Source organism: Zosterops lateralis (assembly GCF_965231275.1).
Source record: "Zosterops lateralis genome assembly, chromosome: 10".
NCBI classification, from domain to species: domain Eukaryota; kingdom Metazoa; phylum Chordata; class Aves; order Passeriformes; family Zosteropidae; genus Zosterops; species Zosterops lateralis.
Window position 1 is genome coordinate 8,113,805 of NC_139770.1, and position 144,179 is coordinate 8,257,983.

General features: G+C 39.8%; 4 protein-coding genes across 5 annotated transcripts in view; 1 reads left to right on the top strand and 3 right to left on the bottom strand.

The window, feature by feature from the left end:
* The first annotated feature begins 22,346 nt into the window (after positions 1-22,346).
* ATP11B (ATPase phospholipid transporting 11B (putative)) lies at positions 22,347-84,290 on the top strand. Of its 2 annotated transcripts, XM_083868371.1 has the most exons (30): positions 22,349-22,416; positions 37,348-37,464; positions 38,278-38,367; positions 41,355-41,435; positions 45,646-45,753; positions 45,898-46,026; positions 46,151-46,254; positions 47,474-47,521; positions 50,265-50,329; positions 50,885-50,966; positions 51,862-52,012; positions 53,993-54,190; positions 54,461-54,619; positions 54,919-55,091; positions 55,466-55,534; positions 56,476-56,549; positions 56,635-56,738; positions 56,896-57,077; positions 57,800-58,003; positions 58,276-58,429; positions 61,124-61,226; positions 61,472-61,617; positions 62,442-62,501; positions 62,781-62,908; positions 63,778-63,916; positions 67,170-67,235; positions 67,518-67,621; positions 68,240-68,405; positions 79,510-79,643; positions 83,215-84,290. In XM_083868371.1, exons 1-30 carry the CDS (start codon positions 22,390-22,392, stop codon positions 83,294-83,296), a joined length of 3,447 nt encoding a protein of 1,148 aa, XP_083724497.1. In that variant the 5' UTR covers positions 22,349-22,389; the 3' UTR covers positions 83,297-84,290. The 2 variants fall into 2 exon arrangements, with proteins under 2 accessions (XP_083724498.1, XP_083724497.1); XM_083868372.1 differs by lacking the exons at positions 79,510-79,643; positions 83,215-84,290 and adding an exon at positions 72,121-72,225 and having other exon boundaries at positions 22,347-22,416.
* Positions 84,291-89,281: 4,991 nt separating this feature from the next.
* On the bottom strand, positions 89,282-107,669 carry DCUN1D1 (defective in cullin neddylation 1 domain containing 1). The gene is made up of 7 exons (XM_083868669.1): positions 107,553-107,669; positions 99,424-99,640; positions 97,999-98,167; positions 97,395-97,525; positions 93,334-93,416; positions 93,031-93,127; positions 89,282-92,037 (listed from the first exon to the last, which is right to left on the bottom strand). Exons 1-7 carry the CDS (start codon positions 107,553-107,555, stop codon positions 91,958-91,960), a joined length of 780 nt encoding a protein of 259 aa, XP_083724795.1. The 5' UTR covers positions 107,556-107,669; the 3' UTR covers positions 89,282-91,957.
* An 8,079-nt stretch (positions 107,670-115,748) lies between these two features.
* Positions 115,749-134,714, bottom strand: MCCC1 (methylcrotonyl-CoA carboxylase subunit 1). The gene is made up of 19 exons (XM_083868818.1): positions 134,655-134,714; positions 133,580-133,626; positions 132,448-132,587; positions 131,969-132,064; positions 131,695-131,816; positions 130,597-130,744; positions 129,686-129,807; positions 128,490-128,601; positions 128,075-128,156; positions 127,170-127,297; positions 126,065-126,248; positions 125,430-125,539; positions 124,138-124,354; positions 123,365-123,451; positions 122,788-122,837; positions 120,506-120,643; positions 119,829-119,936; positions 118,789-118,860; positions 115,749-117,321 (listed from the first exon to the last, which is right to left on the bottom strand). Exons 1-19 carry the CDS (start codon positions 134,708-134,710, stop codon positions 117,202-117,204), a joined length of 2,139 nt encoding a protein of 712 aa, XP_083724944.1. The 5' UTR covers positions 134,711-134,714; the 3' UTR covers positions 115,749-117,201.
* Positions 134,715-138,346: 3,632 nt separating this feature from the next.
* Positions 138,347-144,179, bottom strand: part of LAMP3 (lysosomal associated membrane protein 3) — a 17,339-nt gene continuing 11,506 nt past the window's right edge. Inside the window, exon 6 of the mRNA XM_083868373.1 lies at positions 138,347-142,576. Coding sequence (XP_083724499.1) covers positions 142,437-142,576 — 140 coding nt within the window. The 3' untranslated portion in view covers positions 138,347-142,436. The remainder of the gene's footprint in view (positions 142,577-144,179) is intronic.

Consider the following 144,179-nt stretch of genomic DNA (forward strand, 5'->3'; position numbering starts at 1 on the left):
AAAATACTGATTACAGGGATAAACATTGTATGCTGGGAACTACCCAAAGTGATGGGTGAGCTTTTTGGAGCCTGCCTCTGTTGCACAATTCAGTAACAAAAGGCATTGCCTTTTTTCTCCTCTTGTTCTCTGGCTATTTTGAAAGTGTGTTTGGTTTCCAGAGTTAATGGTGACATTGTTTGCTTGCCAGTCAGCTGATTGGCCATTGTACTTTTAAATCAGAGGGATTTAAACTAATGGTCTCTAACTGTTCTGGAAAAAATGTAACTTTACAACTGGACTCAGTGACAGAGAGCAATGCCACTCACTATTGCAGGAGGGCTGCTTGCAAAATGGTCCATGGCTGCAGTGGGGGAAAAATGTTGACTGGCAGCTGGTAATGTAATGATCCAGCTGATGTTTGGATGATGCTTTTATAGCTGGTTTGTCAAGGGCACCTGAAGACTCAGCTATTGCACTGGAAAAGCAGTGGAAAAATTATCCTGTAAATTATCCTGTGAGCACTCAGAAAAGAATATATCACCATCTCAGGGTCATCCCTGCAGTGTTACTTTGCATTTACAAGACTCATTTCTGGAGGGAAAAGCACTTGGATGATATTGCTTGACTTTGGAGCTCCCAAAGGCATTCTTAGTGGGTTGGGTGCCAGGTCAAGACTGAGGCTGGCTGTAAGAGTTAAGCCTCTGTAAGTGCTGTCTGAAAGTTGGGGAGACAAGCACATTTAGGCCTGAAAACAGAAATAGTCCAAGATGTGTTCAAAGGGAGGTAAGAAGTCTGTCACATACCCAGAACACATCCTCCCCATGGAGCGAAGGAGCTGTCAGACATATATCTCCAATCTGACTATTTACAGCATTCTCACACTCCAGGCTGTTTTATTTGTATTCACAGAGAGGGGCAGAGAAGGGTGCTTCTGCTTTCAAATGAGGCTAGAGCAGAGGAGTAGGAGAGTGTGCCTAGGGCTCCTTTTTATCTGCCATCTTTCCACCTGCCTGCCTGCAGTAATGATAATGCCCACTGGGATTTGCACCTCTCAGCTGGAGCAGGAGAAGTTCTCCGAGCCCAGGGAGAAGGGGGAGGCTCTGTTTCAGAAAACACCAGAAATAAACCTGCCAGGCTCAGGGGGGAGCCAGATCAGAGACACGGATTTGAAGAGTTAGAAGGGGGGGAGCAATTTACCTGTGGGGATTTAGGATCCAGCTACAGGGCAACGACAGTGCTAAGGATGAATGTGGAAGTCAGAGAGAGTAACCAAAGCCACAGAGCAGGTTCTTGGGCGCCAGGCTGTGTTTCTTCAAAGGCTGCCATCTCCTCCGGAGGGGAGCACTTCATCTCGCGGTCGCTGCGTTCGTTTGTCAGCTGCCTTCACACCCAGCCCTCCCATGCTCTGCGGTGACTTTCTGAACCCTCTGATGCTCCTGTGCTCAAATGTATTTCCTTATTCTTTTCCCCTGAGATGAATCTCTCTTGTCACTGCACTTCAGGCTATGCTCTAAGTTGTTTTTTTGTTCTGTTACTCTCTGTAAGTGCTGGTGTATAACTGAGCTGTCACAAGAACAAATCAGCAAAATAATTGTCTCTGACGGGGTGTTCACATCATGTAACTGCCAGTGTCTGGCACAGATATTCAAAGTAGCCAGAGAACCTTCTCTGAATCACAGAAAGGCTTTGATTTTTGAATGCGTTGTAGGTCTGAGTGTTAACTGCCCATCTTGTCTCACCCCCAAGGTCCCACTCTTATCCCACCCCAGCCCCCAGTTGGGAGACAGCTTTTGCATTGCCATCATGTCCAACCTGGAATATGAATTGAATCTGTGAAAGATTGAGAAAAAACCACAACTGCCTCCAAACAAGCCTCCCCATAGTTACTATTCACAGTCACACTTAGTGGCTCCAATTCACACTCAGGGATGGAGTTAAGGATCTGATCTGGGGGTGCAGCTGGTCGAGCCCAGAACAGCTGCTGGGGTTGCTGCTGGTGCCTGTCCATCCACTCATGCTCTCTGGAAGCTGGGATGGTTGTGGCTGAGCTCCAGCCCACCTCCAGCCTCCAGCTCAGCACTGCAAAGCCAGGCAGAACTGATAATACCAGGGAAGAGATGAGAAACTGCACTTCTCACATGGGCATCTTATTTAGCTGCATAAAAATAGGCTGTTTACACGCTGGATTGTCATTTATCCTGTTCTCCCTTCATTTTGATCTTAGTAGGAACAAAGGCTGAATTTTATGAAGTGTGTTCAAGTATTTAACAATGCAATTAGGAAATGCAATTTGAAAGTCACACTAATTGCCTGTCTACACCATTAGCCATATAAATAGTTTGAAAAAATCTATCCCCTTAGTACTTGACCCTGTTTCATAGAGCAACTTCCTTCTATTTGGGCACCCAGCCAGTACCCAGGTTGCAAAGGCATGTGAGTGACATAGTGCAGGAGAACTTGCCTTTAAGAAAAGGAGTCTCTCCTGCAGCCTTGGGGCTTCTTTCTCCTCCCATTCCATCTGATTCTCACTCTTCCCGTTGCAGGCAGATTGTCACTAGCCATGAGCAAGGGAAATACGTGGCAGTAAAATAGAGAGGCTGCACTGGAAGTGGTGGTGGAGAAATTGAGGAAATTGAAAGCCCTGAGGTTGCTCTGACTCCCACGTAGCCAAGATCATTTTCAAAATCATTGACCCGCAGAATACTGACAACTATGATGTACAAATATACTGCCTGAAACCAACACCAGATTACAAGGAAGGCTCCCTGAATGTGTCCCTCGTTCTTAGTCTCTTTCCCTAATCTGCTGCTGACTATTTTGGAAAACTGATTCAGGCCAGCTGTTCATGTGAATGTATTTATACACAGAAATATTTTCATCTGTGATTGCTTTATGGGTATGCCTGTTAGATTCAAGAAAGCTATCAACTCCAGAAAATATTTATTAAAGGTTTTTAATTAGCAATTTGGTTTAGATTACATAAACATCATAAATGATGAGGAGAGAACTGCACCCAAGAGTCATGTATGAAGACATATAACTTCAGAGTAGCTCAAAATTTGTTCTTAATGCCATATATAGAGATAACTGAAGATTTTTTATGTTCTTAGGTAGACTTTAGTACTAGAAAACTGCAAGCTACTAGCTAATTATCACTGTTATTAAATGTCTGTCTTAGTGCAGAATACAGCTTATGAGCTTTAAAGCTTACACTAATCAAGAAGCATGATCAACTAGTGATGTAGGTCACTTACAGCTCAGCTGATAGGTAGCTGCTCCTCATTGATGTTACTGCTTAAACATTTATATTGATGAACTAAAAAGTTACAGTTCCATGATGTAAAGTAAGGGAATAATTACAGTTTGATTATTAGCAAGTCAGTCACCAGTCCCATTTGCATAAACACTCAAGCTAATAGAAGGACAGAAAACTAAATGGATTCAGTAATACAACATCTGAATTGTATCAGTTGTAAAAGCATTGGATCCATGTAGGTCTTCATTGCTGTAATATTGTTATTTTAGCTACAATTACTGTTTAACATTGCAGAGGTACTTAAAAGTATTTGGTTATTGGGCTGTGGGGTATTGAGAGGGAATCTGTCTGAATCTCTCCTTTGTTTATGTAATACAGAGATGGTCCAACACGTTTTTTGAAAAAGGACCTGAATACACATCTCAAGTGCATCCTGACTATAATGTGACATAAAATAGCAATTACATTCTTCATTCCCTGCAAAACTGTTTCAGTTGGCAGGCTGCATCCCACAGGAAACTGTTGATAGTCAGAGCTTTCTCCTAGAAGAGAAGTGATGCAGATCTGGGTCTGCATTTCACTCCTGGCTCAGGTTGCTCTCTTCACTTGGTTCCTAAGGATATCTCCTGTGAAGTATCCTAACATGCTTAGAAGAAAGATCTTGTATTAATGCTTGGAAATGACTAAGAAAGAAATCAGAGTATGTCAGCAACTCTAGAATAACTCTGCATCTTGTCAACTACTGAGCTACTAATTCCTACTTACATTGATTTCCAGGGAACACAACTTCAGTATTTCTACATATTCATCATATTATAAGAACTTTTGCCTTCGAAGTTTAGAAACTTTTGTGCATGTTAAGCTGTCATGCTGGTACTTATGGCTTGGTTCTCCTTTCATTCACACTGGTGTAACTGAGGAGTGGTTTGGTGAGAGGGGGTGGAGATCAGCATTGGTTCATAGTTCATAGTAACTGCAGCTCTTGCCCAGTAGAGTTAAACCAAGGTAAGGCACTACAACTCAGCCCTTGAATTCAGTGCCATAACTGACATCTAAATGGTTAAAACTGGAGGCAAGTATTCCATGGCTGTGAGGTCTAGAGCTGCTTAGCACAAGTATAGAAGAAGAATATTTAGGAAGAATTTAAAAGATTGGGAGTTTATTAAAGCTTAGGAAGTCATTCACACTCTTTTCTTGGATTACTTGGATATCTATTTTAATACTGTCTCCTTTCTAGTTTAAGTAACATTGAGGTCAAAAACCAAAGTAGCAAAACCAAGACTGTTTGCAGTTTATGGTGACATTGTCCTTAACTCAACCAGAACAGGAAAGGAGCCTTCATGATACAGCAGGGGACTCTAAGGACACAGCAGCAAACTGAGCTCATGTTTCGCCTCTGGCAGTGTACAGTACAAGTGTAAAGTAACTTAAATAACTTGGTTTCAGTTGACAAACAGTATGGGTGAACAAATGCCTGAAATGGGCTGCTAGGGATACAGCCACTTTTTATCCTCAGTTCTTCACTTAATGATGCTATTCTGGACTTGCATTTATGAAATAATTTGCCCAGGGATAAAGAATCTTGTGAAGGCTTGGTTTGCCATTCCTTGTGTTTACCAGTGGATGGTTTTCCATGGAGTGAAGTGAATACTGGGTTAGACCCAAACCTAATTAATTTTCCAATAGCTTGTTCTAGAAGTTATTTTTAGTTTATCCTGACCTAGCTGCCTTGTCATTTTGTTAAGAACACATTGGTAACATAATTCAATCGGATGTACTACTACACACAAGAATCCATAAAGCAACATCCTGTGTAACAAGAGAGATGTAACAGGAGTTATCAGGTAGGAGTTAACATTTCCATCAGCTCACGGTATGAGATTCTGTGCAACATTAAACAATCATGGTTTACGAGTTGAAACAATCCATCAATGTGAAACTAAACACTCACCAAGGATGGTAAACCTTAATTCTTGCTTTTAGCTGTCTCTGGTGTAAGAGTACATCTCTGTCTAGGTGAACCCTGTTCCATTTTCCAAGCCTCTGCATCAGGAGTTTTGCAAAGCAGTGGCTGCCTGGACTTCTTACCATGAGGCAAACAGCCTTCTCTTTTTCCCAGCTCCATTCTGGTAACTGGCTGCAGTTTTTTAGAGATAGCTCTTTTTTTTTTTTTTCTCCACAGAAAATGGCCTGTTGATTATGCAAGTACAAAAGGCACAGCAAAAATTTCAGAGTGGAAAATTTGGCCTCACTTCTTCAAACAATCTGTTAAGCCACAATTTTCAAATCCAGCTGCCTAGACACAGCTCTCTAACACTTGTCCTTTGAAGCCACCTGCAAGGATTCAAGAAGCAATTGCCTATGTGTTGATGTGGCCTTTCTGACAGCATTCACCGCATGTCAATGAGGGCATGAGCCCCTAATTCAGAAGCTCCAGTTCCTGCTGTCATACCAACACAGGTTATCTAAATTGATGATTTGTTCCCAGCAGTGGGAACGACAGAGCTTGAAGTTAAGCATCTACTTGGAGTTGTGCACAATGCCAAACTGGCACCTTAAATCTGCACTCAGGCCTCTTAACATAAAGCTGAGTGTCTTGGCAAGCTTATGTCCACATTAATAATAAATCCTGGTGACACAACCCCTTTAAGAAGAACAGTAAGAGCTGAAGCCTCCTTAAGTGGAAGCAATCTGCTTTGCTGTTTCAGTGTAGCCAGAATACTTCTATTTCTTTCTGTGCTTTCTGTCATTATCAGAGTTTCCAAAAGCAGTATGGTTCAGTCAATACTGTTTTAACTAGCTTGTTCCTTTATCTGGTTAGTCATTTTAAGAGCTATCTACTTGCTTAGGGAAGTCTGTATGTTTTGATTTTATTTTTATTCTGAATGACTGCTGTCATCTGGCTGTTTATGTGAATGATTAAAGTCCTTAAAAGCTCTGATGGATTTTTTTACTCTCTTGCTCCTGTTACATTCCAGATTTCTGCAAGTGCAGAAATATGTATGCCACTCTGTAAAAGCAAAGGCGATTAACAAACAGTAAATAAACTAAAGTGGACTTCTATTATAATGGCAGACTAATGAGCCAAGTAATCTGAGTGGTATAAATAAGGAATGGCAGAAGTGAGGGAGGCTGTAAGAGAGTCCATTGTAAGAGGAGACTGGGTTTACTAAAGCCTTTCAGCAGAGTGATTATTTAATAAAGAGCCTTATAAGCAAAGGTCCCAGGCTGGAGGCTGCTGGTAGCTCTGTATTGCTGATAACAGGGTAACAGTGTTCTGGTTCTCTTGGGTTCCAGTAGAACTGGAGAGGAATCTGGTCTCATTGATGATCCAATAAAAAGCATTGGATATGTGTACATACAACAGACTTTGGAGCATCACAGTATAGGAAATATGTAGGCATAGGCCCTGGAAATGACACTAAGGTGCAGTAACAGATGAGCAGGACACTTTAGGGATTATCATCACTTATTTGAAGAAAATGAGTGCATCACATTCCACAGTGCCAAATACTTTACAGACATATTGCTGGACAGAGAAGTGTTTCTATTACCTCAGCTTTCAGAACTGGCTTATGGATATTTTAAGAGAGCTTCTTCCTTGCACAAATCCTGCCAAGGCATGGATATATCCAGAACTTCTATTTGTATAGGGTGAGCTGAAGATATGTCGATAAAGAGAAATCCCTGCTATCCCCATGTGAGCTCTTCCTTAGCCAATATTAAACACTTTCCCAGTACATTGGCTGCCAACAAGTGGCACAGGATACTATAACTTTTCATTCCTGTCTCAGTTTCCTATAATTTTTGACTGTACTTACTTATGGCTGTGTTGAAAGAAGATGGTGTAAATCAGAGAGTTTTAGCTGTTCTGTCCTTCTGTTCTGTATTCATGTTCTAAATGATTATAAGCTCATGCCTATAAAAATGTCCTTGTTTCCATCACCTGTATTTAGCTTCCAGGCTACATACTGAAATTTATAGATATTGTGCAGCTTACAGACACTCTATGGAGATTTTTGAGGAACTGTGCTCTCCTTAGGCTTTGAAACAGATCATATTTGAGTGGAAATGGTGCTCAGGGAACAGAAAAAAAACAACAGGCTGAGCAAGCACAGTTTCTTATGAGCATAATGGGTGGAAGTTTAAAGCCGTTCAAAGATGGCTGGGAGAGACTCCTGAGCTATTTCAGTCATGGCAGAGTAAATATTCAGCTCCATTTGTACAATCTATGATGATAAAGACAGAGATTCAACACCTCAGTTCCAAGGTATTGGTTGATGCCAGTAGGATTCAATTAGCTTTTTGGGCTGCCAGTGCCAGTGAGAATGGTCCTCAGAGAAGGAGCACTGAATGGCAAACTTACAGCCAGTGTCTCTTTGGGTTTTGAACTCCCCCAAACCTGAATGTTGTGTCATCCTCTTCTATTTAGATGCTGAATGGCACTAAGCAATGGTCTCTGCAGCACACAGGGAGTGGTTTGTCCTTCTGAGTTCTCAGAAATTCTCAGCGAGTTCTTGGGACTTTGTTGGGCCAAGCAGACAGACATCAGCGCTTTTACAAAAATACATATGTCTGACAGTGTGCTTTAAACTGAAAAAAAGGTCTTCTAATATCCTTCAGATATTTGTAGCAAGGATCTAAAAGTGTAGCTTGAGAAATGCTGATAAAGCTGATCAGTCCAGTTTATAATACAGAAATATTTGTGCTTTACAAATACTGACCACTCTTCTCTGGACTGGTTCAGCTTGCTTTTGATTATATTTTGAATTTGTGTCATGTTGAGTTTTTCCCTGTAGCAGGTGCAGATGAGCATGAAAACTGAAGCAGAGAGCAGCAGTGTGCTGCTTGGGGAAATGGCAAGTGACTCTATAATTTACTCAGTGGTGTGTTTCTCCTTATAATTATTGCTAATTCAAAAAAAATCACTGTGAATTGCATGACAGTATTGTCTAAGATGAGTGTAGAGATAAAACACGAATACAACTCCTGCCTTGTAGGCTGACAAATGAAGTGTAAGGTGCAATTGTTTGTTTACTGACTGCCTAAGCATGAGATGAACGATTATCTCTGCCTCAAGAGGTAGCCCAAGGTTTCCAGTGGGATCAATCTTGCTGTTTGTGATTCATTTGTGCAAACAGTAGAAAGATGAGCATGTAAGGCGATTACCCAATTACTTCTCTGCCTCTTAAAAATTATTATACTTCTCCATTCCCTTTTGAAACTCAGGATTGCACTGGAGCAAGACCAGGATGGTGAGTCCCACTCCTGGACATGACAAGGCAGGTCCAGACAACCTCCCCACCAGGAATTGCTGCCGCCCAGCACCGAGATGTTTCTAATGAGCTCACAGGGAGTGAGAGGAGGATCTGGATTCACCGAGGTGCATCCAGGGCTGCTGAAATGTGGGAGTGACCTATCGCCCCTCCCTGGCGAAGGCTGCACTTCTGTCAGTGTCAGGAGGCTGTGGGCCAGGGCTGGTTTCAGGGTGTGACATCCTTTTTGTGGTTCCTGCGCAGAGGCGTGGGGAAACTGCAGCGGGAGGGGAGGGTTCCCCAGCTCACTGACAGCAGGATGTGAAATAGGAATAGGTGGAGTCCTGGGCCTGCTCTGTGCTGTCCATGGCCCAGCTAACAGCAAACTCAATGGCGAGGCTGGCCTGGGCAGTAAAAACCAGATTAATTAGTTAGATATGAGCCTGATGGGTGAGTCCTATTCCAATCCTAGTTTTGCCAGAACAGGTAACACTGTTTTCCCACACCAAGCATTTAAGTGGTTTGGCCTTCACAGGTGCTTCTTTCTTTCTGGTTTTGATCTGCAATACTTCATTCATTCCACTTTTGGCCATGTGATTCCCCACAAAGCACTTCTTGTCTGCAAACCAGCTGGAGGAGCATACTGGAAATGAACAACTCCCAGTGAAAACTGTAGAAAGCTTAATCCATTTAGTGGATTAACACAAAAGTGACTAGACAGTGGTTTGTAAATATTTACATAGCTAAGATATCTGATAGTATTGGACTGAAATCCAGTGGATACCTTAAATTAGATTAAAGATAAAGTCTTGCCTCCATTTGGGACTGAACACTGCAACAGCTTCATAAGGGAGGGCTAGGCTGCTTCTCATTTGAAGTCATTACGTAAATAATTGTTTGTTTGGGTTTTTTTAAATTAAGGACTAAAAATATGTGGTTTCACTAAAAAGTAAAGTCTGCATATGAAACATACCGAGTGAAACTCCCTGGCCTGTAGGAGGAGAAAGTTTAGACTAATAGCCTGTGAAACTACACTATCATTAACCATTAGAATAAATGTTTTTAAATTAATTTAGCTGCTCACCAGCAGCTCTTGAAGAGAGCACTCTCTTCAAGAGAGTGAATTGAGGAAATGTAATGAAAGCAACACCATGACAAGACTCAGAGTCTTAATCTCCCGACTCACCAGGCCATTGAGGACCCTGAAGAGAAACCAGTATCACTTCCTGGTGAGTGAGAAATATCTCCTCTGTCATACCTTGCTCTGTGAAGAGCACCTCTGTGTAGCAGATCTGCTCACTGGGGCAAATAGTGACAAACAGTGACTTAAAAATGCATTCTGTATTGTCTGTGTCAAGTATTGTTAACATTTTTCAGAACTCCCTTTCCCGTAAGGCAGCCTTGGAAGGATGGGGATTAATTGTCCCTCAGGAAATGCACCGTTGGCACAGCCAGCTCACAGCCCTATGGACTAATTAGGAACAGAAACTGCAAACAAACACAAATCATTATTTGACCATACTGGCTTTCTTCTGGAACTCACTTTGGTTGCTAAAATAACGTGTACCCCATTAACTTCAGTCCTGAATGTTCCTGATTTGCCCAGTCCTTGTTTGTGAAGTTGAGTGCCTGCAGGAGCATCACTGGAACCTGAAGATGATGAAAGAGGTTCATTCCCATGGATCTGTTGGAACTGATCTCTCAGATGATTGACTCTCCCTATCCACACATCGTTTCCTTTCTTTCTTTGCTCCAATTCATCGTTGTTCGGTTCTTGTCAAAACTGAAAAAAAAAAAAAAAAGAAAAAAAAAGAAAAAAAAAGAAAAAAAAGAAAAAAAAATTATGCAGGAAATAGGGATCTCCTGAGGGAGTTTCTTTTTCATATTTCTCTTAACCTAGCAGCATCACTGCATTGCTATCAGAGTGGAAATATATACAGCACAGGCTGCAGCCTCAGCTATCTGATCTTATATAGCACAGTCTACCCATGTACCAATTTGTAACACGTCCAAAACCTTGTGAAAGCATCCCCATGTGTAGAATTACACGTGTCATATTTATTTAATGATAGATTTGCTAATAGAGCACCTGCTCAACAGAATTGCAGACTACATTGAAATCAATCACCATATGCAAACTCCTTCTAGCAAATGGGGTAGGATATCTGCCCAGCTTAACTGTTCAGACCTCTGTGTGTTTGGTCATCTTTTTTAACACAGCCATTAATCTGCACTGTCAGACTTTTCAGACACATATTAGATGGTTTTTTTGTTTCTACTGTGTTTAACTAAATGAAAACTGGTGTCCTCTCTAGACTTGGAACCAAATTGCTGAAAGTCAGTGGGTGTCAGGAGTCAGAGCTTACACATAATAAGAGAAAATTCAGTTTCCAGCCTAGAGCTCTCTCTAAAGCTTCAGTTTCTCCTTTGTGTGCATGTCCTAGGAGATGCATTTAGGGATGTTTGAGCCTGAAAAGGCCGTATTTGGGTTACCACTTTCTGGAGATGCTTTTCTGGGATGCTTATGGCTTGTGAAGTTCTCTTGGGCTCTGACCTGCTGTCACACTGGGTCGTGTTCTGCTCACCCTCCCCATCAGATATGCCTGAGAGAGGGAAAACCCCTTTCCACTGTGTATGCTGACCTAAAACAGCCCCTGGGGAGGGAAGCATGTATGGGAGCCCAAGGGTCTCATTCCCATCCCATTTACATGTCCATTGTAAAACTCCACTGGCTTACCTAGACTTCTTCCTGGAGGACTATCACTCCTAAGTGCCCCCAAAATACAAAAATAAACATTTCTCTCTATACATTTCAACAGAATTTCCTTGCTTTGGGAAACTGTTTCATTTAATTTGTGTTTTTAATACTCCCTTGGAAGCTGGAAGTACTTGAGTTATAAAAGGAATTTTGTGCACTGGATGCAGCAGACTTGATTTCTATCATGAAAAATACATGAATCATCAGCTGCAGGGGTATGTCTTGAATGTTTCTGAAAGTGTCTCTCAGAAAGGTGGTCTAAAAGTTGAGGTCAACAAAAGAAATCTAGTTAGTTTGTGTGTGATTTTTAAAGGCACTGGTATCAATTGTAATGTAAATAATGTGATATTAAATATTACATTAATGATAATGTTTAATCATTGGTTCAGTAAATAAGTTAATGAATTCATATTCTCTCAAAGGCTGCTGTGGGGTTATTCTGTTTATCACTGGAGGGGAGAGCCATATCCTTCCATGATTAATATTAATGACTTTTATTCATGGTTCTGGATAAAAAATGAAGTGGGTATAAAAACTGGCAGTGTTTCTTTAGCTTCAGAAGCAACTTTCACATTGGTGTTATAGGCCCTCACTGTCATAAATCAAACAAGATGGTTCATCAGCTCCTTTCCATATACACTTCTTACTTTTTGCTTAAAAGACTATTTTTCAGACCTGCCACAACAGCACCTCTAGCCACTCAAGTATTGGAGAGCTTTTCTATAGCAGGAGATACCAACAGTAAAATTGTTGCTCAGCTGTAAGTGTGCCATCATTGTCACTCTAAAAGGACACTGGCAAATAAAAAATATCTGACAAATTGACAACTTGACAGTGACCCAAGATGGTGAATTAATCCACCTTGGCAGAAGGCTGTTGATGAATATTTAAATAGGTTAATAGTTAACATCAGAACCCTGAAACCAAATACAGGCTGGCAGCTGTAGGGAACAGGTAAATCTGATATCTAAATTATACTGTTAGTAGTGTGCTTCAATCTCAGAATGGAAATCAGATCTTTAAATCTGAAATAAAAAAGTTAATAATCTTCCCTAACAGATAGTTCTTTGAGCAACAGCCTTTTCTAACAAAAGAAAGTGCTTGTTTCTTTAATTTATGTGTGCCCTTACACAGGAAAATCCCCAGTTCCTTATTCAGCTCAAAGATACACACATTCAAATAAGAAGATGGATAAGTTCACAAAAGAGAAATATATTAAAAAATAAGTGAATCCCATCTGAATTGGCATTGATAAATTTTTAATATATCCATGAGTCTCTCAATTTCTGTGTTCTTTCTCCCAAAACACAATGAGAAATACTCCCTGCTCTGACCATGTATGACAGATAGACAGGAACACATCTCTTTGGGGCGGCTTTCAGGGTATTCTTACAGCCAAGATCTGCACTTCTGAGGGTGCCATCAGCCCAGCACCAGAGCTGGAGTTGCAAGAAAATGAGAAGTGAGAAAGGAACATAAGGATGTGTAGCAGTGGTGTAGATGATCCAACCTCAGCTCTTCACTGCGGTACTTTCTGGGTCACCTGCAGTATCTTTTTGGCAAAATGCAGAAGGGCAAACTCAGCTGGCACCACACACATTTACCTTGCAGAATATCATTAAAAATGTACAAGTTGGACAATGCACTTTGTCCGTATCACTTTCAGGTACTTTGGGTGGCATTCCTCCAAAGGGCTGATGCAGTTCAATAACAGCTTTAGCCATCTGTGGGCTCTGTAATGAATTCCTTGACTAACCCAGAATCCTGTTTGGCTCAAGAAAGGCTCCACAGCAGCCAGGGAAGTCGGGAGCACTGGAATCTATCTGCTGTCTAAGGATAACTCAATTCCATGTTAATAATAAGAGCTAGTGCTGGTCAAATCCATTTTCATTGTGTAAATCGAAGAGTGGTTCTTATGAGAGTCTGTTCTTGGTCCAATACTAATCAGTATTTTCATTAAGCACTGAGATTAGGGAATACTTTGTTATTGTATTTGTAGACGATAACAAGATGAGAGGCACTTTGCAGGAGAAAATGTAAATTTAAAAAAATCTTAGTAAAGTAGATAAATAGTCTGGGGTGGTGCTAAAATAAAAATGGTCATTTTAGAAAAATAGGAATTATTTAAGAACAATGAATTGCATGAACATTAGATATAAAGTGACTGATTTGGCCTGCCAGAAAAAAAGTTTAAAATGTTACAGAGCATACATTTGCCAGTAGTCAAAAGCATAATAGCTATAGGGGAAAAAAGCAACCATATCTTGTTATGAGTTATACAAATACAAGTGAGATAAGTGAAATTATTTTTCCATTGCGTGCAGCACAGATAAGCCCTCAGTTAAAGTACTAGCTCTGTTTGGTACTTGTAAATTTGGAAAAGAAGTGGCCAGGATAATGTCCAGATGAGAGTAACAAAAAGAACAACAGACTTTATCAGAAAAGTTAAGGAAACTGAATGATGTTCAGGTTAAAGAAGTAGGATTATTTTCATATAATACATAGGTTTTTCTGAGTATTACACTTCATATATGGGCCAGGATAAGAAGCAAAAAAATTACCCATTGGTGAAGAAGATCTAGATTAGACTTTCAGAAAAACTTAATGCTTTGGGGGATATTGAGATTTTATGATTGATTTTTAGGAGCAGCTGAATGACCAGGATTGTCTGGTGCAGCAAGCCTTGGGCAGGACTGTGGGACTGGAAAACTGCTGCCCATTTTATTTTCTAGTAAACAATTGCTGAAGTCCCAGCTGATGCCAGTGGTACTGAAATATCTGAATATATTTTTGTGGAACAAGCAAAACTGAGGATAAGCAGAAGAGAAGGAAATACAGTTTTGGGTCTCATTCACCAATTTATAAATGTGAATTTTCTCTGCTTAAGAATATTTTTTGTTTTAGGAAGCAAGAAGTAGAAGGAATAGTATGTCAGATATGTGCTTCCAAAGAAGAACTTCAGTCAGGTCTACAGAGTAGGGATAAACCTCCTGTGGCCCAGCATTGTTCCCATTCAAGTCAATGAAAAGCTATTTTTTTCAGTTGGACGATCTCAGAGTTATTTTAGCAATTAGGTTCACATAATGAATTAATTACATAAAATTATAAGCAATTTGTAGACAAATACAAAGAAATGAAATTAATTGGATAAATTATATGCTGTGAACCACTCATCTATAATACTTATCTTTTGCTATTGTGTGCCCTTAAGAATATAATAAGAATATAATAAGAAGAAATACAGTTTAGTAAAAGTCATTTAAAAATATAATTGTTACAATATTGTTTAATTGATATGTGGATTATTTTATAAATTTTTGGTGAAATTATTAAATTCTAAAATACCTTGTGGAAATATATCACAGAACACAATCACTAGCACAGTCTCTCTTGTTTTTCTGAGTCCAGCATTTAAATCTCCACTGGATGCTGTCCCTCCTGGCTGTTTTTCATTGAGTCAGTGAAGTAATTTCAGATTATAGCAGTGGTACAAATCCTAGGGTAAAATCAGAAATAGGGTCAGGTTGCTCACAGGGAATTCAGTGTTCCAATGCTAGAACTGATTTATTACCAACTAGTTTGTTTATAGCTATCGTTGATATCTTCTGGCTACTTTGAATTATGCATTGTTGACATACCCTCAGCCAACCTCCACTGGTATTAATAAAACATTGAAAACAACAGATATTCCACTAAGGACAGAGTAAAAAATGTTTGAAGACCTCTTGATTTGTTTCAAGAGGGTGAGGCTTAACATCTTATAGCAATAGCATCAGTACTGTACATTTGCTGTGATCAAACATACAGTACTGTAAGAAAACTGGTAGAAGGCTAAAAACCAAACTTTTCATTCCATCAGAACCAGTAGCAACTAAAAATGTCTCCTTTCAGAAAGGCAGGAGATTGGGAAACAAAAATAAAAATATGTGAGGAAATTACAAAATATGGGAGATTTATAGATTTACAGCTGCAGCAGGCCTAGATGGAGTAAGTGAGACAGCAGAAAAGGGATTAGGATTAGGATTACTTATGCACTTATATAACATTTGTTCTAAATTTGATTACAGTACTCAGTAAAATGAGAACTCACTATTCATCATGCAGAGCAAAAAACTTCATGTCAGCATCTTCATTTACATTTGCAAAAAATAATTAGGAATCATTTGTAAAATGCTTTAATTATGTTAATCAGCCAATGTTTTGATACACTTTGAAGACATAAAAGATTGTAGGAACTTCAGACAGAGCAACCATATGTTTGTTTGCCTCATATGGCTGTAGGAACATCATCTGTCATGTTCACAGCTTTTTTTTTTTTTTTGTCTGCAGTCCCCAGTTATCCCTGCATGGTAGATTATTGCACCCTACTTCTAGAATATTAGGCCATGAGGGGATTTTTAAAAAATAATAAATAGATACACACACTCTCTCAAATTTTGAGTATCCAGCTTCAGATTTATAAAGCTTAAGTGCTAAAAACTTCCTGTGGGTTTATTTATTCTGCAGCTACTTCAGAAACTTGACTGAAGTGGTAGACAGGTTTTTGAAACTGAGCCTATGTGACTTTTCTTAAAGCTTAGCTGGAAATGTGAAGGTGTTGTGGAATGAGTGCTACCATGACCTGTCATTTTATTTAGATTTTACATATACTTTTCCTATATGATACATAACTTATCTTGAAAGTAATCTCCAACCTAAAGGCCAGGAAAGTCTCATTCCCCAAGAGCAGCATAAATCAACCCATTTTACTATATTTATGCCAAAATAAAAAGGGGAGGAAAAAAACCCAACCAAAAGCCTTTTTTTGTGATTACTACTCAAAGTCATCAGTGTGAACCCAAAAACAATGTGCTGTGTGAGGGAAGCCTGATGTGCACAGCCCAGCCAGGGACAGGACTCTAGTGAGAGGGAGCTCAGCTACAGCTGGGAGCCAGCCTGGCATTCCTGGGGGAACACCTGTGTGAGAGATCTGCCCAGAGGCGTGCACAGTGGTATTAGCACACATGTGAACTTGGTTTGGGTGGGAAGGATGGTGGTGAAAGGAAAGCTAGTGGGAAGACAGGTCCCATCATAAATACCAGCTGGAGATGTGATTCATTTACAATTTCTGAAGAGCCAAAAACCTTATTGTAAACACTGTGTTGGAAGGAAGAAGTGTTTTTGCCAGCTTATTCTGTTTGGTAGATGCTTTTGTAAAATTCTTTTGCTGTACAAAATGCATCTCTGTTAGCAAAAATTGCTTTTACAGCTGCACTAATGAACAGCCTCTTCAATGCTGAGCAAGTACAAGTGATTTTGTCTTCATCTGTGAGACCCTCTCCTACCCACTGATATATCTGAAACCTGTGTTCATGGCCAACCTTGGCAGAGCTCTTTTATTTTGTCCTTTGTCACCCAAGGTGGCTGTATCAGTTTTAGATGAGGCATTGAATTTTTCTTCACCTCCCCAAGGTGTCTGTCTTGCCTCTCCAAGCCTCTCTGCCTTGTTTCCTCAGGCATTTGTGTAACCCAGACAGGCTGGAGCCTTGGGCTTTGTCATGGACACACCTGTGCAAGGCAGTAACCACTGCTCTTTAAGACACCTGTACAAAGCAGGTACAGGGGTAAAGTCAATGGACACGAATTTAATCTCTCACCCTTGAGAAAAGGAGGAACTCACCAATACTAGCTAATATCCTGCCACTTACCATTGAGGCTTAAATAATTGGGAATTGATGGAAAGCACTGAATTATAAGGCTCTGTTAAATTGTTTTCCCTTTTCCCTTAGATGAGTTGAGAGAAAGGAAGACCCTTGAAAAGGAACCTGTATAATGACAGCTTGTTGCTGCTGGGACAGGTAAGATCTACAGACATCTACAGACAAGTTGGGTTTTAGGCATTTGAGGTGACTACAATCCAGCCAACAGCACAGCAAGGAACACCTTCAAAATATCTACTTCATCATTTGAGTGCAGTATAGGAACACGTTAGCTGGCATTATATGAGCTAACTCAAATACTAAAAAACTGAATCCTGAACACAAAAATGTGTTATGTTAGTTATGACAAGCTTACTTTGTATTTAAATCCCAAGGAGATTTATGTGACTTGTAAAGTCTGCACCAGAAGGTGCTCTCAGAAAACCTGTATCCAGTTCATCAGTTTGCCCTTTCAAGACACGGGAAACTGAAGTACGAGGGTGCTTGAAATCCTACTTCCCAGTACCTGGAGAACATTCCATACAGTAGATGTTACACTATTTTGAAGCAAGCTATTAAACCAAGAGAGAGTGTAAAACCATGAACAGAATCCCCATGTTCCTTCCCCACAAAGATCTCAAACTCCTTTCCAAGGTAACATCCCTGGGTGTGTAACTGTTTGTATTACAGTTGTCAAGGTAATGTCCCAGGTGACTGGTGTCAAGAGACCTGGATACCAAGTCCTGTGTTTATTCTCCAGAATTCAATCTTTTTTTATCCACTCAGTGGTCTTAACTGAGGTGCTACAAAGCAGGAGAAAAAAATCCCCATAGAATATTATGAGCTTTTTACTGAGATGTATTTTTTTCTGCCTGGCAGTTTTTTACAAAGGTTAGCCATGAGGTGATATATGAATGCCAATAATCACTAGGGCTTATAAATTTGAAAATGAAATTGTTATAAAAAGATGAGGATAAGAATGAATTAGTTGGAAAAGTGTATTTCTATAAATCATTAAATAAAGAGTCTGGAGAAAAATTCACATTTTATAAGGTTATTTTTGTTTATAATGCAGAATTGCACAATTATGTCACTATCAAGGATATACTAGAAGTTAACTGACTTATCTAAACATATTTTCTAATAAAACTGTTGTTTTGCAAGATTATGAGTCCTCCACTTTCCATCAAGACAAGGCCACTGGAAATTTTCAAACTTTATGATCCATGGGTTAAAAAAATTTATCTCTTCCCTAAAAAAAAAAAAAAAAAAAAAAAAAAAAAAAAAAAAAAAAAAAAGAGCATGAACAATTAGCATTTTATACTTCATGAAGATAAGGGATGGCTTTTCAGGATTTCCTATTTCTTCTAATCTTGGACTGCTTCCCTGGGGAAAAAGAAAACAAAACAGCTTTAGAAAAAGCCACAAGCTGAACATTACGGCCCACAGGCAACACATAATTAAAAAGTTAACAGTGAGGCTGAAAGGGAAGATGAATTTTAATGCATTCCACAGCTTCCTGTTATCCCGGGGCCTTGCAAACTGAGTAGCACTGATTGTAAACTCTCTTGACTTGCATTTAGCAGGCCAGGCCAGTCCACACAGCCAGGAATGAGGTAAGTGCAGAGCATCTTTTGGTGAAGCATTGGTGCAGTGCAAAGTTCTCTGTGCCTGCAGGGGACGGACAGGTTTGTCACACAGAGCCCCTCACCTGGCACTTGGGATCCAGCTCTCTTGAGCTTAATGTGTTGAGTAAAAGTTGAAGTTCTACACTCTCAACAAAGTTCTCAAGTGAAAAGAAAAAAAAAAAAAAAATGGAAAGGTGAGGCTTTACATCAAGATCCAGGTTTTAACAACTGACAAAAAGTGTAAGAAGAAATTTTAAAATGCTACATTATTGTGGAGATTCATTAAGTGTCTTGGAAATGTCACCTTGTGCATCCTGTCATTTAATCTGATCTTATTTCTTTCAGGGCACGAAAAAGGAGTGGCAAACTGCACGCAAGGTTTCCCTTTAAAAAGTTCAGTTTGTTTTCTAAGTCTTTGACATTTTTCCCGAAGACTGGTTGCTCTAGGTAAAAATACACGTCTTTAGATGAAAAGCCTTGTGACTGAAAATCAGATTATCTCTATATAATTGATGCTTTAGCCACTAAGTGAATGCTTGAGGAATAAAGATGTCTTGAAGAAACCCTGTGTCTCTCAGGCAGCCCCTTCTCTCTATGGATTAGAAACAAAACAGGCATCTTTATAGTGTACATTTTTAATTAGCACTGTAATTAGCAAGTAAATAACGCATAGATTAAAATACTCATTTAGAGAAATTAAAAAATATTTAATTAAAACCAAAGTAATGACTGAGAGGAACTTTCCACCAGGAAAATGATCCTGTAAGGAGTATTACTGTTTTTTGCTGCACAAACCAACATCTGAACCTACATCCCTACTCTGCACCTCTTTGGCTTTGCTGTTTTTCTGTCCCAAAGGACAGAGATGTTTTCTAGACACAATGCAAGAGCTGAGCTGCCCCAAAGTCAGTGCACCAGATGAGACCACCCCCTTTACTACCATGTGCCTTGTCTGCATTGCAGCAGCACCCTGGGAGCCTGGGATGGGGCTGGTGCATCTGGGGATGGGGCAGGTGAAAGGGCTCAGCTGCCAAGAACTCCAGGGATTTCCAAGGCAGGAATGCTGCAAGCAGCTCTGGCATCAGTGCCACACTTCCATCTCCTCTCATCATGCACTGGATGCGGCCATACAGCCTGACAGCATCTCACCAGCTCCTGCTGGAAAAAGGCCCCAAAACACCATTCAAAACTAATGGAAATGCCTTGAGTGTCTCTCACAGGAACAAGCTCAGGGAGCAGCATCAGCAGCCCCAGCAACAAACTGATGGTTGCATGTTCAGGCAATGATTCTGTGGTTACCAATGTTTAATTTTATAAACCTAAAAGTAGCACCATTGATTATATAAGAATTACTCATGCACACATAAATAAAAGCTTGCTGGACCTCACATTTCAGTATGTGTTTTTATGTTTGTGTAAATATTTCTTTATCAGATAGCATTTGTATCCTGATCTTGCTACACAAACATCTGAAATCATTACTCTCATAGAAACTTAAATGGAAAGCTTGGAGTCTAATCAAGAGAGCTTGGGCAATGGGTTAAACCTAATCTTTGGAAGGTGACTTTTTTTCTTCAGCAGTTGCATTTTTTTCTGTATAAGCCTGCTGTGTGAATTAAGGTGAAGCTCCAGGGCACTATTTTAAAGTGGGGTCTCTGAAGTGGGAATCCTAATTCTTAATACAGCTGACCTCTGATTTGAGAAGTGCTGGAGTGTTACTGGCTAATCAATATCTGGCATGGCTGCACTGCTTCAATTTTCTCTTCTGGAAACAATTTATCTCTCAAGGGTGAGATGAAACTTCATAAGTGTCTGGTGTGGGCTTTTGAGCAATTTAAAAGGTGCAAAGTTTTACTAGGTAGGATGCTAGGAATGGATGTTTTTCTAGTGAAATTTTTCTGTATATTTGAAAAGATGCAGTCAGAGCCTTTGCTGCACAGAGCAAAATAATTTCATCCTATCAATACACTTTTATCCACTAAAATACAAACATCTTAGAGTGAAAAATACAAACTGCAGGGTTCAAATCACTTGCAAATTGCTTCCAAGTTTTGTCTGGTGAAACAGTATCATTACAGCAAATGTGGAACAGGCAGCGCCAAGCAGCTTTATATAACACAACTGCAAGCCATGGAAACAGAGGCTTGCAGAAAGTGCAACTCGTACTGGAATTTGGCAGGGACAGAGTGACAAATATTCTTGCACTTCAGAGTAATGGCATATGAATTTTAGTGTGTAGTGCTCAGGACCATGTTCCACATCTGATGATAAAAGAAGCAAGAATATTGAGTGTATCAGTTCAGCCTCTGGCTTAAGGCCACTCTCCAGGCAACGTGCCATAGCTATGAAATCACTCTGTTATTTTCGACTTCACATTAGATGAATAGGGTAGTGCAAGCTGTTTGAAACTCAGCTTTGATGTATTTAAATGTTTTGAAATAATGCCTAGCATTTAATACCGAGTTTTGCTAACATTAGCTTTCCTAAATGCCTGATAAAAATAGTTTTATTCCCCGCTGTTTAAACGTTATTTTTCTAATTAAATGCAGATGCTTAAACCATCAGCATTCACCACAAGATTCCATTGCTCAGACATTAGATCATGCATCTTAAATCTTGAATTACGTTCTAAATTTCTATATGAACATTAAAAACTATAGCAGATACGATTCTGATTCGGTGCTAAAAATCCTAATTCCCTGGGAACAAATGGGAGCGGCAGGAACAGCGCTCTTCACTCTCAGAAACACTTCTCTTTAATTCAGTGTCGAAATTGTCACTGACTTCAGTGACAACTGTATTTAGCCAGAAATGCTCAGGTTAAAATAATCTCCTTTAGTTCTTAGTCACACAGGCACAGAAACTGCAGACTTGTATAGGTGTGTCCGATGTTTGGCGAGGGACACTGTTTTGTTTCCGTGAGCAGTAGCTGTTTTCAGAGCAAAATCACCGATCTGTCAGGGCTGGGAGGGCCCTCTGGAGATGGGCCAGGCGGGGTCACCCCGAGCAGGCGACACAGGAACGCGTCCAGTGGGGCGACTTCCTCCAGAGGAAGATTTCAGAGAGATCACTGCCTGACATCAGGAGGTTTTACACCCGATTTTAACAAACAGCGGTTCATGGCAATCCTGCCAGCAGCGAGGCGCCAGATCCCCCGGCACCCCTTCCCTGCTTTGGGAGACCCGCACGCCGTGCACTGCGGCTTTAACTTTAGATCAGTGATTATTATCCGCTCTCTTTTCAAAGTCTTTATTCCAACACGTGCACGCTTCGCAGTTTTTGCAAAGAAAAGAAAGATAAAAGAATCAAGTTGCCAAGTCGCTCCCCTTGGGCAGAACAGGGCGCCCTCACAGGCTGCAGCCCGGGCTGAGGGCGCTGAGCCCTGGCGGGGCTGAGGCCGGACCCGTGTGGGGAGCTGGAATCTTTCCCGAGGGTCACTCGGGCCGGGCACGGCTCTTGTGACCGAGAAGCCGCGGCTGAGGGCGGCGGAACGGCCGGAGCACGGCAGCGGGGCCAGAGGCCGGTCACGGCGGCTCCCCCTCACACCGGCTCCCCCCTCACACCGGCCCCTCTCCTCTCCCCGCCCCGCCACGTCACTTCCCGGGGCGGCCGCAGCCGCCGGGTGTCAGCGGCCGCGCTGTGATGGCGGCGGCGGCGGCCGCGGTTCGGGGCGCCGGCGGGGCTGTGCCGCTCCTGACTCGGCGTGGGCCCCGCGCCATGGGGAGCAGCCGCGGCGGGCCGAGGCTCGCCTGAGGCGGCGGCGACAGCGGAGGGAGGGCGCGGCACTGCCCAGGGAGCCCCGCCGCGGGGGCCGCGACCCGCGCCGCCGGGGATGCTGCGCTGGGTCCGGCAGCAGCTGGTAGGTGCCGCCCTGCACCCCCGGGCCCGGCGGGCTCTCGGCTCGGGCCCGTCCCGGCAGCGCTGCCCGGGCCGCGGGGCCGTGGGGGAGGCGGGGGAGCAGGGCCGGGGTGCGGGAGAGAGGAGAGTCCTTCCTCCCGCAGGGCTGGGGAGACCCGCAGGCTGCGCTTGGGTGGTTATTGACGGGTTTTTTAATTTTATTTTTGACCCTTATCCGACGGTTTGGGGTGTTTCGGTGGTTTGGCTTTTGGTCGGGTTTTTTGTGGGTTTTTTGGGTTTTTTTCCTCTAAACCCCCTTGGCAGAGAGGACAGCGAATTCCCTTACGTGTGGCCCCCGTTGGGAAGGAAGGGCTCCCCAAACTTCCCGGAGAAATGACGGTGCCTTTTTCCCTGGACCGACACTCCAGAGATTCGCAGCTTCTTCCTCCTTCCCGTTGCGAAATGTTTTAAGGCTTTTTCACCCGACGAGCGTCTGTCTCCAATATTTCCCCGTACCCGAGCGCTTTGCAGCGTGCTGAGGATTTGAAAGTGGAAGAAAAGGAAGGAAAACATCCGCGAAATGCTTTTGGCGGGGGAAACCACTTGGAAAAGGCGGCAGAGAGAGCTGCCTGTCCCCCCACACAGGCGCTGCTTGCTGTGCTGGGTTAGAGCAGCAGGGAAATCAGGCGGCTGTGGCTGTCACGTCTGTGCTGCTGTAGCAGGGAACTACATCGAGTTTCACTGTTTTGATTTGAAATATTGGTCGGCTTCCTGCCTCGGCCAGCTTTATCCTACTTGGATTTTCTCTAAGGGAGAAACTATTTCTAAATTATGTGTTTGTAAAATAACTTGTTCCATTCATTGGAGTTACTTTGCATCACGGATGTTGTCCAGGTTAGTTGCAAGAGCTTACATTAGTTAGGTTTTTAGATTTTGATTGTTAAAGCTTTTGTCTCACTAATGATTTAATTTGTTCCATTGCTTTAAAAAAAAAAAAAAAAAAAAAAGGTAAAAAGATTGTTTTCTTTTTTCCTCATTTTCTTCCCTGACCTCATTTCCCATGGCCCATAGATTTTCCCAGTTGTGTGTCTGAGGCAGAGAGCTTGTAGTGATGGTCTCAGTGCCAGCTTGACAGTGCTCGGTAGTTTGGTCTGACACCAAGAGTTACTGACCTGGAAATTAATTGCTCTGTTTGAGCTCTGACTACACTCTTCTGTTCTGTTACAGTCCTACACACGTTTTTTAGAAAAAAAAAAATCTGTTTGCTGTAACAGAGCTGTCATTTTTTCCACTTGAAGGTGGCTTGAGGTTAGTGTGTGTGGTTTTTAAGGCAGCATTTTGCTGTCTCCTGTACAGTTTAGATTAGGACTGTATCAGTGCTAGCAACTCATGTATCAAACCTGCTTACCTTTTCCACTGCCAGTAGTACACTGACCAGCTTTCCAGAAATCTGTTTGCCCTTGTTGGAAAGTAAAAGATTAGAGTAACAGGATGAGCAATAAACTTGGCACTTGGAGGTTTTAGTGCTTCTTAAAGGAAACTGGTGAAAAATGACAGTTTAAACTTGCACTAGTTTTGACAGGGAAGAATTAGTGTAGTAGAAAAGCAGGACAATAAGAAGTCAGGACTCTTGGCAGACAGCTAAATATGGTACTGATGAGAAAAAATTATTGCAGTGATACGTGTTTTGTGGGGTTTTTTCCTACAGACGTCACAGATGTTAACGGCTTGGTTGCTTCACAGCTCATAAAGATGAAAAATGGCCTAAGATAGGTATCACACTGCATGTTTCTTCCTCAAGACACTCAGACAACTCATCCCTGTGTGTAATTGCTGGTTCAACGTAGATCCCACCATATGTTTGCTTCTTCCCATGGCTGTGATGTTTGGGTTCTGAAAGAATGTCAGAGGGCTAAAAACACAGGGAAGGGTGCTGACAAAATAACCAGAATGAGTGGGAAGAGTGGGGTGACAGAAATATTTAAATCAAAAGGTGCCACAATCTGTGTCTGAGAGGAGAAGAGAGGAGTGTGTGGGTTTGGATGCCTTTGGAGAGTGCATTTGTACCTGTGCTTTGTGATGTGGCAGCGGGTTTTAAAAAAGGGTCCTCATCCGTACAGGAGGGTTGGAATCAGGCAAATGTGTGGGAGTGATGCAAGTGGGATGCTGTAGTAATACAAAAGAAAAACGTTGGTGTGCAGAAATGCTGGAAAAAGTAGTAAGGGATTGGGGAAAGGGGGAGGGACAGGTACTTTGCTGAAGGTGCTTTTAGGTAGTTATTAAGCACTCTCTGTATGAAACCAATGAATTATTTTGCAACTTCTTGTTTGCTTAAGAGAACAGTGTTTCATATACCGAGTGCTCATGAGTGTATGTGGTTTTCAGAACTTGCATTGTTAAGAAGGGGGGAGAATGAAGCAAGTGAACTTAAAGTAATGAGAGAACCTGATATGGAATTGAGATTATTTTAGCTAAGTTTTGAAAGTGGTGACTTTGCTGTACTTTCTCTGTGAAGATCAGTGCATGCCTGTAGAGCTGCAGAAAGGGATAGAAAGGCATGAACAGTCCTCTGAGGAGACGTGCTGAGAATGTAAGACTTCCTTCATCCTTATTATCATCTTACCAATCTATAACAGTTTTTTAACTGAGGTGGTAGATGTTTTTTAGTGATTTGTTGCATCTAAGAAATCAGTCACAGTAACCTTCAGTGCCTATGTGGCACAAATCATCAGGTTGTTTGGTGTCTCGGCCTTCAGTCTGGTTTTCTTGCTCCTAAACAATTCACACCACCCTGCAGAGACAGTTTATCAGTTTTTTTCCATCTAATGCTGCCTCACGTTAAATAAGCTGCATAGTAAGTCATTAACTTTCTAGTTAATGTGATGTTGTAGTATGTAGTTAATAATTTGGAGCACTTAGGTTTTACTAATGAAAAAATATAGAGCCAAATGGAGTTACAATTCGTGGCTTTGAGTAAATGCCGTGACAAAGACAAGCTTTGGGTGGGAGGGATGTTTGGGTTCCAGCTCTGTTACCTTGAGGTCTCAGAGAGCAGTAAGCATGTGGATTTGGAGGGTTGCATAACGCCACAGGCACAGCCAACTCTGCTTGAAAAAAGCAGCCGGATAAACAACAGTTGATAGGAAGCGTCGTTAATATTCAGGAATAGCAGAGTCTGTTTTATTTGCATTTCCAGAGATGATGGGTTAGACCTCATGGCAAATCTGTGTACCGAGCGCTATTGTGGCTCCCATGGTTGGGTTTGTGCAGGACCAACACAAAACGAGAGTACAGTGACATTTGTAACAACCAGAGGCTTTCTGTTCCACTTCTCCCATGGTGGGTTTATGGCAGTGCTGGGGCTGTGCTGCTCTCTGATGGTGCAGTGCTATTAACAGAACGTACTGACACCTTCACCTGTCTGGCAAAGAGGTCTCTGAAAATTGTGGTAGAATACCCTTGTATGTATGATTTTTAGCTGCATAATTTTAAATTATTAGTCCTGTCAATGGGAGAAGGGTCTCAAGATTTCTCTTCTGTTGCTGTTATGAGGAGTTTGAGCCTTTTGACCTGTTGCCTAACAGCTCAGTGAATTACAAAGGATACTGCATGGAGAAAACCTAAGAGCTGCCTGCCTGGCCCCTCTTTTATAAATGACAATTCAAGACAAGTGTTGTGCTGGATTTGGCAGAGTATCTTTGCAGTTTAAGGATCTGAATGCTGTAGTGCACAACAGCTTTAAGGCTGTGGAGAGCTGGGTATTTGGGCAAATGCAGCTTTCTTATTTGACTGTAAATCAAAGATAAAATCTATAGATTAACTGGAAAACCTAGTTACCAGACTATTTTATTTATTTCATGGTTATAAGAAGGTTCAGACTGGGAGGGATGTCAGGAGTTTTTCCAGTCCAGAAGTTCTCCATAGGCTGCATTGAAGGGTGATCACAGGGAATGTTTTTGACTGTTCTGTGTAGGTAGTGCCTGTCACACCTCACACCCTCCACAGCCAGCACAGTATCTGTAGGAGTGTTCTTCTTCACCTTCTAGATGTGTTCTAATGAAAATTTTCTACTAATAAGGGAATGTCCTCAAATAGATTGGCACTAGAGGGTTGTATGTCTGCGGTGGGTTTTTTGTTTTTTTTTCCTTTCAGATGCTGGTTACTGTTAAGATGTTCTGAGAGGACAGATGGTATTTTGTAATACCTTGCAGTTACTGGCGTTCTGAACAAGGTGGACAGCATTTATCTCATTGTTTGCACTGACAAGTGTGTATTATTTTCATTTAATCATTTTACTGAATGCAGTTACTTCCCTCCCCCCCCCATCTCAAATTCCCTCTATTTTATGAATGCCAAAAGTACTTTAAACTAATCCAGTGACTGAGAATCTGGCTTCTGAAATCACCTTGCTATTCTGGAGTACAATCTCTCCCCTCTTATTTGTCAAGCCTCTTCCCCTTTCTGGCTAAAACTAACTAACTGCTTGTTATTTTATGCTAGAAAAATAAATGCATGCATATTTGCCCAGAAGAGTTCCTGTGGTTCAGACTTTCCTGTTGTTACCTTCTGAATTCTCACTGAGGGATCAACGAGGCACATGTTGGAACAACCCAAAGGTTGCATAGCTTTGTTAGGGTAGTTTGAGAGCTGGAGGTCAAGGACTCCCCTCCTGTAACTTAGCACAGGAGAAAATGTGGCCTTCTTTTTTTGCTAGAGATAGTCTTTGATCTGCTGGACTAGTGCTCCCATGTGTTTGGATCTTTTAACCTTATTTTCTCTTTGTATTCTGTGGCTGCTGGGGGCTGATACATTTGCAGCACAGTGTGTTCCAAAGCGTGCAGAACCTGGCCCTGTCTTCAGCCAGCTGTCTGCTCCAAATGGAGACATCCGTTGTGTCCTGTGTGAGATTCCTAAGCCTTACCTCATGAAAATTAAACTCTAAATCTAAGAATTGTATACCAAAACAATCAAAGCAGTCCTGACACTGATTCTTTCAAGCACTGTTTTAAAAGTGGGAAGATTGGTGTTGTCTGATGTGCTGCCTTGCTGTGAGACTTGGATATTTGACCTGTACCTTGTTCCATCCTCTTCTTTTTTTTCCTATCCATCAGCTTTTTAAGCAGTAAATTTTGTTGTGCCAAATTTCCACTTATCACTCAATAATAGGACTATTTAATTGACTGTAAGATATTCCTGCACTTGCAGGATCCTGCTCCCTTAATAATTTCTGTCTGTTTATGGGTTTTATGTGACTAAGGGAGAAGAGGTAGAAAAATAGATTTTTTTTTTTTTGATGGGGAGCAAAAACTATTTGTGTTCTGGTCAATAGGGAGTATCTGGTGGAATGGATGAAAGCCTCTGTTTGCTGCTAAAAGATTGTTTCTGTACTCTCAGGGAAGGTAAAATTTGTAATCTAAGGCAAGTAAATATGTACTGGATTTAGTAACATTCAACATGTGTTTTGAATATCATTGGTATTTGTTTTTCTAGTTTTAAATGGGTTCATTAAAACTGACATTTGCTTTCCTTTGGGACGGAGAGACAGAAGTTATAAAAGAAAAATATAACAATGTGTTTAAATTTCATTAAAAGCATCATGACTTGTGACTTTCACTGACTATCTGCTCTTGCTTTTTCTTGACTGTATTGTGGAGTGCTCAGTAGTTGTGACTGTTTTTGTAATTATGTCACCAGGAAAAAGTTTACCTCTCAAAAAAATCGTTCAATTTCTAGCACAAAATCTGTTTGTTAAGCAAGCAGATCAGAACTGCAGCAAAACAGATGTGACAAAGTGTCTCTGTAAATGCAAGGTCATATCTTCTAGCAAAACACAGGTGACATTTGCAGCTAGAGGGTTTTTTTTTAATACAAATCTCTTTTCACCTGCTGTTGAGAAAACCACTTAGCATTAGTGCAGACCATGGTAGAAAAGATAGAAAGTAGGACTGAGAACTACACTGTGATTTAAAAAACAAACCCCTGCAATTCTTTGGCCTCCCACATGCAGTGACTTAAGAGGATTTTTTCCCTTGTTTACTTGGAGTAAAAATAAGTCTGGGAAAGGAAAACTTTCCTGTAAATGGGAAGGAGAGATAATGATGTAGACAAAAGGCAAACTGTTTGTTTTTATCCTGAAATGTTTTACTAGAGGAAGAGGTTTTAAATGGTTTATCCCCCAAAATACACATTGTCATCTGTTGTTGCTTTTTGTTACTCCTTTGCACATTTTTGTACTACTTTGTGTGGCTGTGCACATTTTTGTAGATATTTACATTTCTGTTTGAAAAGAGAATCGCAACAAAATGGAAAGGAAGCTGAAGATTTAGCAAGCTTTAAGGATAGACTAGTCTGTACACATGTCTGAAAGCAGGGCATTAAACTGACACTTAAATCATAAATCATGTTTGAAATGGAATTAGAACTAAAAATGGATGCAGTAGACTCAAAACTGTGGTGTTTTACAGGGCAGGCTTTCTCAAAGCATGTTAAAAGGACAAGCTAGACAGTTCCAGCTATGAATTAAATTCTCTTCCTGTAAAATTTGTTGAGCAGCCACTGTCAGCAATTGTCAGTATAATTTTGGCACACCTTTTGAAAAAGCCTTAAGATTTATTATTTAATGGTGATTTTTGGGGGAAGATTCTTTCTGAAAGGGTTTCTTGGTTTTTTTCCATGCTGAAAGAAAATACAGAGTGCAGGAGCTGATTGGCATAAATAACTATTGCCTACTAGAGCAAATCCAAATATTGAAAGCAGGGGTTTTCAATAATGGCTGTATGAGTAGTCCAGAACAGGAGCCCTTCGTACTTCTATGAAATACTTTTATAAATGATTCTTCCAAGCAGAGGGTAAACAGCATTTCATTTTAAGATAATAGCGTATATAGTATGCCAGTACATGAAGGAATGTATGATTGCTCTGTATTTTTCCTGTCATGGACTTGACAAGCGTCATTTTTTTATGGTGAAATTGCTATCTACAAAATTTGTGCTGCTTTCTAGACTTAAGGGAAAGTTTGTAGCTGTCACAGATTTGAATGTTTTATTTAATATTGAAAATCCGCTATAAGCCAACTTAACAAATGCAGGGAATGTATGGAAGGAATGCATATGGGGGTTCTTTTTGTGAGATCCTATGGTCATTCAAGGTATGTGAAGAGTTTATGTGTTAAATGTTTCATTTCTTGCACTAGTTCTGTATTTCTTAGTGTGACCTGTTTAGTAGCTGCTATTTCTCTGACTGATCATTGCAGAATTGTAGAACTTTCCATGTTCAGGGTAGTTTATATGGTTTGAGAAGTCTTCTGAAAACCTGGTTTGTGATTTTTGAGCTCTCAATTCTTACTTTATAAAATGTGGTGCCGTGTAGTTGTCTCCTGATGAGTGTCTGAAGTCACCCTTCAGCTTTAAAAAACTTTGCCTACTCTCCTTTTGTGCATGCCTGACAGGAAGATGATATTGCAGATAAAGAAAACTAATTGCTGGAGCCCACAGAGGAAAACTTTTAGTTCTGAAATTAGAACTGCGTAGTTGGAAGTTCGAAGGCATCTTCATTTCCATGTTAGAGCAATGAGCTGCTTTGGGAGCATGTGGCAAAAGTCCACTCAGTTTGGACTGCAGACGCTGTCAAGCCTCAATGTCTCTTCAACTTCTTGGACTTTACATAAAGCTTTTTTTTTTTTTTTTTTTTTTTTTTTTTTTTTTTTTTTTTTTTCAAAATAAAAAGAATTTGAGTGCACTGACTGGCCTTGAAATATATCTTGAGAGCCACTACCCTGCCTTTGGGATTGAGGCTTGCTTCTTAGACCCTGAATGTTAACTAAGTTCCTTCCTTATTTGGAGCTGAAGACACATTTATGGTAGAGTCTCTTTTCTTCCAAAAAGCATCTGAGCAAAAGTTATTGATGATCTGTGTGTCTGACAGGGAGCATCCTAAAATAAAGCAATGGACAAGGAAGCTATTACAGGCATTTGGTTGGTTAAGCACATTGAGGCAAGAGGAGGAGCCTCATCCAGCCTGGCCTTGAACACTCCCAGCAATGGAGCAGCCACAGCTTCTCTGGGCAGCCTGTGCCAGGGCCTCTGCACCCTCACTGGGAAGAATTTCTGCCTTGTACCTAGTCCAAATCTGCCCTCTCTCAGTTTAAAGCCATTCCCCTTTGTCATATCGCTGCATGAATTTGTAAACAGTCCCTCCTTGGCTTTCTGCTAGGCCCTCTTTGGGTGCTGGAGTAATAATCCTGTAGGGAAAAAGTGAATCTTGGCATTCTATTGAAGACACTCATGAAAGAGCAGCTGTTACAAGGTCTTAGGTTTGTATTATCATATGAAGTCCAAAATGGATTATGCTTTATAAATACTGTGATTTAGATTGTAGGGGAGGATAAGAAAGCCATTTCCTTCACTGATGCAAGTTCGACTATTTTTGAATGAAACAATTTACCTGAATCTCCCTTCAAATCCATTGCTGCTAACAGGAGCTGAACATGCCGTAGCAGCCTTTGAGGGTGCTGTGTTAGAAAGCTTAACTTACCTGTTCAGCTCATTTTTCCTTTCTGATTTTATTGATGTTACAAGACCAGTATGTTTGGTATTGGTGACCTGAGCAGAGAAACTGGTGTGGGGCACTGTGTTGGCAGTGAATGAGGCCAGTTTACCTTGCTTGTTGTGTTTGCAGATAAATAAAGGGAAGATAGGTGATTTTTTTTTAATTTAAAATAGGAATTTTTCCAGGTTATTTTTGGTGGGCATCTTGACAAAACAGTGTGTAAAGAACAGCTTGAACTCTGTGTGAGCAGGACTTTGTGGTGAGCACCAGTAAAACTTTTCTTAATGCAATACTAGGCATATTTTAACTTTGTGAAAGGTTATTGCCTCATGATTTTGCAGGCCTTGTTGCCTAGAGGGTGTGCTTTCATAAAATAATGTAATCTGGTTATAGGTCTTTTAGGGGGTTACAACATGATTTATTATCAGATATTATGAACAGCTGTAGGTACAGTAAGATGGAAGTTGCACGAATAGTGCACGACTTTAAGTAGTTTTATTTCTTTACTGCAGTGATATTTAAAAGGGAAGGTACAAATTGCATGGCACTGTGTACACATCAGGGTGCTTCAGCTGATTCATTATTTTAGTTGTTAGAGCAGTGTTTAAAATTGCTGTGAGAGGCTGTTTCTTCCTTCATGGTAACCTTTGATAAGGCAAATTCAGTTTGACTACTGCCCAGTTACATGACTGAAAGAATTATTGGCTGACTGTATGGGGTACAAATTTACACAGACTTCTGAAAATGGGCACAGAGTGTGAATAGATCATCTTATCTGACAGAGGGAAAAGTATTCTATGTATATTCAGAAGAAAATCCAAAGCAAGAAAATCCATTTCCTCAAAACACCTTTAATCAAAATATATCTTGACAGCAGTGTAATAGCAGACTTTTGGGCTGTCTGCCAGGAAATGTGGTGTTCTGCTTCTGCAGCCACGATCAGTCAAGTCACTTCCCTAGAAGAAAGGGTTTCTGAGATCAAGTTTTCTTCTGTTTATTAGCTTTATTAAGTAGTATGTGATATTCAGATAGGTTTTTTGGGGAACTGCTGCTTTTGTCTGTCACGTTCAGTGTGGGTTTTGAAAAGAGGAAGAGGTTCTGAATGAGGCTTCCTTCTTTCAAACTCCTTTCACTTTCAGTGGTCACATAGCAAAAGTTCTTTAGGCAAATGTCAGTTTGAGTTTTCTTCCCCCTCTGTAAAAGCTGTGACTAATGAATAAGAAACCCGGGAGATGATATTAAAGTATACTAAGCTTATGCAAGTCGTAAGCAAAAACCACCTGCCAGGTGATGTGTGATTATCAATGCACATATTACAAAACTTTATAATGAAATTGATGTGTTGTTTGCAGGTCTCCTGTCAGTAATCCTTGCTGAGAGATCTCTGCTGTCTCACATTGTGGTGCTGTGCAATGTGTGGGGAGGGCGTTGGTGCAACTGCCATACGTTAATAGTGGTATTGAGGTGTTAAAAGTCTTGCAGTACATGTGTATGTTACAGCAACAAGTGGAGTACAAAAGTTTTTTTTTTTTCTTTTCTTCCTTTGCACTTGCAGGTGTTGGGAGGATCTTTTTTCTAGTGCTGATCTGCATTTGCTTCCTGTGTGGTTGACTAGTTTGTTACATGTGTTATTAAGGCTTCCTCAGCAGCAGCATAAAACTCTTCTTTCATGAGGAAGCTTTTTATTATATGACCTGACAACTGGCATGACATATTAAAAAAACTGGAAGAAAACTCCCAAGACAATAGCAAAAAAACACAAGCTAAAGTGGGAAAATGGATGGATGCGTTTTCATTATCTGATGGTCAGTGGGCAGTTCTCCAAGTACAGTGGTTGAGATGCAGACAAAATGTAGGAAAGAGTTTTTTGGGGCTGGCTGTTGAATCCCATGGCTTTCATGAAATAAATTGCATAAAATTGCAGTCAAATATTTCTCCTCAGTTCCCCAGGATATGTTTTCTGTGCTGTTTTAAAGGGGCCTAATTTACTGCACACAGAGTATCTTTGTCTAACTTTTAGAACAGTAATGAAATCACTGCTGAAGAAGTTCAGTACAAATTACTTAGACTTACTTAGAGTCATTCAAATTTATAAGAAATGAAAGCTATGAGTCACTTCTTTCTTTTTCTTGTTTTAAAGATTATTTTCATTTGTGCTTTATAAATCAGCTTGAGTAGAGTATCTGTGTACTGTGTATAAGTGGCATGCTTTTAGGCTGGTTTCAAAACCAAAGTGTTAAGTTCATCTGGCTGCAGAACCTCTGCTGAGGAAGTGTGTATCAAAGATTAAATGAGAGCTGTATTCCAAGGCTAGATAATGCTTGGTTTGTGTTGATAAATCATCTGAAGGACTGAACTGTAGCCAATAAATCTAGATTTAATTTGCAACATGAAGGGAAGAAAATTAGGGCACTTCATCTTATGGTCAAATTTTATTTAAAGGTGATTTGTGTAATATATATGCCTGTAATATACCTGGCCAAGAAGCCTGAAATACCAGGTCTTGGAATATATTCAGCATTATTTGCTATGAAGTCAGTGATCTGTGCACTTGGGTAGAAATCACTTCACTAGATAACTGCAGGAAAACTAACTTTTTTTTTGAAAGGGATTGGTGACAACTTAATCATTTTGCAAGACTCTAATTTAGGGTTTCTCTGCTCATCCTGTTTGGCTGCAGAAATCCTCTGACAAGGGCATGTTACCCTACTTTTGCAGCTGAGTTGGAGAGTGACGTTAGAAAGAGAGAGAACTGTCTATTAAGTGAAATTAGGAAACAGTGTGCTCTCTGCACTGCCTTGCTGCCTGCACAGAGCTACTGTGGAAAATCCCTTGCTGGGCAGAAATTTGGACTACGAATCAGTTTAGTGTCAGGAGCAGTGTCTGTGACCAGCCCCATAATTAGAGAAGAGTTAAAGACATTTCAGCTCCTGAACAATGAAGTTCAATGCCTGTGCACAATTTTCCTTGGAGAGATGTGTAATTAAAATTTCGCTGGATGATCTGCTTAGTTGTGGTCTCATCAGTTAATTATGAGACAGCAGAGTTGTTGGCTAATTTCAAGTGATTTTAGTAGTTAAAATCGTCAAACTTAGGAAATCTGGGTTTTGTTCCCAGCTCTGACACTCACTTCCTGCTGTGACTAGAGTCAAGTCACTGAGGTTGTCAGGGATGTGTCCTTTTCCAACCACAGCTCTGACAACTGAGGGTTTTTGTCCCCAGCCTGCCCTGTGTGTGCATTGTGATCTGCTGACTGCACAGCTTCTGTGCCTTCTCTGTGCCAAATGTCAACAGAACAGAGTTAAATCTCTATAGACTGCAAGTTTAAGCTGTTTTAGCTCCACAATTGCACCTGTAAACTTGTATGGCCTGAGATTCTGATTTATTTGGAAAATAAGTTCTTGCTTTTAATCATCTGAGCCTGCTTCAGCAGAGGTATTCATTTTGAAAGAACTTCTTGTGCAGTGAGACTGGAGTTGTAGAGAGGTCTTTACTCTTCATCATAAATGTCATCAAACTCATCAGCCTTCAGGTGCTCAGATAGTGGCCTAAAAAGGGCATATAAAAAATTCAGTGATATCCTAGTCACTCAGTAATCTTTGATTTATCTTTTAATAGCATTCAGCAAGTGGCATGCAGGTTAGCATTTATCACTGTCAGAAAGAAGACTGCAACTTGTTTTCTTTGCTCTTTGTGCTTTTTTCCTTGCTTTACATCTGTTTGATTTAGAGTGGAATTTTTTCAGGGCTGTAGAGTTTGACTTTCCAAAGTGAGGATGTCTGGCTGGCATTTTGTGAGTGCCAGACGTTTTCTGAGATGTAGAAGGGAGCTGTGTACGAAGTCTCACTAATTAGGTGCCTTTTTTCTTGCTTGCAAAACACTTTCATTTGTGGCATCTTCTGGATTGATTTAGAAACACTGTGTCACTAATGTCAGATATCCAAAATGCTTCTGCTGCAAATACTCTTCTCTTTAAATTTTGTGTCAGCAGTTAACAGGTACATTTTTTTTCATCTTCATTTCATGCTTGTATTTCTTTTCTTAAAGCTGTGAACAGTTCCTTGCATTTTGCTTTTGGTATCCTGTGTATTTTTTTCCATCCTTTCCCCTATCTACTTTTTGTCTCCCTGCTCCACTCTTATCTTTAAACAAGTTTTCACCCTGGAGCATGTGACTAGACCAGCCTTCCACTGCTTGTCATCTAAAGTTTATTCTCTTACAAATCTCTTTTGAAAAATCCCCCTTCCTTTCTTTAGACTCCCTTCATTATTCTGGACCTTTTTCTTTCTAAAGGAGAATGTTTCTGTAGTAATGATGCCAAAATGCAAACATTTGTATGTTTGAGAGGATTTTTTAATTATTCCTTTACTTTAAAATGACGCCATCCTGAATGTGTCATGGTTAATGACCTGCATTAGAGATATTAATGGATTAAAAAAATTAATGTTTGATTATAGCAACCATTTTTTATGTCAGTCATGGTGCTCACTGTTCATCTCCTGTAGTTAACTGGTACAGAGATACCTTCTGGAGTTCTGTGAAATGTCATTTTTTATTTGATGTGGATAAAGCTCTGAGCCTCATTCAAGTGGAGCAACACAACTGCAAATGCAGTTTCCTCACCTGCAGTAGTGGAATTGATAACACCCTTTCTAGCAAAGGACACCACCAGTTGTCCTTGCACTTGGCATCGGAGAACAAGGGGATTGTGTAAACTCTGCAAGTTGGTTCTAAGATTAGGAATGTGTGTGATGCTGATTCTGAAATTCACCACTTTGCAGGCAGCCACTGATTCCCAATCAAACAACAGTTCCACATTTAATTTCACTAGTTTATTTCACATCTAAAAGCTTTTTGCCTTTTTCTTTAGTAGTTTTCTTGGCCTATTATCTGAATTATTACTGTTTTGTTGTCTTCTGCCATCACCTGCTTCTCCGGGTCAGAATATTATTGCTAGGAAGGGTTCTGGTGAGTCATGTAGCCCCAGGAAAGGCTCAATTAAACATAGACTTGAATGACCCAGATATAAGCCCTTGTGTTATAGACATTACAACCTTTCCTCATGACTTATTTTGGTGTTTAATTATTCCTTTCCACAACAAAGGAATCTGTTTGCTTTCCAATACCCAGACATAAACTTTCTTACCTCTAACTTAAGCCTGCTTACTGCTGTTCTTTGTCCTTCAAAGCACTCATTTTCTCAATGGAACAGTCTTCTGTGTATCAGGAGATTTACTAGGATATCCCAAGTTTCCTCTCCTCCAGGCTAAATGACTCTAATTTGTTTGCTCTTTGCTTTTTAGATTGTTCAGCCTTGCGTTATATGTCATGTTTTCAGGATCTCTTGGGGCTCATGTTGCACTCCTCTGGGTGCTGTCCAGTTGGTTCACAGTGCTTCAGCTGTGGCTCCCACTCCTCCCCCAGCCTCCTCTGCACTGAAGGCCTTTTTCTCAGTGGGATGACGTGGATGACTCATGTCTAGCCTGTGATCTGTCACAGCCTTTGACATTTTTCTTCAAAATTCCTTTATAGGCTTTTATTCTCTTTTTCTAGATGCAGTTTCTTTGTGCTGGATCTTTGTGTTCTGTGCATCTGGTTGGTCAAGAATTTTCCCTTACTTGGTGTTCTTTCAGTCCCAGGGTGGTGTCATCTGCAGGTTTAACACTTGTGTTCCACTTCTTCTTGAAGAAGCAGATGATGAAAACACTGACCATTAGACCTGAAACAGGGCTTTGATTCCCAGGGACCTCAATGAGATCATCTCTTTTGGCAGGAAATTATTGATAAGTATTTCTTAGTATGCTTTTTTTTTTTCCCATGAGTTTGCTTTCACTGTTGCATCATTCATATGTGAATTGGTGGTAATGGCAGGAAATCAGATTTGAAATGAGACAAAATGTTAGTTCTTGGAGCTAGAACTTGTTTGGACAAATACTACTATCTGGTCAGACGCACATGCTTTTGGCTTTTCTCTGGTGGGAATCTTTTCAAAATCCAGTTACCACAGCATGCTAGTATAGCGAGGTGTTGATATTTTATTTTTCTCTATAATCTGTTTTATTAGGGTTATCGCAAGCTGTGAGGTTTTACAAATTATTTATGCTTTCGTCTCCATTTCTGTTTCTTCCTTTTTAAGTTTTGCAGGGCTTCAAGTTTGCATGGTAGCAATTATTCTCTATCCTTGAGACAGGTTTTTTTTCTTTAATTTTTTCAGAGTTTGGGGTTTTTTTCTCACACTTTTTGAAAATTTTCTGGACACAGCAGACTTCAGTTTTATATAGTAATTTTCTTTACTCTTTGAAAGCTGCTGCTTGATATCTGAATGTCCCTTTGCACAGAATTTTACAAACCAGCATTTAATAAAATGGACTTTCTTGATTACCTGGTTTTTTCCTTTCTGTTCTAGGGTTTTGACCCACCGCATCAAAGCGACACAAGAACTATTTATATAGCAAATCGTTTTCCCCAGCATGGCCATTATGTTCCTCAGAAGTTTGCGGACAACAGAATCATATCATCCAAGGTAAGGAATCAATCTGTCATGGCAAAACCACTTGGTGTGTTCCTTAAGAAGTTGTGTGGCACATCTGCACATGTGTATTGTGTCTGGTGGTGCATATACAATATTCAAAATGAAACAAATTGTGAACTGTTTTGAGGGAAAAGCTGGGTTGCTTCATATGTAGTTTGTCTCATTCTCTCACCCTTCTTTCCTCAAAACTCAAGTACTGAGCAATTAAGCAAGTTGGTCAGGCTTTCTGAAGGAAAGTAGTTTTTCAACCAGTGTTGCCCAAACTACTGAAAAGGCAGGATGAAGCTGTTTATGAGGATTTTTAAAATAGCCAAATTGAAAGGCAGTACTCTGCATAAAATAAATCAGCAGTGGACTGCAGTTGCAGATTCCCTCCCGGTGGGTCCTTGGATTGAAATCAATAGAGCTGATGGTGGGGATGTGCCTCATTGCTGTAGTGTTGGAGGGAATGTTACAGCTGCAGGAATTAATTTCTTTCCTCCTACCCAGGACACAAGCAGCCAAATGACTCCAGCTGCCCCTGTCCCAGTTGGAGGAAAACATTTTAAACTTGGCCTGTAGAGGAAATGCAGTTGCTACCCCTGCTTCCCTGCTAGCTGTACTTAAAACAGAAGGAATAAAAAAATGGACAGAAAATGGATACAGCAGTTCTGTGTGGGAGAAGAGCAAGGTCTGGGGGAGGGGGCCTGGGGAATGAGAAGATTTAGGTTACCAAAGTTCAATGGGAGCCAAACTGAATTTCACTGAAAAATAGTGCATTGAGTTGTAATTATTCGTCTCTCTCTTCTTTTTTTTCCCCTTCAGTATACAGTGTGGAATTTTGTTCCAAAAAACTTATTTGAGCAGTTCAGAAGAGTAGCCAACTTTTATTTTCTCATTATATTTTTGGTTCAGGTAAGTTGAATAACACTCAGGAAATTGCAATTTTTGTTGTAAATTCTGCCACTGATTTTTGTTCTGTGAATTTATTAGCTTCTGTACTTATATATTCTGTCTATAAAAAGAGCACATTTCCAGTTTCTCTTGGAAAAGAACATAACTTTAAAAATAAGTATGTCCAAACTTAATATTACCCTTAAGTTTTACCCGTACCCTTCATGAGTGCCAATGAATTTAAGTGTATGGCTTCAAAGTCCATTGCACAGTCAGCACAGGGATTCAATTGTCTGCCTCAAATACAACTTCAAATTTCTTAAGAGAGTAATGAAATTCCAGACATGTTTCTTGTTTTCGTGGGTGTTGGTGGTGTTTGAATATGTGTATATTTTCACTGTAGATGGTTGTAAATCAACAGACTGTTGTGATGTAATTCTAAGATCCTCAAATTCAATTTATTCAGATAAAATGAACACACAGATGTTACAGTTAAAATCAATAGTTTGCCAGTTTTGAAGACCTCATTTAGTGCTGTTATTGTTACAGCTTATGTCAGAAATATTGCTGTCGCTTTTGTAGCAGACAGTATTTCTTTTAATTAAGAACATCCACAAGTAGATTAGGACAGTCTGTACATTTTCTATGATCTTTGTCTCTCAGCTCTGTAATGTACCTGAATTCTGTGGAGCTACTGCAGGCTTAATAGGTGAAGGATAAGTGGAAGAAGGGTTCAGAGGAGAGAGAATAACTTTGGAAAGACTAATATCTGAGACAGAGACAAGATTGTGGGGTACACAAACTTTTCTTTCATTATAAAATAGAATTATTAGAACATGTACAGCCCTCCACAGTGATTAACCAACACTTAGAGTGTGCATCTGAAAAAGATGGCACCTCATTTCACAAAGAACAGGAATAATGGAGAGTTCATAAAACTTGTCTGTGGTTGTGTAAGGTGTCAGTATCAGGGCCAGGTCTGCAGCTTTTAATCCATTGCCTCCTGTGTCCCTTGATCTTGTTCTTCCACATTTAGAAAGAAGGACAGTTCCAGGCCAAAAATTCCTGTGCTGGACTAAAGTCATACAGTTCTAACTTAGGCTAACAAAATGTGTTGTCCATCACATCTTCCTAGTTAAGAATATTGACTGTGCTATTCCTGTTGTAATGTTTCATGCTGTTTAACATATTGTAGCATGAGGAAGATGGGAACATGCTGAAGGTGGAGCATAAATTTTATTAAAGTAATCACAGACAGCTGTGGCTTTTATTTCTTTGTAATGCAGATTTCTCTCTTCAGTTCAATGTTGTGTCTCAGTTCTTTCAAACTCTTGGTTTTCAGTAGTATCTAAATGTGTTTTCAGTAGTATCTACAACAAATAAGAATCTAAGGGCAGAAATTCTGTTCTGAGTGTAATCCTTTTCTCTCAGTTTGTGTCAAGTGGATGCCCTCATGTGTATGGGAAATGTCTTCTTGTCTGTGTGTCTGGGTTCTTGGAAACAGAACAGCAGAAAAGTTGAAGTAATTTTTGTTCATTTGTTAGAATGGAATTATGGTTTTATTCAAATCCCTTTTGGAAGTTCAGTGATATCTATTATTTTTTCTTCTTATGAGGCAAAGCTGCCTTTTAAATCTGACCGCCATGGTACCTTCCCTGTCCTATGAATCTCGTGTGGCCAAGATGCAGAGTCTGTCATTTCCACCTTTTCCACTGGGGATGGCAGAGCTGGGGCAGGGTCTCATTGTGTGATTTCAACTTGCAGCACAGTCCAGTCCACGTTGTTCACCACACATGTGCATGCCCAAAACAAAACAAAGTGACAGACTGCATTTTGGTGACACGAAGTGTGCCATGGGTGTGTGTCCAGCTGTGTGGCAGGGAAAGGACCATGGTGTCCTGGTGAAACATGACAGTTCCACCAGCACAAAACCTGCTTCATTTTCATACATGAGCCTCTCTTGGGAAGGAATGAGAGAGTATAGATGGCAGAAATGCCATGATTAACCCTATCCAGCCGAAAATCAGATGCTTTTGGTAGGGTTTTTCTTGGTCAGAATTCTGCCAAGCTGAAATTGTAGTGCTATAGTTAAAGAACAGCAATAGGCAGGCTAGGTCTCATTTTTGTTGTGTTCTATAAATTGTCTGTTTCAGTGAAAAAAAAACAAAACTTCATGTGTGCATTGTAAAGTGGCATGATCTGTTTTCTCTGTGAGGTTCTTCCCCCATAATAGAGTAAACTTCATGTATGACTTTTTTTTTTCCTTCTCTAATGATTCCCAAAGCAATGCCATAAGTCTCAGGTAAAGTGGATCGAATCAGTGTCTGTGGTTTTGAGTAGTTCTTGTGTATATTTCCTTTACAGCACTTGACCATGTTGGTTTTTTCCTGCAGCAGAGGAGAACCACTAACATCCCCCCACATACAGAACCTTAGTGTGTACACTGCACTTTTGGCATGCCAGCAGTAATAACACAAATTGTAAAAACTGCATGTTAACTTGGGGCAACCACAATGATGCAGTCTAAAAAAAATGTTCTCTAATATCTAAGCCATTGGGAATGACTGTTCTTAACTTTATTTTCACTTCTGAAGTTTATGATGTTGTACTCTACATTACTGGTAAGCAGCAGATCATATAGAGTGTTGAAACAGCTTAATGAAATGTAGATTTCCTTCCTTTGTAATATGCTTTTGAATTCATTTTTGTAGGATGAAGTTATACCTTCCTTTTAGTAAGGAATTTAAAATTGTCACATGTTTTACAAATGTTACTAAGCCTTTACTATGCCCTGAAAAATTTCTTTGCATCATTATTGACATATTATTTAGTTGTCAGAAACTGAGTTTTGCTTGAGAAATTTTACAGGAAATGCAGTAAAAATAGTCACAGGTTATAATAAAGAGTTTGGAAAATAGTTGTCATTTTGCTTCATTTGTTGGATTTTTTTGAAAGTACAATTGTAAAAATAAAATTTGGACTGATTTTCATATTTTCTTTTCTTTTAGCTCATGATAGATACCCCTACCAGTCCTATTACCAGTGGATTGCCATTATTCTTTGTCATAACTGTGACAGCCATAAAACAGGTAAAGGGGAAAAATCATGCAGAATGAAGTCTTGTTGAAGGAAAGTTACTTAACAGAGTCTGACTAGGCTAGTGCTTAGATACTAAAAATACATAAAATGGTATAATTTTTAGAAACTATTTTGGATTTAATGTTTCTAGTTAGATGCTTGAGCTTCAGCATTTGGTTGGTTGTCAAGCACTCAGTGACTCACTGCAGTTCCCTAAAATGGACAGTGGATGACTGTCAGGCAGCATTTTTGTCTAAACATTACATGTCACTTGTTATCAGACCTTTTTCTGAAAGCTCCTCACTTATTCCTTTGGCACACCTCATTGCCTGTTAGAACCAGTCCTCCCACATCACACCCTGGGAAAGGAGCTTGAGCAGATGAAGCAGTGGTGCAGGATGTGTTTGTCAGTAGTTAAAAGGCAAATTTTGCCCCAAGGGGTGTGTTTTATGTTGTAAAATGTATATTAACTGTGATCCCGTACCAGGTAAAAGCTCTGGTTTAGAAAGCTCCTGGTCTTCTTTGGCTGCATAAAACTTTTTGGAGTGTTTCATAGTGCTTGATATAAGAAAAATAATCTGAATTTAATATAAATCTTCTTCAAGCACCATATTACATCCTACTGAGACCTAGAGCCTCTGGAATCAGAATGTAAAAAGAAAAGAAAAAGGAAGGGAAAAAAGTCTTCTGTTTTCTTTATGTCCTTAAAGGAAGAGGAGAAAGAAGCAAGCTCATAAATAAAGAAGTGATGTGGATAAAAATTATAATCTCTTCTGCAGGGAGGTAATTTTCAGGAACTATCCTCTTCAAGGAGTTTGACAGTGCTGTTGGGAATAGATGCAGCCTCGCAACTGAAAAATAAGCAGGAGACTGTTTCAGAGCTGTAACTGGAATTTCAATTTGCCTTCTGTGCCAGAAAGACCCAAAGCCACCCAGAAATAGGGCAAAAGTAAAAATAGTTCTAGCTTTCAAACAGATAGAAAGGTGTTTGGGACAGATATTTGGACTAATATTTCATCTTTTTGCTGTGCAATTTGTGTATTTAGAATGCCCTAATCCTATTCAATTGCAGTTATTACCATCACCCCCCCAAAAACTCACATGTTCAAAAGCTATAATCATAAGTAGGCAATGGATAAGAAAACTGTGTGAATTTAACGAGGTTATGAAACAGAGTTATAAATATTAGATCACTTTTTCCAGAAAGTTGGACTTGTGTAAGCCCAAAATAGTCCAAAATAATCTTAACACCACCTTGCTTCCAGATGTCCAATCTTATATTGGGAAATTTAACTCTCTTATCATCAATTTCAAAGAACTGAGATTTTGTCATTCCTTCTGGAAGCTTCGAATTGTTCATGACTTGCCAGGCATCAAGAGATTTTCTGGCTGTCTCAATATCTCTGCAAGGACTACTGGAACCACCTAAACCAATCTAATGAGCTCTCGTGTTTCTCCTACCTGCTGCAGAGGAGGCAAGCAATATTCACAGGCTGTTAGCTTGAAGGGACAATGCATAGTGCTATTTTCAACAGACTGCCCTCAGGGGAGAAGGATAAATCTGTGGGAGTACAGAGGGAAAAAGTATTGCCTCAAAATCAGTTGCCATTTTCTCTAAACCAGAAGTGTAATAGGAAGCTGATTTTAAGGAAAGAACCCCCTTTTGAAAGCTGTAGGCCACTGGTTCTATACAAAGTTACTTCTGGATAAATGTTAAGCTGTAATTTGGTATGCTCTCAAAAGATGAAGGGGAAAAATAGAAGCATTAATCATATGAAGGTTTGAGAAGCTTAGCAGTGGATGGAAAAAGTCCCCTGCCTTCCAGAAGACCAGTGAATGTAGTACCTCGTGCAAACCTCAGAACTCAGCCTTGTTTTAATCTCAGCCAAGGAGACAGAACTTTTTTTACTTGGAAGTGTAATTTGCACCTAGGTCAGAAGAAGGACATACAAGACTGCAAAGTGATGCAGCTCATGCTGTGTCATTTTGTCCGTCTTGTTAGCCAGAGCACTTTCCTCCTTTTGCCTCTGAAGTTCTGGATGCTGTCCTCCAAGGAGTTCAAAATTAGCAGATAAATAAAAACAAAACAAAAAGTTTTAAAATCCAAACCAAAATACAACAAAATAAAGGTATTTCCCAAGGAACTTTAGGGAACAGTGCATTTTAATAAGTTCATAGGTATTTAGCTGATGGAACAGAGATGTTTACTCAACTGCCAGGTAAATTATAAACAACTACTTTCCAGGTTTTGGTTAACTCTAGACCTAAAATGAGAAAGAAAAACCTGCTAGTGTGAAATGCAAATCTTTTCTCGGTTACATTGATGCAGTTATTTAAGCAAGACTTAAGAATATAATTTAATTGAGAGATTTTAATCTTTAGTTTCTTTTCTTGCAAGTAGGCAACATTCCCTGTATTCCTATTGCATCTTTGTTTTTCACTGTACTTTTCCAATGTTTTCAAGTGAGGATAAGGACCTTTCAGAAATGCCGCAGTAGGTAAATTCGGGGGGAATTTGAACTGACCACATTAAGTTGGCTCGTAAGAATTCCCTGGTGTGAGGTGTCACCCTTGTGTTGGAGGTGTCAGATGGAGAAAGCGCTGCAATCTGTACTTTCCAAAGAAGGTAAATTTCAGTTCTTTGCCAAATGCCCACATTGCTCAGCTGTTCAGGTTTGTGAGACAAATGCCCCAAGGTTACTGGATGTTAGTTAAATCCTTGTTTTCTTCTGTCAGTCACCTTTAACAAGGAGCTGTAGGTACTGACTCTTGCTTTTTCATACTGCTTTGGAAGGATTCTTAAAAGAGTCGTACTTAGGGACTTTAGGATTCTGATGTTCCAGTATCTTTCTGTATGGCTGCTATTGCTGCACATTTCTCACTTATTGATTTTGAAGCATTTGGCATATAAAGCTCTTTTCCCCATTCCCCTTCTCTTTCATCTTTCTTTTCAAACACAGGTAGTGCAGTTGTGCTGTCCTTCTTCTTTTGTGCTGGTAACAGTGGAGATTTGTAAAGGTAGAACTACAAAACTACTTTTAACATGCAAAATCCATCAAATAACTTTTCCTACAAATTCCTGGCGACCACAGAACTCTCTAAACTGCATCTGCATTAGTACTTCCTGTAGTATGACGTTCATATAATATTTGTAGGATGAGTTGGTGTGTATGCCTGCTGTTTCACATGGCTACCTTCTTTTGTCTGCAGACTTCCAAGAAAACATTTTTAACTCTTTCACAGTTCTTATACCTACAGAAAAGCATTTCAGGAAGTCTCTGTTGTTGCAGATTAGTTGTAGGAGTCTTGACAGGTTGTAAGAGACAGTTGAACTTCCTGCATGATTGATCCATTTCCTGTCCTTGCTAGTGGGGCTTTCCAAACAGTACCTAGACTTGGGGATCAGAGATTATTATTATGCTATTATTATCATTCTTAGGCTCTTAAGATCTAATGCTATTAGATTAAACAAGCAGTGGAGTCATACTTTAGGAAAATAGGAGGGTAATAGTATACTTGGATTCACAATCTTGGGTGTTTGCACTTGTGTGTGCATGGAATGGATAAAGAGTGCCTAAACGAGTGTAAAGTATTAGGTAAAGGAAGGCTGCTTAGTTTATCAATTAAAAGCTCAGTTGCTGCAGACTGTTCCATTAGGGCTCAAAAAACTCGAAAATCTTCTCAGTCATCTTCTGTTGGTGGACAGAGCTGATGTGTCAACAGCATGTCACACAGAATTAAATCTTGAGATTTTGTGCATGGGCTGTGGCAGTAACTATAAGAAATGCTATATGGTATTACTTGAGAAAGTAATTTCAATCTGTTACTTCATCTAAAAAAAAAAAAGGAACCCACAAAGGAGCCTGAGGACTGACTGTTCCCAGTTTTGTGGTGTATTAATCAATATAGATCAAATATTTATTGAGTGCTTGGTCACCTCATCTGCAGAAAATGTCACTGCCTGTTTGTTTTAAGAGAACATGGGACTGTTAAGTTTCTTCACCACTTCAGCTATTTTATTTGCCTTTACATGTTTGTGTAAAGTGACAAAATTAAGAGGTTCACAGGTTCTTGAGTAACAGCTGGAGCAGAAACTCAAGAGAAGTTAGTAACTGTATTCACACAATCCGGGAAGTAGTTTGAACACATTTGCTTAGTAGATTAAATCTAGTCTGTTTCTTAGTTTTCTTGCCTAAGTAGATTTTTATGTGTTTTCCACAGGGCTATGAGGACTGGCTACGGCATAAAGCAGACAATGAAGTCAACGGTGCTCCAGTTTATGTTGTTCGAAGTGGTGGCCTTGTGAAAACGAGATCTAAAAACATTCGGGTAAAGGACAAATTACAAATTGTGTTTCTATCACACAGCTAAAACCCTTGTTTTATTGCAAATCATTCTAGTTGGTGGCAATGCTGAAATGAATTCTGCTCTTTAAACCTCTTGTATCTTTCTGATCTATGTTCACTTCATTAGGTGGGGGACATTGTCAGAGTAGCCAAAGATGAGACTTTCCCTGTTGATCTGGTGCTCCTGTCATCTGACCGAGTGGACGGTTCATGCCACGTTACCACTGCAAGTTTGGATGGAGAGACCAATCTCAAGGTCTGGGTTACTTCTGTGAAGTAGAGTGTAGTTAATTTATGGTGCCACTTTTTGTTCAGCTTGTTGAAATACCTGCCCTGCTGCCTGGTAGTCCTGTAGTAACCCAGTGGACCCTGTTTTGCAGACACACGTTGCAGTCCCAGAAACAGCAGTGCTGCAGTCTGTTGCCAACCTGGACAAACTGGTAGCTGTTATAGAATGTCAGCAGCCAGAAGCAGATCTATACAGGTATCACTTTATTAGTAAATATTTTGAAATTAAATCAAAATGAGGTGTTTAATACTCAGAATGTTACAGGTTTGATAAGATTAAAATAGCTTCAGACATCTGCTTGAATTTTAGGTTTTAATAATCAGCTTGTGTTTATACATATGTACTTACTGAAAGTTGCAAGTGACAAGTTAAATCTGAGTACTTGAGTAGTAAACCAAACATTATAATAATTTATCTTTTTTATTTTAATTACGTATGTTTCAGTTCTAATCAGTAAACTTGTTTCTAGATTTTGAAGACTTAAATGGCCTACAGTCTGATCAGACTAAAGAAAGTTCTATAAGGTTCTGCCAGGAGATTTCAATATTATGTAGCATATGTTGCAGTGGGATTGACTCAAGTCTAGTTCTGAGGATATGTGTTGATCATACTTACTTTGCTTATGCTCCAGAGGAGGTTTGAACTCCCTTCTTCAGCAGCAAAACCTTAGATTGAAAACAGGGATATCTGATTGTGCTTTAACATCAGCAGGCAAGGTTGTAGACTCTGTAAAGCAGCATATGGGTAGTAAAAGTTATGCTCTCATCCAAATTTCTTCTGAATTGTATAATGTAAAATGGTAGCTTTCAAGTGGTAGTTTTTAAAATTCCAGCATATTATCGCAGCTGTTCTGAAGTAAGCTTGGAGATCTTTGAGAAATACAAAGTTTTTTGAAACTAAGATACTCAGTTTGAACAGATGTTCAAATATTTGATATTTAGCAAATAAAAGTACAATCACTATGGAAGATTTTGTCCCTTTTTGTGGCTGGAGTCATGCTAAATATGTGCATGTCAGATTTTTAAAAGAGTAGTAGATTGGCTTTATTAAATGAAAAGTTACTATTTCTGGTGGATAATGTGCAAACTTACATTTGTTGAGGAATTATTTCTTACTGAATCATCAAGAAGTCACAATCTGTTTTAAATGAGTAGAAATATAATCTTTTGTGGTAATTAATCAGAGTTAATAAGCTTTCTGAAATGCCTATTACTTTGAGGGATAAATGTTTCTGTTGCTAAATGTCTCTTTTAAAATTATTGCCAGTTTTGCCATATTGGTTTAGTTTGATTGTTAATAAAAGTTGATTTATTTTTTACTTGTGAACCATTAATGACTTTTTTAAATATAGAGAAGGTTTTTACATTTTTGAGTCTTTATGTAGATACTTCTAAGACATGTCCATCTTTCACAGATTTGTTGGAAGAATAACTGTAAGTCAACAAGCTGAAGAAATAGTACGGTGAGTAAAATTGTGTAAGATGATTATTTAGAACACATGAAGGGGTTAAAATCTTGACCATCACAAGAATTACTGTTGAATATATGAAAAGGGGAGGTATTTTTACTTAAAATATCAACTGCAGCTGTATATCTCAGATGGAGATGAGAAAAAATGAGTGAAAGAAGTTCATTACAGGCCAGTTTTACAGATCTAATGCAAGAGTTCTGGAAAGCTTGGCTGTTACTAAGTGGGTAATTTTTTGGCATGGTAATTAGCTGCTAACTTTGTTGTTATTTGTTAATTAAAGCATTTATTGATCTGAAACAATTTCCACTGACGTATTATCTATGCTACAATAGATCCTCTGTCATCAGAGGCACTGAGAAGAAGTTTTTGCAGTTGAAATCCCTACAAATTCCTGGTTTAACAAAGCCTCTGCTACAAATCTGTAAATTTTTGTATCTATTTCAAACTATAGCTGGACTGTGCAGATAAGTGCTTACATCTGTCACAGGCAACACAACTGTGTGCACATAATCATGTGCTCACCATCTTTCCTTGTGCAGTCACAACAAATAACAAACACATGTGCAAATATAAAAATAAAGATGTGAAGCCATTTACAGACTTGCATCTCGACATCCTGGAAAGATTTCTAATTGCTGTGGGCTGTCCCAGCTACCAGTGAGGCATCCAAACAGCTGCTCATTCAATTCCCCTGACCACAGCAGGATAGGAGAGAATATGGGAAGGACAGGAGTGAGCAGGATCATGGTGTGAAATAAAGAAATCATTCACAGATATTGCCAAATTTTCAGAAATATTTAGCATTCAAGTTTAGTTATTTTATCTTGAGAGTTGCTTGTTGTCCAGTTTTCAAAAAAACTTTGTCATCTCTTCTGAAAGATGAGTAGAAAAGATGAAGTGTTTTGTGTAAATTTGTCACAGTAACATGTAAATCTGTTCTGGTTCTTTCACTCCTCTAATGTCCAAAATGTTATTTTTTACACTTTTTTTTTTGGTGAAATTTCTACTTGAATATTAAAATTGTACTGTTTTCCATGTAATATCTGCCTGAGGTACTGAATGTCTCTCAGTCTGAGGCTGGCAAACATCTGTCAGCTTGGGATAGGAGTGACATAGAGTTCAGAGTGAATTGAGGATTGTCAGTGGTTTTGCAAGAAATAGAGAAGTGTGGCAGCCAGGTTACTTGGCCCCAAGTTCCGTGGCTTGGACACCCTCACCAAAAAGCCCCACCCATGGCACCCCCAAAAACGCACTCAGCTGTTTACTAAGGTCACTTTTGCCACTTCAATGAGAGCTTTTCAGAATTCTTTACTGCCAGTTTGACAGGTGCAGCCTTGGGATAATCTATCAAAATAATTCAGTTGACAACGTAAAACTGGGCTGGTTTTAAGGGAGGTGAAAAAAATAATTGCAAGTTCTGACTACTAGTGGAGCTGTATCTTCTGCCTAAGATAAACTTGTCTGATCTGTGTTGCACTGATTCAGGTTTGATATTTTGGGTTTGTCAGGCTGGTTTTACAGAATTGAATCCAGAAATATAAATTGTGCTTCTTATATGAACATTTTAAATGCTCAAGCATTTGGTCACTTATAGTTCAAATTTTCAGTTAAAGTCTGAGTCTAGCCTAAAATATTAACATATGTGTGTTTAATTTAAAGAATCTATCATAATCTGTGTATAATTGGTACACATAGTATTTGTGATGGTAGCTGTTATATTTGCAGTAACATTTAAGTTAAATTTTTGACTGTGGCAGGGGGTTTGTGGGTTTGGCTTTGGTTTTTTTGAGTGACATCACATTATACTTTCAAAGGGACTTCAAGTTTAAGAGCTTTATTTATATAATAGTGATCCTGACCTCCACGTGGCCACAGCTAAAGGAAAAGTAGGGTAAACCCAAGGGCTTGCATGTCAAAGCACTTAGCATCTGAACTTTTAATTCTTTTGTTTCTACTCAATATGTCAATCTGGCCACTGCAGTTGTTAAATTTCTGTTCTCATTTGAAATAGTGGGAGAAATACCTTTTTTTAAATTTCCAACCAACCCTGCTGGCAGTTTCTAAAGATGATACAGCTGCTGCGGTAGAACATATGGTTCTAACCTCATATTAACCTTGTTTCTAGACCCTTATTTTCACAGCACTGCTTGCAGTGAACGTAGCCAAAAAATTGAATGTGTTATTGTATTGTGATAGATGTGAGGAAAAAACATCTATTTTACCTCCTGAAATTTTATTTCCTGTGTTAGGAAACAAAATTGGCATTGCTGTTGGTGGTGTCCATCTAATTGTTTGGTTTTTTGCTATGAATACTTTTGAATTTTCTAGATAAATTTGGTCTGACAGAGGGGTAGAGGATTGGTAAATCAGCCAAACCTAAACCAGCACTTTGGGTGCACTGTGAGCTCGACTGGTTTCTTGCCTGCTTCCTTCCCAAATACCTTGTGATCTCTCTGAACCAGCCATGTGGATTATTTAGCTCAGTCAGTAGTTATGGGATATGGAGCAGTGGTGGGGGAGTATGGCAGTGACCAAAGGAGACATGAAAGGAAACAAGGAGCTCTGTGGAGATGTGTGGGAGGTGTGGTGAAAGGGGTGAAATCACTGATTGAATTGCTGCTTTGGGAATTTATAGGGGATGTAGGACAGCTTTGCATAGGAAACTGAATTTCAGTATTTCTCCAGAATACAGAACAGCTGATGTTTACATGCTGATATGTCTATTTCTTTTTAGACCTCTTGGGCCTGAAAGTCTCTTACTTCGTGGAGCAAGATTAAAAAACACTAAAGAAATATTTGGTTTGTAGACATCTAAATATTTAAAGAGTATTCTCTTCTTAAAGCATGTTGATGAACTGTGTTTTAATTCCACTTGCACTGAGGAAAGTGTAAGAATCTTGCTGACTGTTACCTGAGGGGATATGATTGTAGATGAAAGTAATGATATTATGCTGAAGAACCTCTAAGGATATAAAGTTCCAGCTCTGTTCTGTGAAAATATTTGAAGTGGTTTGATAAAGGAATAACTTAACTTCAATGGATAAATGACTGTTCTTACTGTTACCTATTGTTCAAGGCTTTCTCCTGAGATTTACCATGCTGATTTCCATAAAATACATATTGAAGAGCAGTACAGTCATAATAATGAACAGTGTTAAAGTAGGTGTTAAAATTACTTCAGTAGTACTCTTCTACTATAGAAGAGTCTTGCAAATAGTACAAAATACTGTCTTGTAGTAAACACTGAAGTAGTACCACCTTTTTGCTTTTATCCTATATCTCTCAAAATGAAAGATTCTGCAAATTGTATTTATGCAGAAAATGAAGTCTGACTCTTCCCTCCTTCCTTCCCAGGTGTTGCTGTGTATACAGGTATGGAGACAAAGATGGCATTAAATTACAAGAGTAAATCTCAGAAACGGTCAGCAGTAGAAAAGTATGTTTATTTTCTAATACCTCTCTTATTTGTAGAGCTTTAACTTAGTTTTTCCTGTGTAACCATAAAACCCTGGTGGTCTAATCATTGAGTTATAGGTAAAGGGAAGAGAGTGTTAATTGCTTTGCCTTCAGTAAGAAGCTATAAAGATAAAATCCATTTCTTGATATATGATCCTTTAGTAGTGTACAAAGTGAATGTAACCAAGCTTGCTCCTGGTTGCAGGATAGGTGTTACTATGATTGATATTTATATTGGTTCTCATGATTTATTTCAAAAGGAAAAGGAGTTCTTATATGTTACTAAATATCCACTTACTAAAAATCTGAGAGAGCCCCCTGGCATTCTTGTGTGACTATATAGCTACATGCAAACAACTGTACATAACACAAGAGAAGTTCAGTCATCAAAGCAAGGACAGGAAGGATGGTCTGGCTGATTACCGAACAAGAAGCAGGTGTGACTGTCCTGCTTAGCCTGCCCTGGGTTAAATGCTCAGCTGCACGTGGCAGTGCTCTTCTAACTGAGGAAAAGGTGCAGCCGTGGGTTTCTGCTGTGTTTGTTTGTACTGCCTGCGCAGCCTTGTGAGCTCCTTGGGGAAAAAGAATCGGTGTAGGACTGCAGGTGTGACACAAGTCAGCTGTTGGGGTGTTCCTGCACCTTAATCTAGTCTTCATATTGCTGTATAGAGAGGTTATCTTAGTCAGATGGAAAACTTCTTTCCCATTCTGTTGGCCTGCTTGTCACATAGAAACTTTATATCTGTATCAAGCACAGGATACACTTTTTAAAAAAAGTCCAAGTTTTTGATCAGTTCTTGTAACCACACTGTGACAACAAATGAAGTAAAATAAACTGAAGCTTCTTGCTTTTATTTTTTTTTGCCTCTTTATAGGTCCATGAATTCCTTTTTGATTATTTATCTAATAATCCTCCTCTTTGAAGCCATTCTGAGCACTATTTTAAAGTATGCATGGCAAGCTGAAGAGAAATGGGATGAGCCTTGGTATAATGAAAAAACAGAGCATGAAAGAAACAGCAGTAAGGTAATGTTGTTCTGCCCAGTCACATATCTGAGGAGCACTCAACCAATATACACTCAATGTCATGTATATTATGTCTCTATTCTATGTGTAACCACCACATTATCCACTTGCAAGTCTCTGTGCTGTTGTCTCAGTGATTTTTGAGTTAGTCTCATGTAGCCTCACCTTTGTATATTTCCACCTCTGTTACTGGTTGGACTTTTTTCTTACTTTATCAAAAGACCAGACTTTTAAAAAACTTTTGAGAAGGCTTTGTTAGGACATACTTCTGATGGTCTATGTTCTAATTATTGTTCTTTAGGATGTCTTTTGTCATTCCATAAAGGAAAAGAGGAGAAGGATGGCTGTTCTTGTGTGTGTTCTATTGCACTGATTTCACTGTTCAGGAATTTTGTATGCTCTGTGATGTTGAGATGGTTTGGGCAATTTCATAAGTCTGTAATTTTGCTCAAGCTCCTGCTTGCCTTTTCAGTTCTCTTTAGAGATTGAAGGGATACTTTAAACTTTCCCTGAAATCTGTGGTTCTGTAAAGTATCTCTTTTTTCAATTAGTCTGTATTTTTCTGTGTTCTCTTTAATTTTTGATTTCTGTATGAATCTGCCTTTGTCCAAAGTAGTTCAGGAGCTTAATTTGAAATAATTGCTATACAAGTTAGTCTAGCCTGTGGAGCCTTTCAGTTCTGAATAGAGCAGGAATAAGGATTTCCTCAGTCTTGCCGTTCTTTTGCCATCAGTAAGGTAGAGAGCCATGTGTGGTTCTGCAGTGTCATTCTCCTTCTGTCATGTCTTTGTTTTTCTGTCTCCCATGTTGACTTCCACAATCTGCTTTGCATTTCTCAGAATGCTGCCATCCTTACTCGGAGTGCTTTCCCTGTCCATCTCCTCCTGTGTGTGCAGATTGTTATTTCATTCCCACTGCTTGAAGAAACTCTTCTCTTAGATGAATTACTGCTCTCACTTTCTATATCTTTTCTGGTTTAGTTTGGAAGATCTCTTCAGGCACAGAACTTGCTGAGTTTTTGTCAGCTACTTTAATTATTTATTAAATACTTAAAGCAATGCTTCCTAAAGAGGAGGAACAGACATTATTTAGCTTTGCAAATTGTTGACTACTTTTATGCTTCCTTTATTTGAAATGTTCTCCTGGACCAATATCTGATGGAGTTAAAAGAGGGGTCCTGGTTTTTGTCATCTCTAATCTCCCTTGCTCAATATTCAACTATTGATAAGAGTCTTTCCAAAGTACAATTTAGATACTGAGTTTGTTGTGCAGATGAAAAAGAGACCATAGTGTTGCATTTCAGGGTTTGTTAAAATTATCATGCCTAGTAAAAAGAAGTTCCTCTCCTGTCACATAGGTGTTTGCCTCAAATGTGTGTGTGGAACACAGTGATTTCTTCAAGAGGCATAAAAGAAATCCATGTGGTCCCTTCTTTTTGTGTAGTCTGGATCACTCAAATCACTGGGGAATGCCAGCAGACAGGAACCCTCTTTGACACTTTGCTGTCCTGAAACAACAGAGTGCTTGCAGATTCCTCTGACAGCATGCAAAATCCCTTGTTTGCCTTCACGATTTAGGGTTCCTTAGAAAAGCTTACACGAATGATGCTGCTTGAAGGAATGGGGAACACATTTGTTTTCTCAGACCAAACTCTTTCTGAGTTGGAAAACAGAATCACCATGACAGTTAATATTAATTGGCAGATGCAGTAGGGAGACAAAAATTAATGGACTTGTGAATTGAATCCTCCAGGCACAGCTTAAGGCAGACTTTTTGCATCAGAGCGAAGGCGTGTTACTGGGGCAACCTGCAAATGCCGCGTTGTCACTGGAGTGTTGTCTCTCTCGTGTGTACGTGGGACTTGGGCTTCTCTGGCTCTCCTAGTTTGTCATTCTTCATGCATATTGAAGCCTCATTAAGTCACCATATTTCACCTGATCACTGTGGTAATCTTCGCATTTTCTTTTTTTTCTTTTGTAGATCCTGAGATTTATTTCAGATTTTCTTGCTTTTCTGGTACTTTACAATTTTATCATACCTATTTCACTCTATGTGACTGTTGAGATGCAGAAATTTCTTGGATCTTTTTTTATTGGCTGGGATCTTGACCTCTATCATGAAGAAACAAACCAGAGAGCGCAAGTAAACACTTCAGACCTCAATGAGGAATTGGGACAGGTAAAAAATATGTTGTCTGTTGAGGTTTTTAAACCTATTTGCTACTTAGTTTTTAATACTAAAATTTGTTACTGCAGGCTTTTTATTATTTGTGATATGATTTCTGATTAATTTTAAAATAAGGTGTGAAGGTGCAATGGCAGAAGTTAAATTATTTTTATGATTAAAAAAATGTGTGAATAGAAAGTGTGAGTGGAGATTATTGTATCTTTTTTCTTCTAACAAGTACATGCAATTCCAAGTTTGTTTTTTTGTTTTGTTTTACAAAAGGTAGAGTATGTGTTTACAGACAAAACTGGTACTTTAACTGAAAATGAGATGCAGTTTCGGGAGTGCTCCATTAATGGCATAAAGTACCAAGAGGTCAATGGTAAACTAACTCCAGAGGGATTTTCTGAAGATTCTCCAGATGGAAATAGGCATGGTTTGGTAAGGCTCTTTGGTTTTCCCACCATTAGTCATCCTAGATGGAAAGTGTTTTATTTCAGAGAAATATTCTCATATCATTAGCATAAAAAAAGTACAACCCAAACATAAATCAGAATTTCTGAATAGTTTGAAGCTTTCAAGTGTCAGTGAACAAATAATATTTATTAAACACGTCGAGATGTGATTATTTAACGGGAAATGCTTGGCAGATTTGTAAGTAAAAACACTTTTTTTCTTAAGTGTGTTCAAGACCAGGTTGATATGTAAATGTTACAAATCAAGTTTTTTCTTTCTTCTAGGTGAAAGAGGAAGAGCTGTTCTTGAAGGCAGTTTGTCTGTGTCACACAGTGCAGATCAATGCAGATCAGACAGATGGTGCTGACGGTCCCTGGCACGCCAATGGAATAACATCCCCGCTGGAATATTACGCCTCTTCCCCAGATGAGAAGGCTTTGGTGGAAGCTGCGAGCCGGTGAGCAGCACTGCCAGGGCTGTCAGACACAGGAACTGCCTGCAAGGGCAACCTCAGAAAGGGCTCAGGACACTGCTGAAGCCCAGGGCCTGGCACTGTCACCTTACTGGGAAAACATTCAAATGTAAAATACACAACCCCACGGGTGTATGATAAAGTGGTTTTAAAATATTTGTGAAAATACTTGAGAAATTACAGTGGTCAGAGTATGATGTGAATAAAATACTGGAGAAATGGACATTCTTAATGTTCCCTAGAAGCAAAGTACAGTAATGGGATATAAGAGTCTCTTCTTCCCTGCCATCTTCCCCTCCCTTAATTAATAGGCATTAGGTCTAAAGTGATAATTAAACCTATATTTTCTTTACTTTTAGGGTTGGAGTAGTATTTACTGGAATTAGTGGAGACAGTATGGAAGTAAAAAGTCTTGGAAAACCAGAGAGGTATTTGGTTTTTTTTCTTTGATTATTTTGAAGGACAGAACAGTAATGAAAATTAATGTAATGTTTTCCTCTTAATCCTCTCTGTTCATAAGCAAACCTTGCCTTTCCACAGCGTGCTCTGTTTAATGCTTTTCCCTTGATGTCTTCAAGACAGCTTGCATCTTATTCCTTACCAATTGTAGCTGAGATGCAAGAATTTTGTGTGAGTTACTCTGTGTAGGTGTGTGTTGTAACAGTTTGTATCTTTGCCCATTCCTCAAAGGTTGAGAGTGTAGCGGAGTTGGAAAACTGAATTGCTTATTCAAGTCTTGTTTCAGCTCTAGAAATTCCCAGAGTCATTCTCATCTGTATATAATTTAATTAGATATTTGAAACTTCCCCAAAATGAGTACAAATTATTAATAACTGTATATCTGCAGTATGCCATAACTCCTTTTACTCATTTGATCTGTGTCAGCTAGTTGGCAGTACTTAGAAAATTAATTTTAGACATTTAAATTCAAAGCTAGTGGTAACATAACAAAAACTAATCCACTTCTATGGACGCACACACTTTTTTGACAGTCTAGAGTTTTTACAAATTTGTCAGAAACAAAACGTTGTTTTCAAAGTTATACTCCAAGTAATGACAGAAGGATGAAGAAATAGATAGGAGCTGCTTGTAATCACCAAATGTCAAGTTAGTGTTCAGAAAGCTATTCCTGTTGGTAGAAGAACCGTTTATTCTTACAGAATGGAATTAAGCATACAGAAACTGATAAAAAGCAATGAACAGTGATTGTTGTTCAGTGGTGGTAGCATTGCTTTTGGAGTTTCTGTACAAAAATGACACTTTGAGGAAAGGTCTGTGGTGTAAGAGTCTATTTAAAAGTAATTGTCTCTGGAAATTTATTTCTAAAAGTATTTTTTTCCTGTTCCCCCTTTTAAAACACAAAATGCAGGTATAAATTGCTTCATGTTTTGGAGTTTGATCCAAATCGCAGACGAATGAGTGTAATTGTGGAGAGTCCCTCAGGTAGGTGATCAGAAATTGCACAAGCAGCACTTGGGAACTTCTTAAATGGCATTATTTTTAATTTCAGTTCTATCTGACTTTGTAGGGGAGAAGCTTTTATTCACAAAGGGAGCAGAATCTTCCATTCTTCCTCGTAGTAAGAGTGGAGAAATAGATAAAACAAGGATACATGTGGATGAATTTGCTTTGGTAAGTGTATATGCTTGCCCAGCTCCCAGCCTCAGCTGAGCAGAAGAAAATTTGTGCAGTATAAATTGTGACTTGAAGTGAAACAATTGCTGCTGCCACCTTCTTGTTAGATCAAGAATCTTGTCTACTCTGAATGTAATTTTTTATTTTCTTGCAGAAAGGCCTAAGAACTTTGTGTGTGGCCTACAGAAGATTCACGCCCGAGGAGTACCAAGAAATTGGCAAACGCCTTCATGAGGCCAGGACTGCCTTACAGCAGCGGGAAGAGAGATTGGCAGATGTGTTCAACTTCATAGAAAGGGATCTGGAATTACTTGGGGCTACAGGAGTAGAAGACAAGTATGCCATGGACTTACTGCTATCTGTGCTCAAACCCAGCGAGTTTAGGATTTATACTTGAAATAGGAAGTGTGAAAAGTTCTCCCACTGTGATCAAAAGTCCTGTGCTATTCTTGTTTTGTATATTTACCTTTGGATTGAGGCACATTCAAAACAAAACTTGTACCAACTGATTCAGTCGTAGTAACGGTGATGTACAGTGTGTTTAATCAGGAGACATTTCATGTGAAATTTTCATGTAAATATTTAAAGCAAATATTTAGTGTAACAGCAAATTCCTTGGGAAAGCTTGGGACACACAGTCCCTTTGCAAAGCATTCTGCTTCTGCTTGTGCTCTGTGGGATGTGTTGTACACTGAAGTGAGCATGTGGGGCATGAGAAGCTTTTCATGCACCTCAATAGCCAGGAATTATTGTGGACTATTTTAAAGCTTCTCAAATGCAGTGCTGGTGCCTAGTTTAAATCAAGATATGCTTATTACAAATTTTTGATCCTTTAGCAGGATTGAAGTTTAATTTTTATTTTATCAATGCCTTTGTTTCATTGCTGGAAACAGAATATCATCTGCCAGACTATGATTCTCTGAAAATACATGTAAGGTTGGAAAGGCAGACTTAACTCACCATGACAGTGGGGTTACAGTGGTAACATGGAGTTACACTATGAACTCTTTTGTTTGTAAAGTGTTCAGTTGGTTATTTAAGATTTTTCTTGTTTCTAGACTGCAGGAGAAAGTCCAAGAAACCATAGAAGCCCTCAGGCTGGCTGGTATCAAAGTGTGGGTGCTCACTGGAGACAAGCACGAAACAGCTGTTAGTGTCAGTTTATCCTGTGGACACTTTCACAGAACCATGAACATCCTTGAGCTTGTGCAGCACAAGTCAGACAGTACCTGTGCAGAACAGCTGAGGCAGCTAGCCAAGAGGTAAAATACCTGAGGTGTCACTATCTCAGTGATGATCTTAGCTTGGATTCCTTTCATTTTTAAATTTTATGGCAGTCTCTTTGATGTATGTGCCAAACAAAGGAGTTGTCTTTTAAAAAAATTATTTACTAATATCATAACAGGCTGGAAGAAGTAGCCTGTCTGACAGATTAACTCCTTTGCTCATGGTCTGGCCAACAACATAGGTCATAGCAAAATTGGAATTTTACCGTTAACAGTGGTACAAAATCAACATTTTTGTCCCCAAATAGAATAAAGGAAGACCATGTTATCCAGCATGGACTAGTTGTGGATGGGACCAGCCTCTCTCTTGCACTCAGGGAACATGAAAAACTGTTCATGGAAGTTTGCAAAAACTGTTCTGCAGTGTTGTGCTGTCGCATGGCACCCCTTCAGAAAGCAAAGGTAAGTGGGAATATAGTCAGGATTGCCTTTGAAGTACTTTTATCATGCTTTGAGGAGGCAAGGATTTCTGAAACTGCTTTGTTTGTTTGTCTGGCCCTTTTTGTGACCTCTGTTACATTCAGATTTAGAGTAGTTTGCTCAGAAGTTTCTACATGTGTGTTTGAAAATTTGCAAGTGGATGGAGAAGTCAAAACTCTGCCACCAAGCTCATCTTTATTCTGCCTCTTGAGTGTTCAGTAAGGCAGCAGCTCTCCCAATCTCCTGCATGCTGCTCCATCACTTCTCCAAACCAAAAAAACTAAACTGAAAATTCATGAACCTGTAAGGAGAAACTGTGCTTCTTTTAAAATACCCAAATTTGAGAAAGAAGTAGAAGGGAAGGGAAGCCAAGGCGTAGTCTCCGGGAAAGGTTTGCCTTTATACTCTCTTCTAATATCATTTTTCCTTCACATCTACTGAGTTTTTTTTCAAATACATGTTGGATAAGATTCAAATTCAGATTTATTTTTTTTAAAACTCCAGAAAGTTAAGGACTATCATATTCTTTCCTTTTGAAATTTTCTCTTCATGAAAAGACATCTTTCTGCCTTAAAGCACAACAACTAGGAAAACCTTCTGTGAGGTATTAGATGTTCAGGAGGCAGGCTGTGTTACTGTAACAGGAGTGACCTATTTGGAGTTTAGAGGTCACTCTTTCTGCCAGAAGTCTCATGCAGTCTTAAGAATCACTTCAGTATAGAACTGTTCACCTGGTATAGTAACAGTTTCAGTAAAATGTTGAAAGGAAGTTGTAGCTACACTGAATAAACCAATCTGTTGGATATGTCCACTCTGTACATTCTTTTAGCTGAAATTTTGCCGTTGTCTCTCTTTAAAGTGCAGTTATTTGTCAGTGTTGTGTCCTTGTTCATATTTTGTCATTTAACTTGATTTATAATGTTTTGTACTGCTTTCCTTAATTCCTCTCCAGCAGCAGATACTCCTTAATTCCTCTCCTCACCAGCAGATAATGGAGATTATTTCCTGTCTTGAGTAATGAAATACAGTAAAATGTAGTTTTGATTGCAGTGAAATTTTAGTTTCAAACATTGAAGTATATAAATCACCAAGACAAATGCCATACAATATGAAGGATAGGGAAGGAAGTGCAGGGCAGTTTAGTCTAGTCTTGCACATTATTTTTTGCGGTAAGCAACCTTTTTGTGAGGTTTATTCCAAGATTAGGCTGGATCTCAGCTTAATATTTCCTGCATCTTAAATTATAATGCATGTTAATGTATGGTGAGCAGTCTCACTACTAATTTTGGTATGTTTCATGACTCAAAACCTTTTTTAAACATCATCATGTCAGTCATTTGGAGCTGCTGCTGATTGCTGCTGCTAAAATTTGCCAGAGGATTTGTCTTGACCTTTTCACATAGATGTTTGTCTGTCCAAATTACCCAGGCCTTGGGCATCTCAAGAGGACTGATCTGGGTGATGTCCTGCAGCCTTGTTACCTCTCTAGGGCTGTTTCCTAGGATCTAATGCCAAATGTACTTGAAATAATTACCCCTTAGGAATGGGGAACCTTTAAACTTGAATATTAATACCTGCAATTAGGGAATGTTTTCCCACAATCAGGTGGATTTCTCTGAGCTGTGGACTGTGTTTAATCACTGTTGCATTCCTCGTGTGAAGTGAATTCCCATTCCTGTGAATCAATGTCCTGACACTGCTGGCTGCAACTCAATTACTCCAATACAGTTTTTTGTGTCTGCTTAACCTCATGCAGTTGCTCTGTTCATATTTCCACTTTGGGGTTTCTGGAACATGAGGGGGAAAATGTTTTTTCATACATATTTATTTTCTTGGTTTTGGAAAACCTCTTGAGATCTGCCTTCCATACCTTTACCTGCAGCCCATTTACAACTGAATTAGTGAAGTTTCTACTTTAACCTGGAGCTCTGTGGGAGGTTAATGAATCCCTAATTCTCCTTAACCAAAATCCTCATCTAACTAACTCCTCTGTATTTAGAGTATTATTGACTTAAATTGAAGATCTGATATCACTGCTCCTCTTTTGAGTATTTTAGGATCTTGCATGTCAACAATTTTTTCCCCTCATTCTGTCATATCTTCTTCTCTTCTTTTGTCAGTTGAGAATACCCCTTGGTGATAATGAAATTGCTTTAGAAAGAAGCTATTTTCCTTAATAACAGCATATTGATCTTCTAGCTAATGCATTTGCTTTTTCAATTTTTTCTTTCACTTGGATTAGTTCAATTAATTATAAATATGAAGAATCTGGATTATTAAAGGGCATTTAATCTGTATTACTCCGTAAATAAATTTTCAGTTCCAAGTTTTACTTGACTTTGTTTTGTATGATAAAGCACCAAAGTAAGAGCTGTAAAAGAAGATTGAAATAAGAACAGGAAAATAGGCTCAAGGCAGATATAATATTTAAGTCAGGCTTGTGCCCCAAAACAGGCAGGTTTTCTAAAAAGGAATTAATGTATGCATGTGATATGCCAGAGCTGGTTTTTTACCCAAACATGCATGTTCATGAAACATATCAATTACATCAACAGATAGGCAGCTAACTGGGATATAGTACTTGGAAATTCCTAATAATTCCTAATGCTTGGGAATTGGTGACATGGTTTGTAGGTAGACTGTCTGATCTGAAAGTGTTTCATTTTGTTTTTCCAGGTGGTTCGACTGTTAAAAACCTCTCCAGAGAAGCCCATAACGTTGGCGATCGGAGATGGTGCTAATGATGTGAGCATGATCCAGGAGGCACATGTTGGCATAGGTAACTTCCTTCTGCCTCCAGCAATTGGGGCTTCTTTATTTGAATCAGCATCAACTGAGCAGCTTTCTGTAGTTGTAAGTGTGAGGAATTATATCTTCCTTTGCAACAGAAAGCTGCTGAAGTCCTTACAGTGTTGAAGTGCAGGAAAACAGAACTGTAGCTTCAGATGTACAGTGTAGGGTTTTTTAAACATCAGTTTTCATTATACTTAACCTGTTTTGTGTTTTGTTTCCCAAACCTTATAGGAATCATGGGCAAGGAAGGAAGGCAAGCTGTAAGAAACAGTGACTATGCAATAGCACGGTTTAAATTCCTCTCCAAGTTGCTTTTTGTTCATGGGCACTTTTACTATATTAGAATAGCAACCCTTGTACAGTACTTTTTTTATAAGGTGAGTTCTTTTCCCAGCAAGAAATTTATTGCAGATATGAGATTTTTTGTTGGTATCAGGTTAAATATCTTTGTTTAAACATGCTTTCTGGGCTTTTTTATTTTGTATTTTACAACCAAATGCAGTAGTTTAACTGTGAAATTGGTCAGTCTTTCCACCTAGAAGTAGACTTTAAATACCACAGTGATTTTGTCTAGGCTGAGAGGCTGATGTGTTTATTTTCTCAAGGCAGGGTTGTTGGTTGGTTGGGTTGCTTTTGTTTTTTGGGTTTTTTTCCCTGTTCATCAGTTTTCATAACAAGTCAAAATTCACTATATATATTGAATTTTATCTGGGATTTCAGCTTTGGCTCTGAGTCCCTTTTGGAGTTGTTTTCTTTCATTTAAGGACAATAGCATGGTGTTATATTTTGGTTTCTGCTTTGTTTGCTTCCATGCAACAAACTCACATGGGCGGGGCACAGCTTTCTTGAGTGAAATGTGGAATCTATTCTGCAAAGAAATTCTTAAAAAGAAACTGAAGGGGAACACGAATGGGTTTCTTCTACTTAAATACTACATAGACTCCTGTAGTGAGATGTGCTTATCAAGCATATGGAGTTAAGTTCATACTTTTCAGGTTCCTTGGGCAAAGGAACCCAAAGGACAAACAAACAAAATATCCTCTCAAGCAAAGCATTTTGCTTTACTTAGCCAAGTAAAATGCTGAAATGCTTTGTGCTCTCTCTGTGTATTTTTACCAGCTCGTAAGAGTTAGCAATTTCTTTTAGGACTGTGAGGCATGTTCTAAGGATTAATTATCTCCTTCACTTCTCTTTATTTCAGAATGTGTGCTTTATTACACCACAATTTTTATATCAGTTCTTCTGTTTGTTTTCACAACAAGTAAGTATTGCATGCCTGACATCTTGTCTGTGAAACATTTGGGGTCCAGAATTAAGAAAATAGGAAAGAGTGACACAAGGAGTGGTGGTGATGTTACACTTAGCAAATACCCAGCTTCATTTTCTGTATTTGATAGCTGATGTTATTAAATTGTTATGGAAGTGCAGCTGTTTTCCTAACTAGTAAATTCATGTAACTCATCAATCATTGCTGCTATAAGTGTGCTAATAAGTCTTCATGAATTCCAAGGCATAAAATGCTTTTTGCTCTCCTTTGCAGACGCTGTATGACAGTGTATACCTGACTTTGTACAATATTTGTTTCACTTCCCTGCCTGTCCTCATCTACAGTCTTTTTGAGCAGCATGTGCACCCGCATGTATTGCAGAGTAAACCTGTGCTCTACAGGTATGTATGTCTTGCATCACTTCCCACAGGGGCACGTCTGGTACAGCAGCAGAGGCATCTGCACAGCTCTGAACTTGCTGTTAGGCATTTGTACTTCTTACAATAATTATCTGTAATTTAGGCATTTTTAGTAACTGTCTTGATGAGGAAGAATTGAAGCTACATATTTCTCATCCTAAAAGTTAATTAAAAGGAGTATTTTAAGAGAAGTGTCTTTTTATGTCAATCATTTTACAAGTGAAAAGCATTCAGCACTTGGTCAGCTTACATGATTGGCAGCCTTCTCCTGCATTACATGTAGGAGGTGAAAATCAGTCAGACAGGGGAATGAAAAACTAGGACACCATGGTTAGGGGAATGACCACAAAAAAAGAAAAAAAACCTTTAGTAAGAGGAGGAGTGATTTCCTGTAGAATTAGATGTCCTCCCAGTGGTAGTATGTTGCACTGCATACTGCTTTTTGGAGAAAAAGTAGGATTTTTTGTAAAAAAGACCTGTCTTCTGTCAGATGTTTCTCTTTTTGTAAAGGTCTTTAAAGCAGAGCAAGGGGTAAGTATTAGGAGATCTGGCTTTTTCTTCCTCTTGCAGTTCCACCTCCAGGGACAAAAATTCTAGTTTGTGCTATTCTGAATTTGACCCATTAGAGACCCTGGCCATTGGTGATGGCTCCTTAAAGCAGAGCCAAATCATGAGAGCTCAGAGTTCATTTTTTACCCATGATTTATGTATTTTTTTCATATGTCAACATTTGTTAGATGTGTCTCAGTGCAGCTGAAAGTTACATTTATTCAAAGCAGTAGCAGTCATGCAGTTTAGATAGCTGATGGTTATGGTCAATATAAAATCCAAAATCTGTTTTATTTCTGCAGAGACATCAGTAAAAATGCCCATCTGGGGTTTAAACCATTTCTTTACTGGACCATCTTGGGCTTCTTTCATGCATTTGTTTTCTTTTATGGCTCGTATCTTCTAATGGGAGAAGACACCTCTCTGCTGGGAAATGGCCAGGTACAATATCCTAAGTGTTATTCTCCCACTGTATTTTTGGCAATATTTCTTAATGCTTTCTTGAAAAATCCTGCTGTTTCTGAAAAATATTGTTTTTATGAACTACAATTGTTAAAGATTTTTGTCAGTATTTGTGTATGCTCTCCAGAGAAATATTTCTTAGCATGGAAGTTATAAGGTGTTGTCAGAAAGGATATGTCCCTGAAGAACATATCTTTCAAGAGAAAAGATGTATCATGGTTGTCTTAAACTTTGTTGTATTTTGTAAATTGTTTTTGTCAAAATCCTATTTCATAATGTCAGCAAACAAGAAATTATAATCATTCATTCTAAACTCATTTTTAATTGCAATGTCAAGCAATGGCTTCTCTTCAGTAACTGCTATAAAGTTAGGCTGAAAGTTGACAGAAAGCTTAAAGCTTCTTCTGAAAATGTTATTTTAATTACTCTGATTTTTTTTAAAATGTAGTGGTGCAAGCTGCTTTTAAACTATGCTTTTTATTCAATAAGTGTTTTCAAGGGCAAAACTTAATGAAATCATCATAACACTAATTTGACACCTTCTATTTTAAAGATATTGAAGTTCACAGCAAGAATCATTTTCAAAAAACTAAAGCTTGAGTGAAACCATTACAAGTCTGTTTCCTTATTTCCCCAGGTTCTGAGTTAGTTAACTCAATTTAGAACAATTAGATACTGATTTTTCCCTCATTAAACATGGGTAGTAATGGAAAAATACATTTGCTTCTCATTATGCCATTCTTAATACTGGCATGAAGAACTTGCCAGTTCTCATAGTGCTTGGCAGAGTTGCAAGTTATGGCACAAGGGACAAAAGCAGCATCCTGCTGAATTCCCAGCGTCACCTGGTGCCAGGGAGTGGGCGTGAGCTCAGGAGGTTTAGTCAGAGGTGCAGTGATGCACAGACAGTGAACAGAATGGTCCTGAGGGGCTGCAGGCACTGCTAGGGGATGGCAGCATCCCTGCAGAGGGAGGAGCAGTGAAGGGAGAGGTGTTTGATCATCAGATGTTTGATAAGAATGTTAAAATAGTTGTGCCTTGGACTAAAATGTCTCTTTCCAGCTGAGACATGAGTGTGTCCTCTCTTGTCATTTGTTACAAGCTGTGGGATTTGTGAGCTGGTAAAAGGTCCTTCAGGACTCTTGTAATGAGGTAATTTTAGACTATGAATCAGTGTGTGTGGTGCATCCCTCTTCAGCTGTCAAAGCACCTCATTTCAAAACTGCTTAGTAAATGTCCGCGGGGCAGGAAGAGACTCCTTCCATTGTATTCGGTAACAACTGTTTGGGTTTGGGGAATTGGCAGCTGCCCTTTAGCTTCTTATGTGATATGACTTCAAATAAATTCTTTCTTTTCTGGGTTTTAGTTACTCTGCCTCTCTGTGTTTGCTAAAAGATGATGGTTAGAACTGGTAGAACTGTGTTGCAGGGAAATACCTGCATTGCATAGTTGCAAATTTAACGTGTGCCTGGAAAAGCCAAAATTAAGGGCAAGAGGATTTTGTGCACTGCTGAAGTGTTTTTCTAAAGTTCTCAAGAAGTGATCAGCTGTCCAGATCTGTGGTACAGGGTAGTGTTAGTGCAAGGCCTTATGTTTCCATTCCAAGTTCTCGGTTCAGAGCACAGCAGAATAGAAGAGATTGTAAATAGTTTATTAATGCTGGTGCTTTGTTGGGCTTACCTCAACACATTGTGCAACTACTTGATCTTTTAGTTCTTTTTTCTCCCCCCTTTTTCATGCTGTGCATGCCGTCAGATATTGAAACCTAACAGGCAAATGGTAAGAGTTTAGAAGAGGAGGAGATACAAAATATTGTATCTGTTACTTCATAGGATTAAAGGATGCAGCATCCATAGTGTAAATGTGTTCAAAAATAAAATGGTGGCAAGAACCTGTTTGTGTTTTGCATTCTAACTCTGTGACCATTGAGAGCAGTGTTAGCAAAGACACTTTCTTTCACAGGTCACTCAGGAGAAGAAGTTTAATTTTACTTTTAAGATGAATAGTGCAGCAGTTAACAACAAGCACGTTACTTGTTAACCATGACTGTTGGTAGGACAGGTAAATCCAAGGCTTCAAGAAGGCATATTATCACAAAGATCTTTAAAATTATCAGTAAATCCAGACTCATGGCTGCCTCAGTTTTGTACCTTGTGTATAGATGAGAGAAGCAGTTGTGAGATCTGTCCTCAGGCTGTTGGGATGTTTCTGTCAGAGCTCTGCAACAAGAACTACAACTGTGTGAATCCCAGTTCCGTGCCCCTGTGCTGTCCTGACACATCAGCTCTAGGATGACCCTGGTTGTCTGTCTGCATGTGGTACCTTCCTCCTTGCTTGCTTAGTCTGCTACCAGTCAACACAGAGTTGAGGATTTGGTCATTGTTCAGTTTGCCAGTGGCAAAAGCAGCTGCAAAACAGCAACATCTTCCCTGTGATCCCCCGGCCAATTCCAGGCTGGACCTGGTGTAGAATGGCAGCCCTGAGTAGCATGTGTGTAGATAGATACAACCTCAGCATCCCTGCTTGGTTGTCAGAGCTGAGATTTTATTGTTGTAGACCTTGTTCAGAGTTTTGATAATTTAATTTATGTGCACAAGAGAATACCAAAGTGACAGATTTCAGTGTTTCAGAATTAGAGCTTAATTCTGTGTTTATTAGCCTTGAAACAAAGTGTCTTTTTCTTAGAATTTTCTTTATAAAATACTATGGCACCATTATTTTTGAATTGTAGTATTGTGCTTGGGGTTAAAAGTGAACCTTCATTTGATGCTGCATGTTTAAAATTATCTGGAAGTGTTTAAACTCAAAAGTGTTTTGCTCCTAAAGTGAATACCTTCCACCCAAAATTTCCTTTCTGTTGGACTTATAATTAATTGATCAAATTGGTGTCTTCATTTTCCTATCATTTCATATTACTGTTTTGGGCTTTTTTTTTTTTTTTTTTTTTTTTTTTTTTTTTTTTTTTTTTTTCATATTTCATGTAGCCTTTGCGGTGATTTGTTTTGAACCAAGGAGAAAGATGACTTGTGGGTTGTTAATTTTGCTCTTATCATAACCTGCATTTTTTTCTAGTAGTTTGTTGTATCCTCCTTGCTTTTTTCATGATGATTACTTGTCACAAGCTTATGTCTTATTTCTTTAGTATAGCTGACTTGAGAAGAATTTAACTTCCTGTGAATACTCTTAACTGATGTTTTTTTCTTCCATGATTTTTACCTTGCCATTTTCTTAGATGTTTGGGAACTGGACATTTGGTACTTTGGTCTTCACCGTTATGGTTATAACTGTTACGATGAAGGTAAGATATCACACTGACTGCTCCCTGAGTTTGGATGTTTGGGAAATAAGTAATAAAGCAGTAATTTAAAATTGATTCTAAAGTTACTGGTTCTTGAGGGTTCTAGATAAGTGACTTTTATGTTTAGTTTCAACAGTGGTTGAATTTTTTCTTTAGGTTTTCTGTGTTACAACAATATTTAGTGTTTGGGCTGGAAGTTAATAAATGTGTTCTGATTGATATTTATCATTTTCTGTGAACTGGGTGGAAAACAGAAGCTCACTGAAGTTATCTCTGTTTTAGATGGCACTAGAAACTCACTTCTGGACATGGATAAACCATTTTGTTACTTGGGGATCCATTGTATTTTATTTCATATTCTCCTTGTTTTATGGGGGAATTATCTGGTAAGTGATTTTTTCCCCCCCTTTTATCACATATAATATTGATGAAGCTAAAAACCCACTGAAATATTATGCTCTACCATCTTACTCTGAATTTTGTAACAGGTTTGTGAAAAAAAAAAGTTTTAAATCTAGACTGGCCACTTGCTTTTGGTGATTCTTGGAAAAAATTAAGAAGTGCTGCGGTGCAGTCCTGTGCTCAAGAACACACAGTACCTGTCACTGACAGCCTGTAACTATAAAGGTATTTTTAAGAAGTAAATAGGTTCCCAAAGGTCCTATGTAATAGGTAAATAATTGCAACAGAAATAAAGATGCTGGGGTTTGAATCAGTAAAGTGAAGTAGTTTTGCTTGTTTGGAGTCTGCAGAGATAGGGTGGTGATTGATTCTCTGCAACACAATTTAAAACTAAATCAGAACTTTTTCCTCCAAAGTTTAGTACCCTCTTTCCCTGAGCTCATTTGCAGGTCAGGTCCAACAGGTTGCTGGACTTCACAGGGACGTGGTGCAATTGTGTAAATGCTTGATGTAAAATAAGATACACTTGAGACAGCCTGTGCTGTACTTTGGTTTCTAGAAGTTGTTTTTTTTAATAATTGCCACTTCTTTTAACTTTTCAGGCCATTTTTACATACCCAGGACATGTACTTTGTATTTGTTCAACTGTTGTCAAGTGGTTCTGCTTGGTTTGCCATAATCCTCATAGTAGTTGCTTGTTTGTTTATTGATGTTGTGAAGAAAGTGCTGTACAGACATCTGCAACCAACAAGTACTGAAAAAGCTCAGGTAATGTTATGCTTTTGTATCCAACTTGACTAATAGTTACCCTCTTACATTGCTGTCATGTTTAATGCAGAGAAGTGTTCTCATTTTGAAATACTTTATTAATTTAAAATTATGCAAGTGAGGACACCATTTTACAAGGCAGTAATGTTTATGTTTAATAATTGGTAAAAAGAATAGAGTTATTTATGTAGGGGTCTTTTGCATCTCAGCTTGCAGCTGTATGAAAGGATCATACTGTGCATTTTTATACTGCTTTATAGATGATAACTTACTTGTCTAGGTATTAGAAGCTACTGCTCTAATTGGCACTGAATAATTCTTAAAATGTGATGGAAACAATTTTAAAAATTACCTTAGTAAAACTTGTTTTAATTAGTATTTCTTAAATCTCAATCATTTCATATGCTATGCATTTGATTGTTGATTCTGTAATTAAAGCTAATTTCCCATGTGGCAGCTTCACAGATTCACAGACAAGGTCTAAAGTTATGCTGTGGTAATGGAATCTCTCTTCTGCCTGACACAGGTTACAAAAAAATCCTTTAAACCATTCTGGTGAGATTAGATTGTCTTTAAAGTAAATATCTCATCTCTGAATGTTTTCTTCTTTTTAGTGACAATTACGGAGAAGTCATCCTGACCTATTTTTCTAGTAGTGACTGTCTCTCTGGTTTCAGTTTTCAACATTTTATCTTTTTATACTTCTTCTGCTAAACTGAGAAGATTTCTATTACAGTTTTTGTTTTATTCACAGTTAGCTTTGTGATCAAGTTAATTTTAGCATTGGTAGGTAGATTAGGCTTGAATCTTCAGTCAAAAAGGTTGTTTTAGAATCTTCTCATCATTCTTGTGTTTCTTCTGTAAGTTTCACTCTTCTTCAACCTCATCTTGAATTTTGGATTTCACCAATGGGCACAGTATTCCAGCACAGCAGACATCAGTGCCAAGTATGGAAATAATGAGTCCCCAGCTACAATCAGATTACAGAACGACATACATCAATAAACTGTTGTCTTCTGCGTCTTCTGCACATCTGCAGGTGGTGATATTGATTTCTTTCAGGTCATTGATGAGAGGTCAATTAGCATAGGGCCAGCTAATGAAGAACCCAGCTGACAGAGAGATCCCATGCACAGTTACGGTCTGAAACCTCTTAGCAGCTTTCTGTCCACCTGTGTGCCAGATCGATTTTGTGGTGTCCTAGTTGCTTAATGCAGGTGGCACTGAGCTCTGTGCCATGCAGAACTCCTGACTGCACTGCATCAGTGCTGATATCTTTAGCATCTAACCTTGTAATTACCTTTGATGTAAGTGCACATTGATTTACTTAAATTATATTACCCTTCTAATTTGTGTGTTAAAAAAAAATCCATGTGAGACGTTCTCTTAATTTGCCTAGGATCAACATCATGCTGACAAGCCTACTGCTAGCCAAAATATCCCCCTAGTCCCTTTCCAAAAACTGGAATATTGGCTGCTTTTTCCTGTCTTGGAATTTAGTAGCTAAAAGCCAAGATAAATAACCTCTGGTTTTGATAAGACTGTTCAGATGGACCTGCTAAGACTCTGGATTGCACATTACTGCACTTCTTGGATTAGAGTGTCTGTAGGTGATGATACTTATCCGTCTTTTTTCCTCCCTTCAAAAACTAGTGGCAATATTTATCAAACACTCTCCTTCCTTCCTTTCTGTACATCACTTGTTGCTGCCTGGCACAGTATTTGTGTGGTTCTTGAGGTTTTTCATGTTCTTGAAGTGCTTGAATTAAAACCACATGGATTTTCCTGGCTTTCTCCATATATTTCCTGCTGCATTCTCTTGCTTTAGGAGTTTCTTTCTAAAGAATTTTTGGGTTCAGTTTAATGCCATTACAGCTGTGCAGTCAAGGACACAGTAGGACTTTTTATTTTTAAGAAGGAATCTTGATTAATATCTAGCACTTTTCCTGTGGCTGTAGATTGATTCCTAGCCATGGGGATTTTTCTTTGTGCATCTTTATTAGTTATCTTTTTTCTTTTTCCCTATTTACTTTCTACTTTCTTAATTCCTGATGCTGCAAAGTCAAGGTATATGAAATAGAATTTTACCAGAAATTCTTCAGCAGCCATCCAGTGGTTTCTCTTTGTGTGTCTGATAGTGAAATTATAGCTACAAATATATTTGCAAAAAGATGGCACCTCTTTGTTTGTTTCTTGAGGTTTAATCTGTTGAGATTTTCCTACTCCTGCTTTAATGGGACAATCAGCTCCACTGGATTTCATTCACTGTTCTTGCAGTGGATATAACTGACGAGAAGCAGATGATCAGCTTAGCACATTTGTTGTCAAGAAGTGACCGAATGCTTCTTTTATGATCATATCTCATAATTTGTGTTTAAAATTCCTAGTAAATATTTTTCTTTCCATTTCCAAGCAGAGGAAGAGGCTCACTTTCAGATAGAAAGGGTTTGGAGAATATGTTGGTCCTAAATGCTAAGGATGATGACTTATGCTAATGAATTCTGTGGAAGTCATCGAAGGAGTAAATACAGAACCTTGTATATTGTCCTTTTAAATTATTTTTCATCGTGTAGGTGAACCCTCTGTAGAACTTAACATTTTTAGCTATTAATTTTTAATTGTACAACTACATTAGTATATTTTCATACTGGGGGAAAGAAAAGGCTTGGTTTATAGTTACTGTGTTTTTACCATGGCAAGATAAATTGTTACATGATCTAGTTCCTTGGTTTTAAATTGCAACTATTTAGATTATTTGTTTCTATCTGCCATCATTTAAATCCTAAACTAATCCCAGGAGCAGTGAGCAAAACACACATTTCTCAGCTGATAATTCTTGCCCCTATTGTTTTAATTTTTCAGAATTTTTTTGTGTGTGACTTACCTGACTTAGTGCTCTGAATTTGCTGTATCTATAGGAATGTGCCTTACCTTAATTTTATATCTTTTTGTTAGTATAAGGTGATAGCATCAAGTGTGAGTTTGCCTTTGATCTGTTAGATGTTGCATGTAGCTAAGTTATTCGTAAGAGAGCAGAGAAATTTAACTCATATGAGAGAGAAATTTGATAGGCTTTTAAATATAAATATTGCTCTGTCACAGCAACTTAAATCTCAGTCATTCATTTTGGGAAACTAAAAATTAAAAATTTGACAGGCGAGCATGAGCTTGGTTAACTTCATGTTCCTTAATGCACTTAAGATGAATGTGTGTTACTGTATTTTATTGTAGTTTTGCTGTGTTTCGAGGGGTTTTTGGTGGCCTAAAGAAAAGCCATCTTATGTTTCACTGAGGTCAGTTGCCCTGAAGTACCTTGTGGGCGATTTCTCAATATAGGTTTGTTACAGAATCATACAGGAGGAGTTGGACTGTAAGGTAAATGTGAATCAAAATACAAATCTTTGGGTAAAGATAAATCACAGCATTATTGAAGGGAGAAAGCAATACAGAGTAAAGGTGGCTGGTAAAGCACAGATGTAAAAGTGTGTAGGCCTTTTCTCTCAATTTGAAAGCAAAGGTACTTTAAGAATGGTCCTGCCAAACAGTGACTGGCTGTGATGGTCCCAGGAGCTGTCTTGAAGGTACCAGGCTTGTGTTCTGTATATGATGTGTATTCCACTTAAATAACAATGTGTTGTCCTGTGTCTTTCTCTTAGAAAATTACTACTGCTACTTACTGACATGTATGTTCCATCCCTTCTCTGTCCAATTGTAGATGTACTCCAACAGAGTTGCTTTAAGTGACGAGTTCATCGCACTGCAGCCATTGTCCAGGGCAAGGAATCAGCTGAGCAAAATTAGGTAGAGTAGGAGGGACAGTTCCTCATCAACTCTTATGCATGCTCAAAGTGAACTAACCAGTGCTGAGAGAGATGGGAAGAGGCATGAATATATATTAGTGGGGTTGAGAGGGCAATACCTGTAGTGCAGAAATATTCAGTTTGGTGATTTCTAAGCTTTGCTCTGTGTTTCTGAGCCAAATGCTTCTCCTAAGTAGCATGTGTTGGACGTGCTTTTTTTTTTTTTTTGAAAAAACATTCCTAGCATGATGCTCAACTTCCAGAATAAAGATCAGCTGTTCTTGCATCCATTTTTAAATAATCGTAGTTTCTAGCATGGTTATAAGGCTTTTAGTTTCTTAATGATGAAAGTTAAGTGCATTTTGCATGCTGGATAATTTCAGCTTTATAAGGCTGTGACAGGAAGATCCATGTACTTCAGACAGCAATTTCTTGCAAGTTATTTGCCCGTTTTAATTTGCCTTCAATTGTGTCAAAAGAGCAGAAAATGTTTGAAGCTTGGGCACGTCCATACCCTTGTGCAGCTGAGGCTTTTTGTGTCTGTTTTGTGCAGCTATAAAGTGAGTGTTGTTTGTTTTCAATGTGTATAGATACATATTCCTAAAGGCATTTGGCTACAAAGTCCCAGAAAATTATTCAAAACAAGATCAAAGCATACATGTGTCTGTTTAGGTAAAACATGATTCTGCAACTCTTCAAATGCACTGAGTTCAGCACATGAAATGCTGTCAAATGCTGATTCTCTTTTGTAAGATTTAAGCATTCAAATGCATCAGCAATGTCTCTATATGTTCAATTCCACTAATATCTACTTCTAAATCCTACAGCAAGAATTAATGCAAAGATCTGATTCTTTTTAAATATTTTTCAAGGTGACTTTGTTGTTAAAAATGTGCAAATAGGTGCCTGGGAGAACCAACTAACCTACATTTTAGGGACTTAATTGCCATTTGTTTAACCAAGAAAGTTTTGTATTTCCTCTGAGAGTGCACTACAACTTTACAAGGCAAAACTTGAAATGGTCATTATGTTGTGGTGTTAGTGACCCCAGTGTGAAACACAACACCTTGGATTTCCAAACACCCAGGGGGATAGTGGTGGACTGCTTTTATTTTGTTTTGTTTTGAATTCAGCACTTGATAGCTTTAAAACAAGCAAATTACAGTATAGCTTTTGAAAGCTGCTAAACTTAGCAACATATTGGGGAGGTTCCTCTGCAAAAGCCTTTACAAGTTAGCTTTTCAAATTCTTAGTTTATCAAGTATCTTGGTTTATCAAGTTACCTTTTAAGAACTTTGGACAAGTGTGTATAAGTCTGTTTTCTCAGTGAACATTAAAATGCTAAAACCAGGAGAATCCTTGCTAATGTGAGGCAATTTTCTTCATATTAAACTTAGGGAAGAATTAAAAAAAAAGGGAAATTTGTTTTGTCCATGAGTAACAAATGATTATACAAATCTAATTCTCTTGTAATTAATTTTTGCACTCGAGTATCTGATAGTACCTGAAGTACAAGCACTGGCTGCTTTCTAATACGCAGTTGAGCTTGTAAAGTGCAACAAGCAGCAAACAAGGATTCAGGTTTCTCTAGTTCTTTATTCTATCTTTGTTCAAAGTTCAGAAGTTATCCTGTGGATCCTTGCCTAAAACAGTGAAAAGGAAAATCAATCGATAGACAGAAACTACTCACTTCACTGTTCTAAATAAAATCCAACGTGGAGTGAAGAGCATGAGTCAGTTTCTGTGGTTTTCCCAAAGCAGTAGAGCAAAGAAGGTAAGGACAGCTGTAGGAGCATGAAACAAAACAGCTGCCTGGTGAATATGTAGCTGTAAAGCAGCTAATCTGTCACACCTCATTTGTACATGCCCACCCAGGGAATGCATCCTTTGTGACTGCAGAATGCATGGAGGTTGATGAACAGACTTTGGCAGGTTTTTGTTGTTTGTAAATATGTATTAAAAGTCTCAAAAGGAGCATCACTCCAGGTTAAACTGAGTTATGCCTTGTTCTGCCAAAATGCTTACTCTTCTCTTGAGATCAAAAGAAGACTTCTTTTAGAAATGCAAATTAAAAGAGCAGTATGATGTTACAATAATTTTTTATTTCTGTAGGCTTCACAGTGTGCAAAAAATGTTCAAATTTATATTGAGTACATTGGTGATGTACAGTTAAGATCTTTGAGGGTGATCTTTTAAGTGTCCAGGTGATCTCTGTAAGTCAGAATTGCAGTCTTGTGTGTGCCTGTTAAAAGTCTTGCCTGTCAACTTTACTGTCCCTTTTGGAACATGGGATGAAGAGGAGATGCAGCAGCACAGGCAGGTGCAGGTGTTGTGCTTAGCTAGAGTCTGGCTGAGCACTGCTTTCCCCCACAGCTCCTCTCCTGTTCTTGGAATGTGTGAAATATATATCTTAGGGTACTAACTAGGTCCCACTGTATCTCATTCCATGTTTTTGTCTGTGAAGAAAGTGTTCTGTGTGCATGTATGTCTACATGTCCTGTACTTTGTAAGAACTGTCAGAAATCTTAAGCCACATTCGAGAAGTGCTGCTTGGACAGATGTTTTAATTTTGCTTACTGATGGGATTAACTGTGTTTACAGAGTTTCTACCTTTGGACAGTGTGTTATGAACTGCACCCAGAACAGGGGAAATGTAAGGCACCAGCAAGGGTTTTATTTACAGAGAAGGCTGTCAGTGCACAGTGTTATGTCCAGGGCTCTGGAGCATTTACCCTGTCACAGCCAAACTCTGTTCTTTCCCCATCTCCAGCCTCATGAGTCTGTTGTTGCCTGGTTTTCACTTTTTTTCAGTCCAGATCTGCTCTTAAGCTGTCCCCAGAACTCCAGGTGCCAGGCCCTGGCTTTGTGGCCTTCATTCCTTGTCTGTATTTTTAACTGTAGCTCCTGTTCCATAATTTCCCCCCTCCAGCTTTCAGGTCTGACCCAGCCCAGCTGTGTTGAGTCAAGAGCAGAGAGGTCTCTGTTCCTTTTACAGCCTGTGTTTTCTGTAAGGTGTGTGCAATTTCTGAGAAAACTATCCCAAGTGGAAGCATGAATTCCCACTGTTGAGATGTGCTAGAACACCAGTGTGCCTCACTTTGATCAAGGGTAATCTCTTCCTTTACAGACCTGTTGATTGTGTTAGCATGGCTTGGTGTTGATCTGTTGGCTAATCCACAGAATCTGTCACAGGAAGATGAGGAAATGAGGGAAGAATGCACCATTTTGGATTAGACTTCAGTCACAAAAGTGCACATGCTACTTACCTGAAGAAACTTTTGTCTAATGACTTAGAAATAATGAAATAATCTGGCACTTGTAGGTTCATTTGATACAAAGAATAGAAAGAGAAGTGATGAAAACATTGTGGCAGTGAAGTTGTTAGATGTCAACATTACTATATATTTTCTTTAAAAATTTTAAATCTAATTGTTTGGGATTTTGGTATACAGTATATTAAGGGTTAGGGATAGTGAAATTTACAGTAGGGAGCAAGTTTTAACTTAATTGTGGAATAGTAATAACCATCTCGTCTCAATTTTCTAAAACATCCATGTGGCACCAGAATGTTGGCATCTGGGACCGGGCTCAGGAAAATACCCTGCAGTGCTCTTAACCTGGTGTACAGGATTAAACACATTCCATGTTCCTCAAAGTCCCCACTTTTCAGTGTGGTTAAATCTTGGGTTGAAATGTCTGTTTTGTGGTATATGGAATAACCTGCAATAAGGCAAACAAACTGAAATGGTCTTTTCTGTTAGAAGGGAGAAAGCAAATAAAACTCCAAAACCTAAGAATTTCAGATAGGTTCCAAATTTGTTTGGTTTTGTTGTTGTAGTCTGTAGAGCTCAAAAAGGCCAAACACTTTTAACACTTGGGTGCTGAGAAACTGCATTTGATCCACCAAAAATAAAAATTGCCTCTTGACCTTGTAAATATGCCTTGTTCTCTCAAGACCAGACCTGTGAAAGTTCTTGTAACGATGGTAACTGTTTTAAAGCAATGCAAGCATGGTGCTTTATAAGATCTGTTGCTTTTCTGTCCTTCCAGATGGAAGAAGATAAGGGTTCAGTCAGCTCAGCAGGTGACTTTGCTGAAAGCAGGCACAGAGGGGAGGACAATAGGCAGCTGCTAGACCCATCTTGCCTGCCCGACAGTTCTTACCTCCACTAGGTAGTACTCCCACTGTACCCTAATGTGTGTGTATTTATTGTCATATATCATACAGAGACATTGAGCCAGCTCCAAAATATCTACAAGAAAAATTGCATCATAGAATGTTGGTTTGATTTTTTTTTTCTTTATCAAGCTGAATCATTCTTTAATTCTGTACCTCAGTTGCTTTTTGATTTATTACATCCAATGGGCCATTCTCATATGAAGTATTCTGTTTCTTGAGATTCCAAATCTTACCTTATGAACATAATTTATTTGCCACCCAAATAATATCCAGCATTTCTCTATACTCATTACTTTTTTTAAACCATTGTCTCTCCTGCCTTGTGTTCCTTGAGGGTTTGGTTCAGGTCTCCAGGAAACGTTATGCCTTCCTGCCTTGCCATGCCAGATTTTACTTTGGTATAAAACTATGACCATAATTGTCCTCCAGAGAGATAGTGAGAAAAGGGACTCTCTAGCATATCTATCTTATTTTCAGGCAGTAGATGTAAATACAAGAATTCATGTTCACCAGGCAATGATAAACAATATATTTACATATAAAATTTAATTGGGTTTTTTGTCCTTAATGTTCTTACAGTATTTCTTTACACTTAACTCTGAATGTGACAGAACAGAATTGTTGTTTCCAGGCTTATGTAAGGTCTCATTCGCCATTTTTTTAAAAAAGTGATATTAACTTTTCCATAAGTTGTGGTTCAAGCATGATCCTAGCTTTTTGTATCTAACTTGTGAAGAATAAAGGAGATTCTCCAGAAAAAGAGACATTAGACCTCCAAAATCCAGAGTTGCGGGTTTGCTCCTTGGAAGCTCATTTGGGTTACTCTTGGTTCCTCTTTCTGACAGTCTTTGGAGAGTATCCAGGACTGGTGGCTCTCAGGGTAACAGATTCTAAGGAAAAAAAAAAAAAAAATGCTCTGTTCATCTGATCCAGCATACAGCCACTGTAATGTGACTTTCTGCAGTAACTTTAAAGGTCTGCTTGGGGATAATGGATGAACTAAATACTTGTTTGAAATCCTTGGGTGTAGGAATGTTCCAGTTTGGTATTGCTGTGACAACAGCTGTGAAGGTCACTCCATCTGCAGCAGGGGGTTGGCCTGCTGACCTCCAAATGGGAATTCCTTCTGCTCTGTATCATCTCTTGTGTCACAACTCTGGGAGCACAATCTGAGGTGGCTCTGAAGGTCATATTTTCTGGTACTGCAGTGCTGCAAAGTGTGCAGTTCCTGATTCTGGTATCTTCTGTGGCACTGCAGTTGAGACTAGTCGTTGTGGTTGTCACATGAGGGAGTTCAGCGACTCAGGCTCTGTTGAAGTGTGTTTTGTTTTGTTTGTCTTTTAACCAGAACCCCTTTCAGACCTGTCACTTGTAAATCTTCTGCTCCTGCCTCTCAGGTACAGAAGTTCATTGTCACAGTAAATGTTCCTTTTGTGTCCCAAAGACCCCCCCCCAGATGAGTGTGTGAGTTAAAACATGTTCTGCCTGTACTCAGCCACGGCCTCTGAGGTGCAGCATCCACAAGGTCAGGGGGCTCAGTCTGTAGAGAATCCTGTACATTCCAACAGCTGCTGAGTGGCAGTTCTGTGAACATCACAATGAGTGGTGTGATGGGAAGGTCTGAAGGGGCTGTGGGGAATGTGGCACAGGGTGAGGAAGGGGCAGGCACAGGAAAAGGTGCATGGAAACAAACACCAGTTCTGTGTGTGTTCCTCTTGTCCTACCAGTTGAGATTTTTCTCTTGTATTTCCAAAAGCTTCTTGTTTCTGTTAGCTGCCTCTTCTTTGTTGTGTAGGCTGCTGTTCTGTTGTGAAGCTGTAAATGTGTCCAGCTGCCTGTTTGGGGGAATTGGGAAAGAGAGTATGTCCACTCATAGTAAACCATTCCCTAGGGAGCTCTTGAGATTCCTTGCTTTCCTTGCAGTGTTTGGCAACTGTAGGTGGTGTGGAAGAAATTGGGGCTTAAAAACAGAATCTTCAGACAACAGTGACCTTTGGTGTCACAGTGAAAAGTTGTGGGGAAGTCTTAAGTGAGTTGTGTCTTGTCATGGACTAAGATGCCTCCTCCCTGAATTCTTCTTTCACTGGTAATTCTTCTTTCACTGAGGAGAGGGTAACGGATGCCTAAGTTCAGCCTCTGTGTTCAGTATTTGTTTGACAGGATGTTCTCATGGACAGTTTAAAATTGAATTAAAAAGCATCCCCACAATTCACACTTCTATTTCTCTTCGGAATGGTTACTGAAGTCAGTTTAGGATATTCTCTCTGCAGAAGTAGATTGCAGGTATGCTGCAGTTGGTGCAGCAGTGCTGTAGAGGAGCACACTGGTAGGTGGCACTTACACCCATACATTTGTTACTGCTTTCTTTTCATTTTGTTTCTTTTATTACTTTTTTTTTCCTCACCTACAAAACATGAGCTGTTGAAAGAGTTTATTATGCTGATGTTGAATTATTCTTCATGCTGCCATGAACATGACTAAACCTTTCTGACATGAGCCTTGTTTGCTTTTGGATAAACCATGTTCACACAATCAGGAATGTGCTTTTGTTCTGTACCTAGCCAAGGGTATCTATGGTAGTGATATAATGTCAATTATTCTAGGAAGTTGCATTGTGCACTTGAGGAAGAATTACTTGGGATTGGGTTGCTGTGTTGTATTCTGCAGCCTGAAGCTTTGTCTTGATAAATTTCCCTTAAAACAGGGCTGAGCTGGTATAAATTGTTGTAGAGCTGCAGAGGTGAATCAAGGCATCCCAGCTGGAAGTGCATGTGCTCTGCTGTGGGGTTTGTTGGAGGGGATTCCTGACCAGTTCATTCCCAGTGTTAGGTAGATGCTGTGTCAGGCCATTTCCATGTGCTCAACAAGGCTGCACTCAAACCTTGGGAAGAACAAACTTTAGTGTATATAGACCTTAGGAAAGGGTAATACTGTTATCGTAGTTCTCCTATAAAATTGAAAAATATTCAACACTCTAGCTTTAAGAAAACCTGCTTTTCCTAAGTGTTTTTTGGTAACACCTTCATTGCTAGAATTTGCGAGTACTGATTTTTCTTTTTTCTTTTTTTCTTTTTTCTTTTTTTTTTTTTTTTCTTTTTTCTTTTTTTTTTTTTTTTCTCTTCAGCTTACTGAGGCAGGTTCAGGTATCAACTGCTTGGACTCCATGTGCTGCTTCTCAGATGGGGAAACAGCATGCACATCTGTTAGAAGAATGCTGGAACGACTAATGGGAAGGTGTAGCCCAACCCGGGTGAACAGGTGTGGCACTTCTCTCAATAGCCTTTGCTGCAGACGATTCTCCTATAAACTGGAACCCGATGAGCCTGCAGCAATAGATGTCTAGAAACCAGCTGCAGGTTTTGCTTTTCTAAGTAGAAAATGCAACCCTTTATTGTACTTTTTTCATCCTAAAAGATTAGCTGGTTTCTTTTTGAGTGGCTTCTTTTGGGATGGGCAGGGGAAAAACGGTTTTGGAAAGTTTTCTGTTACAGTGTTTAGTTTGGCTTTACAAGCTCTTGTGTTGTATCTATCGTAATTTCTCTTGATTTGTACATTCTTCTCTTTAGAAAATCAAGCCTTGCTGCTGTTTTTGTTCTCCTTTTTATGATTACTTTTTTTGCCTTCATGAATCAGGAGTTGTTTGTAAAGTCGAAAGACTTTTCCCTTTGGTTCTTGATGTACAACCTCCAAATATTTACCTTGGAGCTTGCATTACTCCTGAAGGTATACAAAAGGCTCACATTCCCCCCCTTAAATCTAACTTCATTGTTAGGAGGAGAGCCTTTAAATCTTTCAGCCATTGATTGATATGAAGATGAAATATTTTTGTAGTATAACTTTTATAATCTATTTCTAAAATGAGTGATTGACAGAACAGAGTCTTCAGGTTCTAAGAATTTTCAATGTTTTTTGGGTTCCAGAAGGTATATTGTCAAAATCATGTGTGCCATTCCAAAGTATGTGCTAAATAAATCTTTCCTTCACAAACCACATGTGAAACAAACGTCAGTGCCGTAAAAGCACGTTGAGTAATTGAATAATTGTCTGAGCAGCAACACTGCTCTTGCAGTCAGCCCAACTGGGAGAGGAGCTCTCACTGAATCCTCTCATGTGCCATCTCCCATTTCCAAACACAGAGGGATAGCAAACAAATATGGAAATATTTGGGGGTAGAAATAAAAATAGTCTTTTGTACATCGTAATCTCTGTCCCTGAATGATATCATGGTCCTTCATTGGTCAAAAGGCAAACCTGAAAACACTGAACTTTGCACATTTTCAAGGAAACTCATTTTGTATTTGAAGAACTTTGTCTCTTTCAGTTAAAGGTTGTGATATCATTCATTGAGTATCAAATCTCGTGTGGGTAATTTTCCCTGACAGCTTTGTCAGCTCTGATTCTGCCTTTAGGTATTGCCTGGTCTGTAGCTCATCTCTGTTGGAACTCTTGTGTTGAACACGGTGTCTGTGCTTTCAGTCAGTCTCTCTCTTCTGGCTTGCTTATGAAATTTACTCAATGTTTCTACAAATCTAGGGTATGAGTATGCAAGAATTTTCATTCCATATGAAAAATGAACTGTTACAATTAAGTAAATTTTTAATTCAAACTTGCTGTGTAGAAAGCGGGCATGATGTGTAAAATAAACAGTTTAATAGAATTTTTAATCTACAAGGTGAGCATTTAATTGGTCTAAAAATCAATATTTTGGTAGCAGTTGCTCTAACTTTTCTGGGGTTTTTCTTTTTCACTTCTCTGTAAAACTGTGCTTTCCAAATGAGGAATTTCTCATGCTACTTCTTTTCACTTATAGTTATCTAATTAGGGCAGATTGTTAGTTAACAATTGCCTTAGTAACCTGTAGTCTTATAAGGTAGGTATTCTGTGTTTTGTTTTCTGCAATGGATTTGCAGTTTTACAATTTTCTCTTTGTTCCACTCAAATTTTCTTTCCTTAAGAACTTAAAAATACTGAAGCTAACTCATATTTGACAGAATATTAAACACCTTTTTCAAGACTGCTTTTTCTCAGGTTTCTTTTCTGCTTACCTCATGTAGTTCCATCTAGCCAAATAATTTTAGAGTTCTTAGAACACAGACATTAGGATTAAGTTCAATGAATATGCAAAACTATCTTGGTGCTACACTAAGGGCTGTGGGTTTTGCTTCTGCCTCTGGTTGAAATTGCTCTGAACAATCTTCTAGTTTCACTTAAATTTATGTACAGTACAAATAGAAAAGAGATTTTTTTTTAAGTCAGTCATATTTATTTTCTCCAATGATTTTGGCTCCTTCCACTCAGTATTGACACTTAAAATCTGGTCTAAAAGTCAAGGGACCATTTTTTCCCTTATACTTTTTTGCCAATATGAGAGAGTCTTTATTCATTTTTTAAATTACTAATTGTTTAAATCACATGAAGCAGTTACAAGTTGTGAAATGCTGAAGGTACAATCAAGAAAACTGTTGGGTGATTTTAAAATTGTTTAGGCTTTGTTCATAAGCTTGAGCTGCTTTGTTTTTTATTTGAATCTCCAGAAGATTGTACAGTCCAACAAAATGGTCTTTTGAGTACTTGTACGCTGTAAAACAGCTAAGTATTCAACCAGGAGGTAGCTGCAAACTGTTTTTGTTGATTGAAGTGATGCTGACGAATATGTTGTTTGTGCAAGTGCTATAGAATGAAGAGCACTATTTTAAATAATGTTGCTGTTGCCAGCTTGTGTTGTATTCTCTGCTCCTGATATTCTGTCAAATATGATATCCTGTCAAATATGATAACATGAAATCAAATATTGTATCAAATTTTGATAAAAACTTTGATGAATCAAACTCTTACAAATGCTTGGAGTAGTGGGCCACAGGAATATAGTCTCTTGTGCTTAATTTACTGCTTGTAAAATGTATTTGAGAAGTATTTTCTATAGCTTCATTCACCAGTTAGAATATAAAATGTGTGGTGTGGTATGTTAAAATGCATTTTTGTCTGTCTGTTCCATTAAATTGTCTGTCAATTTGTCAGTCACTAAAATATTAAGAATGCTGGATCACATACATTACTTGTACAGTAGAAATCATTACTGAATTGTTGAGTCTGTCATTAGTGGTTCTTGTGTCAAGGCACTGCATGGAACAGTTCTAAAGAAACAGCAGATTTCTGACAGAGCCTAAGTTGGAGGATAAGCTCGTTGTGTTTTGATTTCCTGCCTTCCAAACTCCTTCAGCTTTTCCCATAGAGTCGTATAATGCTGTCCGGCCAAGAACAGTATTCCTTCCCAGGCTGGAATTTGTCGTCAAGTGAAGGACATTGGGAGACCCCTCTGAGTCAGCAGCTGTGGCCTCTAGAGTGGTTCCCTCATGTTTTGAAGTGTAACAGAAGGGATGAAACAAGTCCCTGGCTGGAGATAAGTTTTGCCTCCCCCAAGTTTTCCTGCTGGGACACAGCTGTGCAGGTTTCCAGGCTTGGCTGTGTCCTCCACAGGACTCTGCTGGAACGGCCTCGTGGTGCCTCTGTACATAGGCAGCACTCACAGCCTCCCCAGCCACAGCACTAAAACTTCAGCTGCAAAATAGGCATAAAAACCTCTGCTTAATTCATAGGGATGGAAATAGCTGGAGCTGTGTGCTAATTACACAGCAGGCATGAATTGGCCTCTGTTTCCAAAGATCTGAATGAACTGCAGGTACCTACACGAAATTAGCAAATTAGTCCTTTAAAGAGGTAATTTGCCTGCTCTTGTAACACTTTTACCTTTTGCTCTCATAGACTTTCTCCTCACCTCTTAGAGTACAAGTTCCCAGTCAGCCAAACTTTTCTTTTATTGTTACTTTAGATCATGGAGTTCATCGGATCCCTTCTATGCCAACGACAGGAGCATCTTGACTCTCTCCACAATGGACTCAACCACTTGCTGACAGGGACATTTTTGAATGCCTTGTGGAAGCCCTGTGGTGCTCACACACCTGTAGCAGGTGCTGAGGGGAGCTCAGTGTGCGGCGCTGCCCCAGGAAAGCCCCGAGGACTCCTCAGTCCAGGCAGGGCTTGTCTGGCCTGGCACAATCTGCACAGCAGTCACTTCCAGGATTTTTTAAATTATATCTACAAATTGCTAAATAACTCGGGGTTTTTTTAAGGAATGCTTTTACCTCTGACCATTTGATCCTTTTTGTTGCTGTATGAGCAGATTGGAATCCTACATTTAATACTTGAGAAGTCCCTGTAGGGCAATGACAGAAATCTTTCTCCTCCCAAATTTTGAGTGATCCAATTTGAATCAATTTGAATCTCCACAATGAAACATCTAAAAGTTGTGTTTTTCATGATGACCCTTCCCTTTAAACACACATTCATTTTGAGCTGTCTTGGAGATGCTGACTTAGCAGTTTGCAAATCAATTTTGTTACTTCTGTGGACAGTTACTGTATTCTATAAGCAATCAGTTTAGTAATTTTTGAGAGTTAAATGCAATTCAAATATTTATGCTGGTGTATGAATGGCAATATATTAGCCATTGCTTTGAAAAACACTCAACTGTGACAAATCAGTAATTTGGAATAATAAGGGATATAACAGTTCATTGTTGTCCTAAAGTACAATTCAGAAACCAGTCATCTTTTAACATGTCCTGTGTCTTTTGTTAACAGTTCTGGATCCCAACATGGAAAAATTTGTTAAGAATTGATGGATTGAGCAGAAGTCTCACTAGCATAAATTTTTTGAATTAATTAATCCTTTTAAAGTTGGGGAATTTTTGCATGTTTTTGTTCTTTTTCATGTATTTATATTAGGTCATGTTGTACTTTGAAGATATAATTAATGCTTAATTATCTTTGTCTATCGGAAGGATCCGAGACCTCGATGGCAATGTTTTGATACCTGAGTATGCCAATAAAAACAAATTGCACAGTTGGAGCTCCGGGTGGTGCATCCTGCAGCTGCCTCCCTGTCCCAGCACAGACGTGTCTGGGGGCTGGGGAGCAGCACCATTTCACTGTTCCCTCAGCCAGGGTGGCTGAACCCACTGCTTGTCCTGGAGTGTGGGAGATGGAGGTGCTGCAGCGGTGCCTTAGAGCAGTGCTGTTCATAGCTGGGGACTGGGAAAAGTGCTGCTGCTCTGGGACACCCCTTTTGTCACCTCTGACAGTGACATCCCACCAAAAACTGCAATACTCATCCTGTCGGACAGTTAGAAGTGTAAAGATCCATCTTGAAATTAACTCTGGGTAAAACCTGTAAATCTGTGCTGCTGCAAACCTGGCTGACTGTAACTGGGCTGCTGCCAGGGGAGTGTAACCCTCTTGACATCTCAAATTCTCCCAAGTTCAATGAGCAAAGAACATGTCCCACTTTCCTGGGATCAGATCCTTCAGATGTTCCTTACCTATAAGCAGCTCTGCTGTTCCTTTTCCTACCAGTGGCTTTAACTGGGATTATTTCAGCTCTCCTCTTGGAGCTTTGTTAGTGCCTGGCAGCTGCACTCAGACCTGAATGCTGCAGATACTGTGGAGTTTTCAAGATCTCAGTGCTCAAGGCAACATCTGTGTAGGAAAGAAGTCATTGCAACTCTGTTTGACTTGAACCTGCAGCACACAAGGGATTTTTCCCACTGTTTTACTTGAAGATCAGTTCAGGAATGAAGAAGCTTCTAAAATAAATTATGAGACAAGAAGAAGAAACAAAATGTTTAATTCAGCATTCATAGCACATTTCTGTATCATGTCTTCAGATGCCTGAGTGCAGCAAAGCTTGAGGTTGAAAAAGTCAGTGTGCTCTAGATTCCCCCAGCAAGTGCCCAGGGGATGAAGAAACACTAAAATTGAGCCTTGTCTTCTCATGCAGCAGGTATGAACTTGTGACTAATCCCACTGCATAGGGCTTGAAACCTGGATCCAGCTGGAGAGGCAATAACCTGATTGTCATCCATCCAGATCCCTCCATAGTAGCAAAACACACTTTTAACTCCTATAAATTCCTTTATGTTTCATATCTATATTAAACCTGGGTTTAAAATAGTAATTTTCTTCCTAGTAGTTTCTCCTTCTAGGAGTCTTCACGCTGCCATGGATACCTAGGAAATCCAGAATTATTTTACTACTCTAATCAGATATCTGCTGTTTAGCTGTATTTTACACCTCAGCCACAGTGTTTCACTTGTCAGCAGTGCTTGTTTCTGTGTCAGGCACAGCCTTGTCCTGTCAGTGTGTGTGTGACTGTGTGCCCTCATCCATCCGTGTGGTTTGTGTGTCCTGCCCTGACACCCAGACGGGCTCATTGTGTGAGGGGGAGCAGAGGCTTGGCCAGAAAACCCCACTCCAAGCATTTCCACTGGCCCAGCTCTGTAGGTGATGTATTTTGGCTTTTACCACACCAGTGTGTTTGAGTAGATTTGCACAAAAGCAGCACAGTCGTGTATTTGAAGAATAATTTGCGCTCATTATGTGTTTCTTTAAAACCTTCCATCTCCTCTCCTCCCTTTCCCCTTGCTTCCCCTTTTCCCAGTGTTTGTAAGGTTACCGAAGAAACTTGCATTTAAACAATTCAGGAAGGACTTAAGAACCCATCCCTCGGCCAAGGTATATTTTTCTATTTGCAGTACGTCTAAGTCAGTAATGTCTCATTGAGTAAGAGCATAGATGTGGTTTGCTTAAGGGCAGGTTTTTTGCTGTGACAAATACTTTGTGTGGAAGTCACTGGGGTTTTGTGTTGATGTCACAAGTGTTTTAAAAATGCTCCCATTCAAGGAAGAAAGACTTTGTGTATTTCTTTGATAGATCAAGTGTAGGAGCCAGTTCACTGTGCCCTGGGCACGGTGCAGTCCTTCATGAGGGAAACTGAAAAATCCAGTTAATTCAGTGTAATGCTGGCATTCACCTCCCAGTGTGATGGTGAACGTCTAGGGGAGGTTTTGCTATGGGGAGGAGATGTTCTATTACTACCTTTTAGCCTTGAAACCCATAAAAGCCTGTAGTAGCTGTTTGTAGTTCAAAGCAAGAGTGGTGTACACTCACTTTACTATGCAGTGCCCCTGAGGAAGCAGCTTCTCCACAGCCACTCCCAAATGGGATCATGTTCTCTGCAGGTCAGTTCTGCCTCTGGGAAAAACAGGGTTTGGTTTTGTTACTTAGGAAGACAATTTTAGTTGCCAAATTCATGCTTTTCAGAGAATGCAGTGGAAAAAAAACTGAGATGTTCTGAATTGCTTCAAAAATTAAAATGAAAATACTCTGCTTAAAAATACTCTGTATTTTTTAAGATTACAGCAGGGAAGGGGGAACAGAAGCTTCAAAGGAAAGAAGGCCGAAAACTTTGGTTTTTCATTTTCAGAATGATTTGAGAGAAGCTTATGCAACTTAGAATGCATATTGCGCACCTATAATTTCTTACTGAAAATATTTGGTAATACTTTCAAATGTGTTTTTTATGACAGTATAACTCCTGTATTGGAATAAAATACCATTTTCTAGTGCTAGAAGTCCCAAATCTGCAGCCTAAATTATTTTTCATAGTTCTATCTGCTACTGCTGTACTTTCTAAATATTTGTGATTTTGGTGAAATTCAGTTTTCCAAAGTGCTCAAGCAAAATGTGCTTTTGAACCACTTATTTCGAGGTTCTCTTTTTTTTGTGTGTAGAATCCCCAATAACTCAGTGTTGTCACTGCCCTCAGCACTGCTGTTTTACACAGATTATTACACAGATGTCACTGCTTAAAGGAGCCAATCCTGGAGCTGGGCAAACCTTCCACCAGGGACTCATTTCAGCCTTTATCCTGTTCCTAAATTATTTCCCAGCCAGACTCTCCTTTGCACCTCTGGGCTGGGATTTTTTTCTGCAGATGTTTTTACTGTTGGCTGTTTGGCACGTTCCTTGCTTGTGTTGTTTGGTCTCTGCTCTGGGAATGTCTGTGTTTGCAGCAGGAGCGGGGCCGGGGTGCTGGGGATGCTCGTGGCTCTGTCCCCTCTTGTCGCGCATTTGCAGCCGGGTTTGCCAGATGTGCCAGGCTTCTGCTCTCTGTGGATTTCTCTCTCCCTTCAGCTCAGTGCTGCTCCAAAGGCCTCAGGACTCGCTCAGAGCCGTGTGTGCTGCCCTGGTGCTCCTCAGGGGACGTTGTTGTCACCGCGGAGGGGTGAAGAGCTCTGCGGGACCCGCTGCTCTGGGAGGCGCAGAGGAGGCTCGGCTGGAAGAGACCCCGACGGGCACCTCCGTGGCCTGGGGGTTTGTTCATCTCTCCTCAGCAGCTTTCAACGGAATTACTTCAAACAGCAGCAGGTTCTCACCCTTTTTACATTTTGACAACAGGATAAAAGATGATCTGTGGAGCACGCGGTTAAAAATGAGGCGCACCTTGCTGCAGGAGCATCTTATTTGTATCTCAAAGAATATATTTTTACAGTTCCTAGTTGCAGTTCCCGTGACAGATTTCAGGTTTTATGCATACAAAAATAAGAAATCATCATCTAGACTCCTGTTTTTTCACTGAAGTGGGATTGAGCTTGCTTCTTTGAAGGAAAAAAAACTGGAATGGTCTCATCTCTGCAAGAAGTACCTTTTAAAAGATGTTGATTCTTAATTTTAGGCAGATTAGGGGCGCTGCCCACTGGAAATGAGCAATAATACAAAGAATTTTGGACCTTTGACACTGTGGCTGCCTCATGTTATTTTTGCTCCTCTGACAGCGAGGCCGTGTGCTTGCTCCTTGTACAGCTTGGTCAGTAGTTGTTTTGAAAATGGTTTATGAAAATTATATTTATTAAATAAAACTTTCACTTCTAGCTGAGTCATTGTTTTAATTACGTAAGTGGTAGAGGAAGAGAGCACCCTGGCCCAGGGACAGTCAGGAGCAGGGCTGGAGGGAAGTCACCAGCAAGAAAAAGAAAACAAACCTGGGCCTCTCCCCACACAATTTTTACAGCCCCCTCATCTCTCACCCTCACATTTGATTTATTCCTGACTCCTGCCAGTTGTCCTTTGAACACTGAAAAAGGCTTGAAATGTTATATTCCAAAAACACAGAACTGACTTTAGAAAAGAAACAGTTGCAGTTTCATGCAAAACATTCAAATTGCATTTAGGCAGCTTTTGCTGACTGAGAATTTCCAGAGGCTGGGTGTTGAGTTTTCTACCAGTTTACAAGGTCAGACTTGGGCCTGAGGTAGAGGTGCCTATTTAGAAACAAAACTCTTGGTGTTAATTTCTGCAGATACTTGTATAGGTTGGTACTAAACCAGCTCCATATTTACAAAGCTAAAGCCTATTTCTGATAGATGAAATTATAATTACATCAAGTATTTAATGGTGTGGTCAACTGCTAGAGAGCTTAGTGGCCTGAAGGGCAGCACTGGGTTTTGTTTAAAAGCCAACCCAGTCAATTTACCATCCTCAAATAAAATCTACAGAGACTTCTGGCAATGTTACTTAAATAAAAGTGTGAATAACAAAAGTTTATTAAATGTATTCTTTAAAAAATTATATCTTTCTTAAATAAGGATGTCTCAGTATGGATTTCATATGGACAACATTGTAAAACATTGTTTTGAGGCAAGTCATAAGTTACTTATTAACAGGTTGATCAATAAAAAGTGGCTTTACTGCTGTACTCGAGGCACATCTGAACCACTGCAGTGTGTGTGGTGTCTTCCTTCAGTGCTGGGGCAGGGCCAAGGGCTGGGACAATCAGCTCCAGGTGGGACTTGGAAACTTTGGGAACAAGCAACAGGCACAGTGGAGGAGCAGTTTTCAGATTTTCCCACCCTCCCAAAAGAAAGACTTGCCCTGAACTGTATTTTATGCAGAACACAAGTATTCCATGCTTTCCCCCACCCCCTACTCCCTAAAAGCACATTCCAGAAACAAGTTTTACAAATAATACACTGAAACAATGCAGTACAAACCTCAGTCATGGCAATTTCACTGGAGCTTTATTGCCTCTGTTGGTAATGAGAGGGATTGTAAGAAGTTACATTTTGAACTTACAGAGATATGTAAATGATGGGATTTTACTAAATATAATCTCAAGATTAAGTGTTTTATATCAGGGCACTTCTAATTTTGTACATATTTTAATGTATAAAAACAGTTTACAAACTTGATGTTTGCCTTCATTTTTTTTTTCCCTTGACATTTGGCAAAATTAAATCGATCCATTTGCGGGGAAATCATCAAATTGGAGACATAAGCACTTACGAATTAAAGCAATCCAAGTAAGCAACTGGCTGCATTCTTAAAAAAACAAACAAACAAACAAAAAACCCCACACATATATGAAGGAAAAAAACCACATGGCCACATCTGAGCACGTTTCAGTACAAAATATTCCCTGTAACCAGGCATTTTGTCCTTAGAACAACACCCTGTTAAATCAATGTTTCAACTTCAGTCATTTTGAAAAACTTTTAAGATGCCATGATAGCACAAATAACCCTTTTCTGCAACATAATTAGTCAAAGTTTTTATGTATTTCTTTATAATTACACAGTAATTATAAGCATGTAGTACCAAACTGATGACAACACTATTTTGTTGGAAAGATCTTGCATTCAAAAGGAAGAGTCTCTAAAACACCACGGCATTTTGCCACTGCCCAATCCCAGACTTTTTTGAGGGACAAGTCTGCATTGGGATGAAAAGCAAGTCAGTTCTCCTCTCCAAACACAGCATACTTGAACTAATCAATCTGAAACAGTACCAAAACCCTCAAGACAGAAAACAGCACGCAGAGATAACCTTGTCGAGCTTTTTTTTTTTTTTCTCCACCCCACCCACCCCCATAATTTCAAGTCCCCATTTTTATTTACACAAAACTGAGAAAGGAAATACTGAAAGCAGCAAAACACACAGTTTTTGGCATAGCCAATTCCAGTAGCTGGAGAAAGTCTGCAATGTTTTTGAGGAACTGTATTTTTGGAATAAATGCACAACTGGATTTGCCAAAAGGGCACTGCTGTAAGGGGAGCCAGCCTTAAGGTCAACTGTATAGAGTACAAATAAAAATTTTAGTAGTTTAATAATCAATTTTTCCCTAAAATACTTTTAGCATCTGCATAAAATCGTGCTGCAGCCTAGTGCAAGTACCAATGACTCATCTCAAAAATAATTCTGGCCTTATCAGGGCATTATTTAGAGTGTGGACTTAAATCCCCTCTTCTCACTTTTAAGTATGGTCTGTCTCCTCTCCTGGAGCTCGTTCTTTCCAGCTTGTTTTCCAGAGCAGGATTTATCAAATCCCTTCACAAGTAACTCAATGAGAAGTAAAAGACCATAAAAGCAGCTAAAGAGCTCTTGTATTAATAAAGAACTGCATCTGATAAAACCTGCTTTGATCCAAATGAAGCCATTTAGTCAAATGCAGCAAGACAGAAGTAGTGATGATCCACAAAATAATTTAAACAACCAAAGCCAGTGTAGTAGTTTGTATCTGATCTGCGCTTGTTTGGGAAAGCTTTACTCTTAATTTCTGTATTTGGCAACCACAGTGATATGTCAATTTAAGGAAAACTCAGCAAAATAATTTTAAAAAGGGTGTCATCCATAATGGCAGTACCTCTATGTTATGAAGATTTAACTTACCAGGATAATGGTTTCAAAACCCAGATTCACATCAACCTCACCAGCTTCTTGTACAACAGGGCCATTTGCTTTGTCACACCTCAGCCATAAAAGTCACATATCTTAATTTAAAATACTGTATTGTGTAGCAAACAGTTAAGACACAAATTCAGTATATTCAAGTGTTTGATTTCCACAGAAATGAAAAACCTTTCTTTGACAGACAGATAAGCATTTCAAAACTGCAATGAAATCTGATTTCTCAGAGTAACCTCGAGCAGGCTGGGCTCTGTGAGGACACAGCTCAGCCCCCTGTGGGCTCTGCCCTCGCCCACGGGGTGGAAGTGCTCGAGTTGTGTCGTCCCCCAGCTGTCCCCAGAGCAGCTGAGCCACCAGCAAACCTCAGCCAGGCACCAGAGACCCCCATCGACAGCCCTGGGGCTCCTGGGTCGTTCCTGTCACTGCTGTGACCAGGGACTCCAACGCAGACGACACCTGCACCTTTCCAGAAAAGAAAAAACTCGGACCCAGCACACTTAAATATATCACTCTTGCAGGAAGTGCTATCGGTACAGTCTTTGCAACTAGCCCCAAGTGTGTATTTAAGGATTCTTTTAAAAATTGTTTTGATGTTGATCTGTATAATTCAGATGCCATACAACAGTTGTCTGATGATGACCAGCGTTGTGCTTTATGTGAAATCAGAAACCTCAAAATAATTATAAAGCTTCTAGGACTTATGGGAGATGAAAACTAGGGTGATCCACCAACAAAAAATAAATCCATGATGAAATCCACAGTGTTGGAATTTTAACGGGCAAGAGTGGTCCAGACTAGAAGAAAAGCCCAAACCACCAGTAGAAGAATGAAATATGATATGGTCCAAGATGTATCCTTAAAGGTTTGTCTCAACCCTCAGCCATATTGTGAGGATTGATCTTCAGTTCAGTCCAGCCAGCAGAAATTGACTGTGCAATTTTCCATTTCAGGTATTTGTACAGACTATGTACACTCTAGAAGGGTCCTTTAATGCTACACTGTTGTACTTTTTGTCCCAGCAATTTGAGGGCGTGCAAATTCCACAAAGTCATCAATAAGAACTGGCCATGCCCCTGAAAGAGGAAAACACCAGAATGTAAGAACTTGGTTCAACAAGGCATTCTTTCACAAACATCATATCCAGACAAGCTATCTGCTTTCTAGTATTAAACTAGGCAGAGTTTGAAGCAAAAAAATGTTATTTTATTTTCCTGCTTGAAATTTAAGAGCCGATTAAAGCTTTCTGCTTCCTTTAAAGCCAGTTAATACGCATCACTTTCAAGGGTCATCTTCCAGAGAAAACCAAGAAACTGACCAAAATCCTAACTCAAAACTGACAAGGGACTGAGGACAGTCCATAATTACTAAACAAAGCTGGAGAAGTCTGCTGCCCTCTGCTCCAGAGGTATCACAAGTTTAGTCTCCCCCCTCACTGAACTGATGTGCTGCCAAGGGCTGAGGGTAATCAGCTGTTCTTGGCTGCACAGGGACTGAAGAGGAAAGATCGATACAAAAGTTTACAAGGAACACATTTGGTAGGAAGTGAGTTCTGTTCAGCAGCCCCTGTGTGCTGCCAGCTTCACTTTTATGTCAAAACATGTCCAAGCCTCACATAAACTGAAGTAACCAGACTTAAAAACATTCTCAGCTACAAAATGCAATAACCAGAGGACCCTACACGGAGCTGCACAAACCAGGGATCAGTTACTTGGATGGAGATGCCAAGAACTGCACCAACAGAGGATCTGTGGGTTTTAAATGGACATATAGCAGGGTTTGTCTCAGTAAGAAAGAATCTGAGGTTGTCTCAGTAAGAAAGAATTTGTGTCTGAGCTTAGACAGAACAAAAAAAGAAAATGGATTCCATGAAAGCTTCAGCATTTCTTTTTTAAAACATCAGTAACAGAGATGATTACAACATGCAATAAAGCATCTCTAACTGGACTTCAGATCACCAGTAATACTCTAATGGAGCTGGTTTTGAGATTGTGCCAAAGCAGAATCACAGTAATAAATGTAATATAAAACAGAGTTAGAAGTTAATGAGAGAAAATGGCAACGTTTACCTTCCTCATCATAGTTAGACATATCATCTGCTATCATTGTACTAAAGTCTAGAAGAAGGTTCCAGGTATCCTTAGGAATTGATCTTTTATGATGTTCCTGTTTGGAGAGGTGGAAAATTTGTATTTTAAAAAAAAATAAATCAGACACATCCATATCCCCAAAACATATTTCTCTTGTACACACTATGAATATTTGGGATTTAGGTCAAGAGAGTCTATTTCATCTACTCAATAACTTAAACATGTTTATCTTCCAAGTTCTGAAAATACTGCAGTCCAGATTATGTAAAGGTTTAAACTTACCAACAAAAATTTGTTCCACAAGTCTAGAAATTTAAATCTTCCATTAAGTACTAAATTCCAGTAGGCAATGGCCATTTCTAAATCTGTAATATTAAAATATATTACTTTTAGAGATATACATATCAAATATATAATCTCCACAAGTACCTAACACCAGGATGAACCATGTATCCATAAAAGTGAAAAGATTAAACTAATGCAAATATACTTATGGATCCTTTACAAAAAGGCAACCATAAACAGTCTTACACATATATTTTACAGAACTAAAAATTGCCCATATTAATATCTAACACATCCAAAACCCCCCAGAACACTTCATATCCCTTTTGCTATCTAACAATACTTAACTTAAAAGTCAGCAAAACATTTTCAGTTAAAGATGCTATTGGATTGAAAAGAAAATTTGTAGTATTTTGTACTGAGACTTTCTTTTTTTTAATATATAAAATACAACTTAGATAAAACCAACTTTTAACTATTTCATTTTAAGGGCAACCTTATTACAGCTGCTGCCTTTGTAACGAGGCTTTTGTCAAGTGCTCATTTCTGCAGTCAAGATTTGCTTTTGAAAAAGAATCTTCAGGTGGTGTCCTTAAGCAGACAGGAGATGGTTTATTTGTTGGTGGTGTTATTTTGTTTGGGTTGAGTTTTTGCTTTTGTTTGGGGGCTTTTGTTGGTGGTTTGGGGTAGTTTTTTGGCCCTTTTGGTTTGGGATTCTTTTCCTTTTGTTTGTTGGGTGGTTTTTGTGGTGGGTTGGCTTTGGGGGTTTTTTTTGTTGTTTTCTTTGAAAGCCTCCTGTTAAATTCCTGCTTGTTTGGAATGAGTGAAGCCTGACCTGGCACATTTGAGAGCAGCTCCCAAAAAAGCCCAGCTGGTGTGGATGGAGGGGAAGGACAGAGCCAGCTGCCCCCTCCCTAGGGAGTACCAAAGGCTGAACTGCCAGGAGGGGCACACAAAAGACATTTGGAACCCACAACCCTGCCCAGGGTCACCTGCACTGCCAGGAACCACCAGGGAATTGCTCAGTGCTGCAGCACCAAACACTCACTGGGAATTGCCAAATTCAGTATCCTCAGTGACCCCAAAAGGCTGCCTAGGGAAGTGGCCTCTTTTCAACAAAAGCTCTCATATATTTGGCAGTCCAGCAAATTTCTTCTAAAAACAATCCCCTTGTGGAAGCTGGGGGAGAAGGCACAGGATCAACTGCACACCTCAGGAAAAAAAGAGAAGAACTCACACCAATAACCCAAGAACTCCCCTCCCTTCCTTCCTCCAGGATGCCCAAATATTTAAAGGAACCCAGGGAGGTAGATCTTGGAGGCAAAACAACCAGCAAACAAAACAAAGTATGAAATCTGCATTGCTGGAGGGTAAATAGAAGCTGATGGGGAGTTTGTGAATTGTTTAGCATCTGATTTTAAAAGTTCTCAAACAGCAGAGTCACATTATAATATCTCCTGACTAAAGTACAGAATAAAATTTGTGAAGGATTTTCCAGCAGCTGTAAAGAGTTTTGTTTCAGACAAAAGTGTAAGTTTGAATCTCAAGAAGCAGAGACAAATTAGACAGAAGTTGCTGCTCCTCACTAAATAAAGCTGTATCTGAAAATGGCAACTCATTCAATACTGTGGAGGCTCAAAATCTCTCATTAACAGGAGACTCAGGTACAAAAACAAGCATTTTAGCTCTCAACTAAAACCACTGCCTTTCTAAAAATTAATAGATACAAACTTCAGAGGAAGCTGATCAGTTCCTCAAGGAAACAGATTAAAAACTAAGTTTTATTGACTTGTGCTGCATTAATGGTGTGCACATAAAAAGACAAGGTCATCAAATCACTGCATTTTACTGTGGTTTGTAAAAAACCACTATAAACAAACTCTGCATTCTGACATTTTTATACAATTTTGAGATCATTCTTGTGGGTAAGCAAAGGCTGTTAAAAGCTAATCTCAGGATGCTGCAACCTCAAACTCGCTGTATGAGTCCAAACATGTAAAGTATGATGACATAATGCCTTGGGACAAACTGCATTTTTAAAAAGAAATTATATGAAACAACAAAACTGGAAGGGAAAGATACAATTTTAGGTTTCTGTAAGTGTGAGAAATGCTCAGGGAAATCCTCCTGGATCAAATATGAGTTTCAAAATACCTCCTCCATTTTGAATTTTATCCAGAGAGATGCAAGAGAAGCAAACAGTGTTTGAGATGAACACCAGCTACAGGGTATTCTCCAATGAGATGCAAATATCACAAGAACTTTTCAGACACCCACAGCACTTACACAGTAGTAAGGAATTATGCAGAAGAAATGCATTTCCAGAACTGTGCCTGAACTACTGCACAATGTTTGCAAGATTAGAGGCCAATATACATTAAAATCAATTTGCAAGTTCCTACAAGCAGTTATTTAGACACACCAAAATTAATTGCCTAACTGGCAGCACTTACTTTGCAGCTCTGTACTTCTTCCAGTATTCTTTTGCTCCAGGGTTTCCAGAATTATTGTGCCTGTTCTAAATTCATGCCTAGAACTGTGTATTTATGAGCACCAAAAGGGCTGGTAAGCATCCAGACTTTAAGCTCAGTTCTACATCACTTCCAGTCCCAGACTTAAAAACAAAAACAATTTAAAAACCTATCTTACACTATATATATGCCATATGGATCTCAGAAAACTATACTTGTCTGCCATGCTAGAGCTTAACCTGCATGAAGAAGCTTTATGATGAATGAGAAATAAAACAAGTGAATCAGTTTTCCTGGGAAATTTATCCCACAGTTCAGTTGCTGTCCACATTTTCCTTGTTGTAACAGCCTAAAAAAAATTATTATTACTTCCTACAAGAAATACAAATCAGCCTATTCATTTCTTTGCATGATTCAGAAATTACTACAAGCATGCACAAGTATTTTCAGATGGTTTAGCAGCACTTTTAGCTCCTTTGGATACAATGAAATTCACAATCCGCTGAAAACAACAAACAAGATACAGCAAAATGTCAAAGGAGGACATAGAGCTTTTGCTTATTTACTTATTTTTCAACACTTGTTTTAAGCCAAAACTTGGTCTGTACATAAAAGCCAATAAAACTAAAGCAGAAAGCTCATCTTTACATAGCCTGGGAATGCAAAGTTGTCCGTGGCAGCCAGTTTGGGGCATTTTCGTTACAGAAAAAAAACAAATGCACAAGCTGCCAAGGAAGAACCTACCAGCCTGTGTTTTATTATTTCTCAAGACCAGAACAATTAACTTAAGAAGTTCCAGGACCGTGAAATGCTAGTTATGTCTAATAGCCAAATCAAACTGTAGAGAAATTCATGTATATTCTGGCTGTTTAACATCACTGCTCAAAAAAAAAATTTATTCCCTCGTTTCTGTTGTTTTGAATAGCCAGAGCTACAGTTTGTTCCTTTAATTCCATCCAAACTGTGTTGTTCTGAAATTATTTTTAATTAAGTTATTCTTCCACTCCACCTGTTACACCAACCAAAGCCACACTCAGCAAGTGAACTCTGAAATAATGACAAAAAAGCCTCCAGTGAGGTAAGGGAGGAAAATCTCTGTAGGAAGGCACCAGCAGGCACCAGGCCCAGAACACAGAAATCCATTTGTACCATTCCAATTCTATCCTGCTACGACATGTGCAAGCATTTTTGGTGTTACAAGGGACTGTACAAATATGCTTACACAGAAAATGGTTTTACAGTTTCAATTTATCCTAAAAGTAAAAATTCAATTAATCTGTTCAGTGCTGCAAATTTTAAGTGGTGTAATTATGTCTTTAATGTAAGACCATAATCCACTGTACTTACTGAGAACTGCACTCACTCTGAGTGAAAGAATAAACCCTCTCTCATAAGAGTCTGTAGCCTTTATTAATAATCAATTTGAATACCTTAAATTGACATTTATCTTTCAAAACACAGAGATGTATTTTATCCCAAGGGTGATTATCTTTCAGATTCACTGGATCACAGTCATACATTCATCTATTGCTTTAATTAGTCACTTCCAATATTTATGAACAAATGCTTATGAATTAGATTACATACCTAAACCTTTCTGTCCCGGGTTCTTTGCAAAGTTGAAAGTAAATTGATAAAAATCCTTAAATCTTCCTGGCTCTTTTAATTCTTGTTCCATTTTAGGAATCTGGGCCTTCAGTTTTTCTATGCTGTCACATCTGCGTTTTAAAAAGCATGTTTGTTTATTTATTATTCATTTTGCCATAAAAACATGAATTAAACAAAAATCTATAACCTGTTTGTAAAATACAAAACGATTGCCAAAACAGAATTCAGGAAGCCTTTAATGAGTCTGCACCTCTACAAGAATTTAATTTGTTATTTTTTCACATTGCATTTGCACATATACCTGATACATCAGGTTCTACAATCTGTAAAATTTTAAGGAAAATGTGATAAAGACTCCTGTACTCTCACAAGGCAGAGAAAGCCCAGGTGTGCCCACCATCCCTGCAGCTCTGTGCCAACCACCACACAAGGCTCACACAACCAAGGCAGGAATGCGTTTTTCCAGAGGCAGACAAGCAATGCTGAGCTCTGAAACATCTCAGAAAGGACACCAAGCCTGAGAACTCCCCCAAGCAGGACACTGGATCACAGTGTCACCATCTAACAGCCAGTGAGCACTTACCCCAGCTCAGTCATTCCATCCATGAACTCCAGCTTTGAGAACTCACACTGTGTTGCAGCCCGGAATTTCCACGCGATGATGAGCACAGTGATGCTGGCTGGGTCAAGAGCTAAGTCATCACAGAACTGCTGGATTCCATCTATACCAATCTTATTTTCATCTTGAGGATCTTTGGGACATACAAGTAAGGATCAAGAAAAACAGATATTTGAAAAAGCTGGTTTGTTCAACAAGTATATTTAAGACAAGGAAACATTTTCAAGGAGCCATTTTTGGGATCGGCCCTTACAAGAGAGTATTTTAAAAACAAAATTAAATTAGTGTTCCCAATGGTTAGGCTTTAACAATTGAGGCAGTTACTACAATAAAGCCTCCCATACAATGAAGCTCATGTTATTTTCATTGAGAGACAAAAGCACCACAAACATTTGTTTTCTGCCTAATAATATGCAGGATCTTCTGACTCATCCCCTACAGAGCACAGTGGTTCTCTCCCCCCAGCACACTCCATTACTGTCTCTTTGGTCAGACTGATGAGCTGTGTTCCATTGGAAGCCATTCTGCAGGGTTCATTTCCACGCTGTACCAACACTCAAACCTCCCCACCCACAGCCACCCCAAGAGCAGGTTTGGGCATTTCCTGGCACACATGAGGTTTCCAGCATGCAGGAGGTTGGACACAGAAACCTCCAGGGGGAAGTTACACTGCCCCCTTAGTCAGCCAGGCCCACTCCTCTTCCCACAAAGGAATCAACATCTGGTCTGGAAGTGAGATGCTCACATTTCAACTGTGCTAACAAAGATCTACTAATGCAAGCCAACACAGACTTCACAAAAACGGTATTTGGATTATGCACATAAAACACAGGAAAACTGACAGAAAACAGAGCAGTCATTTTTAGATTAAGTGCTAAAACACAGGATTAGTTCTGCTCTATTGAGTCCACTTCAAGTGGCAGGTTATCAGTTGAACATTGGCTATATAGCAGATACAGAGACTTCATTTTTACACTTGTTTGTAACTACCTGATAGCAAGAACAAGCTGAATAAAAACTAAGGTAGAACCCATCCCTAGTATGGAGCCTTTTCCTTGTCAGGATCAAGTCCTGTGTGATATGCCTTCCCCAGGAGACTTACCTAAAATCCTCATTAACCATTACAATTACTCACTGTACACATAATTCCAGCTCAGACCCTAATGTCCTATAAATGTAGATACATTCAGAGCACATACAGTAGGTGCATGTAATCCTTGTGAAGCAGAAACCTACCTATATTTCCCTTCTGATTCACATTATAAGTGTAGAAAAACAAAACTGAAAGAGTCAGTTAAGATTTCCCAGCACAAGAGCACAACATCACCAATACACTGTAAATAAGAATTATACAAGTATTAAATAAGCATTAAAATTCAGGGTACTCACCTTTGTATCTGTTATATAGCTGTTCTAACTTCTTTCTGTCCAGTGATCCTTTAACACTCTCTCGTATATAAAGTTCAGGATTTTGGAAAAAGTTGTCTGTTGCAACATCTAACTTCCAGTCATTTTGAGACAGACAACTCACTGCTGTCTTTTCACTAGATTGTGTGAAGACCATAAACTGACGCACTTTATCCTTCTGTGATGATTTCAACTTGTTCTAATGAAAACAGACAATACTGTAACTAGAAATGTCTACCGGACAAAAAAAACACAAGTAAATAAAAATCAGTCTCTTACTGGTTTTTAAATCAGTATCTTTATCATTTTCCCAAGCAGTGGGGATAGCAAAATATCTGATCGAGTTCCTGCAGAGGTGGGGCAGAGCAGGGCACTGAGCAGTTCAGCACCACTGAGCAGCACGATGGTGTCCTTTGGTCCCTGCAGGACCAGGGCCACACCTGGAACGGGATTTCCTCAGGAGCCTCCTGATGGCACCAAGGGACTAGGCTGGGTCATCCACTGCAGGGACCTACACACTGAAATACCTTAAAGATTTCTTTTCCTTTAAAGAGATTTTTCACTTTGAAGGTTCTCAGCTCCACCTACATAATTTGCAAAACATTCCTGCGAGGAGGCATTGTCTCCATTTCACAGGTGCAGCAACCGAAGCTGAGGAAAAAAAAAAAAGGTGATTGTGCCTGAGGCAGGCGGGGGAGTGAGTGAGTAGCCAAGGTGAGAGCTCTGGAATTCCAGGCCTCCTGCCCAGACCCAGCCATCCCGCCCTGGTCTGGCCCAGCGCTGAACACAAACTCGCTGCTTATCAGCGGACAGGGATTCCCAAGGATATTCACTCGGGATTTCAAGGGTATGAGTTACACAAAACTAACTGCTCATCAGGAGAAAGCAATCACAGCTCCTGCACTGCACCCAAATTCACTTCTACAGTTCACTCAATAGAGTCAAAGTAAAGATTCCCAGTGTTACAACTTGGTAAATTCAAGTTCTGACAAAAGTTTAAGTCGGGATTTCTTACATTACACAAATTTCTTACATGGCACAAATATTTCATTTTTTAGTTAACTTTGGATTCTAACCAAAACTTGTATATTCTGTTCATTATTGTAACAGTAATTTCAACAGCTCCTTCTCAGGGAATGTGGAGAAAAGACCAAAAAAAATCCCAAGACGTAATAAAATTCAGCCAAAGAATGAGTGATTTAGGAGCAGTATGTGCTCAAACTCTTAATTCCAAAGTATAATTAGTGTTCAATCACATTATCACTAGAAAAAAGAACTAATGCTTCAGAACACAAATTCATCTGTCCTAAAAGTCAGGATCAGTTTTCTGTGGCTTGATGAGAATGAGTGTAAACACTTTTATTTGTAAGAATAGTTATCAGCTTCACACTTACACCATTAGAAAAAAATACAGGAGCATCACATTTGGTTTAAACTGATACTCACAAAATATACTAAATAGAACAATACCCTTAGCTTAAGTGTCCTTTAATAAAAATAATCCTCCCAAACCAAAACCACCCCCTATCTACAACACTCAACTGAAGCCAAACTTTTAGCTCAGACTGTAGACTTCAAACAGAGTGATATTAGTTAGGCTACACCATTTTTAAAGCTGCTTTATTTCAGTCTCTTGACCAAGTGTGTCACACTGGACCTCTGGCTACAAAGACATTTCTGAAACTGAGATTTTTCAGACGTGGTTCCAGGAAAAGGCCAAGGCAGCAGAGCAGCTCCTGTGGACCCCACCTGTCCATTTTTGGCTCCACTGCAGAGATTCTGCACCCTGCACTCCTGAGCTCACATTTCCACAAAAATCACTTACACTGACAACGCCATGTGGAACCACTGCCAGAAATGACTAATGGATTTTTAGTTGCAGCTTGTTAAAATGTATTGTAAACTCAGGTATATGAAAACAAACCACTGAATGAAATCCCAAATGAAGATGAAACAATCCCAAATTTAATTTTCTCTATCAATTACAAGCTTCCTCTAATCAGTTCCACACAGCCAGACTGCTGCATCACCACAGACTCAGCTTCACTATAGGGCAACCATACTTAATTACATTAGCTTTTCTTTTCTTTTTCTTTTCTTCTTTTTCTTTCCTTACAAAGACGGTGCCTTTAATCTTCAGTATTTTGATATTTTTCTTTTTTTACATGTACACATAAGTACGCATAGCCCATTTAATAGTGAGTACTCTGTAAAACCTGAGGAGACTTTGTTCTGCCCTGCTCCTGTGAGGGTGAACTCCAAAAGCAGTGACATCCCACAAAAAGTCATGGAACAGGTTTAAATAGGCTTTACCACGGCTGCCCAGGACCACAAAAGGTCCTGTGTTCTGCATCTTGTCACATAAAAGAAGAGTGCAATCTGTTAGATCAAAACCTTGCAGCTTAAATGGCTTTTATGATTAGATTTAAATTCTACATATGTACATGAGATTTTCCCATGCTTGGGGCTCCCTAAGTGATAATAACAACATAAAACCTTTTTAAAAGCAAATCGAAATTGCAAAGAATCAAGCAGCTAATTATACTACGCAGTACAACGTTCAGTAAGGTACAAGATGCAATAAATCACACTGTTCAGCCATAATCTTTTCCTTGAATAATCACATTTTTCCTGGTCAAACATGAGTTTATTTTTAGTGAAGAAGTGCCAAAGCCCTCTCTTTATATTGGATGAATGCTTTTGCAGAGCCTTGCCAATGTGGACAAGACACTCCACATCCTGAATGACTGGACACCCTTTGCAGGCCCACCACAGGACAGCAAGAGATGGAATTACTGCTGAGTTTTTACTATCCTATTATAGCTCTTCTTCCAGCACTTTAAAAACCCACACTTCAAGCAGGAACAGGTTCCAAACCTTCTGCACTTTTAAGGGCTATTTCTAGGCACTGAGCACTAATACTCTATTATTGTTTTAAGTGCAATACTGAGCAGCACATAACCTTTAATCCTACAGACATCAGGCAACAAATACCTGACACTGAAATTGTGCTCACTGTAATGCAACACAATCCACTTAAAACACCTCAACTTTAAGACAGGCTGGAAAGGAAGATAGAATTTTACTTAATAGAGATATGTCTTGCCTATATATACAAATGAAAACCAATGGAAAGCAAATGAAACAAATTTGTACCTTTATTTCTTGGGTTAAGAGGAAAAGGAAAAATTCAGCTCTGCAAGCCTTTGTGTGGTATCCAAGCTACCTTTCATAATAAGAATTTCATAATAACAAGACAGATAACCTTACTTTTAAAACACAGAACAACTTCTCCAAATGAAAAGCTACATTGTGTAGATTCATAAAACTACACTCATTCTAATTAACATCTGATTCTATAACTTTGATTTTAAAATGAAGATTTGCCTCTTACCATGAAGCACCAAATTTGAATATTATAATTCAATATCCTTTCCTTGATCAGATACCTCAGTGAAAAACTACAAGTAAAAAATAAAATACTTGGACTTGGTACTCCTGGTTTTGGGAACAAAAAAATGTTAGAACTTCTCTACCAACCCTGACTACAGTATTGTTTTTCCTCATTTTCTGCACTGTTTTTAGTCACCTCAGATTCAAAGATAAGTTCTGCACGCTGGTCATCAACATTTTATGGACAGCTCAGAGCCGACTGAGGGCTCCACTCTCCTGGCCAATGTTCATGGGAAGCAGCACCAACCTTTGTCCCACAGTGCCTGGACTGCAGAGCTGGGGATCGCTGTTCTGGACTTGGCTCAAAGGTCCCGTGCAGCCACCAGCCAGACAAGCAGGGCACGATGAGTTTTGCTGCCCAAACTTCCCTGTGGCCCCCAAGGAAGGTTCACCCAGTCTCTCCTCAGTGAGCAACTGCTTTGTACCTTTCCCTTCCCAGCCACTCACACAGATGATCCGATTCCTGCTAGTTTCATTGCTAAGTAAAGGAATTTGAACGATGTGACATCTGTGCTTTTGTTTCAGGCAGGACTCAAAGAAAAGCCTGTTAAGTTCTCATGCATGTGACAGGTAAAAGCCTTTTCTAAAATAGTATCAACCTCCACAAAGTCTAGGCCTTTACACTGACTGCACTCAGACTCCAGCAGGAGCTGTGGCTGTGGGAAGCATCCCTGCTCTTCCCAAGGACCCCAGGGATGGCAGCTCAATCCCAGAGCCTCGGGCATGCAGCCCCCTCACCCACTGCCACTTCTGTCCCTGGGTGGGGCACGAATGGCCAGGGGAGTTCTGCTCCTCAACCATCCCACCACATCCATGAAAGGAACCACGAGACACCTAAAAATGTCTGCTTTACTAAAGCTTGTATTCAACAAACACATGGCTAAAGCTTAAAAGGCAAATCATGAGTATTTTTCTTTGTTTGGTAAGAAAAATGTTAATGACAACAAAAATCTACAAATACACAGAACTGCACCTTAATGCACAAACAGTGACGGCACACAGGTATACTACCAAAAAAATCTAAGGTAAAGACAAAAACAATGAAAGTAAACAGCCACAGTTTCTGCATAATGTAAACAAACATGTCCTTCAACTACATTTTATTTGTAGCTTCCCTAAGAGAGGGCACATAAAGTAAACTCAGGACATTTGTAAACTTCTGTGTCAAACTGATGTGAAATCCACTTGGCTGCAGTGGAAAAGAACAAAAACACTTACAAAGTTCTGTTGAGATATAAAATCCAAGGGAAAAATCACAACATAAAATTAAAGTTGTTTTCCACCCTCTATAATGTTCTTTTAGTGGATAAAATAATTTCAGTATTTGCATGCAGGCAGAAGGTCAACACACAGCTACCCAGACTGCTGTAGATATAATGGTAACTCATGCTAATCTGAGAGGTGAAGGAAACACAACAAAACAGGGCTTTTCCAAATAAAAAAGGACAACATAAAGCAGCCAGTTGTTTAGAATTCTTAACTCTGGTCTGGGGCAGAAGCTCTATTCATAATGTGTATTTGCATTGGCACCATAAAACATGAGTAAAATATCAAGAGCTATATAATAAATTTCACACCTTGTTCTCAGAGTAGTTCATATTCTTGAATACTTTTTTTGTGGCTCTAGTTAAAAGTGATTTAAAGCATTAGTTCAAAGAGATCTCTGGTAAGCTGGGAGAGGAAACAAAATCATGCACCATCTTGTCTAGCACTCTGACTATTCAGTCTGAAGCGTAATGCCAAGAATCTACAGTTTTACTACGGGACAACCAAACCTCAAATATTTAATATCAACAAACTGCTACAGACATGCATATGGCACCACAGATTACACGTGTAAACAGCTGGCCTTGCAGAATAGCCTGTTGAGTTAAACACCACATAACAATGTCATGAAGTGCACCAGCATTACAGGAGACAGCGTCAGACACGAAATTCTTGTAATATTAAATTTTACAACTTCCTGTCAGCTGAGGTTTGCAGTAAGAAATTATGTATTTATCAGCACAGAAATATTTTTCAGAGAACACAAACTGGACAATATAATAGACAATGGAAACAGAGACAAGGCTAGGATTTGGCTCTGGATAAAGATGTAGATAATCACACACTTGCCTCGATTACCACACACAGCTCTAAATTCATTAAATCATTCAGAACTGTACAGGCAGTGGAGATGGCTCAGAATAAAATGGACCAGCTCATTGCTCTGCCTTGATTCATGGGCACACCACTGTCCTCGGGATGAGGTGAAGCAGTAACCCTCCAACAGGGAAGGTGAAGGACAGCACTCTGCAGGCACTGCTCTGCCAGCTCAGATGAGGAGTGGGTAAGAGAGGCTGACTGCTCTCAGCAGCCCAAGGAACACTGGCAGGGTGGCTCCCCTTCCAGATCTGGGACAAAGATGGCTCAAGGGCAGGAAACCTCCGTCCTGAAGGCACAAGGCTCTGGCCATATGGACACTGGTGAGCCCAGAGCCAGCAGGGCTCTATCTGGCAGTGCTGCAGGGACAGGAACCTGTGCCATGGCATTTGCTGTGCTGGACAAGCCACCTGGCCACAGGCACTGGGAGGACGAGCCAGAGCAGTTGTGTACACGGGCAGAGAAATGGGACATCCAATCTCACGTTTCTGGATGAGCATCTTCAGGTCTCTGTGAAGTCTCCCTGCCTCCCCCCCAACCAAACAGAGGATTTTGACACACCACAAGTACAGGTAGAGAATCCTACACCCAGGCACTGGAAACCATCCATACCTGTATTTACTACTTCTAAAAGCTGCAGGCCTGTCATTTAGTCCCACTTCAGTGTCTATGTCCTTTCACCTGGCTGTTGGAGTCAAGAAGCACAACCTGGAACACAGTTGTTTGCACAGGGCCTGACAGCTCTGCTCGGGGCCATGACTGGAGGACTCACACACTCCCTCCAATCTGATAAATACCAATCTAGCAGCACAGAACTGCTACACAGAATGTCTGCTGCTTCTTCAGTTAAGTGTTTCCAAGAAGACCAAGCAGACAGAACTCTGCTGTTTCTCACAAGAAGTTATTCTCCGAATCACGGGCCTCACTATTTCTGTTATAATGCCACTTTCTACAGTATTGTTCAATTTAAATTTCTAATCTCATACCCAGCCAAAAATACATGTAAATGCAAGACACCAACTGTCTCTTTCATTAACTGTGTATTTATTTTGCCTACCTACATTGGATATACTGTGAGACAGCTCTAGGTGATTTTTATGGGAAAAAGTCAGTACAAAATGTTGTGTAACATTCCTGTGTAAGCACTATTTGAGACAGTCCCAGACCTGCAGAATTACAATAAGACACCTTTACAGCCTGAACTTTACTCAAGACTTCAATCTTAAGCTCTCATAAAAAACAACACAAACAAAGATCTACATCAAACTATTCAATTAAAAATTATACTAGTTACATAGTGACAAGTTTATTAGAGGTCTGCACACCACTAATTTAAATGCTGGCTAACCAAATTTTTATGCCAATGTTAGTCCATCAATTAAAGGTGACGTTGTAATTTTTTTAATATGTTTTTAACACTGCTTGTCAGAACAGTATTAACAGCAAGCATAAAATATCTTTATACCAATAAGCACACACCAGTACATCTTAAGGCTCCCTCCCACACCCTTCCCAAGACTGTATCACTGCTACAGAAAAGTGCTGCTTTAAACTGTACAGGTGTAGTAGCTAAAGCTGTTACAACATTTGAATACAGAGAAAGCCTGGAAGTACTACTATAAACTGTTCCCTCTGGTGCATAAGACACTGTGCAAGAAACCAGTGAGGGCCCTCTTAATTACACTGAAGAAACGTATTTTTCTTTTGTTTAGGCAAACAAAACCAGCAAATGTTCTAAACACCGCAGTTTCCCCCTACAAGAAGCAAGGGAAAAAGTCAGTCGATCCTGGAGTCCACAGCAAATCCTCAGCTGTAAGAACAGTTTTACAGAGAAAACGAAAGATAAATCATTACAAGACCTTTACTAGGAGGACCTTTGCCAGGCCCTCCTTTACACCACCTCTATGAATAGAACCAACCAAGACCTTAGAACAATCATCCAGAAATTCTCCAACACAATCCCCGCTCAAGACACATCAACACCCCCAAGTTTCCCCGAGAACTGACAGCACTTAATGGGCCCTGAGACGTTTGAAATCCTGAGGAAAAGCTCGGAGCAGCCCCTGGTTTCTGGCAGCCCCTCGCAGTCCCTCTGGGCGCTGCTGCAGGCGCGGGGCAGCGCGGGGCACAGAGCGCACGGAGCTGCCCAGGCCCGGCCGCTGCCCCGCCGAGGTGCCCGAACCCTCGCCCCGGGTGCCAGCGAGCCCCTCCCCGCCGAGCGGGGCCTGCGGGGCGCCGCGGGTCGGAGGCCTGCCCGGGATCCCGGCGCCCCCCGCTTAGGCCCCCGCCCGGAGCAGCCCCCGCCGCCCGCCCCGCGGCCCCGCACCCCGGCCCGGCCGTGCCCGGCGGGAGGACGAGCGGCCCCGGGGCCGGCACATCGCGCCCGCCTGCGGAACGCCCGCCACCGGCCCTCCGGCCGCTCCCGGACACCCGGCGCGCCACGACCAGGCCGCGCTGCCCCTGCCCGGCCCCGAGGCTCCGCGCCGGGCCCAGAGGGGCCCCAGGCCGCCGCTCACCATGGTGGGGGCTGTGCGGGCCTCTCCCCTCCCGGCTCGGGCGGACACTGAGGGCGGCGGCGGCAAAGGCGCTTCCTCCGGCGGCGGCGGCGGCTCCCGGCTCCTCACGGGCCCTTCCGCCGCCTTCCCCCGCTCATGCGCAGTGCGGGGCGCCGGGAGCCCTGGCGGGGGGCGGCCCCGGCCCGCGTTCCCCTCGGCTCTCCTCGGCCCTCCCTCGGTGCTGAGGTCCCGGCCAGCACCGGGTGCGAGTGCTCGGCCCGAGGAGGGGCGGGAAACTCTCCCGCAGCCTCCCGGAGGCTGTTACGGGGTGGGCTCGGAGGGGAGGCGGCGGTGCGGGGCTCGGCCCCGTTGTTCGGTCGGGAAAGCTCCACAAGTGTTCCTGTTTCCTCAGTATCGAAAGGGTAAACACTTTTCGAACGCCCGGTGTGAGCGCCAGGGTCGTGTGGCCGCCGTCCCCGGCGCCCTGAAGGTGGAAAAGGCGAGATGGGAAAACCCCTCGGGCTTCCCAGGATGGATTCGCGGAAGAGGCAAAATCCTTTTCTCAGCAGCCACGGAGACCCGGGGAAGGCGAAATCCCGGGGCAGCAGCTTTACAGAGGAGCACTCCCACACCTGTAAGATCTCCCCGAATTCCCTGCTCCAGGCTGTCGTCCCCTTCGGGGAGCTGTGGGCAGATGCAGCTCTTCCTGCAGTAGCACAACTGTATTAGCAAAAGGGTTAAATCACGGCTTGTACCACCATCCCAGCCAGTTGTTTTTTCCCAGGAAAGCTTACTCTACCTACTGCAGGCTTTTGGCAGCCGAGGGAGTTTGGGGAAGCAGAATATTTGCTGATAAAACTCACAGTGGTGGCAAACTGCTGTTGTGAAGGACAAAGGTTTGAGATCTGATCTTGTTCTCTCATCTCCTGCTGAGCTTGGAGCTATTAAAGTAAGCTTCTGTATTTGTATTATATAACTGGTGTGATTGCACACACCACGGAGAAATTAAGAAAAAGCCATTCCTCATCATGGATGTCCACACTTTTGGTATATGTTTTTATAGAAAAGGATCTGAATTGTTTCTTGCGCACTTTGCTGAAAATCAGAGCAAAGCTTAGAAGGGAGTGTGAGGAGTTAAGTTGTATTTGGTGAGGAAAATCAGGTCTGTCCTGTGAAGTGTCCAATTTTGCCAGTGTATCAAACAGTAAAATTAAGAGCTTGATATCAAGTACATGGAAATATAGCTGAATTCAGCTATCCTTGGAGACAGCAGTTGCCTGGATACCTTGAATCCTACCAAAAAGTGTAATTTTGAAATAGGGGATGGATGCTAATTGGCCAGTGAACAGCCAGGAACACTGCACACCAGCCCAGCCCATGTAACCACGGCAGGGGGGGCAAAGCCAAACCTGGAAATCCCTTTGATTGAGTTGCTAATTGCCATCACTGTAACGTGCTGTGACAGCCCTCCTGCCAGCTGAAGACACAGTTTAGACCTGGAGAATTACTGCGGCATGTAACAATAATCTGAGAGATGAAGTGTGCGTGCAGGAGATTCCTCAGGAGAGAAAGAAGATTTTTTTAAGTGGTTTATTTTTCTCTAAGATGTGCAGATCTTGCAGGTTTCTTGTAATGCAAGGTCTCTTAGTGGGTTTTTTGAGTGTATTGGGGCACACTGTATTTGTGTTTAGTTTTTTGACTGGCTTGCAGTTTGATCCCCCTAACTTACTAGATTGCTCTACATTATGAATTCCTGTTGTATAAGGTATGGAAAATCATACTTAACTGCTTCTGAGCAGGGCAGATAACAAGGTAATCTAGTGATGTGATAATGAAATATATTAAAAAATATGAAATGCATATTGCTGCTATTCACAGCATGCATGCTATTCCTTGTGGGTTTTTTCCAATTCAGGATCACTCCTAAGGTGAAGCTGTACCTGAGAAAAGGAGTGGCTTCCTGCTGCCATTTCAGTTGTAAGTCTAGTGTTACTGATTTGAGTGGGAGCTGCAGAGTTCTGTATTGGTTTCCAGAGTGCTTCCATAGGGATATGGCTGAATTTCTGAATCTGAGGTTACCTTACCCAGAGCTCTTGGCCACTGTGGTGTGACTAGAGTCAGTTACTTTTCCAAACTCAGCTCACTGCAATAGGCAGGCACACACCTCAGGACACAGCCCCAGTTCCACCCACATCCACATGCTTGAGCCTGCCTAAAGACAGAGATGGCACTTGCATGATGTGTGTGCTGTCTGAACCTCACCCTCACCATTCCTGAGCAAAACCAGATGCTCTGTAAAGCAAGAAGGCAGCATGAGGCCACTAAAAAGTGTAAGTCACCTGAACTGGGCTTGTTACACGTTGCCTTTTGTACAGGTCCCTGCAGGATGGAGCCCCAGGTCAGAGCAGGGATACCCAGCCCTGCTGCTGGTGAAGGTGACACGTGCACTCAGGCACACAGAGGAGAAGGAAATTTCACTGGGCAATGTGCACACAGCATAATCACCGCGACCAGGGCAACACCATGACTTGGTTAATTTATTTTAAGGCTGACACACTTGCCTTGTTTTGTTTTAAGAGCCAATGATGATTTATCTTCTCGTGTGAACCCTCAGAAAATGAGGCAGTGATTTTTTTTAAATGAACTGTGTCAAGTGCATAACTGAATATAACACTGAGCTGGTTTACTGAGCTCTCTTCTTGAGCAGACAAATAAGTCTCATGTTCGGTCAAAGCAGAATCCATTTAGTGTAATCCCCTGGCTGAGAACTTCCACTTAGAGCACTTTCTGAGGAAGAGGCCCAAAGCTTTATGAAGGATAACAATAACCTGGGGCAGCTTGGCCTGGACCTGTCTTTCTAACCACATCTTTTTGGCAGCTACTTTGTGCTCTAGAAAATGAAACCACCAAATCATCATGTACTGATGGAACAGCCATAGGCTGATTACAGCCAAGGCCCTTTGCCTGCAAATTGACCTCATGGTTAGGAGAGAACAAAGTCCCATGAGCTATCTCATTCAACAAGGAGATTTAATGCCACTCTGGAGGCATCCAGAGGTGCAAACCCAAGGCTCTGCTCCTGTTGTGCTGTTCAGCTGATCCAGCTGGAATGTCTCTATAAGCCAGTTATGGGTTTTTCCTGCACTGAAAGAAGCACAGAGGAAGTAAACAGTGTGAGTCCTGTAGATGTCCCGAGCAATTTAAACTGCAATGACACAGCACCAGTATCAGAAGATTGTTGTTGATAGGTTGTAGGGAAGGGTGTTCACTTTCTATTAGGTTTTTCATCCTTCCTGCATTACACAAGAGGTTAACAAGTTACTACACCCAGTCCAAGGCACTGTTAGGAGCAGTTTTCCATGTGACAGCATTTCGGGAGGGAGCAGGACAGCTCTGTGTGACAAAGCAAAATCAGGTCAGAGAGCCTAAGAAAATCTGATAATTTCTCATGTATTCTACCTCACCCTGGCAGGCCTGAATAAACACACTTTCCAAGACACCTAAAAGGCAACAGATTGCTAGGTTTCTGTATTTTTTTTTTAATCTAATATGTACTGAGATACATATACTAAAAGGCATTTTAAGCAATATGAGTTAGCAAATGGGAGGGCAATAAGAATTGACATAGCTAGTTGATTTTTATATGGACATTTTTTAGTTCAGAACTTCTGATCAAACAAGGTTTGATGTTTGTTACCAGACTTATTTGAAACTTTCCCAAGCTGTAATCCACACGGTGCCATCACAGCTTTGTGATTAAAACCTACACCTTTGAAATGTAAGCAGCTTTCCATTCTCACTACAAAGAATTACAGATGATTTCAAGACTCTAGAAGACTGAGACACAATTATTTCCCTATCCCAGTGATCTTCTGTACGTGCCATCTGTAATTGTTCAATGTAATAAAAATCAGCTATTCCAATGCAAAGCACATATTTTGGTATTAGTATATAAAACAATAGTTTAAGTTACTTATATTGGAGGTAGAGCCTTTTGCCTTGAAGGTTGGCACACTGCCGCTGTACAAGCAAGAGCAGCAAGATGGCTCTTGCCTCCTGTCACATGTTACACACATTCCACTCCTCCTTGTTGTAACAGCAAACTGATTCTTGGGCTCCCCTCTACTCCACCTGGCCAGTGATACTGTCCTGATTGTAACCTCCATGCCCAGGATTGGCTGCCTGCATCAGTACAGTGGGGCAGGCCTCAAGGAAAACATGCATTAACTACATCTGTATGTAACAGTGCTGGGTTTAAATGGGTTTATTTTCATGTTTTACCTCATTTTACAACTCTGTAGAGCAGCAGCTGTGTGTGATGTTTCTGGGATGCTTAGCCCAGGACACCAAACAGGCTGAGTGACACAGTGGGGTCTTTGGTGGCAGATCCCACCCAGTATTGGTCACTGTGTGTGAGTGAGCAGAATGAGACAGCCCAGGAGAAGATGTCGCCTTCCTTTTCAGAGAGGCCAAAGAGGGATGGAGCTCTCAGCAGCAGCCATTTTCACCACTCTCTGCAGCTTTGCTGTGGCACCAGAACTGCTTAAAGGAAAAAGTCTGTCATGATTTAACCCCAGCTGGCAGCTAAGTACCCACAGCTGCTCACATCCAGTGGGATGGGGAACAAAGGAAAATGGGATCTGCCCCTTTATAGCTTGAAGGCATTAGGATGCACTGGTATCTGCTAGAGCCTTACACTCCTGTGGGTTTGTTGTGCCAGGCCATCTGATCCACACAGTCCCACAGATCTGACTATCCCTCTCCTCCACCTAGCCGGAGACAGGGCTCCTCTAGTTCTGGTCTTGGGATTCCCTGCTTCTTGTAAAAATGGATTTGAATTTTTTTCCATAGGATGAGGATTTGGATTAGCTCTTCCTCTGTGTGGGGAACTGCCCACTGGAGACTGGAGCAGCAGTTTTCCTAGAAGAATCCCCTCTTGTGATTGTTTTTTATATATTTCACAACCAGCAATTGGATCATATCACAAGCCAGTATAATAAAGTACAACAGAATCAACCTTAGCCCAGCCCTCAGAGGTGATAAACAGCACAAAGGCAACTTGGACACCAAGGACATCATCACATGACACAAACCTGAGAACAAGCACAACAACTCTGAGAACAAACAACACTGTGACCACTGACTATTAAATTAATATAATGAATGCTTGTAACAAATCTGTTTTACACACTCTGGTCAGATCTCTTGTTATCTCCACCCTTTGTGCCCCACACTGGGCACCACAAAGGTCTGTCACAGTTTAACTCCATGCAGCAATTAGGTACCATGCAACTGCTCATTCACCACCCTCACTTCCTGCTGGGATGGGGAAAAAAAAAGCAAAACCCATGGGTTGAAGTAAGAACAATTTAACAATTGAAATAAAATACAATAAATAATAATACTACAACTGTAATGAAAAGACGACAAAGGAAGTGAGAAATAAAAACCAGCAGAGACAGGTGATGCACTACTTGCTCAATGCACCTGACTTGATGCCCAGAACATCCCTAAGCAGCCATCAGTGGCTCCTGGCCAGCTTCCCCCACATCTGTGCTTGGAATTTCCCTTGGACCAGTTTGGGTCAGCTGTCCCAGCCCTGCTCCCTCCCAGCTCCTTGTTTACCTGTCTGTTGGCAGAGCATGGGAAACTGGAAAACCTTAACCTAGAGCAAGCAGTATTCAGCAAGAACTACAGCATCAGTTTGTTATCAACATTATTCTCTCACTGACCCCAAAACACAGCCCTGGACCAGCTACTAGGAAGAAAGTTAACTCCCAGCTGAAACCAGGACACAGATTAAAGTTAAAATCCAGCAGCCATTATGATTTGAAAACCCAGCAGGACTCCAGATGTGTTTTATTAATTACTGCTATAATAAACCAGAAAATCCATGTTTTAACATGAATTCATTGTACAATCAACAGGTTTTAAACTAACATCTAATGTCTCAAAATTGCTTTTAGAATCCAGGCTCTCTTCCAAGAAATTCAGTCAGATCACATAAAAATAAATACCAAGGTCTCAATTATCAATTTCTGCAATATTGATTTTTTTTTTAACACAGCATTCAGTAGTGTGTATTATTTTCCAAACAGAATTCTTATGCAGAAGGATATGCCCCAGTATTATAGCAGTACTAAGGGATGCTTATCTGTGAGGCATTTGTGCGTAAAAATCTGTATTTGAAACATAACTCTACAAGAAGTTGAAGTATCTGTTGAAAATATACTTTGCGTAAAAGCTGGTATTGCCATTGATTGTTCAGTAAACACATTCTACTCAGCACAGCTGAGCTTTTTACAAACAGAACACAGACAATTCCTGATCTGCTTGAAGAGGATTATCCACAGCAATGAATATACCTGTGCTGGTGCACTGGTACCTATTTCAAGGGACATATCAACGAGTTACTTTAATAAAAGAGTTGTGCGCCCAGATGAACTTTTTTTCTCCCCCTACCATTGACTAGATTTTAAAGGTTCTGCCAAAAACCACTTGAGTATTGATTTTTTAATCAACACGAAGACTTAAAGCAAGGGTTTCCTGGTAACTGGCTGGCACAATCATTACCACAAAGGACACAATATACACTGGAAACTTTGTAACTCTATGGTATTTATATTTGATGTATAAAAGGTTAAAAAGAAACCCTTACAAGTAGAATTAGCCTACCATCTGAACAAGCAGAGAAAATTATTTCCCAACAAGCAGAGAAAATTATTTATAAATCAGTGTGTCCATAAATTTTGCAGTGTTTTTATTGCCATAAACCTCATTAGAAGAAACAGGCAAATATCTACCAAGTCTTTTGCCTGAAGTCACAACGAGTCAGTGGCTGAAATAAGAACACAGTCCTGCTCTCCTGCTTCCCCCTCCCTGTGTCCCATTCCCGGTCCAGCATGGATTGAGGCTCCACACCACAGAGCTTCCCTGGGTATAAGCCAGGAATTGGCAGCAGCTGGAGAGTGCAGGAGAGATGGGATCCCCAGAGGAGGATAACTGAAGTTTACACAGGGCTCTCCTTGTGGTCTGGCATCACTCACACTGCTGGGCAGGATGATCCATTCCTGATCCAAGCTGACCAGTGCTCAGTGTCACTCCCTGACCCTGGCTCAGAGTCTGAACACCAACACCTTCGTTCTTTCCTGCAGACCATCAACTGTAGCTGAATTAAATATCCCATGATACAGCCCCCTCTCTCCTCTGACAGCTAGAGAAAATCATTACAAATGAATCAGTTCAGATGCATTGTTCCTGTAACATCTGTTACTGTTCTTTCAGAACTACAGCACTGTCTGAAAAGGTACATTGATAATAAATTAGTAGTAGAGATTATCCCTTTAGCCCAAATGCTAAAATACTGCATTTTTAAAAATTAATTTTTTTTTTCCTAATCTGCCATTAAATGTTTTAGAGGCAACAGTAACAGCTATGTTACTATGCTAAGGCTCTTACCAATTTACATTCATAACACAAAAAGTTATTTGTAATAAACTGAAGAGTCATTAATATTTTGTTAACTAAGATACTGGTATAGGAACAACCCAAATTTAATAATTCTTTGAGCACCTCTAAGTTCAATTAAATCACACTGCAGTAAAACATTTCAAGTGTGCGAACTGTGACAGTGACTCCTTCAAGAGATTTTTCTTAAATAGACAAAACCATCACTTATCTGAAAAATCTATCTCAGTAGAAACCTATAGAGATAAAACCCTAACAGCTAATTTTTGAGAAGTGAGGGAAAATGAACACTGGTGAGATTGTCTCCCCTGGCTCCTAAGGGAGGACATTTTGTCAGCTCCCAGGGAATGTGTTTTGCTGCACTGGCTGTGTGCAGCCAAGCTGTGCAGGCTGAGCAGGCAGAGAACCTCCTGCTGGGAGTTTTAATGTTTTGGTACAGATTCAGTGCAGCAAAGTCGCTCTAGAAACAGCCATGTCAGAGAGAGAGAGAAAAAAATAAATGCCAAGCTGCTGAGTCTCTTCAGGGCTGAGCTCATGTTTCTATATGGAGATTCAATTCTGGATAAAATGAGTGCCTAACCTTACCTGCAGTGAAACCCATCACGAGTGTCTGGATTACTGCCTCCTAAATGTGATCTGCAGATTGTGCTCATCATCATCAGATGATACAGAAACAGCTGCTTAAACCCTCTAATCTAATGCATGAACAGAAGCAACCGAGGAAAGAACAAAATGGAGAAAAAACAAACATTCAAAGTTATGCTTAATTTTTATTTGGCAGTAAATAAAAATCGCTGTGGCAATATTCTACAAGACAATCACTGGAGTTTAATTATTTGCTAGGTGACCATAGGATTGGAAGGCAAATTGGAAAATATTAAAATATGCTTTTAATACACAGATCATCCAGAGCCAGTGCTTTTTTACCACTTTTTTTCTGCATTGCAGACAAGGCTGCACAATTACAAAATCAGATCAGAGAATTCCCCACAATACTGTATATTGATTCGGAAGTGAAATTTCAGGTGAGGGTCCATTTGCACAGATTAAACTACAGGTTTTGGATCACTGCAGCACCTGATTGTTCCTTTCTGCAGTGTAAAACAGATTACTGAATTAAATTAGCATATCAAAACATCACATGATTACAGAACTTCACATTAACTGAAAGACAAAAAGACTTTCAAAGTTTGCAACAATTAAAACATTTTTTCTTTCCCTTGTTTCTCTAAGGTGCAAGTTAAATAAGTTAAAATAAATTTATGACAAATAATCAGTATGCTTAGTCTGAGATTTTTATTTGCATATCTAAAAACCTAACAATTTTCCCTCTGAAATGCTGCAGATACAAAAAAAATCTATTATTCTTAGTAACATTTCATGTTGCTATAAAGACTGTGGTGTATTTCATTCCAGCCAATAAGAAATACACTAGAACATGAACAATATCGTAACAGTAATGAAGATTTTGAACTCAGCATTGTATTTTGGCACACTAAGTATTAAATAAGCTTATCTTTCTATGTTACTACTTCATGTTTAAAGTTCAAATGGTATTTTTGGAAAACAGTTACATTTTAACTTTGATTAGTGTAGCAAATGCATTTGAAAAATGCTTTGTATCAGATATTTTGAGGTATATTAAAATAATTTTTGAAATGCAGATTTTCATGACTCATTGAGGTAAACAGGAAAAAGAGATGCACCAGAAATGATTGAGAGGGATTCTGGGCTAAGGAACAATTCTAAATTCCCTATTAAGGCAAAAACAAAAGCCACTAACAGGAATTTTGCCAGAAAATAGAACAACAGTCTTTCAGATTTCCTTCAAATCAATTTTTGCATATTTAAGGGAAAAAAAGGCAGCTGTGAATAAGTAGGCAGAAGAGCCCAACATGTCTGTACCTTATAGTCCTTAATTCTATAATCCTTTCAGGGTTTCACATCTTCTTCCAGTCTAATGCCTTCCCACAGGCAAACAACCACTGGACAACAATCACATAGGTCCACAAGTTATAAATATAATTACAGTATAGTGATAGCCAAATTTCAGTGAAGTCAGCATAATTTACAGTCAAACTATGCAGGAAGTGCAGAGGAAACCAATCCCCCATTCATACAAAACAGTTTGCTGAAAATATGAAGAAATCTTCCAGGAGAAAATCAGCAAAGTAGAAAAAATAAAATGCACCTTCCTTGAATTTTATTTTGACTCTGCCTCTTCATCCAGGAATTCAACGAGTGGAGCGTGTCTGTTGGCCTGGGCACCTTCTTGGAAATTGACCTTTTTAATCACTCCTGCCTTGGGAGCTCTGATGGTGTGCTGCACAGAACACAGCCACAGTGAGCAGCAGACAATCCACGGGTTCCCTCCCCTCCTCTCTACAGCAAGTGCTGGTGTTACTCCTTGGTCCAATTAGAACTAACACACTTAATTCCTTCCTCTGACATGCTTTATTTTAAACCTTCTTTAAAACATTATCCTAGTCCATTCGGAAGTTCTATTTTTTCATAAATATTTGTTAAGTATACTGGGGAGAAAAATGCCATATAATGCATTTATATGAATTATCAATATCATGTATATTATCAGTATGAATAGATGACTGTTATTTTACCTCAATAATCCTTTCTGTTGTTGCAATCAATACCAAACACAAATAACAGATTTAATCCAAAATGTTAATCAGAGAGCAGACTTGTTCCCTTGAGAGAAATTTGCAGATTTACTAAAGATATTTCTGTTTTCTGGCCAGAAGGGGTCTTTAGTGGGCAGATATTTGGCAAAATGAATATGAAACACAAATACAGCTACTAATGGCAGTAAGGGAATGCTTACACACCAACTGGCCTGCTTGTCATTGTAACAGGTTAGTTTGATATTGTAGCTTTGCTTCTTGGTAGTTTTCTAGATAGGGTTAGTCTAGCATCAAAAACATTTAAGATCAGATATTAAATCCTCACACCTAAGGACTCTTTAAATAATCATTTTTTAATCATAATGTCAGTCTGGATATCAGCTGGAGAGGCACAAACACATTTAGCATCCGACTGCAAAGAATTTTGTGTGTAGGTTTTTTTAAATGCACACAGTTTTATTGAATACAATTTGAAAGTAATTAAAAAAAGAACACAATAAGAGAAAGGCAGATTTTCTCAGCAGTGTTAGTTCTGCTGCCACAAACTGAGATTTATTTTAAACTAATAGTCAAACCAAACCAGTTCAAGCTACAGAAACTGTAATTCAAGCAATCTGAGCCACAGTCAAGCACTATGACAAGGTAAAATGGCCAAAACACCAGTCCCCTGAATGCTGTGAGGATAATCACACAGAATCTTTAGTGTGCTCCTCATAAAACTTAATAGGATTATACACAAGAAGAATCCTGTGCATATTTACAAAGTCCCCATTAGCTAAATCTCTGCCTGAAGTAACTGCAGACATCCATGTCTGGATCACAACCAGGGAGCAAGAGACACACCAAGACAGTTTTGTGCTGGAAAAGTCAAATGAGAGCAGGGGACAGACGGCCTGACACCACCACTCAAATGCATGTTAAAACAGCTGCAGAATACCATGGATTACATAATCATCATTTGTTAGTAAAGTAACAGCAAATATAATCCTCTGAAATCTAGTCAGACACAACACTGATGTTACAGCAGATGAAGTGATACTGACGTCTACAAGCTGCACTCTACATTGAACTTCAATAATGCAACCAAGAATTATTGAATTTTGAGCCAATTTTTATTTTCTCAGTAATTAAAACCTTTATATGTCACTTACCTCCATTTTCATAGCTATCATAACCATTAGAGGGTCTCCAATCTGAACCTTATCCCCTGCCTTCACAAACACCTGCAATTCAGGAGAAAATTAGAGGGAAAATCATTTTTGTCTGTACTATTCAAAATCAGCTGGATCTTGACTAACACAATGCACAGAGGGAGTGAGGTTTTGCAAAACAGCCTCATATTAATCTTTATTTTTGTTGGTCTTGGTATCTGAGTTCTCCAGATAGGGAATAGCTCTACACAGATCTCCCCAAGGGAAGGCAGAGCCTACAGAAAGAGGATCAGTACCAGATGACAGGAAGACCAGGAAGCCATTTACCTATCAAAAAAGAAACACTAGAAGAGATGATCATGTTCCACCCTTTCTGGGCTTCAGCAATTCTATTTTCAGAAAAGTGCAGAACCTCTTCCTGGAGCCAATCCCTAAATTCTTTAAAACAACACTCAGAAAGAAGATGGCAGGAGCCACCTCATTTTTCACCAATTACTCTGATTTGGAGTTTTCATTCAGGATGTCAGAGATCCACGTTCCATGTATTCCACCCTTCGTGCCTTTTTATTAGTGGTGGAATCCTTCAACCACTAAACTCTCCAGCAAATCTCTCTGTTGAAACTTTGTCACTGTACAGAGAACGCCTAAGATTTGCTGAGCTAAAGGAAATAAATTCATGGCTTAACAGAAGAGGCATTTTTTGAGTACTTCTTTTTTTTTGCTAGTGCATCTCACTCTTTTGTTAGGTGAAATGAAGGTAACACTTCAGGGAGCTTTGACTTGGGAAGTAATTAAGATGAAGAAAAGATTAGCTAAGCAATAGCATTAGTTCAGATTTTCCAGAGCTCTAGAGAAAGAATGGAAGCCCTAAAAAGCTGTGTGTGGCTGCTGAAAACTCAGAGTCAACAAAGCTTTTTCCAATCAGAAATCACACAGCACTGGCCTCTCTGGCCCCAGGTCTTTCCTGGCAGTACAGAAGCACTAATACTGGCAGAGTAAATTTGAATATATTAGAGAATTCAGGTCCCACCCATAATTACCTTTTCTACTGTGCCTGTCATGGGTGCCACAGCTCCACTTTGCTGTGCCCCTGAACTCACTGCAGACAAGTATTTGGGCACAGGGAGGCCAATCTGAGCCCTGCCCTCCTGCAAAAAGAAAATCCAGGACAGGTGAATTAACAATACGAAATAATAGCACCAGTAGATAGGCTGAGACAGGGAAAAAAATAGATCCAGCCTTAAGGCAAAGCAGTCAGCTCTGAGGGAGGCAGACCTGAGCTCAGGGCTGCACTAGGACTGTCATGGTCACTGCTTTGCCTGAGGCCCAGAGAGTCACACGTGCTGCTGGAAGGAACAACCCCTGTGACAAAGCAGCTCCACGGGGACCTTTGAACAAACCCTGTGTTTGTACCTTCCCTGTTCATGCCCCAGCAGTGCAGAAGGTTTTGGAAAAGGCATAAAGGCTGTTTGCACAGGGGCAGGCAGGTTGCTGCAACAAGCAGGAGACACACTGGCATGTAATTAATTTTTCTCATTCACCATAAGCAATGGATTTCTAATTAGAACTATAACCAAACAAGTATCAAACCCGATAGGTCAAAGTAAGAAACTGAAATTGTTGCTCTCTTCCACATTCTATTGCAATTTATACTGTTCATTTACATGGATAAAATTCCAAAATTTTATATTTGTGATAATAAAGAAAGGAATTTTACCGAGAAGAACAGGTAGATGATGTTGTCCAAAATGACCAACTTGGACTTAGACACTGCTCCATTTACTGAAGACCTCAAGTAAAGTGAATCACCTTCTTTCAAGATCTCTCCAGAAATCAGGAACGTTTTATCTTGAATCTGAAAGTTAAATGCTTTTGTAAGGACAAAGGTTAACCCTTCATGAGCAATAAATCAGAAAATTGTATTTGCACCCTCATAATCTGTGATTCTGCATAGACAACTCTGGAATTTAAAAAAAGGAGTATTTTTAAACCTTATGTATCCTTTTTTTTTTCAGTTAAGAGACTGTTCTGTATCCAATACAAACAACTCAGCAAACTATCTAATATATTCCCTCAGGACAATTTTTATCTTAAACAAAGATATACTATTTCTTAAGAAAAACAGGCAAACAAAAAAAACCCCAGAATATTCAGTTTAGTGATGCTATTAAAATCTAATGTTTTTTATTTGTCCTAGCACCCTAACTTCCTTCAAACTGAAGAATCCATAGCATTCAGCTGACAAATTCCACAATGTTTTCCAAAAGAGAGGTGACTTCCTCTGTCTTGGAAGCTTGCAGGACAAGAACTACAACATACTCAGTAAACCTACAAAAGAACAGAGCAGTGATGGAAACAGTGCCAGTGAGACACCAAAACTGCAAAAGAAAGACCAAACAAAGGTCATTTATCTATGAGAACTCTTCATCCCTTCCCACCCTTTCCTTCAGTGGAAGCTGCACCTGTACCACAACTGCAGCACACAAAGACTGTAAGAACACAAAGGGAAATACGTTACATTTCATTCATAGGTTTACTTCCAACTCTGACATCACTGAGCACAGAATCAGAAACTTGCTGGTCTTCCAGGATAGTACAAGTAGAAATAAACCTCAAGTCTTCATTTACATGGCTGCAAATTATTCTTCCACTGAAAACATGCACTGAAAGGATCCTGTTGATCTGACACTGATCCCTGAGCAGAGAATTGTTTGCTTGAGCACTGAGTGCCTGCCAGCTCCAGGCCCAGCCACCTGCTCTGGCTGATTTGCCTCAGGACAGGTTCTGTAACACTCCAGAGGCACTGTCCTCCTCAAAATAAGCCCCCAGTTATGTCCTTACATCTCTTATCTCCAGCTGCTCTCCATTTCCATGTCAACCCCTATTCTTCCTTCTCCCCTAGGAGTCTATATCCTCCTCCACAAATGGTCCCTACAATCCCTTCTAGCCCCTTTTCATTGCTGCTGTGACTTCCGAGATAAGGCTCAAGTGCCAAAGCTGTCAGGAATTACACAGAAAATCAATACACTCAAAATAACCCAGGTATTACAGGAGGGATGTGGGTTATCCCAATCAGTAAAGCATACCTGGTTATACCATCAAGGGTGTAACCTCATGATGTGATTATACCCTTGAAAGCACAGTAATTTTATCCCCGTCTTTCCAGGACACTGATATCTATATAGTTTAAGCAGTTCATAAAATACTTTCTCTCTTAATTCCCCTTTTCTGACTATTAAAACAAGAAGTAGAACTATAGAGACTGCGTTCTTGAGTATGCAACCATTCTGGGTGACAAATCTGAGAGAATAAGACATTCAACTATAGGGGATGCAAGAAGGAATTCAACACCCAGCCAAACACAAGCCCCTTAAGCCACAACTGGAGACTCTCATGTACACACACAAAATTATCTACAACTAAGGCATCTTGAGCTGTTTACTATAGGAGCTCTATGGCATGGACAAAAAAGCCAATTCTATGGAGTATCATTCAATTATCTAACCAGAAGATTCCTCAGCTCATTTGCTAATCACTCTCCAATTTCCATCTTCAAAATAAAATGTTATCTTGCAGATAATGCTCTAGAAAGCTTTTATTTATCCCACAGGAGATCCATTCTCATGCACAGAATAGAGCAGGAGTCCTGTGGAAAAAAAGTCTTTTAAAATGCAGATTTAAATATAGCTTCCCATGTTTTAAACAGACAAATTTAACAAGGAAAATAATGAATAAGACCTTTAAATACTGAAAATACAAATAATTTTCTTAGCGTTGCCAGAAGCATTTTAAATAGCTCTTACATGCCAATCCAGCATCTAGCACAGATAATTTCAGGTCAAAGTAACAGTATATAGCAATAGATACAAGCAAACTAAAAACAGAATACTGCATCTGTGATCACCAAGCAACTTTAGCAACAATTAATACTAAGAGTAATCTACAAGAAATGGATTCTTTTATCTAATGAAGCATCTGAAAAAAAAACTGTACTTGTACCTGCATTTTGTATGACCCATCTTGATTGTAAGTTACAGCTACATCCACAGCTGTTCAATAAAACAGAATAGACACGTGTGAGTAGATTTCATTAGAGTATCTAGAGAATTATGACATACAAACACTATCAAGGCTTTCTTGATAAAAATGAGGCCTGCCAACATTTAGATAAGAATAAGTATTTTCAGATTACATACTGCAGATCCCATACTGAATTCCAGACAACTTTTCTTTCAAGGATAAACACCTGAAATCATGCTCTGAGATCTGTATTATCTGGACAGAAAACAAGTTTGTGAGGAGAGAAAATACTGAGCTCTTTCATACCAAAATGAAGTTCAAAAAAAGTAAATCTCAACCTCATTCATTTAAATGATGAACATTAATTAGTAGTCACCTGAATTTGGTTTACATGTCCTCAGGATCTAACATGCAATTCTGTGAATTCCCAGCTTACACTGCATAAAATTCTTACTGTTTCTATGATGTTTCTTAGCATGAATTTTCAAGCATCAATTAAAATAACTTTACCCATCAAGTACTTCCCTTCCCTCCACACACTTTTTTATTAACTTACTGCTTTCCCCATCCAGCAGAGACAGTTTTCTAGTGTAACATATATTTATTCTTCTACCAGTGCTGGATGCAAATGGTGAAAATTTATCTAAAACACAAAATACACAGATACATTATTTTCACTCTGCTTCAGCAAAACACAACACTTAGAACTTAGGCCTTAAAATCATTGTCCTACTGTTACTACCTTCATATTTAGGTACTTATATTGCCCAGAAAAGACTGGGGAGCTACTGTAGTCACAGAGAGTGACAATTCCTGAATAAACTGATGCTGTGTGACCTACAGAAAACATGACACTAAGACACCGGCTGCTTTCCATGAACAGGACCAGAACTACAGGAATCCAACCACAGCAGGTCCTGATTAACCTTTAGGTGAAGGTTCCATTAAACCCCACTGCCTCTCCCATTCTGGGCAGAGTCAGTTTTGTCTGAAGACCTTGGGCCAGCTGTAGGAATAACAGAGGCAGGAGGTCACTGCTTGTGCTTATCAAGAGCAAAGAGCTCACAGTGACACCAACCATGAATCCCAAGGTCTTTCAGATAGTGCCTGTCTGAAGGGCTTTGGGAAGTACCCTGGACATCACAGTGGTGACACACTCCATATCTGATCCTTAGCAAAAGTCATAGTCTGCCTCTGTATGTAAATATCTGGGAGATGCCAGAACACAGAACCCTGAGCAGGCACAAAGCAGGGCAAAGAAAGAACACCCAAATTAAATAACTCCACATGAATTCATAAAATAAAACAATACAAAACAAGGATCCTTACCATCTGACTGATCTCTAAAAGCATCTGTTAGCATCTTCTCTTTCAGTATGAGCCCTAGAGCTGCCTGACACAGAACTTCAGGTGGAGTTGCTTTTTTGGTTGGAAACAGTTCATCATGGTGTTGAGGAATGAAATTAGTGTGCACATTTCCAGCCTCAAACTGTGGGTGTCCTGACAGGCTCAGTAAGAAATCAATATTAGTGCTTAATCCTACAATCTGTAAAGAAACAGAAGCGTATTGCCAAATTGAGTTATGAATACACAGCTTTCTGCTCACAAGGTTTATCAATGAAATGTAATTCATTCAACTGATCTGTTTTATTATCAATTAAGCCACTGACTGTAAAAAGACAAAAACCAAAACAAAACTCAAAAGCTCCTTTCTCAAAAGCACTCTTGTCTTCTAAATGCTGCCTTTGTCCACTGTGAAGTTGAGCAAAGCTTCCCAGAAACAGTAACAGGACTTAATTTCAGAAAAACCCCTACTTTTGGAGAACTGTGCTCTGAATATTTAAAAGAACATTCCTAACTTGATAAGTGCTTCTTATTAAAAATGAGTTACAATAGTTGCAGTATCCAATATTTGGTCTTTTAATACTAAAAACTAGGAACAGGGGCTTCTGTAGGTTTACTAGATACTACCCATTTTGCTTGCAGTAAATTTAATTTTTAGCTAAAACAGTAAGGGGCCCAACATTTTCACCACCTCAGTCACATTCATGTTGTTGATTTAAAAGTGTAAATTAGTTCTGCACAAGTAATATTCAGTCTCACCTCAAGCCAAACCTTCTGAATTCCTCTTTTGAAAACAGTTATAATACCTGTAGTTTTCATAGGGGAAAAATGGAATGTTTCTTAAAAAGAACTGACAGCATATTTCTTTACCACATGCATAGTCTAAAAACTTAGCTTTTTTTATAAATTAAAAATTACAATTGTGTGACACAAATTCTACTTAAGAAACCCTTTAAGTGTGAGAAAGCTCACACTACAATTGAAAATGCTGTTTAGCCTTACCCTTCTATAAAGTCCCAGGTGCATCTTCAAACTGAAGACACCACAAACTTAAAAATCCATCTGTAAAACTGGGCTTCATATGTATTTTTACTCACTCGACCAATGAAAACAGTTTGCAAATTAGGAAAAAATACAACTTCTGCAAACAACTAATGAATTTGAAATGGCAGCAGCAATGCAGGCTCCCTTTTGGAAACCACTTTTGTTTTAGTGCAGTATTTTCTGCATATTTTGATGGCTCAAGCTGTGATATCACACGGGCTCCTCCCACTTACATTGTACTGGTGCAAACTGTAGCGCAGCTTTCTGAGCGCTGCCGGCCGGTCCTCAGCCCACACCACCAGCTTTGCAATCATGGGGTCATAATGCACAGAAACCTCATCACCTGAAACGTGGCAATAAAACAAAAATTATGTCACATGCAATCGAGTATTTATGAAAGTTGGTAATGGCAAAGTACTGGACACCATGTGGCATCCAACTCAGATGCAATTCATGGCCACATTTTTCTCAAGATTAAAGTTGTTTAAGGACGTGATGATGTGACCTGGCATTTCAATTTCAAGGGCAACTTCAGCACAGATGTTTTATAAATTTTGTAGAGGTAACATTACTCAAATTCAATTTTCTGTGTTGCAATCAGAATGCAGGATTGCTAAACAATGAGGAGAATATCACCACCATGAGTGAGGGCACATTAATATGAGTACAGGTAAAGAAGAGGTAAATAAAATACTCACTGATTGACCAAAAGTACATGGAAAATCATTAGAAAGAATAATTCTGTAAGGATTTATCTCTGTAACAAAACTCTTTTAGACAAACTTATTTAGGCCAAAGAGGGAAATGCTTACAAAGAAAAGTTCTTGATGTTAATTATTTCTTCTTCCATCACTGCCTTCAGTTTTACCTTGCCTGACTCCAGTCTCTATCCTGGTGAAACGATCCGCTGGGGGGGTGGATAAGTGCAATAGAGGCCCAGCTCCTGGCATGAAGTTATTATCAGGGTCTTCAGCATATATCCTAGCTTCAAATGCATGGCCCTGGAGCAGGATCTCTTCCTGCCTTAGAGGAATCTTCTCTCCTGCTGCAACCTGAAAACAATGGGTTTTCTCTTTAATGCAGGATCAATATTCTGAAGTGCTGATATATGAAATATTAACTATCTTTTGTCTAAACATGAACAACTAGGAAGCACATTCTAAAAAGCACAAGGAGAAAAACAGGTGCCAAGACCACTGAACCTGTCCACCTTCTCTCTCTCTTTCTTCCAGTGCTGTTTGATCCTTGTTCTAACTCAGGATTCAATTCTCAATTTCCATGCCCAGAAAAGGAAGACAAATGTTCCTTCTTTTTGGATCAGCATTTGCGATTTTAATTTTCTTTCTGATTACACTAAACAGTTCCCCACCCTTAAGCTCACACTACTTAAGCTGCTGCCCTCACTTGTGGATTTATCCAAACAGAAATGGGTTTTATTTCAAGTTTCCTAATACCCAAAACTTCCTGTGATCATTTGAATGTGTGAATAACCTCTGCAAATTGGGTGTGTGAGGAAATCCCCTGCTCCAGTCCACCCCACTGTATGTTTATTTCACAATCTGGCTATACTGGTATAACACCAGACAGGTTTTTGTGAAGATTGTTTTCCTCCTACAGCCTGATGCAAGAATGATTTTTGGGCCACAGATACATTTCAATTAGAGTTTTAGAAACCTTTCAGCATAGCAAGGGAAAGATCAGGACCCTACTGCCTCCCACTTCCCACATTGTCTGTAAATACACTTTAAAAATGTTTTCTCTCTACACAGCTGGGAGGGACTGGTTGAAATTCAGAGCACCTACACAATGCTCCACATCCAATACAGCAATGTGAGATGCTCCTGTGGAGCAAAGGAAACCTGACCCTGTCAGCTGAGCAGGAGATGAGGATATGGAAACCCTTCTGGCCTCTCACAGGCAGTGTCACAGAGCACTCGGGAGGAACTCCACATGTAAAATCAATTAACACTCACCCTGAGCTGCCATTCCACCAAGTCTGTTCCAGTGATCATCTCAGTAACTGGGTGCTCCACTTGCAGCCTGGTATTCATCTCCATGAAGTAAAAATTATGTTTGGAGTCCATAATAAATTCGACGGTTCCTGAAGGATTTAGCAAAAGGACACTTCATCAAAGAGCATCTCAGGTGGCCATTTATGGAAAAGACACCCGAGACACTCAACTCAACTACACTATTTCCAAATCAGACACACTGAATTTCATTAAATTCTATACAAATAATCTAAAAGGGTCACAAAGTTGAGGTCTGATGACAGAAGGGTTGTTTCCTTGTACATTTACATAACCTGTGCTGTTTAGTAGCCATCTTCTACAGTAAGAGCTGCATTTCATTAGCACTTTAAAAAGTGCATCAAGACTGTTTGAAAGTATTATGAATATTCATAGGGTATGTAATTCCTTTTTTAATAACTATCCAAATAAAGCAGTGACAAAACAAAGTTACAAATAATTTTAGGAGGCTATTTTTCACGTGGAAAATGGCGTGGCCTTTATAGTAAGTTGTTTTTCTTTTAAAGACTTTACTGTTTGCATATAAAGTATTACCCTTTGTATGCAAAAGAGAAATTTATTTTCCCCTTGCTCAGCTCCAACTTACTAATTGATAATGCTCACTTTACAACAACAATTGAGTCGATCAAATTATCTGCTCTGAGATGTTTTCTTTCTATGCTTCAGTTGCTACTGGCCTTGAGCTCAGGTATGCTAATTTAAATCTGTAATTACATCAAATTAACTACATGATTACTTGCTTAAACCTCAAAAATTTGGAGGATGTGTGTCATACTCAAAAACAATCAGATGCCATTTGCTTGAGACTTAAAGTCATTAAGTTAAAAGCTGCACCTCCCCAGACTCACCTGCTCCCACATAATTCACTGCTTTAGCTGCCTTGACAGCAGCTTCTCCAAGTCTCCTTCGAACTTCTGGACTAATTCCTGGCTGTAAATAATAAATAATAATAATAAAAAAAGATTACAAACTATTGTTAAGTTTGGTGGTATTAAATCTGGAATGCACGAATATTTAACAGTATTTAACAGCTGTAGTGAAACCCTGATCTATGTTATACTTGAAATCTACATAATACTTCTTTGAGAATAATTTTCCTAAAGAACATAGGTTTTTTTCCAATTAAAACATCTTCTGCAGCAAAACCAAAACAGGTCTGAGAATTACAAATAAATTATTAGCCCCTGCATACATAAAATGGGGGATAGCAATTATTAGAAAAACATGTCAGTTCATAGAAAATATTAACAATTTTCTGCTCACCCCTGGTGCCTCTTCAATGATTTTCTGATGCCTCCTTTGCACACTGCAGTCTCTTTCAAACAAATACACTGCATTGCCATGCTGGTCACCAAATACCTGGACTTCAACATGCCTATTCCATAAAAATACATGTTTTAATGTACTTTAATGCCCCAGACAGACTTCCAACTTGTGTATTTCAGTGGGATTTCTTATAAGTTTAAGTGTCTGCTCTTTAATAAATGCCAAAAATGTAGAAGTGAGGCTGCTGTTACACAGGATTTTAACTGTTTTAAACTTACTCAATCTTCTAAATGAAAGAGGATTCCTAATACCAACTATTGCAGTGAAATCTCATAGACTGTAGGATAAGCAAGACACATATCTGAAGGCTGCTACCTCTTTCTTAATTATTATAATAAAAGTAAAACCACATTAATTTGATAATCATTACTTCCCTCATAATTTACTGTGCAGCAATTCACAAGAGACAGCACCAACCTTGGCTCAGGAAACTGCTCATTTCAAAACACCAGTTCAAAGGACAACTCTTTGGTGGCAGAATTTTATTCTATGCATTAAACTAATAAAAATACATCAGCATTCTGACAATCCCCTGATCCTGGCAAAAGAAATTCCTCAGCAAGGAGTTTCTTCACATGCCCACCTGATAGCATAAGCAGACCCTCAATTTCTCTGGAAAAAATGCTTTCCCTATAGTGATGCTTCAAGGAAAAACAGATGTAAAGTACAGGAGCATCAAACAGACCTCTGTGAGACAATCTTTATAAAGAATAAATTGGCTCAGTTTCACAGGCCAGGCATTAGATAGACTCTCACTTCTATTTGAAATATCAAAACAGAGGAAGATTAAATAACTAGTTTAGGACACCTAAGGGCAGCAGAAACACCATCACGGCTTGACTAAGGTCTATAGTTTAAATATTATAGAGTGATTTTTTTCCTAGATGTATATCAATTTCAGAAAGCTCCCTCATTGCCATGTCTCCCAAGCAATAGCATTTTAATTTCTGTCATTCAAAACAAAGCCACTACAAGAATTTCAATAAATTATAAACAATTTTGACCAAATTAACAACTTTCATAGTGCAAACCAGACATACAGAACTGATTTTAATCCTACAACTAAGCTAGTTACGTTTATTTAACAGTAGAATAAGCATTACAGTGTTTATATTGAAACATCTATTTCTTACCTTGGATTATCTACAAATTTCTCTATCAGCATTGCATCATCATTAAAAGACTTTTTTGCTTCTCTCCTTGCTGATTCTAGTTGGTCCAGAAACTCCTTTTCAGAATGAGCAATCCTCATGCCCTAAAATAGAGGAAAACAAGCTTACCTAAATGTAGAAAAATACAGCACACAATGAAAAACCTTGCTGCACATACGGAGTGAGAAATGAGCTTAAAAATAATACTTTTTCTTCTTTCATAAACCTTAGCAGGATTGTGTATCAGCTTCTAGTCAGATAATCCTACTAAGCCCCACTGAATGTGCCATAAGAAGTGTAAAAACACGTATTATCATTCCATTGATATGAGTGAGCACAAAATTCTATTTTGTCCTCGAATATAATAGAAATTTTCCAAAGTTAGCAAAGAAAAACTTATTTTTTACAAAATAAATCTAGCTGGTTTGGAAATAACTAAAATTTTCTATATGTAATTTTTACAGACATTTATTTCAGTGTAAAATCTGATTTAGAGTGGGAGTTCACCACTCATTAAAAAGCGTCTAGAAACAAAATGGTATTTCTAACCATTTCTTATGCAACATTTAAAACTGTCAGCAAAAGAAGCTACAGTAGCTATTACAGAGCAACAATTTAAAGTCATCTTATTTTGCACAAATCTACGGCACAACTTTTGTGCTTATGTGAACTACTGGAGATCCATTGAAATAAACAAAACTCTTCCAGTTTATTCCAACTACTTATTTTCTGCATATCAAAGGGAAGTGAGATTTCATAGTGCTAGACTGGCCATTAATAACAAATTTTAACATAAAGTGCTTTTCCAGATTTTGTTTTCTTCTAGAATATTGAGTTACAGATCCTGAGACACGTTAACTTTGCAGCACAGGATGAAGAGATGAGTTGCTTACCTTTCCTCCACCCCCACGGACAGCTTTAATCATTACTGGGTATCCAATTCTCCTGGCATGTTCCTTGAGACACTCATCAGACTGATCTTCCCCATGATAACCTTCAACAACAGGAACGCCAGCAGCAGACATTATAGCTTTGGAAGTGCTTTGACAGAACAGTTTTATATTTAGAATGATGATAATATTTTTTTTCTTACTTTAAGCTCCAACCTGTCTAATGTTCCCAATGTTAATTCTCTCCATGAAAATAGTTCCACAGTAGACCTCAACAGGACTACTTGCACAGGTGGGTTACACAGGATTGTGTAATTCAGCACATGATTTAAACAAAGATTTTTCTTTCTCCTAGCAGGACTACACTTTAGTTTGACTGGTTTTTCCACATTATAGATGCCAAAATCTAACATTTTCAAATTACAACACTGTATCCTACAATATTTGAAGTTGTACAAAGGCAAAGCTTTTCATTACACAGGCTACATTCACACCACACATAAAACACTCAAGCATAACAGCTTTGATTTCCAAAATGCATGCAAAGCTTATTAAATCACTGAGGCAATTTACTCTCACATTATGAGGTGATAAAAAAAAGTTAATTCTCTCTAACTACTATTATACAGTTCCTGTGAAGGTAATAACTTCATTTCCATATTCTTGATTTATACTCCATACCTTAAAAGTCTTTCTTTGATCTAAGTAACTAAGAATAAGATCCTCTGTGATGAACTAAACTTATTATTTTATATGAGCCACAATAACTCTGATGATCTGGTGCTTCTTTTCCACTGCTCTTTTGACCCATCCAATCTGACTGCTGAACCTTTGCCTACATTACACTGCAATGCTTCAATTCTGGAAAAGTAGAATCATTAAATTAATTAATTAAATAATAATTAAAATATCAATAACTGAACAATTTTGACAGTTTATAGCTCTATACAAATCTATAAACCCGGAATTTGTTCCTTTGAACAAAACTGTAAAAATACAATGCAAATTGACAGAATAAAGCAATTACAGGTCATTTGTTAACAAAATCAGCTTTGCCAAGCTGTAAAATGCATAACCAAGTAACAAATGAGAAATAGATACCTTTTAATACCCATATCTCTGATAGCTGATGAAGGAGGGCCTATGAAGATGATTCCCTGTTGCTTACACAGCTCTGCAAACTCTGTGTTTTCTGAGAGGAAGCCATAACCTGGATGAATAGCCTAAAACAGATAATGTTACCAGCCCATTTTTTGTATCAGTTTAGCTTAGAAAACTCCGAAACTTCATAAATCATTAAGCAAAAGCAAGATGACAAAAATAAAAAACTAAAGACACGGAAGTAACAGAAAATGTAAGGCCCTGACCCCCTTACCTGTGCTGCTGAGGACTTGGCCACCTGCAGTATTTTCTCCATGGCCAAGTAACTCTGCTGTGAGGGTGGTGGGCCAATGCAGTATGCTTCATCTGCCTGTTTTACAAAAAATACATACAACAGAGACTGTTTACTGGCAACTTTAAATGAGTTTCTGAGTGAATTATATCGCTTATCAGACTGCAGGTTAAATCACTGCCTTTCCTCAAAGGAGAGGCTTAACTAGGTGAAACAAATTCTGATTTTTCCTCAAAAAAGTTTCCATTCTCTCACCCCTGGCTGCCCAGAATCAGAGATCTAAATTTGAATGCACTTCCTCTAAAGCTGTCAGGTGTTGTGATAGAGACCAGGCAAACTTTCCACCCACCCAAGGAAAATTTTTCAGTAGGTCTACACAAGTTAAAATCAACTTTGCATCTTTATCAACGAAAAATACTGTTATGCATGAACATCAGCCAAGTTTAATGAATATACTTCACCATTGCTACATGCATGGAATTCCTGTCTGCTTCACTATAAACTGCCACAGACTTCACCCCCATTTTCTTGGCCGTTCGCATCACTCTGCAGGCGATTTCTCCTCGGTTTGCGATGAGGATCTTCCCTATGCTGTGACCTCCTGTGTGAAAGGATGGAGCACAGTAAGAAACCAAGCCACAGAAACATGTTGGGAAACAAAGCAATTTTAAATTTCTGGTTTCTTTTACATGATTTATAAAGTTTATGCACTTCTTCAATAATGAAAAAAAGCATGCTTCACCCAAAAGCGTTTCCAAGCTGCTCTTCAAATTTTTAATTCAGAGCCCTTATGCAGAAGTAGGCTTAAGCCTTTTTTTTTTCCTTTTCAGAATTCAAGAAATATATCCCAACCCTAAAAAAAATCCACTTCTACATAACAGCTGACAGCTTATAGTTGTGCTGTGCACCTTCTGGACTAACCAGGAAACAAAGCTGTGTTGTGTCCCTCACAACAGAAGTGATTTATATATGAAGTGCACTGTTCCCCCTTAATACACAGTGACAAAGAAATAACAATGTATTAACTTTTTAAATTGTTTTTTTAAGCCAAAACCAGCTTACAAAGTGACTAACAAACTTCTACAAACTGTCATGACAGCAGCCACAACTTGGCAGAAGTGTAAGGCCAGCACTGACAAACTTCTCAGTGAGAACTGAAGGGCTTAAAGCTAAACAATAAAATAAAATAGTTCTCTGAATTCTCAAACATAACTTCTTATAGAACATGAACACAGAGTGAGTTTCAATCATCTCACTAAACCCCTTCATATATTGTTTAAGTATCATTATGCCTATAAAACAATTCTCAGAGACTTTGAAACATTTGTATCAGAAAAGGACTCAGAGAAAAAATCACAAAAAATAGTTTTCATTAATTTCCATATACCTAAATATGATAGATAAAACTATACAAAATCTTGTTTAAACATTAAAGATGATTTGTTATGTTACCTACTGGTTCCTGTTTTCAAAAACTGCGAAGCTACTGAATATTTATTTTAAAAACCTGCAGTTTTTCAGCAACTAAGACACTAAAACCATCCACCCTGCATAGCAATTTAAGAGAGTAGGTAAAGAAGTTAAATTTCATACCTACTGTTGAGGCCCATTTCACAAATATTCGTACTTGGTTCCATTGCCTGTGCAATTATAAAGGGACAGAAGTGTTACAAGTGCACATGAAGAAGTGGTAACTGAGCTATTTTTATTTTCAGCTGAGAGAAAGACAGCACTGAAACTTCTGATTTACACAGAACATAATCAGGTATACCAAGGTAAGCTGCTCAAACTTCAGCAGATCTCTCCCTAAGTATTTTCACTTGGACACAATAAAAATTATCCCCTTGCTTTTTTAGTCGCATTCAACAGAAATAATCAAGGAGTCTTCTTAAAACAAATAAGCAAAAGAACTCTTTTTGGGGGACAGAACAGCCAACAGCACCCATCTGTTTATTACAGAGAGGCCAGCTCAGAAAGTATTTGGGAAAGAAGACGTGAGCAACCATAATATAAAAAAAAACTTAAAAGGCTCTTTAAAAGTAGCTGCTTTTGTAGAGCAAAGGTGCAAGAGAAAAGAATGTGAAAGAGCAAGAGAGAGCTATGGAGACTTTTGGGAACGGAAAGTTAAACTTCAGCTGATTAATGCTAAGTAATTGAGCTAAAGGCAGTGAAGTGACTGGGTGAACTGTGAAAGCGAACTCCTGAACTGTTTTAATTAGTATGTAAAACAACGTCGGAAATCTGGATCAAGCCCGGCATTCTTTAAGCGTTATCGGGCAAAAACACACGGGACACCCTCGGCAGCACACAAGCAGAGCTCGGTTATACCAACAGGAGGAGGAATCGGTGCATGTCCCGCACACTGAACACACACACAGCTGTCACAGTCACACAGGGACAGACGCCGGGGGCCGGGACAGCTCCACGGGACCCACGGGAGCTGCTACAACTCCCTAAATCCCATGAGGGTTTATTTGCTCTTCCCACAGAGCAGCCCGGCCTTGCCGCGTGCCCACTCAGGCCCGCAGAGCCCCTTTCCCCGCCTGCCCGGGCGGCGGGTTCCGTGCTCGCTGTGGGCAGCTCCCCCCGGCTCCTGGGGCCGCCCCCGGCCCGCACCCGCGGCTGCCCCCGGCCCGGCCGCCCCTGCCCGCGCTCGGCCCGCACTCACAGCCGGCGCAGCGCCCCGAGGCAGCCGCGGCCCCGCTCGGCCGCCGCCAGCGCCATGTTGGGGAGCGCGGGCGGGAGCGGGGACAGCCCTGAGGGGCCGCGGCGGGCGGAGGGAGGGAAGGAGCGCGTCACGGGGAGGATCCTGAGCCGGGCACGGCGGGGCCCGCGCGGGGACAGCGAGGAAATGGCGGGCGGGGCGGGGAAACGGCGCTGTGAGGGGGCAGAGCGAGTATGTTTTGTTTAAATGTGAAACGACGCGTGTCGGTGAAGGGTTGTTGGCCTTGTGGGTGCACGGAGTCAGCTGAGCGTGTTCCTTCAGGAATGACACCCCGGGGTTGCGATAGGGCAGCGACACACAAATGTGGGCGTTGTGGGGAAGGGCGTGAACATCCTCGGATAACACAGCATCCTTGTGTGATAAATGTGACATTGGGGTAAAAATTCGTGATGAAAAGTATAGAAATATATGTTAGATTGGTGTTAATATAAAAATGTGAAAAGGTATAGTCTGTAGAAAAATTCCTTTCGAGCTGGCCGGCTGCCGCTTCCCTGAGACAAAGAATGGGACAGGAGCCATCAGGATGGACAAAGACACTGGCCAACCCAGATGAGAATCGGCATCATACCCAGACAGAGAAATTCCTCCCCGAACGAAGGGGAATTCTCCGCCGGAGACTGGAGACTACGTATCGGAATAATCATGGACCTGCTGGGCCCAAAGTTCGACAAATCCGGGAAACTCATCCAAAGATGTATTTGGACTATTTGCTGGACTATTCCCCACACCTGTTTTGCCTCGGGACACGAAAAACCCTATAAAACCCCGAGCTGCGATCCACTCCGGGTGGATTTGGGAAAATCTGTACCTTAGGGTGCAGACCCCTTGTCCACCCAGCGCTGCGCTGCACATCCTATTTGTTTCTCTCTTTATCGGTGATTGGGATTGTTTTTCTAATAAAGTGTTTCTTTATTAATCCGATTTTTGCCGTTGCATTTATAACACTTGGATAACACAGCATCCTTGGATAACACACGACATCCCCAGATCCTGCACTGAAACCCCCTCGTGGGGCCCAGGAGGTCTCAGGGCAGTGGGGTCAGAAAGCCCTCAGGATCCATTCCGCTCCCTCAGGCTTTGGAGCTTTGCAAGTCACAGAGCCACAAAAGATCTGGGTTGTAAGGGAGTTTAAAGCTCATCACATCACTCTCCCTTGAGCAGGGACACCTTCCAGTAGCCCAGGTTGCTGCCAGCCCATCCAGCCCAGCCTTGGCTATTTCCAGGGATGGGGCACCCACAGCTGCTCTGGACAGCCTGTGCCAGGGTCTCACCACCCTCACAGGGATGAATTCCTTCCCAATATCTATCAGTTTAAGGCCCAGCCCACCCCAGTGCAGGGTCTTGCTAAACCTGCCCAGCCCCAGCACAGTCAAAATAAGTATTTCCAGTTGTTGTTTACAAATAGCAAAGCAGCTGTGCTTTTTCACAGCAGGAATACACAAGCTGTCAATTGCAATAGTGGCAGTGTTTAATGTCTTACATGTTCTCCATACTCTGAAGCATTAACAGTTTCTTACATGAAGAGCATCTTTGGTATGTGGGCATTCTCTGCTTTGCTCCAATGTTGCTCATGGTGGCCCCTCACACCAGTGACTGGATGGTTCAAGTAGCTTAAACAGACATAGATCAACTTGGGGACACCGTCCCTTGGACCTGACTGCAACGGGGATCAGCACTTGCTCTAAGAATGGAATTTTAAAAATTATTAAGTGAAGCTTCTGCTTTTCATAATCCATTCACTCCAATCTTCTTCAACATAAGATGCTGACAGTGTAGCACCTACTTTTGCCTTTCGTAATCCAGATTTTTAAAATGTCGTGTTTAATTTGTCTCTAAACACAAGATGGCAGCATTTTATGCAGTTTAACTGTTGGACATTGGGAGAGCTACAGATATTTTACAGTGTGTAAATCAGAGGTGGCAGAGGAGTTGATGCTTTTAGCAATAGAACTAATGGAAATGGCGAACTCATTTTTATTGCAAATCTGCTCTGCCAGCAGGGCTTTTAGGGCTTGCAAAGTCAAGCAGGATCACCAGACTGTACACACAGATGTTTGAAAGTGCAGAGTAATAAACCTTCAATGCAGAAATAATGACTTCCTCAGTGACATCAGTAATATGTTTGATGTGCACATCCATAGTCAGAAGCACTCAGGTGAACCTACTGATATAGTGGATAGGTTGGGTCAGCAACATTTTTTTTTTAAATTTTATCATGGAAGCCAGGCATATTTTGAAAGCTGCTTTGATTAATGGTTTGAGTAGTTTGCTTATAATGTTTTTTCCATAAGCAGGTTGTGAAAAATGTAATTTGAAATATGGTTTCATTTTTCTTGACCTAATGACAAAAATAGTCATTCCATGGTAAAATGAGTTTAAACATTGGCTGGACTCATGATTCATAGTCTTCAAACTTTTTTTCTGATATAGGAAAGCCTCAGTAAAGATGAGGTTCAAAACTGTGCCTCTAATAAACACAAAGACTCAGACAGAACATGTTCCTTTTTTCCAACAGCCATTTATTTTGTTTCTGCATGTTGGAAATGCAACTCGCTCCTATCAAAAATTGTGAAGAAAGAGCTAAGTAAAAAACTGAGTCAGTTTATAATTTAATAAAGTACTTGGGATCTACCAATTCCATAGGCAATATGACTCACAGAAAAAGAGAAATGTATGTTTTGTGACGTTTTGTGGCTAGCTGGGAAAGCCCAGATGCTGATGAAAGCCCTGCAGTGTTATGTTGTTGTGGCAGACAAACTTCAGATCCACATTCCCCTGCCTTCTTGGCACGCAATGGCCACAGCCCTGGGCAGGAGGAAAAAAGTGTAGAGTGCAAGTCTTGTCACCTTAATCACAAAGGGTTAATTCCATAGAAATCTTCCTCTTCTTATCTTATTATTTTGCTCAAACTGATACTTAAAAATACACCTCCTTTTATCTTCTAAATATTCCGATGAAAGGTTTCTTCAATGAATTCCAAACCTTTGTGCCTCTGGGACGGTCCAGGGGGTGACTCATAGATGGGGACTTTTTGCATTTAAGTAAAATAGTGAACTGTTCCTCCATCTGGTATTAAACCTTGTCAAGAAAGAGAGAATTTTGAAACCCCAGCAGCCTTTGAGGGCCTACTTCACACATACAAGTGTGTATGTACCAGACCAGCTTCTAAAACATGAACAAGTGAGGAATCTTGCCCACTAAATAGGTGCAAAATTAGCACCAAATTTAACAATGTACCAGGCCAAGCAAGTGCCAAAGGGCAGAGCAAACTTCCCCTGCTCTCCAGGCAGCCCTGCTTTTCTTCTGAAGAGCAAATCAAGGGGCTTGCAAAGTTTTCACCTTGTGACATTAAATTATCCATCATGTAGGGATGTGCACTAACACCAGACATGAAATGAAGCATTATTCTAGTATTTTATCCCTGAAGGAAGTTATGGCCTCTGCTGCCCTCACTGGCACTTCTCCAACAGCCAAGTTCCTCCATCAGCTGCTGGCAGCAGAAAGATTGTTTTTTTCTCCCCCATCCTTACCACGTCTCCTGCTTTCCTGCTTCATGAAGAGCACAACATGTGAGACTCACTCCACCAGTTCAGAGATAAAATCATTGCACACTCTAATGATTAAATACAGCCTTTATTATGGAAACACCAATAATAGAAAAATAAAGACCATATCTTACTTCTCATAGCAAGTTATTTTTAGCAGCCATACATTATAGCAAGCTACAAGTGATAAGCCAAGCCATGTTCAGATACTCAAGATGCCAATCTAATCTCCCTTCCTCTTTTAACTGAAATAACAGCTCTTTCTTAATTTGCACTTCTCCATCAGAGAACAAAAAGGACTGAAAGAAATTAGACCTTGCTTTTTGAACTCCTCAGTGACTTGTCTAAGTGTGACATCATTGTGCTTCTGGGATGCCCTCATTTCTGTCTTGGATGTGTGAGGAGACCACAGGAGATGGGCATGGGAGCAACAGCAGAGCACCAGGGAGCCATAGGGATGTGGGGATGTAGGGATGTGCTGACCTCCTAGTCCCTGTGATGGCCCCTTGGCCTCCTGACCAGCACATGCTTGCACAGAAGTTAAGCTTTGTTTCCCTGGTGGATGCATCACATCACCAATGCACCACAACATCAGTGCACCACATCGCCCTGATCAGCACCTTCTGGTTCAGGGCTGGGTTGGTCTGAATCTGCAGCTGGGGGAAAAAGTGAACTGGGCTGTTGAGTCACTCTGGGACCCAAGAGTGCAGCCTTGTCTCCTCCCACAGCAGACAAAACTGCCCTGCTGTCCCATGGTATGGCCATTATGGCCCACCTAGTATGCAAGCAGTTTACCAAATACCCTTCTTTTGTATGGTGTTCGTTTAGGGACTTTTTGCTCAAGTTGTTTCCTCAGACAAGATGTTTAAAAGAGCAAGTCCAGCAACACAGAGACTAATTACCCCTAGAGAGTTTTCCCAGTGAGAGGGAAACCGCAAAGTCACTCCATTAGATAAAAAAGTACCAGCTAAATATATTCCTAAATTCTGGCAGAAAATAAACATCTGCATTCAGCTTTTAGAGCGACACATGGAAGCTCAGGATGTAGCTGGGCTGTCTGATTCTAATTCAGCATTAAATTTGGAGAGGCAACACTCCCTGCTATGCTGACACACATCCCTGCTGCAGACTGGTTGGGTTTTGGGATCAGGGATGGAGGTGATGGGATACAGGATGGGCCACAGCTGAGAGAAAGGTTGCACTTCAAGGCTGGGATCTCCTCATGCAGTAAGGAATTCTCCAATGGTACTCTACTGCTGTAAAGCACTAACTTCATTGGATTAATTTTGCTGCATGTTGGCAGCATTTCCTGGGAGTTTCCAATTGTTTCATTGGTTTGCACCACGAGCATTTCATCTGTGCCAGATAGAGCAAGCCCAGAGTATCATTCGTGTACAAATGGCAGAATGCAGCTTCATAAAAAAAGCAAATGAATAATAGCAAGAAAAAGCAAAAGAACACATCAGGTAAATCTGAATCCAAACACTGTTCAATACCAACAGATTGATTCTCTGTAGAAAGAGAAAAAACTATGGGGAAAAACATTATTCATGCATCACTAGTAAAAATGCCAGGAGTCACAATATTAACCACAGAATTAGCATTAATAATCATTAGTCATTAATAACTCTTTTCTGTCCTCATGCTGATATCAGACTTCTACTTTAGAAGACTGAATATTAACATAAAGCAATTTTTCAGAACAGAACAAGCAAATGTTATATTCATGTCAGTAGAAGTAACACAGATCACACAATCCAACAATCCAAAGAACATGTGAAATGGGACTCAGCTTTGACAAAGGAAAGATATCTATTGTTCCCTGGGCAGAACAGCTTAGGGCCAGACCATGTGCTCATCTTTTTAGGCAGCTTATGTTGTTAAAATGTCCACATGTAGCAGACTGGGACAGCAACATCCCTATTGCAGGCACAGGCTCATTTTCAAATGGAACCTCTTCATCCATTTATCCTTCCTCCCAGACATCTCATTAAAAAAAAAAAAAGAAAAAAAAAAAAAAAAAAAAAAAAAAAAAAAAAAAAAAAAGTGAATGCTTTAATTGAGTACAAAAAATTTGCTTTCTAAATAACAGATTCATAGTATTAAGTAACCCTGAGAATTAGAGGCCCAAGGTCTGAGTCCAGTGGCTGTTTGTCTGCTAAGGGGGGAAGGAGGAAGGGAAAATGAGCTCAATAAAGCTCACTAAGCATTATGAACAGTGCTGGAGCCCTTTGCAAAAGAATAATTGAAATACTTACATTTCAATTTAAGTATTCAACCAAATACAGTCCAAATCACTGTGTCTGTATTCAAGGCTTGAAAGTTTGGTATCCTATTTTTTGTGCTATTTTACCTTATAAATGTATTCAGCTGTTCCTGTGCTCACAGCTGGTTCTGATGTTTCTCCAAATGTAAAAGTGCTTCAAAATGGTCTTTATCTTTCTTATTTATTGGTTCATTCAGACTTAAAGGGAACATTTCTAGAGAATGTTAATTACTTCCACAGCTACATATTACAGTGATTATAGAGCAATATGGCCATGTTTCCTGCTTCACGCAGACCAACATCTCTAATTAATTCATAGAATGGAAGAATTTCTTTTCTTTTTTAATTTAAATAATTAAACTTGCAAGGGTGAAATATTAGCAAAATAGCAAAACTATTTTTTTAAATACTTAGGGGAATATCTGAGAAGACATAACCATCAATTTTATCCAGTGAAAATCCAGTGAGGTTCCATTACCATTAATAACAGGGCAGGATTTGGGCCATTATTCATAGAAATTAAATTGGGTCCCAGCATTTCCATTTTGTTTAGATACAGATTAAATTGTCAAGGCATTTTTGTATATGACTCAGTCTCTCTTTTGTTTAATGAGTGCCATTCCACAGTCCTTCTCCAGGCCAAACTTTTATTATTAAAATTTCAGCCATTAGCCTAACTAATTGGAGGAAGTGTGCTCTTATTGAATATTATTTTCTCTTTTGCAAATGTTTTTGGACATAATTTCTCATCATCTTGATGTTGTTTGCTTCAGTGAGCAGACTGTGTGTATGTGCATATTTCTGCACATGTAAATCTTTTGTGACAAGGAGCTTCTCCTTGTTACAACAAAGAACACGAGCTGGACTTAAATCTCAAAAGCAATTACTATTCTCATGCCTTCATCATGGGTTTAGCAGGAAATAGACTACAGAGTGTATCAGTGTGCTTCAAAGCAATGCCAAATTATTTCCATATGAAAATCCAGCTGTTCAGCTGTGAGCACACTGGAGAACACTGATTTTTGGGCAGAGTTTGTCCAAAGCCTTATTTCCCACAAAAGCCTTGACCATACATACATCATCAGTGGATTTTCATTTCTCATGGACCTCTTGCAGGTGCCCTAGTGGTGGTCAATTAATCCCAGCATTTCTGTGAGTGTGGCATCTTTCTGGATTAAGAGACCACCCCAGCAGAGGACATTTCCTGGGCTCAGTGTGGTTACTGTGACAGGTCCATGTCTGAACAGCACGTGGGGGATTCCTGAGCTCTCACAAGACCAGGAACCTATTAAACCTCAGGGTAAAGGTCGCAATTACCACTGTGTCTTTGCAAAGGGCTTAGTGGGAGAACCCCAGGCACTTAGGAAGTGTAATTGTGTTGTAGGACTGGTGAGAACTTGCAAGTGGAGTCACACTGGACACTTCCCCTGAGATTTTGGCACACATTGTGTTCCAAAAAAGCTTTCAGTGAGTCTCACTTAGCAGGGTTGTCTGTAGCTGTGGGCCTCTGCTTTATTCACCTGAAGGTCAGACTTACATCTTTTGATAAATCTAAACACCATCATTAACAAACCTGATGGATTTTCTGGGAGACAGTGATACTGCTTGCTTCAAGCTCTATTTAGGAATCTGGCTTAGGTGATCTGAATGACCTCCTTTGTTGATAACAGAGAGAATTTAGGCTCCTCATTTTGGACTATATCTAAATTAGATGCTAAGAATTGCCTAAAGTAGGTGTGAATTCCCTCCTCCCCACCTTAAAGGAACTTCTTCCAGAAACATTCATTAGCTGTAAACACATGGTGTCATCTCTTGTAAAAATGTGGCTTCAGGGCAGGGAGATTGCCCCAGGCAGAAGCAAAAACTCCTGTGACTTCTCTGCTTGCTGCACACGTTTGGAAGCACAAGGGCATCTCAGATGCGTTGATATCCTCTTTGTGGCTTCCTTCTGGAGATCAGGAAGGTGGCAAACACAATGACAAACAATCCCAGGAGGGTCAGGCACACTGCAATGGGAGCTACTTTACTGTTTCTATCAGCAAAACATTCTTCTTCTGAAAGGAAAAGGAGAACAGAGAATGTTATAGCAGAACACCATACTCCTACACTGTACTTCTGTATTCCAGGAAAGTTGGCAAATACAAGCCAGAAGTTCTCAAAACCTTGCTTTCTTTCGTTTTTTCTTTCTTTTTCCTGAGCTATACTTACTACACTTTTTACCTATGGTGAGCCTTATCTCAATAAAACCATCCTTGCCTCTTCTGCAGTAGCTCTTTGCTGCCCTAGAGGGCTCTTCTCCCTCATACCTGCAGGAATTGTTTCACCACTCAGCACACACACAGCAGGAGCTTTCTTCCCAAAAGCAGATGGGGAGCATCACAGTACAAAGCGCCAGACTGAAAATAAAGAGCAAGACACATCCTGCATGGTTAAAAACTGCTCCTGTGGGACATCTGATTGCTTCTTCCCAGTGAAGAGGATCAGGCCAGAGACAGAAGCCCATAGGTAAAGCCCATGAGGTAAACTGGTGGCCAGTAACAATGGCAGGATCAGCCCCAAATTCAAAATACAAATGTAGTCCTGGGAGTGAAGGCAATGTCAGGGAATGACCACCAATGTGTTACCCCAGAATTGGATCAGACCTACATTTCCATCAGATCTACAGGAATGGTCCTTCCTCAGGCTCCGGGGAAAGGCAGACCTCTGTCCTGCTGCTGTGAGTGGCACCTGCAGAACAAACTATTCTCTAAACAGGGCAGTGTGGTCAGCTAAACCCCACAGTACATCCCAGCTCAGCAGCAAATCCAGTTTATAGCCAGGATAGGAGGGAGATCCGACACCCTGTGTCCCTCTCACTCCCTGTGACTGTTCCAAGACAGGTTTCAACAGCACTCTGAGATAAAAACCTCAACTGTTATTCCATGACTGTGCTGGCACAGGTTGTAGCTTGGCTTGGGCTTTTCCCCCATGGGAATTTTACACTGACAGTAGGCAATGATCCCAGGGAACATGTGGAGTCCATGACATCATGACACAGCTCCAGAGCCTCCACATGGTTCTTCCCAAAGTCTGATCCTCTTCTGCTCTAATCCAGATGGTGATGCAATGCCACAAAGCCAAAGGCATAAGCATTCTATTAGAGGCTGCTTTTTAAAAGCTGTCTGGTTAATGTAACCTGCTGTTAAATGAGCTGAAAAGTATTTGCATCTAAGTGTTGTAGAAACCAGAGATGTTTGAATTGGCCATTTTGCTTTGATGAAACACTGGGAATGAAAGAATGAACTCTATGAACTCTAGGAATTATTTCTGATACACTGAAGTATAGAAGGCCCTTTTACAGATTTCCACACTCAAACAGATCAAGCTATTGACATAACACTGTATTCAGTACAAAATTATAAGGAACTTGAAACCAGTGAACATTAATGTTTTATTTTTCTTCCCCATTTAAAGATAAGCAAATCAGGAGCAACAGAAGTGAAACTCTCAGTCTGGAGACACGCGAGGGGAGGAGGCTGGTGATGTGTTTAGTCATTCCTTCACTGGGGATTTTCTCTTTTAGAACCTGCATACGCAGCCAATACACAATAGTTTCATGACTCTTTTATAGCCACAAGGGGAATTATTTCAGAGGTGGGAGCTGCTTTCTCAGATCTC

Excerpts from the sequence above, each read along its gene's own strand:
- ATP11B (XM_083868371.1), top strand. The coding sequence starts at position 22,390 with ATGCTGCGCTGGGTCCGGCAGCAGCTG. Across the intron at positions 41,436-45,645 it reads CTGTGACAGCCATAAAACAG|GGCTATGAGGACTGGCTACG; the intron begins GTAAAGGGGAAA and ends TGTTTTCCACAG. Across the intron at positions 67,236-67,517 it reads TTATAACTGTTACGATGAAG|ATGGCACTAGAAACTCACTT; the intron begins GTAAGATATCAC and ends TCTCTGTTTTAG.
- DCUN1D1 (XM_083868669.1), bottom strand. Across the intron at positions 98,168-99,423 it reads GCTATATAACAGATACAAAG|ATCCTCAAGATGAAAATAAG; the intron begins GTGAGTACCCTG and ends TATGTCCCAAAG. Across the intron at positions 93,417-97,394 it reads CCCGGGACAGAAAGGTTTAG|ATTTAGAAATGGCCATTGCC; the intron begins GTATGTAATCTA and ends TTAATATTACAG.
- MCCC1 (XM_083868818.1), bottom strand. The coding sequence starts at position 134,710 with ATGGCGCTGGCGGCGGCCGAGCGGGGCCGCGGCTGCCTCGGGGCGCTG. Across the intron at positions 130,745-131,694 it reads AGAGATATGGGTATTAAAAG|CACTTCCAAAGCTATAATGT; the intron begins GTATCTATTTCT and ends GTTCTGTCAAAG. Across the intron at positions 117,322-118,788 it reads TGATAGCTATGAAAATGGAG|CACACCATCAGAGCTCCCAA; the intron begins GTAAGTGACATA and ends TGTTCTGTGCAG.